This window comes from Eubalaena glacialis, chromosome 11 (genome assembly GCF_028564815.1).
Source record: "Eubalaena glacialis isolate mEubGla1 chromosome 11, mEubGla1.1.hap2.+ XY, whole genome shotgun sequence".
Taxonomy (NCBI): Eukaryota; Metazoa; Chordata; class Mammalia; order Artiodactyla; family Balaenidae; genus Eubalaena; species Eubalaena glacialis.
The window spans coordinates 16573976-16718154 of NC_083726.1; the positions used below are offsets into that span (position 1 = coordinate 16573976).

General features: G+C 46.0%; 1 protein-coding gene across 1 annotated transcript; it reads left to right on the forward strand.

The window, feature by feature from the left end:
* Positions 1–48278: 48278 nt before the first annotated feature.
* On the forward strand, positions 48279–112991 carry NUAK1 (NUAK family kinase 1). Its single transcript, XM_061204955.1, has 7 exons — positions 48279–49023; positions 78232–78352; positions 93903–94054; positions 96650–96715; positions 106976–107095; positions 108886–109018; positions 111831–112991. Exons 1-7 carry the CDS (start codon positions 48769–48771, stop codon positions 112982–112984), a joined length of 2001 nt encoding a protein of 666 aa, XP_061060938.1. The 5' UTR covers positions 48279–48768; the 3' UTR covers positions 112985–112991.
* The last annotated feature ends 31188 nt before the right edge of the window (positions 112992–144179 follow it).

Below are 144179 nucleotides of genomic sequence, written 5' to 3' on the forward strand. Positions count from 1 at the left end.
AAAACTTAGTGGCTTAAAGCAATACTGTTTTATTCTGCTGCTGCACATGGTATGAACTAGAATCACTTTGTGGTGACATTTGTCTTATGACTAGTCTGATCTGGAGGCTCTGAGAGCTTAAGAAGAAGTTATGAGTCCTCTTCAAAGGCTAGACCAAGAATTGGCATGGCACCACTTTCACTGTACTCTACTGTCAAATAGCCACAGGCCTTCCCAGAGTCAGGGGAGGTGAAATAGATCCCACCTCTCAATGGGTGAAGTGTCAAAGGATTTATGGTTACCTTTCATCTGTCATACCAGGTGACAGTAAAATCTTTGCTTTTTAAAAATCTTTGCTTCTAAAGCGGTCTATTTCCTAGGGGGCTCCCCAGTCCCTCATGCAAATCAACTTCTGCCAGGCTAGCCCCATAGATCTGCTGAACAAGCCATACATGTCAACATATTAGATTGAACAAGACTTAAATGTCTTTGTTGCAACTCCCTTACATTCCTAGGACTATGCAAAGATCAAATGTGATAATACATGTCAAGTCCCCAGTATAGTAAGTAACTCATGGTCAGATAATGTCAATTCCATTCCCATTCCCTTTCTGTCTTGACAAAACAATAGCAAACACTCTCAGAATTCAGAGAAGGAAGGGTTCATTTCATGTGTGATATCAGGAAAGCTGCTGCAGGGCTTAACAATAATAACTAATATTTATTTGGTGCCTTCTTTATGCTACATCCTGTGCTAAGTGCCTTACTGGCTCATCTCATTTAATTGAATCTTCTCCGAGTCGATGAAGCAAGTATTCTTGTTTCCTCATTTTTCAGATGAGGAAACTTTGATTCAGAGACATTAAATAATTTGTCCAAATCACACAGTAATCAGTGATAGAGATGAAATTTGAATCCAGGCACTGTAATTACAGAGCCATGCTTTTAACCATCGTAATATATTAGTTTTCTATTGCTGTGTCACAAATTATCCCAAAAGTTATCAGCTTAAAACAACAATGAATATTTATTATCTCACACATTTTCTGTAAGTAATGAACTCAGGAGCTGTTTACCTTGGGTGCTAAAGTTCTCTCATGAGGTTAAAATCAAAGTGTCAGCTGGGGCTGCGGTTGGCTGAAGGCTCACTTGAAGCTGGAGGACCATGTTCTCAGATGGCTTGTGCGCACGGCTGACAGGTCCGAGCTGGCTGTTGGCAGGAGACCTCGGTTCCTCACCATGTGGACCTCTCCAGAAGGTTGCTTGTGTCCTCTCAACATGGTAGCTGACTTTCTACTGAGTGAATGTTCAAAGAGAGATCAAGGTAGATATTGCAGTTTAAAAAAAATAGCCTAGACTCAAAAGTCATAACACCATTTCCAAAAAAATTCTTTTGGTAACATAGGTCAGCCCTATTCAGTGTGGACGGGAACTGCACAAAGGTGTGAATACCAGAATATGAAGGTCATTGGGGACCATCTTGGAGGCTGGCTACTACAATGTGCTCTTCAACACAGAGAAGGTATTCAATAAGATATTTCACATCTTTGGAATGGTATTGATGGAAGTGTTAGATTTTTGAGTTGGATCTAGAAGGCTGGACAATATGTTAATAGAACTGATAGGAAGTATGAGTCAATCATTTCTCTTTGCTTCTTCACCCCTAATCATTACATCATTGTTAACTGATATCGTCAATATTGTTGTCATCATTATCATCATCATCAGCATCATCATCATCATTCTAGAGAGGTCCTTGACTACCTTCACAGGTATTTACAATCTATGATTTTAAAGATAGGGACAGATGTATAGAGGCCACACGTGTATAAAGTTAAATCTATACTGTATAATGCAAAGCAGCGGTTATTTTGGTGGAGGGGGATGGGTGAATTGTGCGCTATAGCAAAGACCTACTCATTTGCCTTCTGGAAAGCCAGTCTCTATTGAGGTCTAGAAAAGGAGGGACTTGGTACCTTAGCTGAGGGCTCTGAGGGAAATATCTTAGCAAACCAAAGTGGGCTGGTCCCAAATGCCCTTGCTGTATGTTCCCTTGGCACTCTGAATCTGTAATTTCTCGTGTAACAGGATGTTACATTTGACTTTTGGTGTTTTGGCAAAGTACCCAAGGTTGAGACCATCTGTGTAGTACATACTAAGAGATTGTGAAATCAGTTTTTGTTTAAAAAAATTCTTAGCTCATCACCCACATGAGCTAAGACACATGGAAGACAAACAATGGGGTGGGAGTGGGGATCAAGGAAGAGAGACTGGAGAGTGAGTAGTCAGAGTGGGGAGAGGAAGGGGCATGCTTCTCTCTCCTTCCTTGGAACCAGATGCGGAGGACTTCTGAGAATCACTTGGAAAAGTCCCTGGCATTGAAGGGACTTAGTGACTGGTGCACAACTACGCCTGGAGGGTCTAGAGAGAGAGTCAGAATTGACTTGATGAGAAAGAGAAAGAAAGGGACTTCCCTGGTGGCGCAGTGGTTAGGAATCTGCCTGCCAATGCAGGGAACACGGCTTCAAGCCCAGGTCCGGGAAGATCCCACGTGCCGCGGAGCAGCTAAGCCTGTGCGCTACAACTACTGAGCCTACGCTCTAGAGCCCGTGAGCCACAACTACTGAGCCCGCATGCCACAACTACTGAAGCCCACGTGCCTAGAGCCCATGCTCTGCAACAAGAGAAGCCACTGCAATGAGAAGCCCATGCACCGCAACGAAGAGTAGCCCCCGCTCGCCGCAACTAGAGAAAGCCTGCACGCAGCAACGAAGACCCAATGCAGCCAAAAACAAACAAACAAACAAACAAATAAATAAAAAAGAAAGAGGAAGAAGGGCCACGCTGGTATGAACAGTCCTCCCAATGGCAATGGGAGCCTGAGTATTGTCCCGAGAAGGAGGAGCCAGACTTGAGTTATCTTGAGAGGGGTCTCCATCCAAGAGATCCCTCGTGAGGCACAAGGTGACTCCAATAGAGTGTCTGAATAGGACAGATGGCTGGAAGTGAGGGGTTGAGAGGTCAGCTGGGGAAGGCATGGCCCATATCAGGGAATTACAGGAGGTCAATTCCATCAATGGCAGAAGGGAGTGGAGAGGAAGTCCTTGTGGGAGAAAGAACCAGTGTTTGCACATCTGCATTAATAAGGACATTCGACCAGTACAGATGACCCTGGCTCCATACGACCGTCTCACCTTCTTTACGTCTCTCACCTCTCCTTCCTGCCAGTGAAACAGTGGGTGGGAAGAAGGGCAAGGATCAGCAAAGGAGCCCATACAATCCCTTTCCCTATTGCAGCTTCCCAGCCTGAGCCAGTACCAAGATGAGGCTGGGGGAGGACTTTTTAACTGGATGAAAGATTGGAACTTTGCCATTAGACTAAGTGGGACTTTATAAATTACCCAGAACGTGAGATTATTCTTTAATATCTGAGAGTGGCCAGAATAAATATAGGATCCATTGAAGATACCTAAGATTTCCAAGGAATAGGAAGATAGAGCAGGTTTGAAGAGGCAGCGATGAGAAAGTGAAGTTGCTTTCGACTGATTTCAGTTCATTTAGGAATCTGGTTACTTTTTAAAAGATGGTTCTTTTCTGCTGCTGTTTAAGCTCTATGAGGGCAAGAGTGCATGTTAGTCTCCTTCACTGTGGGATTCCTAGAACCAAGGACAGTGTGTAGCTCATAGCAGGTGTTCAGCAAAATTTTGTTTAATTGCACTGAATTGAGTTGAACTCAGGGTGTGGGCAAGAGTTGGGTGAATGTGATGCCAAATCTAGTGATTCAGTGGGAGAGAAAGAAACCACCTTTCCCCCATTTAGGATCCAGTGAGGAATGTATGATACGATGGCAAGAGTGCCATATTGCAAGCCCTGGGTTCTAGGCCTGATTCTGCTGCCAGCAGGCTGATTACCTTGGGCATGTCACTAGAACTCTCTGGGCTTCAGTTTTCTGATCTGGAAAATGAAGAGGTCAGTTGGATTGGCAAGTATATTCCAAACAAGGCTGTACATGAGAATCATTTGGGGTGCTCTGTAAACACAGTTTCCTGGACCCTCTCCTATCCTTGTTCCAATTGAGGGTGGTGGTATCTAGAATAGGGTTCCAGATTCTGAAGGGTTTCCTAGATAATTCTGATATACCAGTCAGCTTTGGAACCACTAGCTAAGATGATTGCTAAGGTCTGTTCAAGCTATAAGGGGTCCAAATTGCTTACCTTATCTGAAAAATGGGAAGATTCTTAGTATCTGCCCCAAGGTTGGTATGAGGTTTAGATGAAATAATACATGGAAAGAGTTGAGAGCAGCTTCTGGCACATGCTACCTACTTAGTAAATGATATCTCATGAACTATAAAACTAGAGGTTTGCCAGTAGAGTAGAACTGTCAACTTTAAAATGGGTTTTAAGCCCACAAATATAATGCCAAATCTTTTCCTGTTTTCCTTTTATTTTCTTACACATTTCTAGCCTGTGCCATACCCTTTCTCCCTCTCATGTGTTTGTAATTATTTTCTCTTTAAAATGTTTTCTCATCCCATCCAGCCACATCCCACGCTTGTAGTGTGTTTCGCCTTACACTGAAATTATGGACATTGCTCACTAATTTTCCCGTTCTCAGGGCAAACTCCCACCGGTACCTCCACCCCAGTGTCCCTGAAATGCAATGTCTTAGAAAGTCCCTGGCATGCGAGGCAAGTTTTCTGTAAGTTGAACAAGAACCGAGGGCAGTGGGTAACTTTGCTTTCACGGTCAAGTCCTGATGGACGGAGGGGTGGCTGTTGTCCTGCTGAATGTTGATCTTGGTCGTGCTCAGCTTCCCGGCTGGTTTTCATTGCATCCTGACTTGGCCCAAGCCAAACATTTTGTGCTGGGCCAGCAGTTGTGAAATCCACAGCAGATCCAGTGGTATTGTGTGTCTATTTTTAGACGCCGTGTCCTCAGGGCCACAGAGAATGGGGGTTCTGTGGTATTTTGCTGCTTCTCTTGGGCCTTGCTGTCAGGGACCTGACCTCATTTTTCTCTCACCATCAGTAATTGACTGCAGAACCACCTCTGGATTTCTCCAGAACCATCTCAGACTTTCTCCCTACACCCTCCCACGACTGAGTTGCAAGTACACTGTCCGACTTCTTGGACGGAAATTAATTCTGGCCTAAGGCACTGCTCCAATACGGTTTTCTATAGCTGAAGAGGATAGGCCAAAGGCCAGCATATCCTAAATCCCTGCAGGTCCCTTGCTTTTGATGAGCCGTTAAGGATAGGGACGATTGGAATTGGAGAGAGTGGGGTTGGGTAGGCTTATTCCAAGGTTTGTCAAACCCAGTACAATGCAGGTGGTGGAGAAGGTGGCTCTCACTCACTCCCTCTGTTATCACCCCTTGACTTACCATCACTGTAGCACTTAGCCAATCGCACTGTTAGTTGCTTGGGAATTTGTCTGGATTTGCTAGTAGCTTATAAACCACTATGGTCCAGGCACTTGGTGGGAACTCAGGCAATATCTGTTGAGTGAATTTGGAATAAATTACATGAGGAGTGGGTCTCATCGACCATTTATTTCCCATTTCACACAGGATTTGGAGATGGTAGGGACTCTATGCTATCTGTGAACGAATGAATTTCAGCATCTATGGCTTTGGAGTCTGCCAGGTGTGGTTTCAAATGCTGGTTCCACAGCTGTGTGGCCAAAATCGATCAGTTTCCTTTCTGAGCCTCACTTCCTTATCTGCATAATGGAGCTAACAGTATCCATCACACAGAGCTTATCTTGAGGGTTGGATGAGCTAATGTACCAGTTGATGAAAAAATTCAGTAGAGAGAGACCCTTAGAACTGATCGTGACTCTGGGAGAAATTAAAATAGAGACAGCAGAGCTGGAGGGGAGACAGTAGGAAGAGAGGCAAAGATACAGTGAGGGCCAGTGAAGGGTATAGAATGTATCCATTTCCCTCAGCTGGTAACCATTACTGGTTGCATGGTCCACCCTCTCTTTCTGGATCAGAGACTTAGAGGTCCAGCTAGGGAGACTGGAGAAGGCTCCTGCCTCACTCCACTGAGGGAGTCCCTGCTGGAAGTGATTCTGGGACAGGATGCAGGTCACTGGGTCCAGTGGAATCCCAGGACATTGGGAAGCTGAGCACAAACCCAAATGCCCTGCCCAGATCTGGAAGATCAGTCCTGGTGGCACCAACGTAAATGAGTTTTTCAGACTGTGACTTCTTCAAAATTCTTAATGTCTATGGTTAGTGTTTGAAATATGTTATATGGAATATTTGGCTGTTCAGAAGTCTAAGATAGTAGTACCATGCGATGATAGGGCTTCTCTTATATTTTGTGTAACCTCAGAGGTTCTACAAAAAGGAATTAGGGAGGGGAGAGAAGCATGTCACTTCAGAAATATTTTTAAAAATTCCTAATTACCCAGGAAAGCTAATACAATAAAGTTAACACATATATCAAATCGATCAGTGTCTAACACCTTCTAGATATTCAAGAACTATTACTTTTTCTTCTCCTCTGTGGCATTAAAAGGTGGTAAAAAAAAATCAAGTCACCATAAAAGGAAGGAGCCCTAAACCCCCAATTCCAAATCTAAATCCATTTTTTTAAATGTTGCAGAATTATAACTGAGGAACAGCTCCTATTAGTCTCACGGCAGAAAGCAACAGAGCGGTAACTGAACCACACGATGGCTCTAAAAGCTTCTGCTCAGTGGTGGCTCTGTCACATCTGCCCACATTTCATTTGCCAAAGCAAGTTTATGGCCAAGCCCAACATCAATGGAAGCACCAGAAGCTGTGTGACAATGGGCAGGGATGTTTAATCCGCTTACGAGAAAGGCAGTGACTGATTGGAACAGTAACAGGATCCACTGTCAAGACTTTGGAGGTGGGACTTCCCTGGCGGTCTAGTGGTTAAGACTTCGCCTTCCAATGCAGGGGGTGAGGGTTTGATCCCTGGTCGGGGAGCAAAGATCCCACATGCCTTGCAGCCAAAAAACCAAAACATAAAACAGAAGCAATATTGCAACAAATTCAGTAAAGACTTTAAAACTGGTCCACATTAAAAAACAAAACAAAACAAAACTTAGCACTTCTCTGGTGGTGCAGTGGTTAAGAATCCGCCTGCCAATGCAGGGGACACAGGTTTGATCCCTGGCCCGGGAAGATCCCACATGCTGTGGGGCAACTAAGCCCATGGCCACAACTACTGAGCCTGTGCTCTAGAGCCCGTGAGCCACAACTACTGAAGCCCGAGCGCCTAGTTCCCGTGCTCCGTAACAAGAGAAGCCACCACAATGAGAAGCCTGCGCACCGCAACGAAGACCCAAAGCAGCCAAAAAATAAATAAATTAATAAATTAAAAAAAAAAACTTGAAGAAAAAAAGACTTTGGAGGTGATTTGATTCAAGCACTTCACTTGACAGATGGAGAAACTGAGTCCCGGATTAAAGTAACTTGCTCGCAGTCACGTGGGTCACCAGTGGCAGAGTGAGGGCGAGGACCCAGGTCTCTTGTGTCCCAGTCTAGAGCTCGTCCCTGCGCCCCAGCTGCTGCCTTGAAGTTCCACTCTGGAGAGTGAGGTGAGACGTTCACAGTCCTCTGTTCCCTTCCGCTCACTCGCACGGTATGTTTCTCTGCACTGATTGCTGGATGGTGGTCAGGGCAAAAGAGAAAACTCTCCAGCATCATTATCTGAGCTGGTTTCTCCCAGGCATTTAGTGAGAACAGAGAGCAGGTTAGGGGTGATCAAACAAAGTCTAAGAAATTATAATTCTGGGGATCGTGGAATGGGGAAGACATCTGGAGTGGAGCCACGGGGCCACAGTTCACCCACAGCCAACAAGCAACATGAATGAGAAATGAATTTTGGTTGCTGTAGACCACTGGAAGCTTGCGGCTGTCTGTTATGGAAGCCTGTCTTAGAGAAAGTGGATTAGTACAGTCTCTAGCTTTGAAGTTCTGGGTCTTCCTGTCTCCAGTGCAGGAGCCTCTTGGTCATTCCCCTCCGAACAGATGGCATGCCTGTTCTAAAACCAGATCTGATTGTATCCATTAGGGCTCTTTTGGCTGCAAGTTCAAGAAAACACAGCTCAAAAGGCAAAAGACCAAAAAAAAAAAAAACAGAAAAAGGAGTTTAAAGTTTATTTAACTAAGAAGTCCAGGATAAATTTGGCCCAGCTTTACCCAGAGGTGCAATATTATCATGGGGACTCCATGTCTCTCCATCTCTTGACTCTGCTTTCCTGCTTTCTCATTTTTTGCATTAGTTTCAGGCTTTCTATGGTAGAAAGATAGCTATTTTAACCACCTTCTCTAGGTTTAAACTCTTCTAGGTCCAATCTAGCCTAAAAAAGGCACTCTTTTACCAATAGTGCTTGCACGAATCCCAAGAGTCACTTTGAGTGGAACAACTTGGGTGAATGTTCCTGAAACAATCCCTATGAAGTCAGGAGGATAGAATTATTCTGATAAGCTTACCTCTAATCAATCACTGTGGCTTGGGGAATTCTGTGCTCTGACTGGCTGGGTTTGGGTCACATGCCCTCCCTCTACCTCTAAGAGTTGTAGAGAGGTGGTTCTCCTAAAGAAATCTGAGCTACTGTTGCCGGGAGAAAGGGGATGTCTGTTGGGAGGGAAATCAGCAGGTGAGTATTATACTCACTATGTCACTTGTACGACAGTGAAAAAAAAATTACCACCCCTCTCCTATAATTTTCAGGACCAAATCCCAGCTTTTTGATCTGGTCCTCATTCACTTTGCTGACCTCATCTTCCTCCCCATCTTCAGTAAATCCTTCCCTCTTGGCCAGGTTCACTTCCTCAGAAGTCAAGAGAGGTGCCTTGAAGCCAGATGAAGACATGTCAAAGTAAGGTTAGGAACATTGGGTTTTTAAAAAAAAAAAAAAAAAAAAACGTTTTGGTTAATTAACACTTTCAACACATGCATGAGAAGTTCAATGGGGATATAATCTCATTAGAGGATTTAGGATCAGAGGCCTGAATCTGGGGCCCTGTGATGGTGACGCCAAAGTGAATAGGCTTCCAACTACACTCTCAACCTCTGAATCGCCTCCCTCAGCTCTCCACAGCTTAAGAGATCCTCAGCAGCCTCGCCAAACAGCTACTGTACCTGAAAAGCATGTGATTTTCCAAATGCTGTTTCCTAGGCTGAAATGCCTTTCCCCTGCCCCTTTCTTTTGCCTGCTTTAATTCATGCCCTTTAAATTTCAGCAACTGATCCTTTAAAAGACCACACTTGCATCCCATAGTCCAAGGGCCCTTAATCTTTTAATGCCTTGGACCCCATTGAAAAAAAAGAGTTAGTGATATAGTGATCTATATGCTTCTTATTAATGTATTAGATAACAAGATCCAGCAGCGAGTCTAATAACTACCATTGTTTTGATGTCGTGATGCATATAAGTGTTATTTCAAGGTTTCTGCCACAAATGAAATGTGATATGAGAATATTTGGGATTATAATTCATGGTAAAGTCACAGGTACCACTCATGCCACTGTGGTTTGTTGCCTACACTCCTAATAGAAGGGCCTTCTTCATTTCAGTTAGAGGTTGGTGAAAATTAAGATAAAATTTTTTTCTTGTCCAAGTTCAGGGAGCCCCTAAATTCAATCTACAGACTGCAAGTTAATAACTCTGCCCTAGTCTGATTTAGATGGCCCTGACCTAAGATCTGGAAGCATTTTGTCTAAGTCTCTGTATCATGTATCTTGTCTCTATATCTTCTGCTCTCAAAGCTGGACCAAGACATATGGGCATCCTCAAGCAGCCCATAACCTGCCCTCCCAACATCTACTTATAGGAGTGGTGGGGGTGATGGGGGAAGATGGAAAGGAGGTTGGACCTCTGCTGGCAGCCCTCAGCCTCAGCTCCTGGTGCCAGCCCAAACTGGCATACTTCACCCAATAAAATCCCTTCCCTTCTTAGAGAGCAAATCTAGTGCTTCTAAATTGCTGTTTGCTGAGCTTGACCCTTGGAGGTCCAGTACTGGAAGAAGTGCTAGAAGCCTCTTTCTAAAGAGACAGTTTCTACACTTTCCTGGTATTCATAAAATCTTCCCTAAGGAGCCCAATGCCCACTTTTCCTCCCTGATTAGGGGAGTGGATGGGGAAGGGGGGCAGTTAATAAGATGCTCAAGCCAGTCAGATTTTTCTTTATTTTCTTTGTTACAAATGTTTTACCACCTAGAGCAAGTGTTTAGCTGGGTCTCTCTCTTTTTTTTTTTAACTTTTGGGTTTATTTATTTATTTATTTATTTATTTATTTATTTATGGCTGTGTTGGGTCTTCGTTTTCTGTGCGAGGGCTTTCTCCAGTTGTGGCAAGCGGGGGCCACTCTTCATCGCGGTGCACGGGCCTCTCATTATCGCGGCCTCTCTTGCTGTGGAGCACAGGCTCAGTAATTGTGGCTCACGGGCCCAGTTGCTCCGCGGCATGTGGGATCTTCCCAGACCAGGGCTCGAACCCGTGTCCCCTGCATTGGCAGGCAGACTCTCAACCACTGCGCCACCAGCGAAGCCCTGGGTCTCTCTCTTAATGTGGAGGAATGGTAATCACCGACTAGTTGACTGTAAGTTACCTGAGGACGGGACCCAGGGCTCTGTGTCCCAGTTTCTAGTATACATTTGACATTCAACATTTTGGGAAGAAACACTTCTATAAAAAAAGCAATGGTTAATAAAGTTTAAGATGTCAAGAATGAGAACCTAAAATACCTGATCCTTGCTCAGTCCTCAGGCTTTCATTCAAACATTTTTATTCACGAAACCAGTCTTTCTCCTTTATTGGACTTTCTTGCTCTCCCACCCTGTACCATGTCCTAATTAAGCGGTTTTGCTTTATAACCTGGCACCAGGAAATGACATGAACCACAGACCTCCCAAATGAACGCCTGCTCCCTCTATTTTTTGGGTGAAAGGACTGACAGACTCTATGGAGAGGCCGAGAATACATTCATTTAACAATTGAAGAGAGAAGAGAATACAGGTTTTCATATATTTTCTTTCTTACCACCAAAAGGTGAAAAAATAAAAATAAAAGGGCTGTGAATCTTGTGCACGTTCTTATGACTGGGCCATTTTGCTCAGGCCCTGAGGACCTCCAGCCCAGTTGTATAGCCATTTGGATCAGATTTAATTTGGTGACTCTTTTGATGTGCCACTTGTGTTCTAGGCAATCTATTGGTTTCTTCCTAGAGCCACCTGGCTCACCAGGTGACGTGGCTTTAATTATAGACTTTGGTTTATGGAGGTTTTAGGAGTCACAGATAGACCAGACTAGCAGGTAGACCAGAAGTCCTGGCAGGTGGTTAAGCTATTAAAGATATTAAAAAATTTGGGAATAAGAGGCCTATTTTTAAAAGATAGGATATTTTACATTAAAAAGTCTGAATTTCCTGCCTCTTTTGGAAAATTGGAAGGTCTGGCAGTACTGGGTTCACTGTCTCATGTTCCAATACCTGGCTGGTGTTGAGTAGTAGCTGCTGCCACCACTGCCCACAGTAACCCTCTGCCTTCTATGTTTAAACCCCTTTAAAACCCTTCAGGCTTCCCAGTGCTTTCAGGTTACAGAGCAACAGTCTTTCCAGGGCCCACAAGGCCTGAATAGCCTGACTCCTGCCTACCTCCCTGTCCTCATCTTGTGCCAGGAATAATAACAGGAAACATACATATAGGGCTAAACGTATGCCAGGCTCTGACTATACTCAAGACAGCCCTGGGAAGGAGGTACTTTTACTGTCCTCACGTTACAGGTGAGGAAAGTGAGGCACAGAGAAGTCAAGTAACTTGTTAATAACACACAGCTAAGAAGAATCAGAGCTGGGATTCAAGCCAGGCAGCCAGCCCCTTGGAGTCTCCACTCCTAACCACTGCAGTCCCTCTCTTTGCATTCCAGTCACATAGTTCCCTCCATCACAGGCTTGTTCCATGGGTGTTGTTACCCTGCCTACCATGCTTTCCTGCCCTTCCCCAGCTGTCTGGATTTTTCCTCATCCTTCAGTTTCAACTCAATCGCCACTTCCTAAGGGAAGCCTCTAGGTGTCTGAATCCTCAGAACTCATAGTTTTGGTTCCTTTCCTCTTGAGCAGTGCTCTCTGATAGAAGTTTCTATGATGATGGAAATACTCTCTATTTGTGATGAGCAGTAAAGTAGCCACTAGCCCCATGGGCTGGTGTGACTGAAGAACTGAATTATTCATGTTGTTTACTTTTAATTAATTCAAAGTTGAATCAAAATAGCCACTTGTGGCAAGTGGCTACCATCTTGGTTGGCACAGCTTTGGATTGGTCACCTCATGTAGGAATTACACTCTCTCACCCCTGCTGGTTTGATTTGCGTGTCTCAGTCCCAGACCATAAGCTCCATGAGGGTAGACATGACTTCCTTTGCTTCCCACTGTATCCCTGACCCTATAGTCAGTGCCTGGCACATCCCAGGTAATGCCTGAATGGACAAACTTTATAGTTCTCTTCTCTCCACCAGAGAAGAATGTGCTAAAGAAGGGCAGTCTGAAACCCCCAGGCAGAGGGTGACTTTGCAACAGTGTGGACGCTGGGGGCAAAGCTGCATTTGAACCCAGGCTCCAAATATGAGCTCTGTGAAAATGGGAATTTTCCATTAGGAGAATGGAGATGGTAATAATTGCTATCTCAGAGGATTGTGAGGCATGCTTGAATAACTGCTGATAATAATAGTTAAGATTTCTTGGGAGTTTATTGCCATGTCTTCTAAGAGTTTTCTACGTATCATTTCACTTGGTCCTTTCAGTGAGCTGAGGCACGGAGGGGCCGGGTGACATGGGGACGGGGGGGGGGGCCATGGCACGGTGGTGCAGCCTTGTTTGAGCTCACCTGTTCCCCTCCCCAGCACTCCCTCTTAATCATCAGGTAAAAAGCCCCAGCTCTTGGTGAAAATCCTAGTGTTTACCTGTTGTCCACCTCCCCGCCCCCATCCTTGTGCCCTCCTCCCCCTCCCTCACCCCTCACCAGCTTCTCCCTGGTCCAGCTGCAGCAGTGAAGCCCCCCTGGTGGTGTGAGCCCCTTCTGGGGGCAGCTCTGGGGTCCAGGTGGCTGAGCCCAGCAGAGCAGGAGGGCTCCTCCCTCACAATGGCCCCAGAGGCCCTGGGGCTGGGGACAGGCAGGGTGCCAGCTGTTAGTGAATGGGCTGGCGCCCCGGCCAAGCTCTCTGCTGCCTCTGCTGCTGCCCCCGACCTTGAGTGGCTCTACTGGCCGCTGTGAGCCTGGTCCAGCTGTGAGAGGTCAGCCCCTCTATCCTCGGGCAGGGTGGTTTCCATTTAGGCTTGTTGGAGACTCCTTTCTGAGGGATTCAGACTGGGAGGCTGAGAAGGGGGTGGGAGGTGGAGTTGGAGGGAGTGGGGAGGAGGCAGGAGAGAAGGGGAGGAGAGAATGAGCTTTGTGGGTGAGAGGTCAGCTCTGTCCAGAAACCAGGGCATTTTGGGATTTGTAACCTCTTGGGCAGCACTTTGCAACAAGGCTAATGGTAATAATAATGAAACTATCACTTCTCAAGCACTTGAAACCCTTCAAAGCAATTGTTCTCTGATTTAATCTCATTTGACAGATGAGAGAACTGAGGAATGGAGAGGTTAAGTAACTTGCTCAAGGTCACACAGTAGGTGATAGACCCAGGATTCCAACCCAAGTAATTGGACTTCAGAACCTAAGTCTTTATGAAATAATAAACCCAGATTACCTCATGTGCATGTTGGGAGACCCAAAGATTAGCTATCACGTATACCCTGTTCATTGCATAGCTGGAACCTCAGAAATCTAGAGAGGTGGAGTCTTGAGGATTGCCTCAAGGTCATACATGTGACCGGAGATGGAGCTGTGTAAGAACGTAGTCCTTAACTTCTACTTCAGTCATACGTTAAAAAAAGATCAGGACTCAACTATGCTAAAACAACCAGAATTCCACCTCCCCGGTGACTTCAAATAGAGACTCCAATGAAATATTTCCAGAAAATGTACCACGAGATGCTCTGTGAAAGAAGAGTCCAGAGGTAGATGAAGTCTGGGCAGTGTCTTGCAGAGATTCACAGTGCATATTTGTTTACCAAAGGCAAACTCTCTCCATCACTTGATCATGGAGTTTTGGTAAAATGTTTGATTCAGTGGGACTTAGAGAGAAGGACTAGCCACAGCTCAGGTTGGGAAGAAGCGGATAGAATTCAGATAGAATTGGGAGGGCATATGGTATGGGGGAAAGGCCGTGGACTTCAGAGTTGGGCAGTGGAACTTAGAGAGAAGGACTAGCCACAGCTCAGGTTGGGAAGAAGGGGGTAGAATTCAGATAGAATTGGGAGGGCATATGGTATGGGGGAAAGGCCATGGACTTCAGAGTTGGGCAGACTTGGGTACAGACGTTTCCTGTACCACCTGTGTAATGTCAGGCAACTCCCTGGAGACTGTTGCCTCCGTTGGATGAAAATGGCTCTCAGGTCTGTGTGACCAGTGATAGCTATTAATACTCTTAAAATAGTTTAACAGCAGTTCCAAAAGTGTGTTAAGAGAATGCAGATTTTTTTTTTTGGAATTAAGAGGCATTACTTGACAAAAGTTTCTGTGGCCAGTTAAGTTAGAAAATGCAAGGGATGCAGATTTCTTTCTGCAGAACTTCTCAATGCCTTTAGTTGAGTTCTTCTTCAACTCCATCTCTAGTCCTATTTCTTAGGATTTCCAATTCTGATTTTTTAAAAAGGAACATGACTTTCCTATTTATTTTTTGATAACTACTTACCCTTTGGGTCCTCTAAGTCTTAAAGTACCTGGAATCTTTCGTGGTACTCTGAACTTTAACTAGTAAGGTATCCTGAGCTAAAGGGATGATTATATGTGTGTCACGCCAGGTGTCATGGGGGACAAAACCAGCATTTACTGAGTGAGGGCTTACTATGTGCTGGTTAATTTACACACATAACCTTATTTATTTCTCACAAAAGTCATATGCCATTTTATTAACCCCATTTTATAGACTGGGAAACTGAGGCTCAGAAAGCTCAAATATTCAAGGCAACCTGTATAGTTTATGGCTCTGCTGGGGTTAAAATCTAACTTCAGGCTGACTCCAGAGTCCGCATGCTTGGAGAGGTGGTATGAGCGCGGACTTTAGGGACGTCAGAAAATAAAAAGTAACGAAATAGAGAAATGAGAAGCTTCTTGGGCAATGAAGTGTAAATAGAGGAGCCCTAGGGGGAAAAGTGAGTTAGCTGGGCCACATGCTTTTCTCTGGCTAAGTGCTGGGGCTGGGGAGATAATTGAATAAATAAAGAGCTGGGTCAAGTTTCCTAAAGGTTGACAAGCCAATAAAATGACAGTCTTCATCCAGTTTAAGGGATGGAAAATGGGGCGTAATTGAAAGAAATTGGCTATTTCTTCCTCCTTTGGCTAAGCCCTGGACCTTACGTGTGTTCAATTTGGATCGATTGTGATTTTCCTGCCCTGTTCTAGTCTTTTTTTTTTTTTTCTTTAATTTCTGAAAAATGATCTTGGAGCCAGTTTCTGAGAGATGACGTTTTCATTCTACATGGGGTTGCTTTAATAACTTAATATTACTTACTGTCATTTGCAATAATCCCTTGAATATTGGAAATAAAATCTTTAGGGGACAAAAAAGCTTGCCTTCTTTCTCTTTTGGGACTAATAATTGTTCTTCTTAGAAGAATGAAACGGAACTCGGGAGAACGAAGCCTAGAGAGGAAAAATGGAAAGTGATCTAGAAGCCAAAGCATTTGGGGTCCACTTCTGGCAGAGCTAAGTCAGAGTCAGGACTAGAGGCACCACTTAGCTGTGTGACCCTAAGAAAGTCCTTTTACTTATCTGGGTGTCAATTTCCTCATTTATCAAAGAGAGGGTTGAACCAGGTCATTTCTCGGATGCCTTCCAACTCTAATATTCCATAACTACGAACTTCTTGTATATGCACGGGATAAATAAATACATGGTACAAACTCAGGACTGCTGGTGAGATCAGTCTTGGGGTGCTGGGTCTGGGGGGCATATTGGGAGTGGCGGTCTGTGGGAAGACAAGGTCTCCTTCATGATATCAACCTCAGAGCATTAGAGGTGCTCCCCTAACTCTGGATGCTATGCCATACCTTGCAAAGACCAGGTGGCATAGTGGTTACAAGGTGTGAATCTCAGCTTGGCCATTTTGCTAGCTGGGTGACTTGGCCCAATGACGTCACCATACTTTGAAAGAGTATCCCAGCATTTGTGATATACAGATCAGCCTGGAAATCACTGGTGCCACTCAACTCTTTAGTGTCTTCCACCTCTAAAATGGTTTCCAGTCAGTTATTTTCTGAACCTGTGAAACTGAAATAATAAAACTTATAGACCATAGACTCGTAGTGAGGGTTAAGTGAGATCATGTGACTAGTGCCCTGCACACAGTAAATGCTTAATAAGAAAGCAGTAGCACAAGGTAGGTGCCCAATTAATGCCTGTCTACTTAATGTGTGTGTATTAGTGCAGCTGCCTGCTCCTGTTTAACCCCAGGCCCTTTCTGTACCACACCCTCCCCCCCAAATACCCTTCTTCCTCGATGCTGTCCCTGTTGTCCACTCTGCTTTCTCCTTTGAGCCTTTATTCCAGAGCAGCTGCCTCTTCCTGGGCACCTGCCTGTTGGCCTGGTCGTTTGGCAGGGCCAGGGTCGTTTGGCAGAACCCCGCATGCTCCGGTTCTAGGTCCTCATTGTCTGAGACTGGAATTCTGAAAGTCAGGTTTTCTTTTAAATAAAACAAAGAGTTTCCTCTTTATTATGAGAGCAATTAAGCTTTTAACTGATCATCTGGAAAATGGGAGAAGAAGAAAAACTTAAATCTTCATCAGTCTAAAACTGACAGCCAAATGTAGTGACTGTAATATCATATTTTCTCACACTCTTTTTGTCTACATGAAATGTGTTTGAACATAATTGGGACCATATAGTATACATAATTGTGTGCCCTTATTTTTCCTATAACATTATAATAAGCATTTAAGCTATTATCACAAACTCTTCTTAAGTGCACTTAGTAAAGGGCATCTAATACTCCATCAAGAGTGATGGCCCATCATTTCTTTAACTATTTCCTTTTTGTTCATTTAGGAGATGTCTGTTCAGGGCTTCCTCTGGGTCAGGCACTTTGTGAACCATTAGACATTTAGGTTGTGTTCATTTTTCTAATAGTGTACATAGTCCTGGGATGAACAATGTTCTACATAATAAATTCTTTTTCAAGTTTGAGATGATCTTCTTAGGCTAGGTTTCTAGAAGTTGGGGGCAGTTGGCTGTAGTTAGTGGAAAAAATCATAGGTCTCTGAGTCAGACAACTGGGGCAGTATCCCAGCTCCATCCTTCAGTAGCTGGATGACTCTGGACAAGTACATTCCCTCTCAGAGCTTTGGTTTCTCATCTCTACAATACGGGTTACAGCGCATAACCTATCCTTATTGTAAGGATTCAGAGGTAGGTGCTGTAATAACGCCTGGTATGTAGTTAGTATTGAACAACAATCACCACAACAAAATATATCGTGTTATTGAGTTTGAGGGTACGAACATTTGGGACATTCTATAGGCTTTATAGGTCAAGGCATCTCTTATTTACTCTTCCCAGCTGTCATCTCATTTCAGCTAACTCTGGGCCTGGGAAGATCTTAACTAGGCTCCTCTCTCTCTTCGTGTACCTAGGAACACCTCTCTGGGAGCCCATAGGGAAGGAAGTGGGCTTTGAGGTCTAATCTACAGAGAACCAAATTCTCTGCCCCCCAAACTGTCTCCCCAACTGGCCTCCCTTGGTGCCAATATCTTCACCGTGACGGGGACTTCTCTGGCCCAGAGGCAAGAGCTCTGGCTTTACTACAAGAAGCTGCAGTCTGCAATCTGTCTCTGCCCTGGAAGGTCCCAGGAAGGGGCCTCTCTGAATCCAGCCTCCTCTAGCCTGCAGGAGCCAATGCTCCCTTCCTTCCCCACAAAGTTGAGAGAAACCAAAGGGGTGCGCGTAGGCCCCGCCGGCCCGTATCCTGTCAGTTGAGTCTGACGAGGTTTGGCTGCAGAATCCCTTCACCTGCTCAGGCACCCAGCCTTCCACTCAGGTCCAGCTGACTTTCACCCTGTAGAACTCTTCCCCAGCATTGCCAGATCTTCTGATTTTTAAAAGATAAGCTCAAACATCTGGATTTAAAAACACAAAATAATCTCCCAAGTTTGAAATGTTAGCAAACCCTTATTTTTCCTTCAAGACCCTTTCCAGCTTTCACCTCTTCTGGGGGGTCGTCCCTTGTCCTCCAGTCTCCTCTGTGCCACCCACGCCCTCTGCTTCTCTCCACCATCCTCATATCTCATCACCTTGTGTAACCTCTCGTGGGATGCTTCCCCGTCCATCTCTCACATTTGACCCTGAGTTATTGAGGGTGACCACCTGGTCTGACTCATTCACTTTCCCTGGGCCCAGCACAGGGCCACGTACAGAGAGATACTCAATAGACTTCTAGAATGAATCGATGAGTCGGCGACTGATGAAGACCTGAAGTAAGCAGATGTTATCTTATGATGCAGAACTTGCAAACCCAAGGACCAGGTTGGTAGAAACAACAACAAAAAACCTTGAAGCTGGCTGCATTTAAGACAACAGGCACCTGGCTGTTTGTAACGCGAACCATCTACCTTCTGCCGTGTTACGTGGCTTAAGCACACTGCCCCACGAAACACACCGGGGGCCACTATTCTGCCATCCTGGCACATCCCTATGTGGCGATGGATTATACATTATGCTCTGTAAACCAGCTATGCTCAAGTGCAAAGCTGAGAAAAAGAAACAGGATACAAATGACATAGGTTGCTAGAGTAGCCAGGATACTGGTGAAGTTCTTGCCATTAAAAATGTATCATGGGGACTTCCCTGGTGGTGCAGTGGTTAAGAATCCGCCTGCCAATGCAGGGGACATGGGGTCGATCCCTGGTCTGAGAAGATCCCACATGCCGCGGAACAACTAAGCCCGTGCACCACAACTACTGAGCCTGCGCTCTACAACCCGTGAGCCACAACTACTGAGCCCACGCGCTACAACTACTGAAGCCCGCGCGCCTAGAGCCCGTGCTCCACAACAAGAGAAGCCACTGCAATGAGAAGCCCGCACACTGCAACAAAGAGTAGGCCCTGCTCGCTGCAACTAGAGAAAGGCTGTGCGCAGCAACGAAGACACAACACAGCCAAAAAGAAATAAATAAATAAATTTTAAAAATGAATTATGGTTATAATGAAAAGTTTGTTTAGTTGGAAAGAATTTTGATAGTGAAACATGTAGAAAGGTACAAAGAATATTACAACAAACATTCATGTAGCTGCCACTTTGAACTGCTGTTGACATTTTATCTTTTTTCCCTCAAATCTTTTTATATGAATGAAATTTTAAAATTACAGATACAGTGAAAATTCTCTTCTGCGTTCTTTCTCGGTCTACCTCCTCTACCTCCTTCTTCTCCCCACCTTACCCTCCTCACACACCATAGGCACCGATATCCCTTGTTTGGTGAGTCTCCTTCCCACCTTTTTTACAGTTGGCAATGTCGTTTAGAATAATAAATAAAAATGAGAGAACAAAATCATTTTGCCTTTCTCTGTCCAATCCCTATTCTTTTAGATACCAGGATGAGAGGCTTAAAAATCTCAGTTTTGGGGACTAGAATATTCTAGTAGACATCACTAGGAAGAGCATGGTTCTTAGACCTAAGAGATGCTGTATAGGCAGTGTGGTATGTTCAATGGGATTAAATGTGTCCAGTGCAACCAGAGAAATGACGATATATTCAAAGTTTACAACATGGTGGGTACTTTATTATTTTTTATTTTTTTGTCTGCACCATGCAGCATGCGGGATCTTAGTTCCCCGACCAGGGATCAAACCCGTGCCCCTGCAGTGGAAGTGCAGAGTCCTAACCACAAAACCCCAGGTAAATCCCTGGTGGGTACTTTAAATATGTAATCTCATTCAATCTTTCCAGAAGCCTGTGAGGAAAGTATTTCATCCCCATTTTACAGAGAAAGCCGAGGCTTAAGGATGTGATGAGATAGCCCATGCAACTCCACTAACAATCATAGCTGGATTTGAAACCAGGTCTGTCTGACTTTAATGCTCCTGTAGATGACAGCTGAGTGACACAGGCTGTGAACGGATTCAGGCCTACTGGCCGAGGTTCTTGTTCTCATTAAATAGAACTTCCACTTGGTTCTCTGTTTTCTTTCACTCACTCAGAATTTTTCTGAAAATTTCTCTCCTTAGGGCAACATTTTCCATCACAGAAGGTGATTTGTTTTGGAAATATTTGAGTAAAAACAGCTCTGTATTTCTTGCTTTCCAGAGAATGGAAAAACACATGCTATTCAGTTGTTTTTAATAGCTACTTTGAGAAACAACACGCAGACATTCACATAAATTATTTCTTCTTTGTTAATCACCCCAAATGCCATCCACAATGTTTCCAATGAACAGCTGGGAATGTGAGTTAAGAAACTGAGTGATTTCTTAACATATTTACTTTCCTTATGAAATCTGTATCCTTTGCTTTAGAAAGATAAATGTGTTTGTGATTTCTCAACTTGGAGTTATTTAACATTTTCCAAGGACCAGCGGACTTCCAGGTGATTTTGAGGGGCATTCAAGTAGACATGGGATCTTCAACTTAAAAATCTCATTAAGACAGGCAGAGATATAGAAAAATATATGAACGAATAAATGGCTAGTATTTTGCAGTTAAAAAAGTGTTCACATACGGTATTTCGTCCATCATCCTGGAGGGTAGGGGAGCAGACTCTTATTCCCATTTTACAGAAGAGGCAGGTGGGATGCTCAGAGGTTGAGTAGCTGGATTAGGTAACGTGACTGGTGAGGGGCAGAATTACCCCTTCACCCAAGGTCTCCTGAGTCGCGGAGCCATGCTCATTCCCCAGGGAGACAGAGTGATGCGGTTTGAGTCTTGACTCTGATGCTTACCAGACAATGTGCTCTAAACTTCACGTCTTCAACTGTAGAAGGAAGAACTAGGATGCCTATAACCAGAGGGATGGGAGAAGAGTCAGTGAGCTAAGGAGAGACTTGAAAGAAGATGTCTTAGATCAGGCTCACCAAGTAGTCTAAGCAAAAGGGGGGTCAATAGGAGCATCCTGGGGTGTCTCATGAAAACCAAGTATGAGCTCTCTTTCTTTTTCTCTCCTCCTTCGTTGCTTTTCTTCAATCCCCAACCCCTCCCACCCCAATGGCTTCTCGTCTCTGCTTTTCACTCTGCCAGTCTCTTTTCTTCTTCCTTTCCTCCCTTAGGCTTTCTTGGTTTCTCTGGACACGGGACATGCAGTAGCTACCTCAGCTCTTACCTGTCCTCTTGGTTCAAACACCAACAGAGAAGAACCAGAATTTCTGAGTACCACTTACAAATTTTAAAAAGACAAAATCTAATTGGCTTAGCTGGGGTCAGGGTTCCTGGAGAGGAGCCATGGGGCCATGGGTCAAGTGGTCAACAAGCATTTAATAATCCCTTAAGTCCAGGCAGTGTGCTTACTGCCATGACCTGATCAGATTTTTAAAACCACTGTTAATCGAGTGTTTCTGTAAGTCAGGGATTGTGCCTTGCACCAATTTCATTTCATCGTCACAGCAACCCTTTGAGGGAGACATTATTACCCCCATTTTTTTTAACATATGAGGAAATTGAGGCTCAGAGAGATGGAACCATTTTCCTAAGACACATAGGTAATAAGAGCCAGAGGTAAGATTTGAACTCAGGTCTATCTGACTCCAGAGTAGGCAAGTGTAACCACCAAGAAGTATTGCATGTAAGATATTTATTGCTTCTCTGAATGTAAGGAATGACTGAAGGAATGAGTGACTCAATCACCATTATTTGAAAGATGTACTAGAACAGGGGAAGGTCATGTTTCCTTCCCAAGCTTTTGTGGAGGCTCGTATGCTCTGATTCACATAAGGGTCATTCTTGGGTCCCAGTTTAAAGTATTTTTTGAGCCTGTCATGGTACTTCATCTGTTGGCTCTCCAACCTTCTCCTCCTTCAATCCCATCCCCAACTCAAATAACAACCAGACCCCCAAAGGCACCCTGCCCTCCATCCTGCACTAAAGTTCCAACTTGCATCTTTTGCTCCTCAATATAAAATAATTGACAATATAGGACTTACTAAACAGAACTAAGCCTTTCTCAGACCCTTGTATGATGGGAAGTCTTGGAGGTTTAGGTGAGACATTTGTTTCGTGACCACAGGGCAATCTAAATAGGCCTGGATGTTCATGGTTTCAGCTACTGAACCATCCCCAGACCCCTTTATGGAGCTTTGCTTGGGGCAGTAGAGGCAACCTGGTTCAAGCGGTAATAAAACCCTGGAGAAAACTCTTGTCTTAGTAGCTGATCAGAGAAGAATTCCTTTTGAGGAAAGGACCTATATATTTGTGAAAACTGATGAAACTACTTGGTGTGAGATCCCTTGAAGCTCATACCAAGATTATTAGGAACGCACCAAATTCAAGGGTGGCTCTCTTTTCCAGGCTGGGCCCAACATTTTGATCTTTTAAAATAAGTAACAAAGAAGAAGCTTCTGGACCCTGGAAGATGTGACAACCACTCAAAGATTGTTCTCCTGCCTGTCAGTATCAACTTGACCAACATTTGGCTATTACCATGTCACTTCAGTCCTCAGCTTGGGACGCGTGTTCCTTTGTGACTTGTCTGAAGAGATGTCCCAGTCTGGGTAGGGGCATATCCAGAGTTTTTTCCACAAATGCATAGATATCTGCTTCAAAGGGGGAGATGATATTTTTATAAAGTCTCTTGGGGAAAATACTATTGGAGGGATGATATCAGATAATAACTCCCAAACCTCAATTGAGGTAGCATTAATGGTTCCCTCTTAGCCTTTTAAAATGAACATTAAACAAAAAGAATGGCCCAATGATTGAATGACTATTACTTGTAGGCGTGTTCCAAGTACTATATGTACCATTTCATTTGATAATGCAAAATATATTTTTCTGAGAAACATGCACACAGATCTTAGTGTGACTCACTGGAGGCAAAGGGAACTAGTTAAATAAATTTTCATTCCCCCCCCCCCCAAAAAAAATAGAAGGGAAAAAAATCTTAAAATGTATGTTGAGTTTGAAGAGGTTTGGTCAGGAAATAAAAAAAACATGCTGGGTATTTCTAATACAGGGAATTTAATACAGGGTATTGTTATAAAGATCTTGAAAGGGCTAGAAAAACAGAAATGAGAAGGAGATGGGAGGGAGAAAAAAGGGAAGACACCTGGGCACCCAGAGTTGCTGGTGTCTTTGGCAGGAACCACTGCCTCCCTGGGGAGGTTGTTGCAGTGAGATCTAAGTCAGTTAAAGTGGTGCCTCCTTGGCCCGGGCTGGGACTGCTGAAATAGAGGTGCTTCTGCCAGAGTGGTTGGAGTCAGGACTCACCTAACTACTGCAGCAATTCTACCTGTCAGGGTGCCAGAGCAGGAAGCTTCTCACCAGTGCAATACCTCTCTCTTGACAAGGTGTTCTAAGTGAAGTGTTGGTTTTTATGTCTGGCTCCCCTAAGCTCACTTGAGCTCCTTGAAGGGATTGCCTTCACTTTATTTGTGGTCTCATTCTTTTTAGTAATTGAGTTTTTCCTGGGCACATGGCTGCCCAGAATAAAGACTTCATTTCCCAGCATTCCTTGCAGCAAATATGGCCATGTGATCAAGTTATGACCAGTGGGATATGACTGGAAGTGAGGGAGGAGGTCTGCCTGCCTTCCCCTCCCTCTTTCTCCTTTCCACTGGCCAGAATGCGGACATGGTGGTAAACCATTTTGGACTATGTAAATGAAGGCAACATCTCTGTATTAGTTTTCTGGAGCTGCTGTAACAAAGTACCCCAAACTTAGGGGCTTAAGAAACAGAAATTTATTGTCTTGCCTTTCTGGAGGCTAGAAATCCAAAATCAAAGTGTCAGCAGAGTTAGTTTCTCCTGAGGGGTGTGAGAGAGGATCTACTTCATGTCACTAGACTGGCTTCTGATGGTTTGTTGGCAATCTTTGGCATTCCTTGTCTTGGAGAAGCATCACCCCAATCTTTGCCTTTGTGGCTTTCTCCCTGTGTGCATTTCTGTGTCCAAATTTCCCCTTTTTATAAGAACACCAGTCATATTGGATTAGGGGCCCACCCTACTCTGGGATAAGCTCATCTAAACTTAACAAATTACATCTGCGATGACCCTATTTTTCCAAATAAAGTCACATTCTGAGGCACTGGGGGTGAGGACTTCCATGTATAAATTTTGGACGGAACACAATTCAGCCCATAACCACCTCACAGTGGATGCTGTGCTGTGATTACCTTTTAGGACCGAAGGATTTATACCCACAGCTGCCAGCCCCTGGCTTTCAGCCCTTGCTGAGACGTGCCCTCAGCTGAAGAGAGTCTTCTGCTCCAAGGTCACACACCTTCCCTGGGGGCAGACAGTAACCAATGACCAGTCTCTGTATGTGTGTGTATAAAGGCCCAGCACCGTTACCTCAACTTGGACAACCCTGAAAAGCCATTGCAGCTACAGGGCACCCCAAAGGGTTGGCTGAGGCCTTGGTCGTGACTGTTTCACAGCCCCACTCCTCCCTCTGTCAATCCAGCCTGTACCCTTTTCCACAGGTGTTCATCCTGCATGTTAACCTCCATTTCTGAGTCTGTTTCCTGAGGAGTTCAAACGGCAACACACCCTAAAGAACCCAAAACAGAGAAGAATCCTGTGTCCCTGGCCCCAGGGAGCAGCCCTATCAACCTCTACTGTTTACTGTGATATGAGAAAGAAAGAGACTGCTCCTTCATTTAATCCTGAGCTATTTGCAGCCTCTCTCACTGCAGCAGAACCTGTGTCCCAAGAACTTGTTGAGGTGCAGGGGGTGGTATGCTCTGAGCAGGTGACTGTGCTTAGTGAGCTCTGATGATCTCTCCAGCCTGGAATTTCCAGGATCCCCAAATTCTGTGAACTCTGCGGAGTGGGCAGTAGTCCACAAATCTGTGCATCGCACGGCAAATTAAAAAATGCTTGTTTTGGAGGTTGCATCCAAGACCTCTAGCGTCTTTGCGGTGGGGCTCAGATGGTTGTGATGTTGCCAGCTGGGCAGCCATCTGCAGATGACATTTGGGGTGCACTGGTGTGGGGAAACTCATTGAGTTTTGCTTAGGGGACTTCTTCCAGCTCTGAGTGTCTCTCTTCCCAGCTCTGTTATTTTGCCGGGCTTCAATTTCTCCGTCTCTAGCACAGGACTGAGTTATTTGCAAGTCCCTTGCTCTGCCTACTTCAGAAAGTTGCACGAGGCCAAATTGAGCCCAGATGAAGGGCTTTGAAAGGTCAGTAGTGCTGTCCAAATACACAAGGTGAGATGATCATGATTGGTATTGACATTAAAAGGCTGTTTTTGGTCACAGGTTGTGCAAACCAATGCTTGACAGATGGTGTTCTGCTAATGCTCCCAGGAGTCTTGTTACTGGGGGATTTTCCACTGAATGCAGTTTTCTTTCAAAAGTTTTGTTTTGAAACCAGAGAGCCAGTGAGGAGCGTTGGTTAATCCTGGATGTGGGCTGAGCATCTCATGCTGAGCATGGGGCAGGCCCTTTAGCTAGGCCTGGGCCTTTGCGTGACCTGGGAAGAGAAGCTCTTTCAGTTCCTAGGACAGCTGGCTGTGGTTGATCCAATGTGAGCTGCAGGCTTATTGCAGTTTCCAGAAGTCTCTGGGCTGAGTTGAGCCAAACTCTCTGCCTTTGTCTTTTTTTTTTTTTTTTAATTGAAGTCTATTTGATTTACAATATCGTGTTAGTTTCAGGTGTACAGTGCAGTGATTCAGTTATATATATATTCTTTGTTTTCAGATTCTTTTCCCTTATAGGTTATTACAAAATATTGAGTATAGTTCCCTGTGCTATACAGTAGGTCCTTGTTGGTTATCTATTTTATATATAGTAGTGTGTATATGTTAATCCCAATCTCCTGTTTTATCCCTCCCCCCAACCGCCTCTCTGCCTTCGTCTTTTTTTTTTTTTAATTATTTTTATTTATTTGTTTTTGGCTGCATTGGGAAGCTGTGCGGGGGCTTTCTCTAGTTGCGGCGAAGGGGGCTACTCTTCATTGCGGTGCGTGGGCTTCTCATTGTGGTGGCTTCTCTTGTTGTGGAGCGCGGGCTCTAGGTGCACAGGCTTCAGTAGTTGCAGCCCGTGGGCTCAGTAGTTGCGGCTCGTGGGCCCTAGAGCGCAGGCTCAGTCGTCGTGGTGCACGTGGGATCTTCCCGGACCAGGGCTTGAACCCATGTCCCCTGCATTGGCAGGCAGATTCTTAACCACTGCGCCACCAGGGAAGTCCCTCTGCTTTCGTTTTGATAGGCATTCTTTGGGGCAAGGGTACGTGAGGGACAGGGGGACTGGGAGGGGGAGGGAGGGAAAGGAGAGGGAGATCACAGCACACTGGAGCTGGAGGGGACCTTAGAGCCATCTAATCCACTCTCTTCCTATTGCCCGTCATGACACAAGGCTCAGAGAGGTTTATCTTGCCTAATAACGTCACACAGCAAATTAGGAGACAGCTGGGTGCAGAACACAGGATTTTAAACTTCTAGGCCTGGGGCTGTTCCCCACCCACAGAGACTGTTGACTGCAGCTTCCTGGAAGGTTCCGCAGAGCTGGGGAGTGGGGTGGAGTGCGGACTCATTTGCTTGGACCCAATTTCCCATCTCAGTAGCTGGTTCCTACCTCTGATGTTGCTAGATCCGTGTTAGATTAGCTTCGCAGAAGCAGCCGTGGGCAGTGACCTGGCTGGCCCTGTTGACCCTACTTTGAAATGCAGTAGAGAGTCGATTACGGTCTGGTGCAAGGGCAGTGTCACACCTTCTGCTTCTCAGCAGACTGCCCCAACTGCTGCCTGAAGGTGCTCCGTTGAAAGGCCCTCTTTGGAGCGGCCTTTATAAGATTCCTCTATTTAAAATGCAAATACCCCTGGGAGGCAACACTTCTCCATCTGACCTGCTATTGTTGTCAGGGAGTCTCAGAGCTGGTCCCGAGAAAGAATTGAACTGGGTGCAGTGAGGGGGGTGGTAGGGTGACGGGAGAATATGGAAGTGAGGACGGGGGCGTGGGAAACTCCTTTTTCTCACTGCACAGCTCTGGTGAGGGCTGGTGGGCTTTTGGGCCCAGCCCCTGCCTGGGTGAGGGACATTTGCCCTTCTTGCCCAGTGATGTTGACCTGACTCCCCAATTCTGAGGACTGCCTGGGAAGCCCGGGCTATCCTCAGAATTTGGCCCACCTTTGACTCCTCTCACAGGTGGGGAGCAGGGGATTTCAGGGTGGGCTCCACAGCTGAGCGCAGGGGCTACAGGGGTACAAGGGCCCAGGCAGAGGGCTAGCGGACACTTCTGGCCACTTTGGGGGGCAAGGGAGGGCTCGTAATGGCCTTTCCTCTGCTCAAGGCCTCAAGGTACCCTTGGTGGGGAAGCAGGGGTGGGCTCAGAGCTCCATGATGGCCATGGGAAGTCTTGAGGAGGGGTCTTTGCAAAGGCAGGGGAGGTCCCTCTCTTCCTAGTGTTATTTCAGGGGAAACCAGAAGAAGCCCTGACCCCTAAATATATCCACACCCCGCTCCCCCCTACCATTGGCTCTGCCTTCTCACCAATGGAGCAGCATTTCTTTGAAAAAAGAAAGAACATTAAAAAAAAATTTGTCATGAATATCATAGAAAATCTAGAAATGCATAAAGAAAAAACAAAAACAATCATCTATAATCCTATTGCCCATAGACAAGCACCGTGAACATTTTGGCTTGTGTCCTCCCAGTATTTGGGCTGTGAGTGTGTGTGTGTGTGTGCATCTGTAAATATATGTGTATGCATGGGTGTATATGTATACATGCATGTGCGTGTATTCAAACGTGTGTGTAAATATGTATCTATGTGTGTATGTGTATACATGTGGTTGTGTGCATGTGTATATATGTGTATGTGTGCGCGTGTGTGTAGGGTCCAACAGAAATAGCCCTCTTCCCCATCTGACGTCTGAACTTCTTGGGAGAGTCTGAAGAGCTGGGACGGAAAGTCTATGAAGGGAAGAGAAGGGAGAATTACAGAGGTGCGGGCAGAGTTAAGGAACAGACACGCAGTGGTGTGGCACTCTAAGGCTAGCAATAGCTGGAAGGACTTACCTCCCCTGCGGATGCCAGGAAGGCAGAGGGATTCCATTTAGAGAAGCTGTAGCCATGGAGGGGGTTATAGGGCAGGATTCCTGGCCACAGAAGGATGCAGAAGTTGCTAGCAGTAGGGCACTTGTCATCCTCCGACTCTTGCTGGTGCCTCGCAATGGCTGTGCCCAACTGAAAGCCAGAGGTCAAGAGGAGTCAGCCTCCCTGGGTGAGAGAAAGAACAGAATGGATAGGTGTTGAGTGGGAGGTGCAAACAATAGGCAACAGAAACTTCCTCCCCTGGGGAGGAGTGAGTGAGGAGTGGCCAGAGGCTGACTTTGATGGTGGAGCTACTTCACAAGCAAGTAAAAGTCAGGAATGGGGGAAAAAGTCCTTCTTCCTCCCCTTCCCCTCCCCCAACTGTCTGTCTGTCTGTCTCTCTCTATCTGTTTACCTATCTATCATGTCTATCTGTCTCTAAATTCTTCTAGGAGAAAACTGTAGGTGGTATGAAGTAGCAGCTAAGTTCAGGCTTTGAAACCAGACCACTTGGGTTGGCATGCTGGCTGGACCACTTAAGAGCAGTGGGGGAAAAAAAAGCAGTGAGAGTTTGAGCTGGTTATCTCACCGCTCTGAGGCTCACTTTCTGCATCTCTCAATGGGACCAGTGGGAGGATGAGATGAGTGAATACATGTAAAATGTTTAGAACAGTGCCTGGAATACAGTAGGTGTCAGTTAGTTTGTAGCTATGCCAACAGCCCATTGTGTTAAGACCTAGTGAATAGTTGGGTAACGCTTCCTCATGCAAAGAAAAAAAAAGAGCCAGTCACCAGGTCATGGGAATGGGGGCGGGGCTGGGGTCAGCTTGCCCTGTCTCCAGTGTCTCACCCCACGTTAGATTCAGATTTCCCAGTCAGGGCCTCTAGAGGGTCTTTCTGGGCACTTCTATTCTAGTTCAAGCCTTTGAAAATGAAAATCCTCTGGGGGTAGGAGCTATTCTCACCGAGATGCTAAGAGTTTCTCAGATCTTGGCAGGTAAGGAGGAGACATTAGTGGCTCAGACTGGAAAGGAGGGAAAGGGGAAGGGAAGGAGGAAAAGGACGAGGAAAGTGCTGCAAAAGGCAGGAAGGAGCACCAGCTCTTCTGGACCAGGGTGCACTGGGTCCCTGTCCCCTGACCCCACCTGGCTGCCTTCCCACGGGTCTCCCCTGCCTGTCATGCAGTGGGGCTCAGTGGTCTCAGCCAGGCCTGCCTCAAGGCCCTCTCTGCCCTTCTTAGGTAGCAAGTCATGAAAGGAGCCTCAGTTTCCTCACCTGTAAAATGGGTGCTTCATTTGCTTGTAGTGAGGTTAAATGCAATACAATAATGCATCTGTGGAGCTTGCTTGAGTGCCTGGCACAAAACACGAAGGCAGCATACAGTCATGTAAAAGAAAACCAAAGGACCTGAATAGACATCTCTCCAAAGAAGGCATACAGATGAGCAATCAGCACATGAGAAGATGCTCAACATGATTATCATTAGGAAAATGTAAATTAAAACCACAATGAGATATCATCTCACACCCATTAGGATGGCTATTATTATTATTACTATTTTTTTGTGTGTGTGTGGCCGTACTGCGTTTCTTGCGGGATCCTAGTTCCCCGACCAGGGGTGGAACCCGTGCCCCCTGGAGTGGAAGTGCAGAGTCCTAACCACTGGACTGCCAGGGAATTCCCTAGGATGGCTATTATTTAAAAAATGGAAAATGATAACTGTTGATGAGGATGTGGAGAAAATAGAACTTGTGCCCTGACAGTAGGAATGTGAAATGGTGCAGCCACTGTGGAAAACAATATGGCGGTCCCTCAAAAATTTAAATGTAGAAATACCGTTTGATCCAGCAATTCCATTTGTTTTTGTTTTTGTTTTTAATTTATTTTTGGCTGCGTTGGGTCTTTGTTGCTGTGTGCGGGCTTTCTCTAGTTGCGGTGAGCAGGGGCTACTCTTCGTTGCGCTGCACGGGCTTCTCATTGTGGTGGCTTCTCTTGTTGCGGAGCATGGGCTTAGGTGCACAGGCTTCAGTTGTTGTGGCTCGCGGGCTCAGTAGTTGTGGCACATGGGCTCAGTAGTTGTGGCTCGTGGGCTCTAGAGCGCAGGCTCAGTAGTTGTGGCGCACGGGCTTAGTTGCTCTGCGGCATGTGGGATCTTCCTGGACCAGGGCTCGAACCCGTGTCCCTTGCATTGGCAGGTGGATTCTTAACCACTGCACCACACAGGGAAGTCCAGCAATTCCATTTCTGGGTACACACCCAAAAGAAATGAAAGCAGGATCACGAAGAGATATTCGTACACTCATGCTCATAGTAACATTATTCAAAGTAGCCAAAACATGGAAGCAACAAAGTGTCCATTGATGGATGAAGGGATAAACAAAATGTGGTACAGACATAAGATGGAACGTTATTCAGCTTCAAAAAAAGAATGAAATTCTGACAAAAGCTATAATACAGGTGAACCTTGAAGACATTATGCTAAGTGAAATGAGCCAGCCACAAAAGGAAAAATATTGTTTGATTCCACTTTTACCAGGAGCCTAGAGTAGTCAAAATCACAGACAAAACGTCGAATGGTGGTGGCTGGGGGGGAGGGTGGAAGGGGAGTTAGTGTTTCATGGGTACAGAGTTTCAGTTTGGGAAGATGAAAAAATTCTGGAGACGGATGGTGGAATGATGGTTGTACAACAGTGTGAATGTACTTAATGCCACTGAACTGTACACTTAGAAATGATTAAGATGGTAAATGTCATGCTATGCATATTTTGCCACAAAGAAGTAACCAAACCAAACCAAACCAAGGAAGTTACAATAACAATGTTATTGTTAACAACAATTACTGTTATCTTTCTGAAAGTAGATCTTGTTTCTTAACACTCTTGTCTTTCCCAGCCCAGCACAGTTCCAGGCTCTAATGAACAAAACTATTGGTAGTTATAAGATCATCTCCTCCTCTTGGTCTTCCTTCTCCATTTCCTTCTTCTGGAGGGCAGGTCCTGGGTCTTTTCCCCATTTATTTCCAGAGCTTAGCACAGTGCCTGCTTACTAGAATTTTTTTTTTTTCAATGAAAAAATGACAAAGGCTATTCCTAGGAAAAGACTTGTCTCTGTTCTCTCACTTATACACCTAGAAATGCATCTTGAGGCTATTGATGTGGGTTATATAAAGGCAGCAGAGCCATTAAGAAGCTAATAAAATAGACAGTTCCTCTCTTCCAGAGGGATCAGAGCTATCTCAGTTTATTGAGATAGAACCTGATAGGTTAAAATCGAAAGTTTTGAGGCAGAGGAGCCAAGACTTGGTGAGAGAACAGCAAGGTTTCATCCCTTTATAGAAATGCTGAGTCCTTAATCACTAACCAGAAAAACAGACAAGTGTCCTTTCCAAGATTCAAGTCACTTCCAAAGAGACTGGCTTCATTCCCTCAGGAATAAGAGGCTTTCCTGGCACTTTGTTTTATTCATTGAACATTCCTTTGAAATGTTCTAATTTTGGGATACACAATAGTCATTTCTTGGTAGAGCAAGATTTATCTCAGGGTTTGAGAGCTAGTAGGTTAAAACCCTTGGAGACTGGAATAAAAGGCCTGTTTGCCTGTCTGGCTTATTTTCACAGAGTATTTGGAACCACTGTGGTCCTTTCTCATCTTGTAGACCATGTGACTCATCTTTGGAGTGAGAGGAAAAAAGGAAGAGGCAGAACTGGGGGTCTTTGACCTAATTGACAAGGGCAGCAGATGGGCTGCTTATTGCCTCACTTTGTCCTTAAGAGGGTCTGTGTGTGGCTACTGCAAATTTCACTACTCTTCTGTGCACACCAGGGTTGCCAACTGTGTTAGTTAGCTTTTGCTGTGTGACAAATGACTCTAAAACTTAGTGGTTTAAAACAATAGCCATTTATTCAGCTCCTGAGACTGGCTGTGACTGGCTGTTTCTCTTATCTGGGCCAGGTATGACTTACAGCTGTTGGGTTCACGCATCTGTGGTCAGCTGTGAGATGGCTTGGGGGCTGGCTGGTCTAGGGTGGCCACAGCTGGGCTGGCTCACCTCTGCTCCATGTGGCCTCCCATCCTCCAACAGGCTGGCCCCGTCCAGGCTTGTTCCTGTGGCAATTGTCCAAGGCCGAGAGAGAGATAGTAGAAATGGACAAGGTCCCTTGAGGTCCAGGCTTGGAACTGGCTGGACGTCACTTCCACTGCATTTGATTGGTCAGAGTGAATAATAAAGCCAGCCCAGATCCAAGGAGTGGGGAAATTGATTCAAGGAAGGGAATGATGGCAGGCCATTTTTTGTAAACAATCTATCATTCTAACTTTACAAGTTTGCTATCATCTGGGACATCAGGTGAATGGGAGAAATAATGCAATAGCACTTAGCACAGTGCCTGCCATTAGTCATGCTCCGGAAATGCTGAATAAATAAATAAAAACATCTTATTAGGCAGAGAAGATAAAAGTAAGAATAAGATGCAGTCCTTGCCCTCAAGAATCTTAGAGCCAAGAGGGAAGACAGATGCATAAACAGATCATTCTGATACAGCATGGTCAATGTGGCCTTAGCAGTTTGGATGGAGTATTGCAGACACCAATAAGACACAGGTCCCCCTCATCCAGCCTGGGAGTGGGGTATGGGGAAGCCAGAGGCAGTGAAGTAGAGTGGTTAAGAGTATAGTTTCCAGCCGTCTTGCCCAAGTTGAAATCCAGTTCTGATGCTGGATGTGACCTTGGGCAAGTCACTTGACTTCCCTATACCTCAGTTTCCTCATCTTTAACATGCAGATGTTAAAAGCAGTGCTTTTCATGGTGTTTGCATGAGTTTTAAATGAACGAATATTTGAAAAGCATTTATAACAGTGACTAGCATATAATAAGCATTGTGTGTTAGCTATTATTATTATCAATTATTTTTAATAATTAGTAGGTGTTAGCCAGATGGGGGCTTGCCAGAGGTCAGAGCATTCTAGATGTTGGGGATTTGGTGAGACCCTACTGCATTCTCCTCCCTTTTAGCTGTGAACCAACTGAGAAATGAACACAGGAATCAGGTAGAGGTGAGAGGGTCAGTTTTATCCTGCTAAAGGTGGACGAGAGATCTCATCTTGGCTTTGAGGTTGGTGTGGTCTTCCTGCTCCTTACTACAAAGCTGGCATATATTTCGTGTCCAACAGGTTATTATTTATGATTCCACCTTGATGTTAACTACTGGATTTCCTGGGCTATAACTGAATTTTGAATCTACTGGGAATAAAAATTCTGAGAACCTTTCTTGCTTGCCTCCCCCACCCCCCTTTTCTCTTTTTTTGTGCCTCCCTCCACAGAACCTGAATATGCCTGGCATTTGCTTTCCCAGCCTGCTTTGCAGCTAAATGTAACTATATGACAAAGTTCTGGTGGAGGGGGTGGGCTGGGAAGTATTTTCATCTCTCATAAAAGGAGAGACAGACATAGGAAGGGGCTTACACCACCCCAACGCTTCTTACTTTGAAAGCAATAGTATGAGAATGTGATGTCTGGAACTATGGCAGCCATCTGTGACCATGAGGTAATAACCCAAGGAAATTAAAAACAAAAAACCAATAAACTAAGAATGGAAGAGAAGAAGAATTGAAAGAGCCTGTGCCGTTGATGTCTTTGTTGAACTGCTGAGCCAACTCTGGAACAATGTACCTCCAGTCTTCTTGTCATGCAAGGTAATAACATGTCTTCATTGTTTGTCACTCTTACTTTGTTGTTTTGTTCCTTGTTGTTAAAAGCATTCTTATATAAATCCTCTCATTACAGGAGGAAGGTGCATTTTCACTAAGGCTGTTCAAAAGAATGTGCCACATACGAAAAGGTTCTTCCCAAAAAAGGTCCAGCAAGTGTACTCCCCCTTTATGGTGACTACTCTGAAATGGACACCATTCATTTTGGATTTATGTGTTTTAATGAATTAAAAAAAAAAATCAGTCTCATTTCTTTATAGTTACACACTTGGGTTTTAGCTCAGCTTATTTCAATATTTACTTAGCACCAATTGTATCAAGCATAGTAATAGCACTAGTGACACACAATGAAAAAGAGACCCAGACCCTGCTCAGTCCGGGGTTGGGGGGAGGATAAACAGATAAACAGATAGTTTCAAAAAATGGAAATTTCAATGATGATATGGAAGTACAAAGGAGGGGAAGCAGCCACATGGTTGGGGGAGATGATGGGGGTAGCAAATCAAACCAGGAAAGAGAATATTTATTGAACACCTACTATGGGGTGTACAGAGTATATGAATGCGTGGCTTTTATCTTGAAGTCCCAGTTCTGGAATCCAGATAAGCTCATGAGAACTGCCTTCCTCCCTCATCTTTTCAACATCAGCAGATTAAGGTAGATTAATTTATACCTCCATAAATGACAGAGAGATGGGTGGGGGAAGCACAGCCAGCATGGACGCTAATCAACATACCTAGGCTCAACATATTAGGGTTTGCTTACCTGCATATAGCCGATCAGAGCAAAAGTGTGAACAGCAGCACTCCAGTGAAACCAATCACAGAAAAGGAGCCCGGGAACCATGAGCTTTCAAAGCTGGACGGCATTTGTTGACACGATGGGGGCTGTGTGGTGCCCCTCTGCATGCCCCTTCCCCACTGCCCTAAGGAACCCTTGGGAGACTTTCGTCAGAGGCTCTGAATCATGCTTTCATGAGAACTCTTGTACTGGATCCAACCCACACTGATGGCTGAGACAATTGCTGAGGTGAGAGGGAGAACGTCCATTCTTACAGGTGAGTGATTCCTACAGGTACCTTCCTGGACATTAAGGCACCGATAAGGCCTTTTATCCCAAAGGAATATATGTGTTTGCATTAAGGTGAAGGTTTAGTCTAGACAGTTTAGATAATTTTATATTGGAAGATCTTTTAATGTTAAGTAATCTTGTGTGTGTGTGTGTGTGTGTGTGTGTGTGTGTCTGTGTGTGTGTGTAATCTGAAAGGCATCCTCTGATGGGTTTCTACTTATGACAGAGCCAGTGCAATGAACAAAGCCCAGCTCGCTGTAGCCTTAAACCCCTGTAGCTCTGACAGGGTGCTTGTAAACGGGGACTATGCCAGATACTTCTAAAGTAATGAGGATGGAGTTTGTGGGGTCCACTGTCTCTGCAACTCTGTTGTTTATAGGTTTCACTCAAGAGGCCAGAGCCATAATCAAGGTTGGACTTTACAAATCCAGGAAAACATCCTTAGAGGACAAGATCACCCCTGGCCAACATTGCCACATGGGACTTATTTGCAAAAGGGAAGTTCTCCTTCACCTGCACTGACACTTCTTAAGCTCATCTGGCTATGCTTGGAATTCTGTAACATGAGTTTCATCCTTTTGGCTAAAGTCAACCAGGCAATCTGTGCCTTGTTAAGTACATTGCTTGGAGAGTGAACCATTACATTTACTAGTCACAAAAGTGATGTTCTCATATTCCTTCCTCTCATTGGATGCCCTGAGCAACCCAGTAAGATAAGTTTGATGATTATACCTGTTTAATTGATGAGGAAACAGAAGCCCAAAGAGAAGCCAAAATCTAAACCCTTGGCTTGAATTCCAAATTTCTATAAGTGATGTCGGCTCTTGGGTCTCACATTGCTCATGTAAAACTTGGACACAATAATGCAATAACACAACTCTCCTGGACGTCATCAGGAAGACCAAATGAAGCATGCTACTCTTTCGCTTGTTAGTTCCTTCATTCACATTTAGCAGGTGGGCCTTCGTAGTTCTGATCTGAGGGGCAGAGGGCTACCAAGATGCATGAGGAGAAATTGCTGTCCTGTCCCAACAGTAAAAAATAACAATATCTCCCTTTCATTGAGCCCTTATTATGTGCCAGATGCAAGGCACACTTCAATATAATCCTCCCCAAATTATTTGTTAGGTATTGTTCCCATTTTGTAGATGCAGAAACTGAGGCCCAGAGAAACTAAGCAATTTGCCCAAGGTCACACAGCTAGCAATGGAGGGAGCTGGGATTTGACTCAGATCCAGAACTTTCATTCTCCATGTACATGGCCTCTCCTACGTTGGACTTCCTCTGCTCTGTATTCCCTTCGACATTGGCTGGGCTTGTTTCAGGTAGATATGCAGCTGGCTGCTATGGAGCCACACAGTCAAATGGAGCTCTGACCAGCAGGTAGACTCAGGACCCAAGTAATTTGGTGAGAGCTGCTGGGACATTTTAGGTACTGGGGGCTGAGACTCTCTGGATAATCACTGTATGTTTCTGTGGGTGGGTGTGATGAAGCCGGCTGCTCCCCAGCTCCTGCCTCACAGGAGACCCTTTCCTCTCTTCATGAACTTCCTGGGGGGCTACCCATGGTCTACTCTTTGTCAGTGTGGGGATCTAGTCCCTTGGGCCAGAGGCCACTCATCACCCGCCACTTCTGATAGGAGTGGCTGGTCCTGCCGCTGAAGAGAGAGCCGCTGGTAACGGGAGAAGGCCTGGGTGAGAAGCAGAGTGTGAGTCTGGAAGGGGACTCACTGCTGGGTGAAAATACCCCAGGGACGCATTGACTTCCCTAAATGCCCTTCCAGCAAAGTGAAGGTGTGGAGAATCCCGTCAGCTGCTCTTTTCAGAGAACGTCAAGGTGGCTGTTCTTTTTTAATAAATTTATTTATTTTATTTATTTATTTTTGGCTGCGTTGGGTCTTTGTTGCTGTGCGTGGGCTTCCTCTAGTCGCGGCAAGCAGGCGCTACTCTTCGTCACGGTGCGCGGGCTTCTCATTGCAGTGGCTTCTCTTGTTGCGGAGCATGGGCTCTAGGCGCATGGACTTCAGTAGTTGTGGCACGCAGGCTCAGTAGTTGTGGCACACGGGCTTAGTTGCTCCGTGGTGTGTGGGATCTTCCCGGACCAGGGATCGAACCCGTGTCCCCTGCATTGGCAGGGGGATTCTTAACCACTGTGCTACCAGGGAAGTCTGGAGGTGGCTGTTCGTTTTGAAAGAGCAGGAGGCCAAGCTGAAGCCAGGGAGGGGTTCTTTTTTTCTGGCTCACTGTACTCTAGTCTGGAGGCTGAAAGCTCCGTGCATTTCATTTCCTTATAAAAAGGACATCGAGACCCTGCAACGAACCATGTAGAAAGTATTTCACAAGTGACTTTCACAAACATGCCCCCCACGTTTATTTTTCATTTTGACAACGTCCCTACGATGGAGTATTGTTATCTCCCATTTTACAGGTCACACGGCTAGTGGCAGACCTGGTCCTTTAACTCCATCTTCTATTCTCTTTCCATCACATCACTTCTCCCTGGGTTCTTCAAGTTCTTCGAGTCTGTCCTAGGAGCTGCTCAATTTTTCTGCCTGGTAGTATATATTTTAGGCTTTGATGATCATATGGCCTCTGTTGAAACTACTCAATTCCGCTCTTATAGCTCAAAAGCAGCCATAGACATACATAAATAAATGGGCATGGCTGTGTTCCAAGAAATCTTTATTTATGGCATTGAAATCTGAATTTCATATAATTTGCAGATATCATAAAGCACTGTTCTTATTTTATTTTTCCAACCACTTAATAATGTGAAAATCAGCCTTAGGTTGTGTAAGACACAAAAACAGGTGGTGCAGGTCCCTGCTCTATCTTTATTCGTAAAACTGGGGAGCACGCATGCCTCTCTCTTAGGCTTGTATGGATTAAATGAGATCATACAGGGGATGCGCTTTGCACAGAGGACATCATCGCTCTTGTAACCCACCTGTAAGAGCATGAACTTCCCTGGACTTCCGTTTCCCCATCTATAAAGAGGGAAGTGTTGGACACTTGCAGCCCTAGTAGTCTGTGAATTTCTGCCAAATTGCTTCTTAATTTAAAAAAAAATTTTGGCCGCACTGCACATCATACGGGATCTTAGTTCCCCCACTGGGGATCGAACCTGCACCCTCTCAGTGGAAGCACGGAGTCCTAACCATTGGACCACCAGGGAGGTTCCCTAAATTGCTTCTTGATAAAGAGCTTTGACTGCCTGCCTTCTCCTGTTCCTGAGGACATCCATGCCTCCCGAATCGCCCCTGAATTTCTCCACTCCACTTCCATTTTGGCCAAGTTTTTTTTTTTTTTTTCCTTAGTCCTGGTCATTAGGTATTTTGTGTCTTGGCTTGCCCTGAAGTGAATTAGATTTCTTCTGCCTGTTTCATGGAGATTTTCGTGGGCAGAGACTCAGCCACTTGGTGGTGCTGTGGGAAAATGTTTCTTCTCATAAAGCCACCTGGAAGTTTCTCCCAGAGAACTTCAGGTTTCAAGGGAGGAACACCAGAAATGGCACTTCTGGGGAAAAAGAGGTGTGGTTCATACCTGGGCATGAGTTTTCTGCCTTGGTCCACATCCTGTTAATTTGGGCAGTCAGGGCTCTGAGTTCTGAGGTTTCAGGAATCCCGAGTGCGGTGCTTGCATTGGAGGGGCTATGGGAAGACAGATCTGGGGAGACTCCCAATTCATCCAAATTCCTGGCTGTTTCCCAGATGTCCCCTCTTCTGTCTTGTTAGGGGAGGGAGTCAGTCTCTCTCCTCTCCAAACAAAACATGCAATTCTCTTTGGAGCCATTCAAATGGCCTTTATCTTTCAGTGAGCTGACTTTTTGTGATTTTTATAGAACTGCTGTTTGCGAGATGTGATGTTGCTTGGATACTAGCTGTGGTGGAGCCAAAATACCTGAGTTTGAGTCCTGGCTCCCCATTTGTGAGCTGCCAGAACTTAGATAAGGCACTCAATCTCTTAGCACATCAAGTGTACGTGGGGAAAGTAAAAATCTCTAATCCCAAGTAAAATATCATTATGAGAATGAAAAGAAACCAGTCGTGTGAAGGCATTTTGTAAACTGTCAAGCAAGATACTGATGGGAGGTATTAGAAACTTCCCGAGGGCAGAGGATTCCATTGATTACTCTTGATCCCCAGTCCTGGCACACGGAGTGCATCTTACAGATGCTCAAAGAACATTTGTTGCATGAATAAATGAAACCAGTGGATGCAGAGATCATGAAGGGAAGGGGAGACTGGAAATGTGCCTGTTAAATTAAGGGTTTCAAAGGATGAGGCTGCAGAGGGAGCTGGAACAGCAGACCCTTGAGAGGAATTTGGGGCACCTGCCTCATCTGCTGGGAAGGCAGCTAACGCATCCCTCACCAGCTGGCTGCCTGGGCAGCCTGGCTCCGGTTGGGCCCAGCTGTCAGGCCCCGGGCTGTCTAAGGCCTGGGGAACTGCTCTAGAGCAGGTGGACCAAAGAACTTCTGCCATCACAGGCAGGCTGGTGACATGCCTGGAATGCCCTCCCTCTCGAGCCTGCTTTTAGAGCTTAAGTCCCTGGTGACAGTAAACATAATGGACGTAGGGCCTGACACTGAGCTGCCCTGGGTCTTGGGTCTAACCCATATCCCAGGGTTAGAAATACAAACAAAAACAGGACAGGTAAATATAGGCAATTATGTAGGATATCTAGAGCCCAGGACAATTTTTCCCTGACCTAACTTTTTTTGTTTGTTTGTTTGGGACAGAATTACTTGGGAAACTGTAATTGCTTTACATGGTTGTTATAGCTGATAGAATAAATTTAATAATATTATTAAACAGTAAGATAGCATCTCCCAGTTTGTCAGTGCTTACCACATGCCTATGTAGGTATTATGCTTAAACACTTCATAGACATCATCTTATTTAGTCATATAAGGTAAACATTAACCCTGCAGGATCACATCGCACAACTCTAAAAGGTAAGTATTACTATGATACCCATTTTACAGACGAGGAAACTGAGGTTTAATCTTTAATTACTTACCGGGGTCATGGAGCTAGCAGATGAAAGAGCTGGAACTCAAATTATTCATCCATCCATTCATTCATTCCACAAATAATTATTGAGCACCTATTATATACCAGGTACTGGGGATTCATGAGCAAGTAGTATAGATAAAAATCTCTGCTTTGTCCAGACAGACACAACAAATAAGTAGATTGTATAATATTATACACTGGTCAATGCAATGGTGAAGAATAATGGGGGTAAGGAGCACCAGTGGTGGGGTGAGGGAGAAGAGGGTGGGCTGCGATTTTAAACAGGATGATCAGGAAAGACCCCACTGGCAACGTTACATCTGAGCAACAGTAGAAGGTGCTGCTGGGTTGCTGAGTTGTGTGGAAGTGAGTCAGAGAGTATAACTTTAATGCCTTTGAACTTTGCCCAATGGGGCAAATTGAAAAATTGGAGTCCAAGGAAGACTTCTACGGATTTACCTTTCTCTTAAGTTCATTCTTTCTTTCTGGGGGTATGCATTTCCAGAGGAAGAAATAAGAAGGTAAACTAGGGAGGAAGTAAAGGTAGTCAAATTAATCCATCCATCCATCCATCCGATGTTTATATGGCACACATTATCAGCCAGATCTATACTTCTATTAGAACGAAGAATAAGATCGAGCTCTGTACTGCTGGATACAATGGCCATTAGCCACATGTGGCTATTGAGTGCTTGAAATACGGCTGTGTGACTGGGGAACTAAAATTTTAATTTCATGCAATTAACTAAAATTCAAATTATAAAACCTTGGAGCAGTGGAAAATATTTTTCTGTTAAATACAACTTTATTTTTTTGCTAGGGTTACCTTTCAGTTTAACCATTGCAAACTTAGCTCTGAATTAAGATTTACTGTAAGTGTAAATTATGCAAAAGAAGAATGTAAAATATCTCATCAGTAAGTTTTTATATTGAATACATCTTGATTGCATATTGAAATAATATTTGAACATACTAGGTTAAATAAAATATATGATTAAAATTAATTTCTCTTGTTTTTCTTTTTAACTCGTTTTTAATGTGGCTGCTAGAAAAGTTTAAATGTTATACATGGCTCACATTATATTTCTATTGGACGGTGCTGTTCTAGACCTAACTACCCTGGAGCTCTCAGGCAACTGGGCAGAGCTGGGCACATAATCGATAACTGTACTACCATGAGATAAGCGCTGTAATAGACTCAGGAACTGAGTGTTCTGGGGCGAGAGCCTTCAGTTCTGATAAGCACAGGATCAGAGGCAGAGTGATATCTTAAGCTAGGTGTCCGAGGTGAGTAGGAGTTTGTCATCTGGAGGACAGGAAAGGGGGTGTCCCAGGCATTGGGTGCAGCACATATAAAGGTGGAGAGAAATGAAACAGTGAGAAGTACCCCAGAAACGATGGGCGCTTGGTAGAAGGAGGTGGTGTGGATATGAATCAGGAGAGGGCCGTTAGGGTCAGACCTTGCAGGGACAGAGAAGCCAGCATTACTCAGGAAGAGAAAGACACATGGCTGGGCCCCCGCGTGCCAGCCACTTTGCCAGATGCTTTCTCCTATATTAGCCTATATCAGCTCATTCGTTGACTCCACACAAACTTGTTGAGTACCTACTATGTGCTAGTCATTGTTCTGGATGCTGAATATACAGAGGGATCAAGACAAAGTCCCTGCTTTCAGAGACATGAAGGTCATAATATACAGAACAAGGAGGAAAGAGAAGAAACCAAGGTCAGAGAGGTCTAGTGACTTGGGCAAAGTCACACAGCTGGTGATAGGTAGGACCAGGATTCTGATCTGGGTCTTTCTGATGCTAATGCTGATGCTCTTATTACCCTGTCAAGCTGCCCTGTATGTTAGGTCAAGGAATTTGGACTTTGTCCTGAAGGCCATAGGAGATCAGTAGAGGAGGTAGATACACGGTCAGATAGACGTTTGTTTTAGGAACAACATATGGTGACCACGTGGGGGAAGGATGGCAGAAAGGAGACTGACTAAAGAGCTATAGTCCTTGCTTTGTAGCTCTTGTAGGTGCCTCTCCTTAGCCTTTGTCAGAGTCCCTCTCTAAATCACTTCCCTCCCTCCTCAAGCCTATTTTCAGTACAGTGGTTGCAGGGAGACTTTTCAAACCCAAATCTGATTATGTCACTGCTCTCATCAGATTGGTCAATGGCTTCCTACCTGACTCAGAATAAAACCTAAAGTCCTCCCACCACTTCACAAAGCCCTAGAGGATTGGGTCCTCTGTTAACTCTCCGGCCTCAACTCCTACTCCTCTCCTCCTGTACCACTCTACTCGCAGTGACCTCCTCACTGTTCCATCAACATGCCAAGGATATTCCTGCCTCAGGGCCTTTGCACTTACTAGACCCTATGGCCGGGAGGGTGTTCCCCGATATCCATATCGTTCCCCAGAGACCCAGATGGTATATTCTCTCTCTTCCTTGGAGCCTCTGCTCAAATGTCACCTTATCAGAAAGTCTTTTCCTTACTGCCCTCATCATTCTCTACCTCCTTACCTTGCTTTATTCTTCTTGCTAGCCCTTACCGTTACCGGACACGTAATACATTTATTTGTCTATCTATAAACCGAACGAAGGCAGGGGCTTCGTTTTTGTTCACTTCTGTATCCCGAGTACCTAGAATCATGGTGAGCCCATGGTAAGCACTTAGCTCACGTGACTGAGTGCATTCGCCCATGTAGGGAGCGAAACGTAGAAAATTCTTTGTATCTCCCCAACCTGCCCAGAATGCCCCATGTAACCTCAAGGAAACCCAAAGTCTCTTCCACTGTAGCCAGTTCTTCCCACATGACCCCAGTGCATCCCTGCATGTGACACGTGTACTCTCTTGACTTTCTGGCAGCCACTCTTTCCAGGGTGGTATGGTATTGTTTGCTCCCGCTGGAGTCCTGCCAGTGTTTTCCCTGTTGATGGGGAATTTATCACATTTCAGTTTCTTTTCTGAATCCCCGCTGTTGTATTCCCACAGGAAGCTGGTATCTTATTTTTCAGTATAAAGTTTAGGACAGAGAAAACAAAGCAAATGGAGCTGCTGCCAATCGTCCACTTGCCCCATTCTCTTCACACGTGCATGAAGAAGGGAGGAAAAGAAAGAATGTGCCAGGAATGTAAAACTGAAATCTCCAAAAGGGATCGCAAATTGTCAGCCCTGAGGGGCATCTCGCCTGATGACAGGATTCCACAGAGGGGCGAAGGTACCTGCCCACAGTACCACCTCTGAGTACAGCAGGGGCCAGGAGCCCTGTCTCTTGTCCCGTTGGTTGTCCCCATACTCCGGTGGATACCCAAAGTGATGCTTTTCCCAACAGGACCCTTTTGTCCCCTCAGTCACCAAAGAGATGAGAAGAATGGAAAGTAGGATCTCAGTCTGGGTTATTTCAGTTGAATCCTTGTAATATCAGTGGATTTTATTGAAAATTCTGTTTCCTGGTGTCATCTGTCAGCCCCCCTGAAAAGGTCTTCCCTTGTATCCTTTTATACACATAATGTAATACCAGTGGGAAGATGGCAAAAAATAATAACAGCCAACATTTATTGGATGCTATCTTGTGTCATCTTGTGTTGTTCTTAGTGCCTTTTTTTTTTTTTTTTGCATTAATTCAATCAATCCTCAACAGAAACCCTTTGAGCTAGGTATTATTAGTGTCCCATTTTAAAGATGGGGAAACTGAGAAACAAAGAAGTTGCCCAAGATCACACAGTTTGAAAGTGAAGTGGTAGAGCCAGGATTTGAACTCAGCTGGTTCTGATTCTGGAGCCTACGCTCTTAACCACCATTTTTACTGTTTCTCTAGCCACTTAGCAGGGAGAGAAACACAGCTTCGTTTTGATTTACGAGGAAATTTTAGTTTTTATTTTAAGTATATATTCCACTTTCAAATAGCCTGGGCTCTCCCAAGAAGTTTGGTGGCTGGAGGTCAGTTGAATGCTGTAAATTGTGTTTATTACCCACAGACTAGAAACTTCAGGAAGATGAGACTAGGCCTGTCTCGTTACAGTGCGTTCTCAGCCCCAGATGCCCCAGATGTGAGAAAAAAAGAAATATTGTTGAATGACTAAATTTGTTTCTTACTAGTTTTATGACTATTGAATACTACTCTTGTTTGATCGCAGATACTTGTAACCTGGGAAAAATTAAAGGAAAAACTCCTGCTCCAAATAATAAGCTTTCTCCTTAAATAAGCAAGTGGACAGAGAACATAAAAGTGGCATTTTGGGTTCCAACTATTCAGATGGTTGTTATAATCTTCCATTTTGCTTTTTATATGTAAATACAGACAGTATAAGCTCTATGTATTAGTTAGGTTATTAGCTGCTGTAACAAAGAAACCCTCTAATTTCAGGGGCTTATTAGCTTTGTTACTAGCTGCTGTAACAAAGAAACCCTCTAATTTCAGGGGCTTAACACAATAGAAGTTTACTTCTCACTCATGCACCAGTCTAATATCCTGGTCAGAGGGTGACTTTATTCTTCAAGGTGATGCAGGGACACAGGCTTCTTTTATTTGCTGAATCCACCATCTTCTGGGGCCTTGGAGTCCTCTGCTTCCAGCTAGGCAAAGTGGGGAAGGTATACCCATTTTTCAACACCCTGGTCTAGAAGTAATGCACATCACTTTTGCTTATATCTCACTAGAGATAACCAGTCATATGGCCACACTGGGATGCAAAGGAGGCTGGGAAATATATCCCCAGCGGAGCAGCTGTGGAAGAAGAAGCATGAATATTTGGCGGGCATCTAGAAATCTGCCACTGTGAAGAATAAGCACCTGCCTGGGTTGCTTTTTATTGTAGGACGTCTACCAGACAACATAAGTTAGAAATGTCACAACCTTAGGTAACGTTCCAAAACCTCATCTAGAAAAATGGAAGACTCGTGTCAACCAAGGCATATGCATTCATTGACATGAGCTGGGATGTCAGGCAGCTTGGAACGGGGGTCAGAGCAAAGGCTGATCACAGGTAACTTAACCTCTTTGAGACTCAGCGTTAACAGCCAAGTGGGGGGATCGTAACAGCCAACTGGGGATCATAACACCCATCTTGCGGTTTTATGATGATCAGAGGTAATACATATAAAGGTCGTGGCAGACAGTAGATAAACCGTAACTGGTATTACTATGTTTTCTGAACAAAGATTTCTCAAGAGAGCAAACACTCTTTCTTTTACATTGCTTTGAAAAGAGAAAGTGTAGTAAAGAACAAGTAGGGAGCCTTATGTAAATATAAGTTGTAGGACAGTGTGGATGTCATGCTTCCAACTGCTGATGTGACAACATTGGTCCCATATCCAGAATGAAGCCAGAAATCAGAGTCTAATCAGGCAGTATGATTAACCTGCTTGTCACTGCCTGAATTCTAGTAGGAGCCCTAAGAAGATGAAAAATAAGTATAATATTAATAGCCATGACTTATTGAGTGTATACATTATGTCTCTTAATCCTCACACCAACCCCCTGGGACATACTGTTACCCCTGCCAATACCTCCTGTGTTATTACCATTGCCATTTTGCAGATGAGAGAACCGAGGGGCAGAGGAGGAAAAGAATTGTCCAAGATGCTCAGTTACGCGTGGTGGAACAGGGATTTGAACCCAGGCAGTCCGACTCCAGAACTCAAGTTCTTAACCAAGGAGCCTGGGATCTTGTTGGAGGAAATGCTTTATCTATGTGAAAACACTTGAGCACAATGCATGAGAACATTGTGCTGAGTGTGGTTCAAATTATAAATGCTATAGGAATTCAGTCTGGAGAGGAACTCCCTGTGCTTGCGCATGACTGTGTGCCAAGCATTGTACTGTTTCCATCCTTCCCATTTAAGGAGAGGTAGCACAGCATATGTGGAAGAAGAACATACACTTTGGAACTGAACAGGTAGTGTTTAAATCCCGGCACTGCTATTTACAGCCTGTGTAATCCCAGGCAAATTACTTAACCTTTCTGATATGGTTTCCTCAACCGAAAACAGGGTTTCCTGTCATAAAATAGGTTCGGCACATGGTAGGTGTTATTCATGCAACAAATACTGATTAAGTCCCAGGCACTCGGGAGCATTTCTATCAGCCAGAATAAGCAACGTTACGCTGCTATAATAAATAACCCCTATATCTCCCTGGTTTAGCATGTGTTTAATATTTGCTCACACTACTTTTCCAAGGCAGGTTAACTGGGACAGCTCTGCCATCTTTACAGAGGCCCAGGCTGGATGACAGAGGCTCTATCTCTGTACTTCATGGTTGTCACGATAAGATTGCCAAGACTGAACTTGCAGGATTGTCAAGACATGGTTATTTGCCCATTGGTCCTTAAAAGTTTCTACCTAAAAGCAATGCACATCACTGCTCTCATTCCATTGGCCGATGCAAGTCATAAGGCCAAATCTAATTTCAAGAGGATGGGGTAGTAGATTCTTACCATGTCCCTGGGAAGGGAAAGAAAGACCCAGAAAATATTTGGTTAACAGTTTTAATTACCGCTACAGACACGATCTGTTTATGTGTAAAACTGATCCACTAATCTATACTTTAAGAAGAAGAAACTGAAGCTCTGAGAGGTTGAGTCATTTGACCAAGGTCACACAGCCTATCCACTGGGAAGCCAGGCTCAACCTACATGTTACTCACTCTGACTTTTTAATCTACATACACAATGTCTACAGACTTTGTATAAAAGCAGAATAGTTGCAGGATGGGGCCAGGGAGGCCCTGCAAGGGTGGAGGACAGAATAGGAATTGAATAAACATGGCCTTTGTGTTTGTATTAAGCGATAACCAGTGTGCTCCTGAGGAAGGCAAGAAGGGACAGCGGGGTTTATGTCAAGCATCAGTAGAAGAGAAGTCTGGACAGAGAAGAATACCAAGCACGGGAGTGTGGCACAGAGAGGATATGATGACTGCAGTGTTTATAGGCCATGACTCTGGCAGCAGGGAGGGGGTTTGCGGGGAGGACATGCTGTTGCTGGAGTCCATGGTAAGGTGATAAGGGACAGACAGGCGCAAAGACAGCAGGAATGCAGAAGGGATGAACCTGAGAGCTGCAGAGTAAGGGCGAGCCCAGCTCACTGGTGAAAAAGTAAGAACCACCAAGCCATCTGCAGAACGCACCAGACATTCTTCATACCTCACCCTTCCCATCCTAGTGTGGTATACTGCACCATTTATAAAAAAAATTCCCTAAGGCTTCTTTTCCTCTTGCCTTCTTCTTTATTTTTCCTTGCTGCTTCTTAGAAGAACGGGGCAGCCTGGCTGCAGACGTAGGCCCTTCCTGCCTGACCCTCGCTTGTGGGGGGTAGAGTGCCTGGTACCATGTCCAGGATCTGGCCATTTCAGTTAAAGGAAAACTCTATAAAGGCCCAAGGGGCCGAGAGGCCTGCAAGTCGCCTCTGGCTTCAGCGGGCCCCAGGCCCTGCTCCATTCGAGGCCCCTGGTTTGCCCACCTCCAAAAGCAGCCTTGGCCGGCAGGGTGGGCACCCAGCTCTCCTCCTCTGTCAGCCGTCGCCCTCCTCTCTCTGGATGGTGTCGGAGGGCTGCAGTGCGGCGTCGGGCCCCAGATTCAGCCTCCTAGCCTCTCCCTCCCCGACTCCGCCTTTCTTCGGGGAGGGCGCGGCGCCGGGCTCAGCGCGCCCCTCTAGGGGTTTTCGGGGGCGCGCAGCTGCCCCGGGCGAGCAGCCCTTCCGCTGCCACGGCGGGGGTCTGCGAGGCGGGGGTGCCAGCCCCGGCGGGGCGGAGGGGGTGCGCACCGCGGCTGGGCAGGGGTGGCCGTGACTCACCGCCTGTAACCCAACACCCGCGCTGCTCCCCTCCCCCAGCCTCTCCCCCGTCTCCGGCCTGGCGGCCGCGGCGGCACCCAAAAGAAAATGAAGGGGCGCCCGAGCCCGCGGCGCCCCCGGCCGGATCGCGAGAGGGCCCCGGCGGCCCTCGGCTCCGAGCGCTCTCGCCTGCCCGACCCCGGGGCTCGGCGAGCCGCCGCCGCCGCCGCCGCCAGGGCGCGAGCAGGAAGGGAGGCCGAGCGGCCGGAGCAAGAGCAGGAGTCGGAGGAGGCGGAGGCGGCGGCGGCGGCGGAGGGCCCGCGGTAGTTGCGGCGGGCGAGCCCGGGGAGGGGGCGCCCGGGCTGGGAATCCCCCGTCTCCGTCCCGGCCGAGCGAGGACAAAGCCCGCCGGCCGCCGCCGCCGCCGCCGCGGCCTAGGCGGCGCGGCACAAAGGGCGAGTCGCGACACGCACCCATCCCCCTCCCAGCTCGGGGTGGCCCCGGGTCCCGGGAGGTGGGGGAAGCCCCGGCCGCCCCGCCCCTCGCCCCCCTCCCCCGGGGCCGGCCCGCGCTCGCCGCCTCCGCCCCCGCCCCGTCTGCGCGTCCTCCCGGGGAGGGGTCCGGGGGCGCGGCGCCCCACATAACACTCCCCCTCCTGCGCTCGGAGCCACCCCTCTCCCCTCCCTCCTGCGAACACCACCGCCTCCCCCGCCACCGCCGCCACCTCGCCCGACGCGCCGCAGCTCGCCGCGGCTGGTGGGCGGTGCGCGGATCGTGCGCGCCGGGGGCGCCAGATGTGCGGTCCCCGCCGCCGCCAGTGACCCAGCCGCAGCCCGGGCGGGAGCCGGCCGCTTACCCAATGCTGCGGGGGCGACCTTGAGCGCGCCCAGGTTTCCCTCGGCGGGGACCCAGACACCGCGAGCGCCGTGCCCTGTCCTGCCCTCTCCGGCCCGGCTCGCCCCGCGTTCGGACATGGAGGGGGCCGCTGCGCCCGCGGCCGGGGACGGCCCGGACTTGGGGTCGGGGGCTCCGGGCTCTCCCCCGGAGGCGGGGGCGGGGGCGACAGCAGCCCCCGCGGCGGCGGCCCCGGAGCCCAGGAAGCCGCACGGGGTGAAGCGGCATCACCACAAGCACAACTTGAAACACCGCTACGAGCTGCAGGAGACCCTGGGCAAAGGCACCTACGGCAAAGTCAAGAGGGCCACCGAGAGGTTTTCGGGCCGAGTGGTGAGTTGGGGGGAAACCCGGGGGGCTCGGGCTAGACGCGGCTGGGGACCCAGCGCGCGCGCGGCGGGGTCTGGGGCGCAGAGGAGGGTCTCTTGTCCGAGAGGGGGCTTCCCGGGAACCCCCAGACAGATTCCTCACTCTCCCCCCAGCTCCCCGTGGCTCAGGCGTGTCTTTCTCCCGAAACACTTGTTACATCCTGTCTGCGCATATTTTGGGGGTTTTGATCCCAGCAGCAAAGTAGTGTTGTTTATGATTTGCAAACACTTTGCAACGTCGGGACCGTTGGGGTCTCCCTCGCGGGCACGCATTCATTCCCTGGAATGCCTTATTGCTTTAACTCCAGACGGAACCACAAACTCAGCTCGGAGCTGGTCCCCCAAGCCCCATGTCCTGTAGATGAATGAGACCCCCCTCCCCTGCATCCTCCCACTCCCCGTTACCGCGATGCTGCTGTCACTGCAAGGGAGGACGGACTCCTGCCTGTTTTTAAGAGAGAAGGTTAGGGGACAAAAGTAAAGGCTGCTGCATGCCTGAGGGTTGTGACAGTTTGTTGCTGGCTTCTGGGAGGACTGAAATGCCTAGGGCATGGACAGCCATACGGACGTTCAGTTGCCGACTCAATTGCATTTCAGGCCCTGGCTGCAGGGCTACTACATTGCTTAAGGGGTCTGCCCCAGCCTCCCCACTCTTTGTGACAGCTGAAACCCTGCCAGGGTCCCAAGACCATTTACACAGCCCCAAGTAGCGCCTTGAGTGCCTTGGGGTCTCTGCATTGTCCCAACCTCGGTGTGTTGTCATTTTCCTTTCTGCAGAACTGGCCCTTGAAATCCACACTGCTTGTGGCTGGAGGTTTGGGTTCAAAGTGACTGACTGTTGCAGAAAGATTTTGTGTGGTGTGTGGCAGAAAATTAACATGGTTCTTTGATTTGCAGCATATCAGATGGATTTTAATCAATTTGGGGCCAAAGTCAGGAACTAATTATGGGACTCCTTGTGTACACTTTTGGGGGCTGTTTCAGGGCCCAGGTTGCTTATAAACTTAACAAATGACCACAGGGAAAAAGCAAAATGGACTGTTGAATGAAGTGGTAGGTTAATGTTAGGATTTTTCTTTTGCATCTTTGCAGGGACAGTTCTGTGGACAAAACGGGGCATCAGTCAGAAAGTTCAGCCCCCAAATTCTCAAATATTTGGTTACCTGGATAACTCCCTCATTCTAGGCTTCACTCTTTGGGTTGATACGGCTTTATCCTATAGCCTAAAAAAAGTGTTATAGGTTAATTGGAAATTTGAGAGATTGTACCTTGTATTTTTAAGCTGTCGCCTATCAACAAATTCTATAGCAAGCAAGTCGTTGAGAGGGCAGGTGCCATTTTTGTAGGTTGAAAAATTTCAAGAGGAGATGGTTGTAAAGATGACCTTTGAGGAGCACACTTGCAGGTCTGTGGAAGAGGAGGCTGAGAAACGTGCACTTCATTCATGCTTTTCGTCTGAGGTGATATTCCCCAGGCTGGATGTTGAATAAGCAAAAACTAAGCCTAGCTCCTTGCTCATGTTGTCTTAATAGCTGTTGAAGAATCGCGCTGGGAAGTTGGAAAGCGGAGTAATGAAAACCAGACGCAGTTGGAGCTGCAGGTTGAGGATGTGAGCTTGTGAGGGGTTGAGTGGTAAGGGTGTGTCTGGGATTTGTGAGGGGACACAGATACCAGAAGCCTGGGGAGCTGCCACTAACTGCAAGAGTGAAAGCTTGTCTTATGGCAGACATCTTTCTGAGCTTCACTAGGGCCTCAGGTATTTGTCTTGCTGTCTGATCCACGGACTAGGGTAGAGTGAAAGGGATTGCATCAGTAGACGGGAGCCTGCCTTTCTCTTTTGGTGGGTGTCTTTTTCTTTATTTGCAGAAACTCTGAGCATTCCGTCGGGATTTAGTCGAGTGGCCACTAGGGGGCGCCCTGAGAACGGAAGAGGCTCATTTCACAGCCGCAAGATTTGAGTCCTGCTCTGGTATTGTCCAGCCCTAGTTCAGTTTCCCATTGTGCTATTCATTTCAGCTCCATCTCATGTTTTACTCAAAAATTATGCAAAGATTTTGAGTCTGGTAGCATATCCACATCCAAAAATTGGCAATCCCCAGACTGCTTTCTACTTGATAGATAAACTTAGGATGTTAGCAAAATCATCTGGTGAAAACCCTGCATTAAGCAGATGGGAAAACCGAGGTTGGGTGAAGGGAAGCCTTCCTTGGCCTCAAGTCCTTCCCCTGCTGAGCACACTGCTCACAGATGGTGTCAGAACTTAAGTGAGAAACAGGACTTGTCAGGTGGAAAATTCCCTGTGCCTGACTGGACAGAAAATAAAACAAACATCAAAAAAATTGGTCAGCAAGTTGTTCTTGCCTGTACAGTGCTTGGTGACTCAGAATCTGTCAAGAGCCGCAAGGAATTTTCATCTGAAGTGTGAACTTGGAGTTTTCTTCTGGTTCCAAGGATGCACTAAACATCCACAATTTGCTTTCGGGGTGCAGTTTAGGAGAATTCAGAGCACGCTGTCTCAATTCTACCTTTTAGGTCTTTGGGTAGAATTGTGAAGTGATATTTTATTTTTGTTTGTACCCACGCCCTTCAGAGCACTTCCCAAGCGGAGCTGTGACTTTCAGCTCCTTTGCCAATGCGAGTGGCAGAAATCAGGTGCTGGGTGTCAGGCTCCATGAGATGCTGTGAAATCAGCCCCCGCTGAGACAGAGAAGTGTTTAAGAATAAGAATGTTGTGGCTTTTAATTGCACGTCTGCAAGGGCCTTCTGAATCAAACAAAATACCATGGAGCATCAGCGCTCAGTGAAAGGCAGTTCCGTAGAGAGTTGCAGAATCTGGAACTTGGAGTCGGCTGGTCCAGCCCTCTGCGTGGTCCAGGCATCTTCCCCTCTTCATCCCAAATGTAGTCTTGCTGCAGCTGCCTGAGCATGTCCACGAGAAAGGACTCAAAGTGGCTTCTTCCAGAGATTAACAAGCCCCACAACGGAGGCACTCTTGCAGAAGGGCTAAGAGTCCTGGCTTACATTCAAGTCCTGACTGATCCCTGACTAGCCTTGTGACTTTGGGCAAGCTATGTAACTTTCAGAAACCTCCACTTCCTCATCTGTAAAATGGGCTAATATAGTACCAACTTCATGGACTAGTTGTGAGAATTGAATAAAATAACCTATAGAAAACCTCAAAAAGGGAAATTAGCAAATTTACTTTCCTCTTTTAGCAGATGTTTTTTCTCATATCATTTGGACTTTCATTTAGATTTTAAGACCATCAGAGAGGCATGATGCATTGGACAATTAACTCACTTAGAGAGCGGAAGGAGAAATCATCAACTTTTCAGGTTAATTAGGAAAGTGCACCCATAGGAAGGCATGACAGTCAGCCAGATTCTGATAGGATCTGAACACATTTCTAAGGCCTTGAATTTGGTCTTTGTTTATTGCACAACTTTTGTTTTGATACAGTTTCAGGCAGGGCTGTGTAGTGAGCCCCAATGTTATAACATGGCATTTTCTTTGAGCCAAACTCCCTGGACCCTCAGGCTGCACAGAGCATTGCCAAAAAATTCAAGGACAAAAACACCTTGGGGAGAGGTGTTACGCGATCACCTCCCCGTCAAGGGCTAAGTTCAACTCTCCCTCTGCACCAGGTTAGCTTCTGTGAGCAGTACGTGACGTGGTGTGAACAGGAAGCAGGTCTCCGGGAGGGGTCTGGCATGGGAGTGGCAGGGCTGGCGGGCAAATCGTGCCCCCAGTTTGCCATGGTGCGTGGGTGATGGGGCATCCTTGCCCAGCAAAGGAACTGATTTGACTAAAAATGGGTGTTTTAAGCACTGGCCCAAAGTTATTGAATCAGGGGTGCCAATTAGTAAGCTGGCCTGCTGAGCCAGGGGTGCATTGCTGTCATACGCATGGTGGCTGAGGTGCCATGTTGCAGCTAAGGCCCAAACCCAGTTTCAGGGAGTAAGGGACTTTGGCAGACACGTGGTCCAAACTTCTCATCCTTGAGGTGGGAAAAATAAGGTACAGAATTGTTAAGTGACTTTTCTGAGGTTGCACAGCTGGTGAGTGACTGGGCTGGGTCTAAGAAACCTGATTCTTGGTTTGGTATTTTTCCATCACTCATTTAATAAATCTTTACTGGAGCAAGACATGAGCCTCACTCTTAAAGAGCTTATAATCTAGTAGCAAAGAGGAAATGTACTTACAACTATTGAACTAATTCTGCTCAGTTTAACAAAGATTTATTACCATCTGCCATATGCTTCTCACCATGTTAAATTCTGGGACATACACATGGATAAGACCCGAGGAACTTACAGTCTGGTGGAAGAGACAGAGTGCGCAGTTGCTAGGCCATGGGTACCTCTTCTATACAGGAATTGATTACTTCTGGAGATTTTCAAGTTGGAGTGTAGCTCATTGAAGATCAGTTCGTTAAATTGAGTTCCATGCTAGACAGGAGCACCCCCTCCTGTACTGCTGCTGCTGCCGCTGTTATCACTACCAGCGGATATTTTTGAGAGTTTGTGGTGTGTCACGCTGTGCTAAGTGCTTTACAGACATCTTCTATTGTTTGATCGTCACCACGATCCTAAGAGGTGCGCACTCTTGTTAGACCCATTTAACCAGTGGGGAAAACAATGCTTGGGGATGTTAACTTGCCCAGGATCAAACAGCTAGGCAGTGTCAGACAAGTTCATCTATTTTGAGACCCATTGCTGCTGGTGAAATGGAAAACCTTCTTTTTGATGCACAGCAGGTGACCTCTGGATTTGGGTGCGGTGTTTCACTCATGTGCCAGAAGATTAGCCATGGGGAGATTCTTCTCCTGGGGGGGTTTCTTGTTGTTCAGGAAGGGTATAGAGAGAGGGCATACTGTAGGATTAGGGAGGGTAGGGGCTGTTGAAGATGACCCTTGATTTGGGTTTCCGAAGACTGAAATATGGAAGCTTTCGGGCAGAGGGCAGATTCCAGGGTGAGCAGGCCAGATCTCTTGGAATGCAGGGTGTATGCTGGGACATAGTGGGAGGCAAGGTTGGTGATATGGGATGGGGGGAATAATAATAACATTTAATAATAATAATGATAATAATAGCGACTAATTCTTCTTGAGTGCTTATAACGTGCCAGGTCCATTTAACTAATTTAATTCTCGTGACAATCCTGCAATCGTCTCATTTCCCAGATGAAGAGATGGAGTCACAGAGAGGTTTGCTAATTGCCAAGGTCACCTGCAGCAGCAGAGCCAGGGTCTGGACCCAGGCAGCGTGAATGCAGAGACCTTGGCCAGCTCCCTTCCTCTAGGTGGGCTGAGCTGGGCTCTGATCGCAGCGGGGCTCCGAGCCCATGGGTCTGGTGTGCCGGCTTGGAGCAGGGAGCCAGCCTGGAGGTTTTCGCAGGAGTTGAGCTATGAGAAGATAAGGATCAGCCCGGTGCTGGGGGAGAGAGACCTCTGCTTGTTGGGCCACGGGTCTGTTTTAATGAAGCAGGTCAGGGAGCTCTCCTCCTGGGCACACACTTTGTTCTTTGTGCCTTCAGCAGCCTCAGGTTCTGGAATCCCTAGGGGGCCTCGGGAGGTCAGCTGGTTCACTTCCCGGCCCGCAGACAGAAATGCACCCACCCCACTCCAGGACGTCTGATCTCACTTCCTCCTGGGAAGCCGCAGGAGATAAGAATTGAGTTGAGATGTCTTGTCTGCTGGGAAGCGCCGTCTAACCGTCTTGGACCTACTGTCTGTGCCTAGCAGTGTGCCGGGCACATAGTAGGTCCTGCGCAAAGGCTTGTAGGATGGCGCAGAAGGGAATACATTGAGCGAGGGACTGTTTTAGGAGGTGTGGAGGCTGGAGGTCACCACCCCTGACCTCAAGGAGCTTTCCGATTTGTGGGCAAGGAAAGACAATGGCTGGAAATGAATGGCGGGTTACGTAGCAGAGTCTGCAAAGCCAGGCAGACCCTTCCCTGCACGAATTCTCTTTCTGTTACATTTGCTCATGCGCTTGTTAGCGGGAGAGAGGCTTCCTGGCTGTGGCTTCCTGTCCTCAGTGGCTCCGGAGTCAGACAGCCTAAGTCTCATTTGTCTTTCCCACATGAAAGTCCTGGAGCATCTGTAAGTTATGATTTGTGAAGTATCTGCTTTAAAGCAGAATGCATTTATCATTCCGCTGGCCCAGACGCCACTGTACAGCGCAGGAATGAGAAGATCCCAGGCCCCGGCACAGGAGGGGCTGGGCCAGATGACCCACCGTGAGTGGAGTCTGGCTGTATTGATAAAATTCTCTGGAAGTGGTCCAGAAGCAGCCAGATGTTGACTTCACGGCGAGGCTCTCCGGTAAGCTGTTAACTGCATGTTAAACCGGGGCCGGGCTGAAGATTCCTCGTAATGAAGATACATCCTCCGCTGGGGTTGGTACCCCTTTTCCTTTCAATCTGGCAGTAAACCGGGTGTATTTCATGAGGGCTTCCTAAAGTGCCCAGGATAGTGGGAAGTTTCAGAGCAGAATATGACCTGCCATCGAGGTCCCGAGAACTTAGTTGGGGCGTGTCATGAATGCATCTGGAATAGTCTGAGAATGATGCAAGGGAGTATATAAATGAGGCGAAAGAAATCAAGGCTGTACAATCAGGCAGGCTTGGGTTCCTATGCCCCCCTGCGGCTCGGCAGCTGGAGGATCCTGGGCAAGCCGCACGTTTCCTCTGAGCTTTTGTTTTCTCATCTTGAAAATGCGGCGACCAATATCCGACCAAGTGGGATTGCCATGAGAAGTAGGATTTGGAAGCTTCCAACGCAGATCCTGTGCATAGTATCTTGAAAACCAGAGCTAGTATTACTACCTTGTTGAGAAGTACTAGCATCGAGCACCTGGTGGTCTTCTTATACCAGGTCGTGGCTGTCCCTGCTTTAAACCCTCCCATGGCTTGCTGAGGACTTAAACTCTGAATCTGCCACATCCTTCAGGTCCTGACTGGCTGTCCAAACTCCCACTCCCTTGTCCTCCTGTCTTGGCCCTGTGTCGGTTTCCTTAAGAGCTTGTGGGTTTGATGCTTTGTCTGTATACAGCCTCCCCTTCCTCCCCCGTTAGAAGGGAGGCAGGGTCACTGTCTGACCACGGCATCCTGGCGTGTAGCCGGGTGCCAGGCATACAGTAGGTGTTCAGTAAGAATGAATGAATGGATGAATGAATGCACGAACGAACAGCTGCATCGAGAGTGCACCAGCAGTCCTGAGAAGGGGGGGAAGGCCCCTTGGGCCCCCATCCTCCTGCTCTGGGTCACCCCTCTCCTTACCACCAAGTGGACCACGGTGGAGGGCCCAGCGCGGCCAGGTGCGTCTCCATTGAGGCTCTGAACGGCTGGAGGGAGGAGGAGGGAAGCGGGTTCCCACCCCTGGCGGCTGCTCCCCGCGGTTCTTTGGAGCTCTGTGGCCTCCTTGGGTCACTCCCACACTTCCGGGAGTCACCCGCCCCCCATCTGAGAATCCCCGGTGATCAGCTCTGCAGAGTAGGCAAGCTGGAGACACAAAATGCATTTGCAAGATTTTCAAAACATTTTCTCCCTGGGCTGTAAATCAAGTACTTAAGGAATTGTAAACCGGCTGGAGTGCGGAGTTTAATGTATGTCTGGAAAAAACACCATCGTGATTTGCCTTTTAAACTCGAGAAAAGAATGCCACTTCGCTTACTTTCATTAGAGGTATTGAGAGGCAGCTGGAGATTTCCAGTGGGAGGGTGCTAAGAGGCTGCTGTGGTAGGTTCCCTCCTTCCCTGGAAGGGGAGGGGAAGGGCGGTGTCCAGATGGCTCAGGGCGCAACTTGCAACTCTGTGGCCAAAGGGAGTTTAAAAAAAGGGAGCTGCTTCTTTGTCAGTGTTTCCTTAAGTCCGCAATTCCCTCTCGCTGGTGTCATGCTCCTTGTAGTTCACGTGGCTCGAAAGCCACGAAAGCAGCTGATGGGTGCAGGTTGGAAGGAATCCTTGCTGGCTGTTGTCATTTCATTGTGAGTTGGGCTCAGTTCATGTATGATTCACCCCAGCTGCCAGTGACACTCACAGGAAGGTGGAAGGGAAGTGGACGATCCAATCCAGGAATCCAAAAGGGAGTGTGGGGTGGTTCTGAGCCTGCCTCTGGAGCCAGGCGCCTGGGTTTGAGACCCTGCTCCAACCTCCTGTGTAAGTTTGAGATGGTCAGCTTGACTCAGTTTCTCCATCTGTGAAACAGGAGTGGTTGTGAGGATGAATGAGTTGTACGTCAAGTTCTTAGAAAAGTGTGTGGCCCACAGAGAGTGTTATCCTTGGAAGGAGCCCTTTTGGGAAAGGCAGGATGGGGTCTCAGCTGTCTTTGTACCTTGGGCAGCCTGGGCACAGGGCATCACAGAGTAGGTGCCCAGGTGTTGAAGCCCCTTTCTTCACCTGTAAATCGAGGGGCCAAGACAAAATGCTCTCCAAGGTCCCTGCCAGCGCATAGGAAGAGAATCCTGGGATTCGCTGAATGCAGCTGGTGAAATGTAGACTTCATTTCCTACTGCCTGGTTTTTGGCAGGAGGTCTTGTTGCGGGAAGGGGAAGTATCTTCAGCTCCCAAAACCTTTTTCAGATTGTTAGGTGCAGGCTTTGTCAAACGTAGGGAGAGTCTGCATTTCCATTCAGCTCAAGGCAGACATTGCTTTTTAAGCATGTCTATGAAGTGAGTTCTGGCCTAGGCTCTATGTGAGTTAGACCATTCTCATTTTCAAAGAACCTAATCAGTTTTCTCACCTATAAAGTGGGATGATAATAGAACCTGCCTCCTGGGTTGTCAGAGACAGTGCCGAGAACTGTGCCTGACATGCAGCCAGTTCTCAATAAAAATTAGCTGTTATTATTTGGGATTCAGAGGAAGGCAAACTCAGATTCTGCTGGGTTGCTTGGAGGGATCTTCACTCATTCCTTAGCTACTTCAAGTTTAGGGGACTTTGCTTTTGGTCCCAGTGAGGCTGGAGGCCTGTGGCTGCCTCCGCTGTCCATTGTGCATTTGGGTCTCCCAGTGCTTTTAGCAGCGGCGGGGGGCATTCAGCATCCAGGGAGCTCCTTCAGCCTGGGGACAGGTGGGTGGAGGCAAGACTCCGGGGAGGAGGAGAAGACTAAGGAGGGGGCCCTCTCCCCAGTGGAAGGCATGTTTTTGGCATCCTCACTTAAAAGGAAGAATTGAGCAGTATGTTTACTAGTCTTTCATCCTTAAACACGAAATCGCTCTATCAGGCTCACCTCTGTGGAGCACTTTATATTCACCAGGCCTTGGGGTGGGTGTGTTGCCTGCATCATCTCACTGAATTCCGGGTTGTTCTTAGACGCCCCCCCATCCCAATGAGAGAGATGCTCTCACAACCCCCATTTTCCTGCAGAGGGAACTGAGGCGCAGGGACACACTATTTGTGACCTGGGGATGATGGCAGGAATGAAACTCACGTCCGTCTGAGCTCTTGGCTACGACCCTAGACGGCTTCCAAGGAGGAGTAGAAATAGCTGTCATTTTTCCTTCTGCCTCTCCCAGGTTGCACGTTTAAACACATTTATTCAAATATTTGCTGAGCTCCACTGCTGTGCCAGGCCCTGTGTGGGCACCAGGGAGGTGGCGGGGTGGGGCTGGGCAACAGCAACAGGGAACAGCCTCTGCCCCAAAGGAGCTCAGCCACCTCTTGGTTCGAGAACGAGCAGCTACCCCTTGTCATTTCTGGATCCCCAGCCTCTGTGGTCCACGCTTACCCCTCCTTGCTGGTCCATTTAAGGACACTGATTCCCTATCGTATTTTTTTTCTTGGTGTGCTTTAGTCTCTTAGAATTTCATCCCTTTACATCAAGTACATTCATTATGCAGCCATGACTTTCTCAGTATCAATTAGAAGAGAAGACAGCAAACTTTGAGAAGCTCTCAGTGGTCCCTGATGTAACGCTACTACCTTGTCTAGCTCTTGGTAGATTAGAAAGTGAATTATTTCTCCAACTAGCAGAAGCCGTGGGAGGGAAGAGGCTGATATTCGGGTTGATCTGGTGAGCTCAGAGCCCAGCACGTGAATGTATTTGGGTGGAAAGGCAGGGCGGTGATGCACCTGCTCCAGGGCGAACCCCGCTTTGCATCTTCCTTGTGGTTGATACCTGTTTCCCAGGCAGAATCAAATGGAATGCTCGGAGAAGGAACCAGTGTGTGAGTGGGTGTGCAGGCAGCTCGTGGCAGAAATCCTGGAGAGGGGAGGAATGAAGTGGAAATCTCCACTGAGTCGTATCCACCTTCTTGAATGTGTAGGAAGGTCCAGAGCGGAAGGAGGATCCTTTCCCTAACGGTGGTAATAGCAGGAGACATTTATTGAGTGGCGCGTGTGAGCCAGGCACTATTCTAACTACTTTACGTGCTGTCTCTCCTTTGAGCCTGTATTATTAGTGCATTCATTTTGCAGACCAGGAAGGAGAGGCTTAGAGAGGTCACAAGACTTGCCCAAAGTCACAGAGCTGGGATCTAGGGCTGGGCTGTCTGACTTCAGGGTCAAGGTTGTAATCATTGGGCTCCATGGCCTCTCATGGGCGCGGATCCTTGGAGGCTTCTGCAGCTTCCTGCTTGGGTCCTTCACCCACACGCTGTGGGGTGGACTCCCACTGAACCCAGACTTACCGCTCAGAGAAGTTGTGTCCGGGCTTGTGAAAATAGCAATTGGAGGAACTTGGTTCCATGAAGCCAATTATTCCGTGTCTTACTCATTTATGTCCTCCCTGTGCCTGGTTCTGTGCCTGGTGCACAAGAAGAAGGCACTTCGTGTTTGTGGAATGGCTGTGGAGTGTTAGGAGTCTGGAGATGTTGTCAGGAGGCTTGGGGGCCAGTCCCACCATCGCCACAACTTGAGCTGTGTGACCTTGGGCGAATTACGCCCCTTCTGTGGCTTCAGCTAATTTCTCTGTGAGATGAGAGTTCTGGGACTGATTTGGAGCTTACTTTCCAGCCCCATCTAGTTTCTGCATTTGGTGAATCTTCAGGTCTTGTCCCCAGATTGCTTCAAAGTGGCAGTCTCCAACTCCTCCCTTGTTTGTCCTCCTTCACTGGAAGGCAGGCTCTTCCAGGGCATGGATTTTCACCAGTTTTGTTTACTGGTGTTATCTCAAGTGCCTAGCATGGTGCCTGGCAAATCAGTATTGGTGACCTGCCTGCATGCATGCCTGAATGAATGATTGCAGTCTCTCTCTTGCTGATGAAATCTCAGCATAGAAAAAATTCTGGGGCTAAAGCCTAAGAAGAAAATTAAGGAGCAAAAGTACCATTTTCCAAGAAAAACACCATCTTTATAAAGGCAAGATGCAGCCGAGACGGGGAAAGTTTATTATCTCTGCTAGCCGAGGGATTAGGGAGTCAGGCAGGATTCCTCGATTTTTCATCATCTGGTGATGCTTTTTGCAAACCACAGAGAAAACAAAACAAAAACAAAAACTCTCCCATTCCTTCCCCCCACCGCCCCAGCACCTCCTTTAACATCAAGCTGAAAAAGCACTTGCTGCTTGAAACAGCTCATGAAGGAAAAAATTATAACAAATATTTTGCATTTCTCTGGTGGCGGCACAGTCTGAATTCCTTTCAGCCCCACAATGAGTTCTAATTTTATGAAATGTTTGGATTAGCCACCAATTTTCCGGTGGAATTTGGGAGGCTTGTATCCGTACTTATGCTTGAAGCGAAGAAATCTCATAAAATCCATGCAGGGCCCAGTGGGACGTTGTAGCCAAGGACAAAATGACCATCAGCGGAACGGCGGGGAAGAGAGAGATCTCTCTGGCAGCTGTGGGCAGGCTTTGTGGATGGTGGTGTGTTCTTGAACCACAGTCTCTGGGGCTTGGCCGGGCTGCATACCACTTCCAACTGATCATGGCCTATAAAAATTCCAGCCCAAGTACAATGCCTTGTACCTGACCTTGTTCTTTCAATTCCCAGAGCCAGAGAACGTTAGGGCATCTGGTAATTGGGTGAGAAGCATTTGATAACACATGGTGCTCTACCCGCCTTCCTCACCCTCATAACACTGAGTGCCTTGTGTTATAATTTCCAGTCTACTAATCTCTTTCCGCCCCTAGACTTGTGCTGTCTCATGTGGACACACGTGCCTATTAAAGTTAACATTAATTACAGTGAAATAAAATTAAAAACTTAAGTTCCTTGGGCATACTAGCCACATGTTAAGTGCTGGATAACCCTATGGGGCTAGTGGCAGCCATCGGACAATGCAGGAAAGATCATTTCCATCATCATAGAAAGTTCTAAAAGGTGGCGCTGCTCTAGAGGCCGAGTTTAATGACAGCAGGGACATGCGCCACCCGTTTCCTTGCTTTATTAGCTCCGTTCACAGCACTTGTCACCATCTTTAATTATCTCTAAGCAACCTCATTCATCATCTTCTCTGCATCTCCGCTGTCTAGAACAGTGCCTGGTATATAGTAAGCACGGTGAAGATTTTTAGAATAAATGAATGAAGTTGTCTGTCTGATTTAGCATTGCTTTGCATGTGCCTGCCACCTTCAAAACAAGTGACTGACTACTTATTGAGTTGTAACTCTTGAATGGATTCATCTGATATTCGTTGAGCACGTACTATGTGCAAGCCTCTCAGGCTATGATGGTGGGCAAATGGACATGACCCTCTAGTTAAGGAGCTTAGCCAGTCTAAGGGCTCTTAGATTTGTGGGGACATGGGAGTCTCCTGGGTGTGCCAGTTAAAATGCACCATCTTTGGCACCCACCCCAGAGAGCCTGGTCCAGCAGGGCTGGGGTGGGACTTAGGGAGACCTGGGAATCTTCAACATTTTAACCAGATAACACAAGGGAAGGTGATGGGGTTGGTCCATGGTCTGTCCTTGGGAAACACAGTAGTGGAAAGCTCGTTGTATTCATCTGAGGATATACCACCCCACTTTCTTCAGTCCGCACCTTTTATGATAACTGGAGGGCCCTAAGACCCCACGCCTCTATATTGGAGCCATAGTTTGAGGTCTCTTTGCCTGTTATTTTCCCATGGAGTAATAATAATAGCAAACAATTACATAGCAGGAATCGTGCCAGGCGGTAGTCTAAGCACGTCGAATCACTGACCTAATTCATCCTCATGGTAACCCTAAGAGATGCGCAACATTATCATCCCCATTTTACAGTGGATAAACTGAGGCACAGAAAATTAAGTCGCTGGCCCACGTTTGCACTACTTGAAGGGGAATGCCAACGTGGAAGTGCTGCAGGGCTGCTGCTGTCAGTCACTGGACCTTGAGCTGCTGCCCCCCAAATGCCGAATGTGCCTTTATATCCTTTTCTGCCAGGTGCTCAGAATCAGAGTCAGGTATATTTATGAAATGCCTGTTTAGAGGATTAACACGTGTGGGCCTTAGGAGCTCTGTTGATCTACAAATGCCCATCCCTGGCCTCAAAGAGCATAATTCATTCAGACATTCCCTTGGGCCTACTATACCTCAGCCCTGTGCTGCCAGGTGTAAGAGGCTTGCAGCTAACAGGAGAGACAGAGGCAGAGGCAGGGACTTCCCGAGAAAGTGCCACACCCAGGTTAGGTCTTCCTCTCGACAGGAAAAGCAAAGCAAATCTGACAAGCTAGGTGTTCCCTCGTTTTGCTGCTTGTGACTCTCCATTCTTTGCATAGTTTTGCTGTAGAATAATATGCCTACTTCACCAGTAGGGGTTCTGAGTGTGTGTATTTTGTATGTGTGATGGGGGGGATCCAACATAAGGAAAGATGTGCCTCCCTCCCATCCTTTTTTTCCCCACCTAGCAAGGCAGGAAGCCCCTTAGAGTTGGGAGATGCCCAGAACTCCTGACCCACTTGGGAGAACCTTGAAAGAAGGGGAGCGAAGGGAGAGGAGAGAACATTTGTAGAATAATCACCCTCCATGAGGCCGTTTACATGCGTCATCTTATGTCACAGCAGCTGTGACAGATTCCCACTTTGCAGTTAAAAAAGTTGATGCTCAGAAAGGGTAACTGATTTGCTGAAGTAAGCAAGGTAGCGCCAGAGTTAAAAACTCAGGTCTGTCTGACCCCCCTGTGGGCTCTTCTGGCTACACCACTTGTTCCCAGTCCCGGCGGAGCATTAGGATCACCTAGGGACCTTTTAGCAGCAATCTGCGGATGGGGCCCAGGCAGCACCATCTTGAAACAGACGCCTAGGTGCACGGCTGGAGCTGAGACCATGATGGAGCTTGCTGATGACAGAGGCCCAAGGGTCTGCACTCCTGAAGGTGTCCCATCCATGCCTGGTCCACCTGGGACCTTGCCCACAGCAAGGTGAGGCCCCTCCCCTATGTGACTCCCAGTGTGCTTCCTCCAGGGAGGGCTGGTGTGTCCAGAGCCATCCCACTGGACCTTAGCCGGGGACCTTTTGCTCTGTTGCATCAGAGGCTGCCTATAAATCAGCAGCTGGCTTGTTTTCTTGTTAGGCTCCAGTTGTAGTGACTTTTGTGTGTCTGTTTATTTCAGGGAAATAATTCCATCCTGCAAAATCGATTCCCTGGGGGCTACAGAAGTACATTTGGAGGGACTTCTTTTACTGGGGTGACCCGAAATGTCCTCTTTCAAAAGAGGCTACAGCTGTTCCTTTTCTCCCAAGCCCTGTCTCACTTTGCCCTCTGACACCATCCTCTCAACCTCGTATTTTGAAGGTCTCCCTGCAGGGTTCTTACTTACACACATTTCTGCATGTGGCCTATTTGTTAATAATAATAATTTTAAAAGGGGCTTTGCAGTATGTACTGTATGTTGGACAGTATTGGGCATTTTTTGTATGTTGTCTCATTGCATTTTGCCTTTTCTTGGCAGTGATGAGAATAAACACGTCTGAAATCTGGGGATCTTTATCCTCAAATGGAGGAAGTTACAATTATACCATGATTTGCTGGCGTTTTGGGAGGATGAGATGCTCCATGGACTATAGAGGCTGCCATATTGGGGCAGTTGGCTTGGCTGGGATGGAGGTGGGGAGTTGACTAGTAAAACAGAGGAGGGTGGGAGAAGCAGAGAGCAGCCCAGCGGCCCCTAGGGTTCAACCTGACATGAGCCCAGTCAAGAAAGTGGAGAATTCTTGTTAGTCTGATGCATTGGGTAAGTGGAAATACTAAAGGGTTATAATAGAGAGCTCTAAATATAGTTTTCCAGGTAATTGAAGCTTGCTTATTTACAAGCCAATCTTTTAAAAAATTGTAGCCATTTCTTATGGAAATCTTTCTCAGTTGGATGCACACTTTCTTGCTTTCTTAAAACAAAGTACCTTGAAGGTAGTTAAACCTTTTCTCAAAGTCTTTTTGGGAACTTCTAAATGGTTCTCAGTACTGTATTTTGGAGTTCTCATGTCTGCTATTTATAGCTTGTCTATCTGCTCCTTCATCAGCTACCATGCCTTTTTGTGACCCTTTTAAATGATAACATTTTTCTTTTCCCTCTAGCAAAAATAATGCATGCTCAATACTGAAAACTCACAAGACACAGAAAAGTTAAAGATGAAAGGTAAAAGCCAGTCGTCCTGTCTTGATTCCACCAGGGAGGCTGTCTCTAGTGGCTTTCTAGTTCCGTATTTCCACTTCCCGACAGCTTTGCCATGACAAGCTTGTTAGAATTGTGTTAGCAGGAAAACATTGGGTGACCATCTTCAGGGGCTCAGTGGATGGATTCTATGCTATTTCTTGGGGTGGCTTTTCTAAGAGTTCGTTTCCTTTCTCATACAGTCTTCAGAGCTGAATGGGCCCTGACAATGAATCTAATGAGATTCCGTTTTTCTCTTGTAAAAGAATGAGCCATTTTGGGGAGAGTTGGCCTGGCCAGGCTCACTCAGTTAGTATGTGGCTGAGCTGAGTCTCTTGATTCAAGGTCCCATTGGGTGGGTGCATTTCCCATTTCGCCACATCTTCCCTGTGTTCCGGAGGGACCAGTGACTTTGGAATAAAGGAGCTATTGCTATATTTGGAAAACTAAAACCAAGAGAAAACCTACCTTCACCTCAATCATCTAGGTTGCTCAAGTGACAGATTTTTTAACTTCTTTTCTGAGGGAGTAAGAAACAGAATGTGGCCTCCTCTTTAGCATGCCAGCCAGACCCACTGTCCTTTTGAACATCAGTCTTAGATTAATACCGAGATGGACTCAGAAACACACTTGAAAGCAACTTGCATTATTATCCGTACATAGCTTACATTTTATGACCTGCTTAAAGATGCAGGGAGCATAAGTCTTATTTACTTGTTCTTCTTTTCTGCAGATGGGATGCTTGCATCAGAGCCTGGCTGGCTTCAGATGTCTGCTCCAGGATATTTTAGCTGAACTGTATGAGTCCATTAAACAAATGTAAGAGTTTTTGGGAAAGGAGGGCTGTGTCTCAAACCAAATGTTTTACATGGAGAACATCTGGGGAATATTGGTATTTGTGTGTACAGTACATCAGAAAGCAGCTTGGCGGGGTTCAGCTGGGATGTTTCTGGCCTGCGGTTGCTGGATTTGACAGTTGTGTTGTAAGGGAATGGTTCTTATGAAGTGTTGCCATAAAGGCAAGGCTTGGTCCAGGAAGGGGTGTCCTCGTTTAGCCGTGTACTCAAATTGCTCTGATTAGCTCCCCAGCCAGGTCGCCCACGACATTTGAATAGTCTGATATCTGAGCTAGTTTTCCCCAGGGTTTAAACAATGGAGAAAAGAAGCATCACGGTGCCAGGACTTGGGGTGTTTCTCCTTTACCCTGTGGTTGCATGGATTTCACGACACTTGGAAACAGGTGTGGCCCATTGGAAGTAGTATTGGCCACAGAATCCAAGTACCTGGGTTGGAACTTGGGGTGTTGCCGTTATGACCTGTGGGGACTCGGAGAGTTCCTTTCTGCAGGATCAGTTTCTTTCTCCTGCAAAATAAGTAGCTTGTCTCATGGGTGGTAGGGAGAGTAAAATAAAGTGAGATGGCACTGTATACATGGTGGGGGGGGGTCATTTACACACCTTGGTATTGCATACACGGGTTTGCGGTCTCACCCGCAAGTATAGAATCAACGTGGACCAGAGTGGAATTGGGAATCTGACATCAGCAACTTGTAGATTTTGGCCCAGGTTGGTGGTAGTGGGTGGATGGGTGAGCATTCTTATAAAAATTATGACTGATGAGATTCAGCATGTTTGATTCAGTTCAACTCAACACGTGTTTATTGAATGTCTGTTTTGGGACCAGACTCTTCCCTAGTTGTTGGGGACGCAGGGGTGAATGAGGGTTCCTGTCCTGCCGTCTCTGCTTCCTATTCCTGGTATTGACCGTGAATGACTCTCCCTCTTGTTAGATTATGTGTTGACTGTGATTTAGGTAGTACAGACAACGACTGGCATATTAGTCTGCTTGGGCTGCTGTAACAATACCATGGCCTACGTGGCTTAAATGACAGAAGTTAGTTTTCTCACAGTTCTGGAGGCTGGAAGTCTAAGATCAAGGTGCTGGCAGGGTCGGTTTCTGGTGAGACCTCTCTTCCTGGCTTGCAAATGGCTGCCTTCTCCCTGTGGCCTCACGTGGCTTTTCCTCAGTGAGCACGTGCTCCTGGGGTCTCTTCCTCTCCCTCCAAGGACTTTAGTCCTGTTGGATCAGGACCCCACCCTTATGACCTCATTTAACCTTAGTCACCTCCTTAAAGGCCCTGCCTCCAAATAGTCACATTGGGGGTTAGGGCTTCAACATTTGAATTTGCTGGGGGGAGGGGAAGACAATTCAGTTTATAACAACTGGTAATATTTTATAGGGTAGACCATTATTTGGCAGGGAATATCGTTGGACTTCCTGTACCTTTCTTGCAAGATTGGTTAAAACAACCTGACTGAACCCCCAATCAGCCAGAAAAAAAGGCCAAATTCCACAATAATTTACTATGTCTTTATTGGGGCGAGAGAGGAAATTATTGTAAGAATTAATCTGGATGGGTCCTGAAGATGGTATTTCAACTAGTACCAGTCAAGTGAAGTAGTCAGAGGCCCATCTTATGGAGGGGATGTTGGAGTGTAAGGCACATGACATGAGTGAGCAAAGAGGACAGGGGAGATTCTCTCCTGGCTCTTGTCAGGGATGGGAAAATTCATACTCTGGGCAAAGTGAGACTCAATTCTGCTCTTAGGAGCATGAGGGAGACTTGGGGGTGGAAATGGGGGAATGAGGCACGGAAGGACTTCTACATCAGTTTCTGCCTGTGATCTCACAAGAGAACACTTTGCTGGGAAGGGTCTCAGAGTCCTAGGAAGAACATCTCCTTGACCAAACTGTAGGTCATGTGTCTACCCATTGGCATGGGGAGGGTGAAGTATCTTGACTGGCAGTCTCTTTAACAGTGGGGTAGGGGTGGTCCCCAGTGCAATGTCAGGGCGCTCCTACTAGTAGAAGGATGAATGGGTGCAGGGCAGGGAGAACCTGTCCATTGCCCTCTCCATGGGATTGTAAGCAACTTGAAGGGTAGGTCCATGGTCTGCAGGACCTTGATCAGTACCTTATCTAGAGCAGATTTCCCAGGATTGCTTGCTGGAGATTTGGCTTACTGTTGCATCATTTTAGGGATGCGCTTCCCAGACCCTCTGGTCTGACTCTGCCTTTTGTTCAGCTGTGTTGCCTGGCCCCGCAGAGAGCAGCAAGGAACACCAGTGGATGTGCTTTTGAGGATGGGAGTGATTTGAATAAGAAAAGACTTAGGGTGGGGACAAGGCTGTGCAGTGTGGCTTCGGTGGCGCCTGCATCTCCAGAGACTCCGATTCAGCTTTTTTTATAGACACCCACTAAATGCCAGGCACTGTGCTACTTGCTTTGTCAGTGTTGGTACCGAGCTTCAGAGTGTGGTCTTTGGGTTTAGTGAGACCCAGCTCTCCTGTTCATTAGTTGTGTGCCCTAGGGCAAGTTACTTCACCTTCCTCAGACTCAGTTTAAATTCACTGAGAAAGCAGAAATAATGTTTTAGTAAGAATTTCATGAATGAGCTGTTGAGAGGTTTAACAGGATGGTGCCCAGTGCCTGGCACACAGTAAGGGCTTGATAACTGGTAATTATCATGATTACCACTAGCTATTGTCGTGAATTCTCTCCCAGCCCTTCTGGAGTGGGCACTATTATTGCTCCATTTTAAAGATGAGCAAGTTCAGGCTCAATGATTTTGGGACAAGCAGGGATTCAACACTTGAGAGTTTAGCAAGGTCAAAGAAGACTCAGTGGCAGGGGGCTGGGGGCTAGGCTGGGTGGAATCAGATGCCCTATTATTGTTGTATGGTTTTATAAAGGTCCTTCTTAATACTTGGGGGCCATCTCAGCAACAGCTCTTTGGCATATACAGAACACCAGTTACCTGCTAGGCACTGGAGATGTTGCAGTGAATAAAACAGAAATGGTCTCTGTGTGAATGAAGCCTATAAGTAATGGTGAGCAAGGTTATGAAAGGGGACCTATATGTGCGTTTCGGGGGCTCATTGCAGGGGGTGGGTGCGGAGGAGGGGGTCAGCTGGAGAAGTTAGTTGCAGACAGTAGGGTGTGTGGGGATCCGGGCAGAGGAAATGACAAGCACAAATGTCCAGGGGCATGGACACACCCAGGCTGCTCCTTAAGTCCCTGTAATGACCACAGACCCCTGCCCCAATCTCCCTGAGGGTAGGCATTGAGTGATGGGTGTGGGTGAGGCCCATGGAGGCAACCGGCCTGATGGGGTGGCAGGAAATGCCCACCTGGGACTGAGCATGCGCCTTGGGGGTTGGGCTGGCAGAGCTGGGTGGGGGCTGTGCCTTTGTAGCCGGAGGCGCTTCTGTGACAACATCCCTGGCAGCAGGTTGGTGGGGCGGTAATTAACGGGCTGCCAAGCCTCCAAATGGATTGTGCCGGGGGACGGGGGAGGGGCTGTGGAGCAGGGATAATGGACACTGAGAGCTGAGAGCTTCCCCTGGAAGGAAAAGAAGCTGCTGCTTGTGAGGAGATGATGAATGAGGCCTCTGGGGGGGGGTGGGGCGGGGACAGACTGTATCCCGGGCTCTTATTCCTTCCCTGTCTGATCTTTTTTTTTTTTTTTAACATCTTTATTAGAGTATAATTGCTTTACAATGGTGTGTCAGTTTCTGCTTTATAACAAAGTGAATCAGTTATACATATACGTACGTATGTCTCCATATCTCTTCCCTCTCTGATCCGTCTTTGCGCTTTAATTGCTATACGCCCGTTTTCCGCCTAAGAGGGATTCTGTCAGGATAAAAATAACCTCTGAGGACTCTTCTCTTTCACTTATCTTTAAAATCACCCATGGTTAAAATTTAAAATTTAAAGACATGCCCTTTAATTTGTGTGTGTGTGTTATATGTATCCTACCATCTTAAGAAATTAAAAACTTTTTTTTTTTCTTTGTTCTGCTCACCTGGATCAGCTAAACTCAGTTGGCTAATTTCCTTTCCCTTTGGAAACCTAATGTTTCTTTGGTCTTTTGTGTCCCTTTTTCAATGGTTCCCAAGGTCAGTGATTCAGTGGCCGCCTGAAGTTAATATTTAAAAGCAATGTTTTCAGTGAATTAAGAAATAATGGGATAAGAACCACCCAGGTATGCCTACTCATGCGTGATATCAAATCAGACTTTAGATATTGGAACAAGGTTCGGACTGAATTGGACTGAAAAGTGTCCCCAGCAGGTCTGTGTGAGGACAGCCCCCTGGCGTCAGATGGAAATGAAATCACGCATCGTGCTGTGAAACGGGTCCTATATTGCCAGCACGCTTAGGAGTGGCTGTCACCTCCGCCCCACGCCCCCATCTTAGTTTATTAATAATGCAACAGTTCTGGGGACTTTGCTGTGCTGGGCCCTGCCTCACATGTAAATGTGAATTTAAACCCTTTTTTTTTTGGTGGCAGTTTCAGTCCTGCTGCTAGCTGTGGTTTGGAATTTGGTTAGGAATCCCCACCCAGGGTATGATATATCCAGGAGTGGAGTGGGAATCAGGACCCTTGTTGCCGTTCCTGTGCTGCTGTTAGCTTCGTGAACTTGGGCCTGTACTTTAATCTCCCTGGGACTCGGTTTCCTCATCTGTAAAACGAGGGGGCTGGCATAGAACATTCTGGGGCCCTTGTAGCTCTAACATCTGCCGGTGATAATGTTGCTGGTTATGCCTTCTCGCCCTTCATCATATACACAATCTGAAACGATCCCCACAGCAACCTCGCGGGGTCGGTGCTCTTGTCACCTTATTTGCAGATGAGGAAACTGAGGCTGTGACATGTTTGTCCGAGTACCTCCCTGTGCAGGGGGCACCTGGGCCAAGTTCCTGTGACTGATGACAGGGCCAAGGGGCTGAGGCTGGCTTTCTTAGCAGTTCTGGCTGGGGCTCTGCTGGGCTTGGAGCTTGATAAATCAAAGTTGCACAATCCTAAGCTTATTCAAGCTGTGGTGTAAACAGTGTCAGGGTGATCAGATGCTACTACTTGAGGCTGTCCAACTTAGAAGTAACCTCAGCCCTCTGGTCTGGTCTGCCCTCTCCCCAGAACTATTGAAACCTGGAAGAAGAGCCGTTGAACTTTAGATTTCTGAGTTGGTGTTGCATTTGGCTTTCAGGAATGCGAGAGTCCAAAAATAAACCCCTGCTTGGCCACTCGAGTCCCAGCTGAACAAGCCTTGCGTTTTCAGTATTTTTGTGACGCTGGTGTTGCCTGTGTAGCATCTCTTGTGCTACTGGAGACCATTTCCTGCAGGGGGCCTTGGGATCGTTTCTTAGAGATTTCCAGCGGATTCCCGTAAGAGGGGGCTCCTCACAGCCCCGGCTAGACCCTCTCTCACAGAGCAGGCAGGATGGGGGGCTCCAGAGCTCACTTCCTCTCTCCTTCTCTGGACACATTCACTTTGACCAGGCGTGGGAGCTCCAGGTGGCCTGCAGAGCATGAAGTAACCCCTGAGCAGCCAGCTTCCGTGGCCTCCGGGCTTCCACAGGCCTGCCTCGGGCTAGGATGAGCCAGATGTCCTCTGGGAACAAACCTTCCCTTTCCCAGGGGCAAATTAATGCAGGTCACTGAGTCCCTTCAAGGAAGTAGCTTGTTTTAAATTCCCCTCTTTATAGATGGGCAGTTCATGAATTTTCCTTTATCATCTAGCATTTAATATGACTGCATAGTATTTAAGTTACGGAAGGAGTGCCATCCCGGCCACATGGACTGTTGTTTAAGGTCAAACTTCAGGGTGCAGCAGAATCACCGGGGAAGCTTGTAAAAAGTGCCCATCCCAGCTTGTCCTCATCCTCGAATTCAATAGGTCTGGGGTGGGCCCTGGAATCTGCATTATGGCAGTCAGCATCCCCCTTTCCTCCCCAGACGGAGGATCTGATGCAGGTGGTACGCCAACCAGCCTTTGGCAAAGTGCTGTCTCCTGGAATCTAACTGCGTGCTCGGGGTGGGCTTGTCGCTTGCTCTATCATTGCTGCTGGCGCTAACTTTCCATCGGTTCCTGCCCGGTCAGCCCTGGCCACTGTCTCCTGTTTACCAACCTCAGCGCCATACAGGGAGTGTAGATCTGCCTGCAGTTTCTTAGTCATTAATTCCACTTCCCTTGTGGCATCGACACATGCAATAATGACATTCTTCGCTCAGCCCTTGAAGGGGGCAGGTCCAGAACAAGGGATGACTGTATCTGTAGATAGAAACATCCCAGGCCCTTCTGAGGACCTCTTAAGTGGGCCCTGGCCCCGTCAAATAAAAATCTGCTTTGCTGTTTCAATTCTGGAGATAGAACACATTTTTCACGGCAGGAGAAAAAAAAAAATCAGGGTCATCTGAGGAAACACCATCTCTTATGGGGAGTTTTGGGAAATCGAGGATTGAGAGCTGATTTACACAGGATTATATGTTCAGAACCTCTTACAAGGTTAAAAGGCTGGTGGTGGCGAATGGTAGGATGCTGTTCTTTGAAGAAAAAGGTCTTTCTTCTATATTCTGTGCTCCCTGGCATCAGGATGCCTCTCCTCAGAGCCTGCTGATACAACTCTTGGCTTCCAACCTGCTGCTGTCTGAAGAAACATTCACACATCGACATGAATCAACAGGCCGGAGAGGAAGAGGCCCACGGGCCCCGCGGTGGAGCTGCCTTGGATTCCCATGGGGCTGGTGCATCATGGCAACTTGCTAGAGTGTTGTCCTGAGTTGGCCAGACTCCTCACAAAGAGCTGGGGGCCACTTAATTAATTAGGGGCTTTGGCTGCAAGGTGGCCTCCTGGCTGGTGTCACCGTGGTGATGGCCAGGCACAGCCTTTCTAAGTGAAAGCCGTTTGGTGATCCTGGGGAGCTTTGGACCCATGGGGCCCATGTGGAGCTGTGCCTTGCCTTGAACTCTGACCATCAACCAGGCCAGAGCAGGAACGCCCTACGCTGGCTTCCAACTTGACTTGGCTAACCATTCATTCCCACTGCAAGTGGCCTCTGGGCCCCTTGGTAAGAAAAGGTCCCCTGAGCTGCCTCTGACTCAGTGCCTTGCAGCTCCCGTGGAGCGGTGGAACGTGGCCGGGTGTGAGATCACACCTGTGAATGGCAGGGAAGCTGCCAGCTCCTGTTGCCGGGATTAGAACTCAAACTTGTTCTCACTAAGTGATGCTAATGCCGTGTTTATGACCCTGTTTCTTCCCTGCTGCTCAGTCCCCAGCTCCTGACCTCCCAGGACCTCACATGGGACCCTGTAAAAAACTTCATCTGCTTGGAGGGGGCCCATCACAGTGGGCTTTGGAGACTGTTTGGGATCCTTTGAGAGATTCTGTCACCTGCCATGTTTGCTGTCCGTCCAAACTTTATCCACAGCCTCAAGAATCAGCAGCCTCTGGGCTCAGCCTGCCTGGGTTCAAGTCCTCGCTCCATCTCTTACAGGCAACGTGACTTTGGGCAATGTTTATCTCCTCGGTGCCTTGGTGCCCCTGTACAATGGGGTTGTAGTTAGGACTAAATGAGATAAAGTCCACTGGCACCTGGTTAACACATAATAAATATTAGTTACTGTTATTATTAAGAATATCGCCGCTGCTTTTAAAATGTTGATATGTTAGGCCAAAGACAAAGCACTAAGATCTTGCTACTCAAAGTGTGATCCCTGGGCTGACATCACTGGTGCATCACCTGGGAGTTTGCTAGAAATCCAGAATCCCAGGCCCCACCTTAGACCTTTGGATTCAGAATCTTCATTTTGACCAGATACCCAGGACCCCTTTGAGAGGCACTGTTCTGGAACCCTCTCTTTAGGCTGACAGATGTCAGTCAATGAGCATCATGGGAGGTGGCTGTGGAGGGAAGAGGGTAGTGATTCTTTTGATTGGAGCCTCAAATACACACAGTCTGCCCGGAATTTTCTCCACTCCCCAAAGCAGCCCAGGAAGATGGCTGGCTGCCCTGCTCTGTGTAGGCATGCAGGCTGGATATTAATTTTAACCTGTTCTTGCCTCAGTACAAATGTGGGGAAGGGGAGGATGTGTGTGGGAGGAATGGGGAGGGGAGAGGCCCGTGTGATGATGTGCTGTGGGCTTGTCACCCCTTTAAATGTGGCCCAAGACCCTGTATCACTGTGTCGTTCTGACAGGCCTCGTTATAGTCACTGCCATTCAGTGAACACCTGAGGGCCAGGCACTGTACTTACTTCTCCTCCTTACAACAGCCCCAAGAGTTAGGACTTGCTGACCCCATTTTACAGATGAGGAAACTGAGACCTGTGAGGTTCAGGTTTGCCTGAGGTCATCCAGCCAGCAAAAGCCTGAGCTTTCATCATACTGCTCTGCTCCCCATAGCCCTGCCTAGATCCCCGAGCTCTTAACATTCACAACGGCCACTGTGGAAAAGGAAGCCCAGCAGGCTGCACAGCAGGTAGTTTTGGGTGATTATTCAAAAAAGGAAAAACGACCACTGCAGAAGAGAAGGCTATTATATTTAACAAGGGATCAGCATTGGCTGGGCTGTTTGCCTCTTAAACAGTCAGGCACCGCAGGGCAGAATTTGCAGGTCCACAGCCATAAGGTTTAATCATTAAACGATAGGGTGGCCTCATTTATAAGGCACACGGTGATGTCTAGACTTGGGAACACTTAGGAAAGGGGCTGGGCTGTGCGTCGGGCTTAAACACCTGAGTTCCCAGCTTCAGTCATTTTGAAGGCAGAGTGAAATCTCTCCAACTCCTGCAGGAACAAACGACTCTTTTTTTGGAGGGTGTATGATTTCAGACATTTGGTAATCTCTTCCTGCTGGGCCCTTTCCTTACCTCTGTCTTTCTTTGTAGATATGGGTGAGGATTGAGGAAAACTGGGGGGGAGGTTTGCTCCATAATATCGGGCATCTCTGTGTATCTCTTTGGTAGCCTTTGGCCACGAGGGTAATTACGTAATTATTGTGTGATTTTTGCTTATTGCCCTTGTCCCCTTGTTCCCCAACCCCCCCCTTGAGGGCTGGGGCAGAATCATGTTGCATCCTGGTATCTCAGCACTGTGCTTGGTACCAGGTGGGCGCTCAAAAGGATTAAGTCAGTGAACAGTCAAAATCCAGAAAGGCTGAACTGGATACCGTGAGTCAGACTTTTGTCTCTAAGTGGGAACATTTGATTCCCCTGTTCACCTCGCAACTATTGGAAGGAGAAAGGGGAAATGGTCCTGAGGTTGCTTTTCGGGTTCCAGTTGTTCGTCCTCCTGTCTGGTCTCAGACTCAGGAGCCGCGGATGCTCATGTGGGCTCAGCCGCTCTGAGCTTCCAGACATTTCTGATGAGGGTACAATTTAAAGACCCAGGAGAGAGATTCTCTTGCCCTTTTTGCACTTTGGGAACAAATGTGGTCTCCATTCCCTAGACCTTCACTTGCTGCCCCACGAGGAAGCAGGAGGAATTCAAGTTTGTTCTCGGGTTGGAGAAAAGGAAGGAAGGCCCTATTTTTGGGGTATTCTCTCTGGGTTAAATATGGCTGCCATTTATTAAGCCCTTATCCTGGGCCAGGCATGTTCTAAGCCATTTAATCCTCATAGGGACCTGTGAGGCAGGTCCTATATTTTCCTGCTTGACAGATGAGGAAACTGGAGCACAGAGAGGTTTTGCAACCTGCTCAAGGTCACACAGCTGGTGAGTGGTTTTAGCCTGGACTCAAGGCCATGTCCTTAACCATCATGCCATGCTGCCTCACCGTGTGCTGGCTCAGTTTATCCTTCAACTTCACAAAGGAGGCACTGCATTACATTACAGGAGCTGCATTTATAGATCTCGTTCTCCTTTTTAAACAACTCTTCAAAAATGTGACAACCATTTTTAGCTATCTGGGTCCTATGGAAACATCCTGGGAACTGGATTTGGCCTCAGGCTGAATACGCAGCAAACGAAGAAGCAGGATAATTTCAGATGGTGTGGGAAAGGTATAGGGAGAGTATAAGGCCAGGAGTGTCCTTATCAGGTAGAGGGGTCAGGGAAGGCCTCCCTAAGAGACCGTGGAGCTGAAGCTTGAATGATAAGGATGTAAAGATCCGCGGTGTGTAAAGCACTTATCACAGTGCCTGTACCATATATTAAGTGTGTCGTGAATGCCGCTATTATTTCTATCCTTATTGCTTTCGTGGTTAGCCATTCATTGGATCTATGACCTTGGGTGAGTCATCTCCCGCTCTTGGGAGTTGAACTGAATGTCTTCCCTCTGGCCTTGACAGTTGCACAGTTCTAAGTGATTTCTAGCATTTGTCTCCCACCAGGCCTTTGAAATAGGGGGCAGAATGAGCCCTCTTTTACACTTTCAATAGAAGATTCATTGTCGGAAGAGGGAAGCTTTTGTGGAGGGACAACCACCATGGCTATTAACATTTATGGAGCCCTTTTAGTTTCCTCAGTGCCGAGTGGGGTGTGATTAGAATGTGGGCACTTTCCTTTTCACACTGGGCTGGAAACATCCCTCTGGCAAATACACCGTGGGACCGTTGGCCTCTCGCTCCATGGTTGGGGGGATTGACAAGTCCACTTATTTTCTCACCCCCCAGAATGTCACTACCCTCCCCTGACATTGGATGGTGAAAGAATTTATTTCTATTGTCATTTGACAATAGGGCCTCCCCAAGGCCAAGTTCAGCCTGCTGTATAATCAAAGGGGTAGTTTCACCACTCGGCCCATCTTTAGTTCCTGGAGGAATGTAGGAGTTGGTCCAAGAGCCACCCACATCCTCCACGGTCCTCCAGAGCAAGCGCCCAGGATCGCAGGCCCTGCTCAGATAAAATAAAGCCTTCAAGTCATGTCTTTACATTTGACGTAAGCAAAGGCAGGCATTTCTTGCTGCATCCTGAATGGGGCTGTCGTGAGGGCCTGGGGGAGCTGGGGGGCCTGGCACCCTGGTGAAAGGGGGCCTTGAAGCTGGAAGCTCATTCATCTCTGTGTAGCCTCCTTGTCTCCAGCCACGTGGTCCACCCACACTCTAGGGAGGGTGCTACCTGCCCCTGGGTTTACAGCAGGGCGTCCTGTGTTTCCTGTTTGCTTTCCCCATTCCTCGATTGCCCACGTTAAGTAGGATGCCAAAGAAATCCTAAGTCATCTTCTTGACGTGCCTGTCTTGGTGGTGCTGTTTGACTGGAGTGGTCCCTCCGTTTTTGCTCCAATTCTACCATCACTTCCCTGGTCTGGCCTCTCATCCACCTAATAACATCAACCCCTGCCCCCCTGCCCTTCTTCCCTCCTTCCCCCTTCCCTCTCTATGTACCTGCCTCCCTGCCCACACTCAGTGTTTTCTCAGGCCTGCCACGCACCAGGCATGGTTTTAAGCGCTGTAGAGAAAGCAGTGAACAGGATCCCCACTAGTGTAGGGTCAGGTAATGACACCAATACTGATTTAATGACAGCTGGGGAAAGGTCTGCAAAGGAGAAATCCGGGGACCTGCTAGTTGATTTAACCAGCAAAGAGCAAAATCAAGAATAATAAGAGCTTCCTAAGTCTTGTGGCGTCACAGACGGACTGGTTGTATTTTAGAAACATTTCCATGTATAGCGCTGCACGGGGATCTGGTGCCCAGTCGGAAACTGCAGATGCTCACAGGTGTGAGTGCATTCCTGCTGCAGCCGCCCATGCTTGACCCTGCGATAGGCAAGGTGTGGCCCTGGGCTGCTGCTAACAAGGACTTCTTCCTCCAGAGCGCTTCGTGCCTTTGCAATCCGAGGGGTGGTTTTACTTCCTTCATCCTTTCCTTCAGGAAAGGTTGCTAAGGTGAGGGTTGAGGTCACAAGAGGACCAGTTTGGAGGGAACTAAGCAGGCTTTCAGAGCTGGCAGCAAATCGATTGGCAGGTTTCCTTGTTACCCATGGATAACCCCCTCCGCCATCGTAGTTTTTGCCCCCCTTAGAGCCAAGGCGGATTAAATTACCAACCAACTTGTTTATGAGCAGAGATGAATTCATTGGCAAACATATTTCTTCCTTATTAGATTCCCATTGTCCTTTAATGTCTTTTTATTTATGTGTTTCTTTTGAGTAATTGCTCTGCGCCTTGGCCCTGGCAACTCTCTGCAGTTTGGATTTGCAGACAACATTGGCACGGAGCTTTTGGAATCAACTGGGGCTGGGCAGGGAGTCTAGCTTAACTTCCTTGGTTTTACTCTGATTTTTCTCAAGCAGGGCCTTTTGGTCGTATCACTTGCTATCAAAGGTGCCTTAGTGAGAGGAAGGATGTAGGAAGGATTTGGCTTCTGAGCAATTGCATCAGCATAGCATAAGCTGGAGTCTTAAAACCCAAGGTTTGAGCAGAACTGGCCTTGAGACAGGCCACGCAATAAAGCCTTTTCTATCCATCACTGCGGCAGCTGCATGGTGGGGCTGAGTGATGCTAATTTCACCTCTCCATGTTTAGTCATCGACACCCTGTAAACCAAGCTCTCCTTTTTTCTTTTTTCAAAGGATCAGGATTCCTAGAGTAAATGAATCTGGCCGCGTGAAGCAGCCCTCTGCTTTGTGGGAAAAAAAAAGAAAAAAAAGCCACCATCCCAAACCCAGGCTGTTAAAACCTGATGTTTTCTGTTGTCTGGAGAAGGGTGTTTTTGCTATAACTGAAAGATGTGACGGGGGTATTTCGAAGCTTTGTTTTGGTTATTGTCGGTTCTGCCAACAAGTAACATCTGTATTTATTTTCCAAACTCTCCCAATGGCTGATTTGCATCTGTTTAGTTCTCTGAGTAACATTTCATTTCCTGACTTTATAGGTTGCTATAAAATCCATTCGTAAGGACAAAATTAAGGATGAACAAGACATGGTTCACATCAGACGAGAGATTGAGATCATGTCATCCCTCAACCATCCTCATATCATCAGTATTTATGAAGGTCAGTGATTTTTTTTTCACCCCCGTATCAGTTACCATTTCTCATACCATGGGGCCTGCCAAGATTTTTAGGTAATTGCCCTTCTGGGCAGGAGCCAAGTATTTTTGCTCATGATGCAAAAATAGCCGGGTGTTATCTCTTATTTGGTTACCTTGAGTGCAACCAGACACATGTAGCACAGCGCACTTTGGTCATAAAATAGCTCTGGCTGGTGCCTTCTTCTGTCTTCCCAGTTTCTTGGTGGTTGCTAAGCAACCCACCTTATTGAAAACCAGTATGTGAGGCAGCCATGGTTTCTGGAAAATGGCAGTTTTCTGGGTGGCCAAGTAACGGTGGATCTATTGTAAATGTCATTCCCCAAAGCTGATGCTTCAGGGGTGGTGTCATGAGTTATTCAAAGTTAGCCTTTCTGAGTTAGGAATTAACTTCCAGCAGGTCCAAGAAATGCCAAGAAAGAAGAGGGATCTGTTGGTGTGACAGATTCTTTGCAAATGCAGTTCAAGTTGTTGGTGTTTGTAGAAGGACAGGGAGGGGAAAAGCTTATAAAGGTGCTCATGCTTCAACTCTTTAGTTCCTCGTGGGAAGAAATGGAGAGTATAAACTTCCCAGTCTATCATTTAAAAAAATAGCCTTTAAAAAATTACACAAGCAACATGTATTTATTGCAGAAATGATTGAAATACAACTGTTAAAATTTTAAAAATAATTTCTGTTCTCTCAGTTTGATAAATGGCTCTTTATACATATTTATATTTCTAATCTACTTTTCTATATCTGTATGTGGTTTTTATCCAGAGTTAGATCATACTGTTTATACTGGGTTTTAGCTTGATTTTTTTTCATTTTTTATACCATGCATCTCTTCCTATATCAATAAATATTCCACTATAAGGACATTTTAAAAGGCTTTATAGTGTTCCATTTATGGACATACCATAATTTATTGGATCTATTTTCTTTTGTCAAATATATAAATTGTTTTAAATTTCTGGTTATTATAAACAGGGCTTTAAAGACTCTCCTTGTACATCATGTTTACATTCATTTCTGATTATTTTCGTATGAAAAATTCCTAGTCTTGGATTTACTGAGTCAAAACATTTCTGTAGAATATTTTTTAATAGATGGTTGAGTCAGAAAAATAAACCTATTTTTAATTTCTGGTCTGTTCATCATAACTTATACAGTGAGGGCTAAGAGGAAACCAGATGGTGACCCTAAAGTTTTTCTGATATTTCAGTTTTCCTTCTTCTGGTTCCCTGCTGGTTTTTGGTATGCTTTTTTCCCCCTGCTATTTCTATTTTTGCTCCTCATGTAGAAGTAAATGCTGGTAATATCTTTTATCTTGATTTTTCTAAAGCTCATTTTTGGGACCCTTGGAGATAGGATTTTTAAGGGAAATTTGCATTTATTCAGTCACTTATTCATTCCACAAACATCTCTTGCAGTGAGTCTCAAACTGCAGTCCCTGGACCAGCAGCATCACCATAAATTGGGATTGTTAGAAATGCAGAGTCCCAGGCCCTGCCCAGGACCTGCCGTAGATATGTAAACAATATATTCTGGGACCAAGGAGGCCCAAGCTTAGAAGTTTTCATGGAAATATATGGCATCCAAGCTGGGCCTTGAAGGAGATTTTTGGAGGAAGAATTGACAAAAGTAGAATTCCAGGCTGATAAAACAAATCTGAATATGCCTGGTAATTGAGGGGAATTTCCAGAAGTGAGAAGTGAGTTGAGATACAAAATGCAGGATGAGAGTGAATTTTGTTAAATGTGGAGTGTTTTTGCTCTGTGTGGCCCGGTTGCCATGGAAACCTGAAGACCATCATGCATGGTGTGGACCAGTGTGGGTCACGTGCTCTGTGTGCAGTTCTGTGAGATTTCTTAGCCTAGAGCTGGAGGCTTCTTTACCAGGAAGCAGAGTTTTAATCCAGCATGAAGTTTCCAGTTCTTTATTTGGGAGATGGTCTGTGGTCACAGAAGTCTGGCATCAAGAAGCCTACTTCTTTACTAGCATCATGCCCTCCTTGACCTTGGGAATCCTTCAGGCTGAATGGGGAACAGGAGTCTGTCCCCCTTCCAAGGGAAGGCCAGAGATGAACCTCAATGGAAGAACATCTTATTATCAAGGTCAAGGCCTTAGTCCAGCCCCTGCTGGAGGCTTCAAGAAGAGAAGCCCTTGCCTGTAACTTTAAAGATGGGTATCAGCATGAATTAAAGTTCTTTGGGTGACTAGAAATAACTTTCACCAAGGCCTCAGGTGAGAGCTTGGGCTTCAATTCATAGAACCCTTAGAACTGGTTTTAGGGAGTCAGGGAAGAGCTTGAGTTCTCACACCAGACATGAGACTTTGAGCAGGATGGTGGGCCTTTCAGTGCCTCAATGACTGCACCTATAAAATGGGGATTACAATTCTACCCCCTCCTAGGGTTTGTCAGTAGGATTAAATGAGATGGTACATATACTGGTAAGCTCAAAAAGGTCATTGTTATGAAGACCCCATAATCATCCTAAGTAGTTCTTAACCTGGGGTCCATTGACAGGGTATTTCATGAATGAGCTACAGGGGGTCTGTAAATCCTCTGAAATTAAGTATGTAACTATGTTGTCTAAGCCACTAGCTACAGATGGATATTAAAATTAATTGAAATAAAAATTCAGCTCCTCAGACACTTTAGCCACATTTCAAGTGGCTCAATGGCCACATTCGGCTAGTGGCTGCCATATTGGACAGCATCGTAGTTGTGGAAACTGAGGCTTTGGAAGGTTCATGACTCCCTGGGTGTGTTTGTTTGCTAGGGCTGCTACCACAGACTGGGTGGCTTAAACAATAGAAATTTATTTTTTCTTGGATTTGGAGGCTTGAAAGTCCAAGACTAAGGTGTCAGTAGAGTTGGTTTCTTCTAAGGCCTCTCTCCTTGGCTTGTAGATTGCCATCTTCTCCCTGTGTCTTCACATCTGTATGTGTCTGTGTCTGAATTTTTCCTTCTTAGAAGGACACTAATCATTTTGGCTTAGGGCCCACCCTAATGACCTCATTTTAACTTGATTACGTCTTTAAAAACTATCTCCAAATAGGATTGCATTCTGAGGAACTAGGTGTTAGGACTTCAGCATAGGGTTTTTTGTTTGTTTTTTGTTTTTTTTTTTGCAGTGGGACCAGGAATATTCAGCTTATAATACTGGGTATGCTGGCTAGTTGGTGGCCCTGGCACACAGGTCTTCTTACCCCACTTGTTTTTTCCCTCTGCCAGGCCTCAGCCCTGTATTTCTGACCTTGTGTCTTGTTTTGCTGGCTCTGCAGCCCACCACTGTGCCCCAGGCATCCCCCTCAGCCTGGCCTTTTCCCTCCTTTTCAACCCTGGGGTGTGGCAGGGGCAGTGCAGAGGTAGCAATGGTGGTGAGAACTGAGTCTGTGAGTTAATACCCTGGTCCCTCTGTAGCTCACAAAGTGAAAGGCGAACCTTCTCCCTGGAAGCTGATTGGTCGTTTGATGGGCCAATCAGGAGCCTTAGCTGAGTGCAGAGATGTGTTAATTTTCTGAGTGAAAAATCAGTGCCCAGGCATCTAATTGGCTGTTTGGACATTAGCTAAGTGAACTTTACAATTTCTTCTTCAACAAGGACCTTTGTGATTTAAAACACACACACACACACACACACACACACACACACACACACACATCCTAGCAAAAGCAGCAGTAGCAGTAACAATAATAGCAGCAACATGACAAAGCAATGATGCACCTAACCCTGTATGTTTAGGACCTTTGGGGTTTCATGTGGGGAATGCACCATTTTGGACTGTACAATCAGGTGATATTGAAATAACTAGTTCCAGAGGAATAATTCATTCATTAAAAAAACTAAGTGCCTACTATGTGCCAGGCCCTGTTCTAGGTACTAGGAATGCAAAGGTGAACAAGACAGGCTCTGGGCTATGGAGCTGAAATTTAGTGAATAGACAAGCGAACAGATAAGTGACTTTTGAGCTGAGACCTGAATAGAATGAGAAGTGAGCCCTTCGAAGACCTGGGCATTCCAGGCAGAGGGAACAGTATGTGCAGATGCTCAGAGGAGGGAAGCAGCTTGTGTTGTGAGAAGTGACAGAAGGCCTCTGAGACTGAGGGACTGAATAGGGTGGCAGGAGAGAGGAAATTGGAGAGGGCCAGATTTTGACCACATTGGCTAAAGGAAAGAGTATGGATTTTTTACACCAGGAGTAGGGGGATGCCACTGGTTTTGAGGAGGGAAGTAACATTTTAAAATTAACACTTGAAAATAATACTAATAATAGCTTGGAGTTATTGAGTGTTTACCCTGTGCTAGGATAGGATATGTGTGTGTATGATCTCATTTAATCCTTATATCCATGAAAGATGAATTGTTAAGATCCCTATTTTATGGTAAGGAAAATTCAGCTTGGTGGCTAAGTGCATTTTCCAAGGTTATACCAACTACTAGTAACTGGTAAATCTGAGAGTTGAACTTAGCGACACTCTGAAGCTTGTGCTGCTGATACCAACCAGGTATTTGGTGGTCTGCAGCGACCCCTAATTGGGGGCAAGCCTTGTCCTAAACCCTGTGATACAGATAATTCCTGGCCTTCATAGAGGTTACTGTCTTAAATATGTGAGAGTATTAAATCCCAGCTTGGTGGGTATTTTAGAGAATATTTCTGCATACATCTCAGGAAGAAGCTTGGGTCCCCAGTCCAGTAAATTCATAGGTCAAGTGTTTTCTAAGCTGCAGTTCATGGACATACGAGTTATTTGTATATTATTCACAGTACCTGCAGGCTCATAAAATCTGCAGCTTCACTGAATCAGTGCTGCTGTTCACCAAATCTCAAAAATAATTCCTTATAAATGTTTCTTTCTCAAACCAGATCCTGGGGTTACTCTCCTATTGACACGTAGGTGAAGGTGATTGGCCCTCAAATTTGTCAACTCTGTGTAAACACACAAACCATAACTGGCTTCTAATGCTAAGTAAATAAAAGAGGATAGACATACACCTTCTAGCCATGTGATGCTAAGGGTAACCTAATTGAGAGAGAAAAGGAAGAAAGAAATCTCTGGCACCATCTTGGGATGGACCCCTGTTTTCAGTCAAAGGAATTCCATTCTCTCAGCAGGGAGGTAATTGACAATAAGGAAAGAACAGCTGAAAAGGAAGTGCCCCGGAGCTTTCAACTTGGTTGCCTAGGATGGAAGAGATAAAAACGGTTTTTGCCTGGGGTTCTGATTTCAGGACCCAAGTTCAAACATCAAAGGCACATTGTCTCACCCCCATTTCCCCTTTGGAAGCCCAGGAGACTCAATCTGCAAAACCACGAACCAGCATCTTGCTGCACAACACTTCAGGGAAACAGCACTGTCCAGCATGTAAAAGCAAAAAGGTGGGGAGTGGGGGAGACTGGGCCGGTGCCTTCACTTTTATGCTCTTGGTTTTTTTGTTCCTGGAAATCTCTATTCTTGGCCCTGCAAGATTACATCTCTCTCTCGGTCCTTTTTTGCATTGTGATATGCCGGACTGGCCAGCCCTTTCATCACATCCCCTGTCTTAGGTAAGGGTGAGCCTGGCTTTCTGGGGCAAAGTAGGATGGCTGTTTGGCATTTGTCAGCTGTGATCTCTTGCCTTTGCGAGAGTCTCTCAAACTTCAAAAACACAGTAACAAGCAAATGTGTTTCTTTTAATAATCATGTGAGTTTCATGCCCTGGCTCCATGAGCCTTAAACCTGCTGCCCATGAGAAGACGTAAAAGAGTCTACATTCTACTAAATTCTCCGAACTCCTACTGTGGAGACATTTTGGATGAGTTTACTATCAGTTAAAAGCTCCTCCCAGCTTCTTAGAAGTATACACTACAATATGCTTTTTTAAGCTACCTGTGCCTTAATGAGATTCCGATAGATCTTTCTGGAAGGGGATCTAGTTCTTGCCTCTTGGTGAAAATCACTGCTTTAAAAATCCAGGCTCTGATGACGGGTATTCCTGCCTTCTCCTCCCTTGCAACTTGTGGCCAGAGGCAATGGGGCCAGTGCAAGATGTTTCCACAGAACCCAGCAGAGGTCCTGGAGTGAGAAACTTTTGCTGCCCCTGGAAGAGAACCCCTTGAGGATGGCAGGATCCCGATAAACTGCCGAGTAATACACTTGAGCGCGATTCTCAGAGGGTGACCCAGGACCAGCAGCGTCAGCATCTCCTGGGCCCCATCCCAGACCCACTGAATCAGAAACCCTGCAAGTGGACCTGATGTTCTGTGTAATAACCAGCCCTCCAGGTGACTCTGATGCACTCAAGTTTGAGAAGCACCATATTAGAAAAACCCCTGCTCAGTAGGTTAGAAACTAAAGCAGGGCTTCATTGTGAGCATCAGTGATTTGGAAATACCTACAATGGAAGTGGTTAACATTTTTCTTCTCTGGCTCAAGTGACTTAATCCAGGGTTTTCAGGCAGCAGGCAAATCCTGATTTAGGCTCTTTCGAAGCCAAGGGACAGCTGATTTGATCTAACAAGGTCTGTGGGTCACTAATACTACCCCGTGTTCTTATTCATTTGCTTACTTAATCATTCATTCATTCAGTCATTCATTTTACAAAGATGTATTGAGCACCTATATTCCAGGTACTGGTCTAGCAGGGTGAATATGTATGCATTGTCCAAATGGGCTTAGATTTGAATGAATCAGTTGCTTTGCCAATTGCTACTATGTGACCTTGGGGTAGTGACTTAACCTCTCTGAGGCTTGGTTCCCTTAGCTATAAAATGGAGTCAATAGCTAGCTACTTTATAGATAAGATTGTGAGGATTAATTAAGATAATGAATAAAATGGCTAAGCATGGTCCCAGGTACATGCTCAATAAACCATACTGATCATTCTTGATGTGATGTTAGTTAGAGATCTGAGAGGTCCTTTCTGGCTGGAATAGAAACTTCTATTGGGAGGTGGTAGCAGAGAAGGTTGAGGCCAGATTGTCCATTTCAGTGATTCTGAACTCTGGATGCACATTAGAATCTCACGGGGCGTTTGCAAGAAGAAATGCTGATGCCTGGGCCTCACCCCTAGGGATTTCAATTTAATTGGCCAGTCTGAGAAAGATGGGCTTGATCCTCCAACCAGGAGGAAGTGAGCCCTGCTCTAGAAACTTGTCTTGGTCCGATCATTTGTCATCAGTGGATTCCAGAGCAGAACACGTGTCTGGCAGCTGTCACCAGTGAGCCGTGGGCGATACCTTTGGGCTTGGGTTTCCTTCCTCAGCCATTTGGTTGCTGCCCTCATCAGGGACTCAGAGCCCCATGAAACAGTTTGTTGAACTTGGCAAAGTGGTGTATTATGCTTGTGTTTACTCTTCTGAACCCATGGCGAATTGCTGAGCATTTTAACACACTCCCTCTGCTGTCAGATTCACAAGTTCCACATGAAGTCTCTTCAGACTGCATCCAAATGAAGGACCCACCGCCTGTTAATCACACAGCTCCAGAGAGTTTTCTTCACTTATAATCAGACAAACAAGCTCTTGGGCTGTGAATCTGTCCAGTCACGTTTCTAATGAGTTTCCTATGAAGTTAGCTATTTGACCTTCAAGTGTATTATTTTCATTGTTTTCATTTGATTACACCCAAGTCATTTTTCTAGAGGCTGGAGATTAGAAATAAAACAACCCAACACGAATGCTACTCCCTGGCTGTCCTGCCTCACCCTCTTGGGTTTCCTGGAATTCAATATTTTCTAGTGCCTCAAATAACACCACTTGTACTTGAAGCTAATTTTTAAAGAAAAAAAAAAAAAAAAAGGAACTGTATTGCCATGTAACTTAGGATCTTTTGAAATGAACTGGGATGGCTCTGTTAATTTGCCGAGGCTGCAAATTAGGAAGGCTCATGGAGTGTAGAAGGGGGGGTCTCTAGAATGACCATACCCTACAGAGGAGATTTGGATATTGAAAGGGGGATTGGAGTAGATGATCTATAACTTCTAGCTTGCAGAGTTTGAGGTTTTTTTGATTTGGGAATTTGTGCTCCGCCCCCTCTAGTGACTTCTGACAGTGGGTTCATCTGGTAGGTACGGCTCCAAGATTGACATCTGTGCTTTGGAACACCACTGGGGACTGAAGAATGGACCGCAGTTAAGAGAACCAGGCTTGCGGAGTCCTTTGATGTCTTTGAGTGTTAGTTCACTCTTTCCTCTGTTCTCCTACCCCTCTCCCATCCCTCAAGGGCACAAATGCAATCTCAAGTGTGGATTCTGCCAATGCAGATCCATAATAATCCTGGATTTGATCCAGGCATGTCTTCGTTTGTTCTTCTTTCTTAAACTAAGATTTGCTGCCTAATAATAACAGCTGACACTTACATGTCTGCTTACTGCTGCGTGCTGGGGTAATCCTCACAATGAGGGTAGAAGCTTCATTTTAACAGATGAAGAAACTGAGGCAACAGAAAGGTTAAGTAACTTGCCAAGGTCACTCAGATGGGTAAATGGCAGGACCTGGATTTGCACCCAGGTAGCCTGGCTTCGGGAGTCAAGCTCTTAAGCTCTGCACTCTGTTGCCCAACGAAGCAGACTAGAATTTAGGGTTGACAAGATAGTCCTGAGCCATATCTCATATGGTCAAGCAGTGGCTAGAACCAGAGGTGTGATGACCACAAGTTTGTCTTTTCCACCCTAAGTGATAAGGATGGGATGAAACCATATAACAAAGCCACCTGTGGGGATTTTCAGGAGAGGGAGACTAAGGCTGTTTTCACAGAGGGTGGGATTTCTATCCCTTCACTTTGCAAATTGGGGGAGCATGTTTTTTTCCAGAAGTTCACTGTGGAGGAGGGTGGAGTCCAATGGTTGGTCCTACATGGTGCCCTGATTCCTTCTCCCACACAGCCCCTCTATCCTGGTCATGTCCCCTGCCCTCCTAGTATTTGCTATTGGTCTCCCCAAATAGCACTAATAAATGGTACTTGGCCAGCCTTTTACATCTGCTCTTCCTGGGGTAGCTTATACACTTTCTTTCATTTTGTCTGCCTTCTGTGGAGTCCACTGCTGGCGGTGGGTGGCCTGCTTGACTCTGGTTCTCCTTGGGCATGCCAACCGACATCCAGAAAGAGTTTTGGTTTAAGAAAAGACAATGAGTGAACTAAAGAGCCTTTCATTGTCCAAACCAGGAAACACATTGAGTCAACTCTGACCAACTCACTGATGATGGGAGAGCTGCCAGTCTAGGTTAATTTTCTCACTCTCACTGCCCTGGGCGTTCAGACTTAAGGGGTTAGAGGACCATTTTATGAAGCTCTGAGCCCATGAGGTGTCTGAAATTTAGTTCTGGGGAGGGAACTCTTAAAGTATGAATCTTGTATTGACTAAGTGACCCAATTAGGCTGCAGACAATTCTTGCCAAGGAAAGATCACTCCATTTATGAAATGAAAAAGAAAATGACTTTCTGGGAGGATCCTCCTGAACTTTAATAAAAGAGCACCCTGAGGAGTGGAATGGTACTTCTATCTGAGGGTTTAGGAAAGTAATAAAAATGCTGCTAATGTGAGGAGGCCCTGCCATGGAGCGAATGGCAGCATCCTGGACCTGATTTAGGAGATGGGGTCGATGGAAGGCAAAGGCATGAAGAGAATTCTGACTGGTCCATTCTAGGCTCTTGGCCTTTCACTTAAAACCAACAGACGAGTCTTCCTCTCTTGAGGTTACATGTTAAGCAGAAAGAGAGCCTCCATTTTTTATAACCTGCTTCTCATGGAACGTCCTGTTAATTGATTCTCACCCTCTCCCTCCCCAAGCCCATTTTCTTCCTAAATGGCCTCGTATTTGGCTCTCAATGACCAGTGGATGGTTGAAATCCCAAGATCTCCTCACTCATCGGCGTCTCTCCCAGGCCAGGCCACTGTTTTTATCGTATGCATTTTCTCAAGTTATACAAGTTGTGTTATTAACCCCAAGGGAGGGAATGGTTAGGAGTTGGGTAATTAGCGTGGTTGTGAAAGCCAGACAATCAGAAGGCAGAACTGGACTGTCAAACTGAACATCTGATGAAATTCAGAATTAATTGGGAGAAGTAGCTGTTACTATAGCAGCCAATTCCCACTCTCCCTTGAAATGGAAAATAAACGGAAAACAAGAAGAATAATTCAAGTTGGTATCCGGGAAGAAGGCCCTTCTGCGGAACAGTAGAAGAAAAAGGAGAGAGTCTGGATAGTTTAGGATATGCCGAGACAATGGTAAAACCAGCTTGTGCAAACAGAACCCAAGGTGTTTTTGATGGTTCAGTTCCACGCCTGTTTTCTCCAGGAATCTCCTCAGGCCCACTCAGGCTGCCTCACCCATCGTTCTCGCTGCTCATCTGGGGACTTAAAGTCTGTATCCCACAGGTTAGCATTTGATTTATTTTATAAGTACTAGTTTTATACAACTAGAGAGCAACTCCTTGAGAACAAAAACCGTCCTATGCTACATTTGTATCTCCTTTAACACATAGCAAAATGTTCAGATAAATGCTTCAGATAGGCTGATAAACAAGCATTGTCAGAAAAGGGAGTGAAGTTGGTTCTCTTTAATGAAGGAGAATCTTTACTGAGTATTAGGCAAGGAGAGTAAACCTGTGATGGAGGAAAGTGGTGGGGAGTCATGGCAAGAACGTAAGCTTTCAAATCACCCACATTTGGGATCAGATCCTTACTGGTTATCTGCCCAACAGACATGCATACAGAGGAGCATCAAAAGACACACACAAGAATGTTCATAGCAGCACGATTCGTCATGACCCTCACCTGGAAACAACCCAAATGTCTCTCACCAATAGAATGGATAAGTAAGCATGCCACACTCACAAATGGGACTACTCTACAGAAACGAGGATGGACGATCTTTGACTACATGGAACGGCATGGATTATTCTTACAAATATAATGTTGAACGAATGAAGCCAGACGCAAAAGAATATACTGTATGCTGCATGATTCCATTTTTAGAAAACTCAAAATCCAAAACTAATCTATGATATTGGCTTATATACGTATCCTTGGGGAGATGGTTAGTGACCGAAGAGGACGTGCGGGGCGCTGGCCACATTGTTTCTAGATCTGAGCGCTGGTCCTCTATTTATGAAGTAGGGATGATGTTAATGTCTCATAGGATTGTTAGTATTGGATGTGACAATCCATGGCATGCAATAATTGCTCAGTAAGTGTTAACGACGGTGATTATGAATCAGCCTTCTAGGAGAGGAGAGATCACTGTCTGGGGAGGCTCTTGGGGTGATGCGAGCCCTGCACTCTTTCATGGGTCCAGGATCCTGGATGCTACCCTGTCCCTCGTTCCATCTGTTTATTGTTCTTGGCGACGTTTGGTCGCGTGTCTGTCAAGCTCCTCGTGGGCATTCAAGGCCTCTGTGGTTCGTTCACAGTCTGTTGCTTCCTTCTCTTGTCTTAGTCCCTGGCACCTGCCCGCTCTGGTGGTCCTGCTTACGGCGCTCCTGTCCCCCGCTTCACTCATGTTGTTCCTTCTGCTGGGCTGACCTTTCCTCCCCTTCTCATCCTGGTAAAGATTTCTTCCAGTATCCCCAGTGCCATGCACGTCATGGGTGCTTTGTAAAGTTTTTGTGGCTCTACTAAAAACCTGGGTCTGCACCACATGGACCTGGCCCCTGCGCTGTGGGCTGACTCAAGTTGAGCTCAGTTTCTATTCAGGGGTTTAATTTTCCTGGTAGGCTTGGCATGTCAAGGGCCATAGTTTTCCCTACCATTCTGGAGCCACCCGGCTTCTGGGTAGAACTGTCTGGCCAAGAGACACAGGCTTTCATTTTTCAGAAAGGAAACCCTTCCCAACTGGTGGAAAATAAGCTTTTGCTTAGTGACTAATAACAAAAACACAGACAAGATTTCTGGGCTTATAAATAACCAGTTGTAAAAGTGCCCAAGGGAAGCAGCCCTTTTTGCCAGAAGAATGGCTGAGTGTTCCTGTCACCTGGCGGATAGGGACCTCACCGCGGGCAAGGAGTTGTGGGCCGGGGGTGCGGAAGCCGGTCATTCTTCAGGACGAATTCCCAAGGCCTTGCTGTTATACCTTATAAATCCTGGGCTATTCTGGAAAAATAATAGTTGATCTCTAAGGTTCTTCCTGCTCGAAAATCCTGTGATTCTGCGGAGCCACAGCATGCTTTAAAGAGTGATGCCGGCCGGGAGAGGAAAGTCTTAGGGTTTTGTTTGCCAGAGCTGCCTAAGAGGCGGATGAAGTAATTATGAGAATAACTCCCATTGATTGAGCAGTGGCCAGGGCACCGTGCTTAGGGTGCTAGGCCCATGAGCTCACTGAATCCCCCCATTACCATGTGAGGAAGTTGTTAGCCTCATTTGACTGATGAAGAGACTGAGCTTCAGAGGGGTTGATGTATATGGATAGCAGTATAGGGGCTAAGAGGGTGGAGGGTGCCATCAGACCGTGGGCCCAGGCCTCGAGCTTGCTTTGTGGCCATGGCAGTTATTAACCTTGCTGTACCCGGGCTTTCTCATCTGTAGAACAGAGATACTCATAGGACCAAAGCCATATGAAATAATTCATGCAGAATGCCATGGGTACAGTGCCTGCACATAGTAGGCCTTCAGTAAATGCTGCTGTTATTAGGAAGGGCTCAGGAAGCTTCATGTATTATACCACATGGCCTCCTGGATGAATCACTGATGCCCCAAGTCTAGAAATGTTGTTTGCATTTAGCTAATTTAGGGTTGCAATCAGGGCCTTGACCCTGACTCCAGCTGCTTCCTGCTGGAGGACTGGGGGTGGGATCTCAGAGCCAGGCCTGGCCCCGTGGACAGTTCTCTTGCCCGGCTGCCCACCAGTCCTACCAGCAACAGTGAGGCTATCGCCTCGTTCATCCATTGTTTCCCAAACTGGCTCCCAGTTAGTTCAGTAGGAGTACTGCAGTGGCCAAATCGCCCTGCGAAACTCAGAGTTAAAGAAACTAGGTTCTCCAAGGGGTGATCAAGTATTAGCATTTTCCAAATATTTTACCTATGTTTTACCATGGAACCCTTCTTTTCCTCCAGAATGTCTTGTGGGACTGGTGTTCCATGAAACATGCATTGGGAACTGTTCCCCAGCCCCCTCTCCAAATGCGGTCAGCAAAGAGGCAAGAGTGAACAGAGGGGAGATCATTCAGAAGGGGGTGGCCGGGGACGTGAGACAGGTGGACAGGGTCAGGCTCTGTTTTAGAGGTAGGACCAGCAGGACTTACTGATGGAGGCTGTTTAGTAAAATATTTGACATATTGAACTGTGTCGAACTGAATTGTGTTTACATCTCCTTGATACCAAGTTAGCCGGTTGGAAAGGGATACATCTGGTCACTGAAACAGTCCTTTTGTCTGCGTGCAGCCAGTGACCCACACCTTCTGATGGTCACTGAAGGGGCCAGTGGCTTTGACCTCCTTCAAGGATGCATCAGACTCTTTGGGGGTGTGAGGCTCCTTGTTTATTTCCCCGTCAAAGTACTTTCCCTCTTCCTCCTCCTCCCTGCCCCCACTGGTTTTTAAAATTAGAAAACCCGCTGCCCTCTCCAGGGCCTATCACTCTATCATTTTTAGAGGCTGAGCCGTGCATCTTGAGGCAGCTTTTCCAGTTTCCAAAGTTTATTGTTAATGAAAAGCGCACAACAGGCTGAAATCCCTGGCAAGAGCCAAAGCTGCAGGGTACACCGAGGCCAGCAGATGCAGGAGCTGCCAATTTTTATCTGGCTGTTCCCTCTCCTCCTCCTCCCTGCCCTCCTCCTTCTCCCTTCGTTTTATCAGAGAGGTTTGGCGGGACTTGAAGGAGCCAAAAAGGAACTGGAGGAGCCTGAGCTTCTAGCAGCCAGTGACAAGGTATGGGAGGACAGGGGACCCAGGCTGGGAGCACGTTCCAGTTCATCGAGTGTGTCTGGCTCAGTGCTAGGCCCTGGGGTCCCATAGTAGTGATGCCAACAATAAGAACTAACATTATTGAGTGTATGCCCTAAGTACAAGCCTTGTTGTAAGCATTTAACATACCTGATATCAATAAATCCTCCCAACAATTCTAGGAAGTACTTACTGATATTATTCACATTTTACCATTGACGAAAGTGTGAGGCACAGAGAGGGTAAGCAACTCCCCCGGAGTCACACAGCAAGTAAGAGGGAGGTCTAGGAATCTACTTAGGAGTGTCTGATTCCAAAACTACAGTTTTTACCTCTCCAAGTCCAGGCTCACAGTCCCGGCAGAGGAAATAAATATGTAAATCAGCAAATATATCCACACAGTTCGAAAGTGCTGTGTTGCAAGTATCCATTATGAGAGGTAGAAGGGAGGCAACATGGGCATCAGATTTGAGTTCATCCTTGACTGATGAATTGGAGTGTCCCTGGCAGGTAAGACAGGTGGGAGTAAAGGCAGAGGGCAGAGCATGGAGGTGGGAAACAGCAGTGTGTTTGTGTGTGATTGGGAGAAACAGTGAACAGTCTGGCATCGGTGGACATAGGGGGCCTGACAGGCAGTGGTAGAAGCCGACGAGATGGAGGGAGGTAGGCAGGGGTCCTTCAGGGAAGGAGGGTCTTGGGTACCCTACCAATGTTTTTATACCACATCCCTTGGAAGGATGGATTTCAACACAATTATTATTTTGTCTTTGCTCAAAGGACGTGTTATGTGACAGCCCCAACTATAAAGCAGATAGCAGTGGAGTGGCTTTGGCTGAGGTGGAGCTGAGGACCTAGAGCCTGTCCTTCATGATCTCCCCTGACCTACCCCCATGGGCATCTGCCTGGAGCACCTAGGACTCAGTCGAGCAGACTTTGAGCATTACTGCTAGAGAATATCAGGTCTGGGGAGACAGAAACATTTAGTGCCGTGTAGTTATTTAGTATAATGATCCAGAATGCATTTATGAAGTCTTGAATTTCCTCATTTAATAAATATTAATTGAGCCCCTTTGCCAAAAGGCATTGAGTGCTGGGGATACATCAGTGAATGAAATAAACCAACCCTCATTTAGATTCTAGTGAGGTAGACAGAATAAATGCACAGACTAGATATGTAATAGGGCTAAAAGGGGTCCATAGGACCTGTAGGACCTGGTGGCCACATGTGGGACTTTGGGTTTTATTTTGAGTGAGATGGAAAGTCTGGAAGGTTTTGAGCAAAGAGACGACAAGTTTCGCCACCCGTTTTGGGGTCTGGGTAGCTGGTCCATATCAAATGGTTAATAAATGGTAGTCGTGTTTGTTGTTCCCCATCTACAGGGAGGCAGTTCTGGTGGGAGGGTCTTGCGAGAAATGAACCTGGTTAAGGGAGTAGTGGGGTCCTCAGAAGAGAGAGGCACATTCCCCGTAATATAACAGACGCAAGTCCAGTAACAGCAGCGATGATGTCATTGCCCACCTGGCTGGGAAACTTGCCCATCTCCTCGTGACGCTGTGGACTGATTTGTTTGTCCAGCGACATCTCTGTTGTCCCCTCTCGCACGGTCTGTAGTCATTAGTGAGCTTGTCAGTTGAACAGGGTGTTTGTGTATCGCCGTTCCCCCCGCAGTGTTCGAGAACAAAGATAAGATTGTGATCATCATGGAGTACGCCAGCAAAGGGGAGCTGTACGACTACATCAGCGAGCGGCGGCGCCTTAGCGAGAGGGAGACCAGACACTTCTTCCGGCAGATCGTCTCCGCCGTGCACTATTGTCACAAGGTACGGCCGGCCCCACCACAGCTTTGGTCACAGACGGTTTTCATGGCACCACGTGATTCTGTTCATATTATGAAGGTGACATCTGTTCATAGTAGTATGTATGGAGAATTCATAAACTAGAAAGAAGAAAATCACCATCACCCAGAATCCCAGAATCCAGGGATAACCCGCTATTGACATTTTTGTTTGTTGTTTTCCAATCTTCTTCCCCCTACTCCTCACATTTATTTTTCATTTAAATTTTTAATTTTGAATCGTTTTAGATTTACAGCAGAGTTTCCGAGATAGTACAGAGAGTTCCCATGTACCTCTCACTCAGTTTACCCTAATGCTAACATCTTACAGGACTGTAGTACACTTGCTAAAATGGAGACACCCACATTCGTTTATTGCTATTAACAAAACTCCAGATTTTACTCGGATTTCGCCAGTTTTACACCAGTGACCTTTCTCCCTTCCAGGATGCAATCCACATGCAATCAATGTGGTACACATTGCATTTATTTTTACATTTCTGTCTTGCTTTTTCACTTAGGATTTTAATCTAAACATTTTCCTATGTTACTAAAAAGTCTCTGGAATTATTGTGATTGTTGGACACTTAGGCTGGTTCTAATTTCTGGTTATTAGAAATAGCGATTGACATCTTTATACATTAACCTTTTCTCTCTCATTTGAATAATTTACTAAAGAGAAATTCCAGAAGTGCAATTAGCGGGCCATAGGTTCTGAACCTTTCTATGCCCTGGTTTCTTTTCCTTGCATGGGTTATATCCACAGAGGTTACATACACACATGTACAATTTTATTGCAACACAACTAATGGGATGTGCTCTTAATCCAGCCAGTTTAGCTACCCTTGGTCTCTGGAGAAGGGAATGAAGTACACAGATAGTTCCAAGCCATACTTCAACCAATTATTATTTATCATTTTAGTCCTGATTTCCATCCCATTCATACTTACCCCCAGAACTGTCACACCTGGAACAGTCCTTCACTTTGAGGACAGTAGTGACTTGAATCCAACATGCCATCCGCAACAGAGTCAGCTTCTTCATTTGAATGATTGCAACACGGGGCCTTCTGGTTTGTTAAATATTCTGGTTAATTGAGAACGACTCTGGAATGATTATCTTCTAATTACTTACAATCTAAAACCCTTAACCCATGTGGACATTATTTGACTTCTCTCTGCTGACTCGAAAGGCACTGATGATTCAGGTCGTATAGTGTTTTGTATTTTATCATCAGACATCATCATAAAGCACCACAGATCCTGTTTTCATTATTTGAAGTGTGTGAAACTTGGATTTTGTATGAATGGGGCTTTAGTAGGCTCATTCCATCTTATGAAAACTGGGAATGCAACAGTGTAAACCAAACTACTCCCAATATTTAAAATTAAACAAAATCAGCTACCTTGCATTCCGTATCTTTCCTCCAGGAGCCCTGGTTTGTGCATTTCTGAATCCCTGAAGGTTTGGGTTAGAAACAGTGGTAGAAATACATGTTTTCACCTCTCCAGTCAGTGTTTTTAGAGATACTAGGAACTGTCAAATAGAAAGGAAAATAAGCAATAAAGTACCAGCTGTGAACATGCAGATTCTGAACTAAAGAAATCCTGAATGAAAGACAAAGAATTCCTAGCCAGCTGGTTTTCCTGAAAGGGTAGCTTCAATTGCCAAGGTCCTTTATGCTGAATGATGTTAAAAATGTCCTCCCAGCTCTAATAGCTGGTTCTTTCAGTTCCTCTTCCCCTGCTCACCCATCCCCTTAAAAGATCATTGGGTTTTAAAAAGAATTGAGCAGGACAGTTGTTACTGCTGTATAGACCAACAGCCTATTGGTTAAGGACTTCTTTTCACCATTCAGCTGGCTGGCTGCTTGTCACTGGGCTCATCTGCCAGCTCTGCCAGCATTTGCTTGAATGGAAAGGTCCCGCAGTATGGCGGCGGCTTGCTTTGGTCTCAGTGGCCTCTCCCACCTTCACCCTTCACTCCACACTGAGTCCTGCCCAGCAGAGAGGAACCTTCCCTCCCAGCTGCTTAGGAAATAACCCTTGGGAATGCTTCTGTTATCCTCAGGACAGATCTGCATGGTTTCCTGGGTCAGAACAGACTGAGCCAGGCACTGGGGAGACAGGTAGACAGACAGACAAGCAAGGTCTGTGAGCCCCACATTCCGAGTCCCCAGGAGAGAAATCTGCTGCTTCCCTGGGAATCGCATCACAGACAGACAATGTTTGCCACTGCCTGGGACTATATGGCTTTCACACAGTGGAATTACATTCCGACAAAGAATCCCCCCGCTGTTTTACAGGCTCTGGGGGAGAATGGATTCCTGTCATTTTTCCCTTAACCACACAGCAAGTGACTAATGCTCTCCTGTCGCTGGTGCTGTGCTGGTCGCTGGCGGGGAGCTTCATGACAGTGAGAGAGGCCCTGAAGGATGGGGGCGAAGACCACCGGCGCTGGCGCATTTCTTTAATCTGTCAAAGATTTCCCTTTGCTCACTCTCCTCCTTCCTCCCCCTCTCCCACTTTCTCTCTCATCCCAACTGCTCCCATTCAATTCCCTGCCTGTCTTCTCATTTCAGAATGGTGTGGTCCACCGGGACTTGAAGCTGGAAAATATACTGCTCGATGACAACTGTAATATTAAGGTAAAGCTCTTGCCTCATTGATTGATACGCCAGACCTGGGGATTACAGCTGGCTGAAGGCTTAAACTCTGCTCCAAGCTGCAGCCTACGAATAAGGCGGCCCCTTCCTCCCCGGCAGGCGGGTGGGGAGAATCAGTGGGTTTGAGCCCTCAGTTCAGTTCCAACGGTTGAATTCATTCAACAAGCATTTATCGATCTCCAACTACATGCCAGACATTGTCCTAAAAGTTGACTAGAATACAGTCCTTGTCCTCGGGAAGCTCATAGTCTGTAATTAGCACCATCAAAATACTTACAACAATAACCTAGTGCATTTGTATTTCATAGCATCCTTGCCTGGTATCACTTAAATTCAATCTTCACAGCAATCATGAGATAGATACTGTTATTTACATCATTTCACAGATAGGGAAACTGAGGCACAGAGACATTAAGTAACTTTCCTGAGATAACACAGTGGTAGGTAGTGGAGCTGGGGTTTGAACCCATGTCTCTCTGACCCACTGAGCCCAAGTTTGAACCATTCTGCTGGAATTTGCCCACAGGCCCGCAATTTATTATCTGTCCCTGCCACTTCTCTGTCACTTCCACCCCCTGTCTCCTACTTCTCCCTTCCAACTCCTCCCCACCCCCGCCTCACCCCCCCAGCTGTGGAACTGGGAAGCCGACTGAAATGGTGGCGGTGGTGGCTTTTGGGAAAGAACATGCCAGCAAGTGATGGGGCTGACTCTCACGGGGAGTATTATTGCGGGCTGCTGACGGAGCTAGAGAAAGCTCTCCTGGCCGACAGGGTTCAAGTGCCTCCTGCAGAGCACTCCGAATGGCCTTTTGATCATGGCTGCAAAGTAAGCAAATACGGTTTCAAAATAAACTGGAGCTTGTCGCATGGGTTTCATTATGAAATGGCCTTAGTACTCCCAGCACCAGGGGTCCCTCTCATTGGCCGCTGGTGACGTTAGTGCCTCATCCCTGGCCCCTGGACCAAGCATGGGAGTGACCTTGCATCATCCCCTTTTTTTGTTGTTGTTGTTCTCAGTTGAGGGAGTGCATCACAGGGAGACTGTTTCCTTGCTGGGACGGATGGAGTTGCTTTGGTATTTGGATACTGGTTGCAGATCATGGTGGCAACCATTAGTCACCATTGTCCTTTGAGAGGCCCCTGGAAGCCACATCCGGGTGACCTCTTGTTTTTTGTGAGTGGTTGACCGTGATCACATATTTCTCTGTAGCCCACAGAGTAAGGAGGAAACAGTTGGTCAAATTAGTCTTTCTAGGAACAGGAAGTGAAATCTCAGGGTGTCTCCGTTTCTGGCAAAGTGGTTGGATTATTCCAGAAGGAGCAGTGGCTGCAGAGTTAGAAAATTCCATCCTGTGTGGTTTACTAGCTGGTTTGACATTGGGAGAGCCACTTAACCCTGTTTCCTCAGCCATAAAATGGGGAGAGGGTAATGCCCATGGGCTTGTTTTGTGGACTGAACAAGATGCTCTGCCTTTAGCTTTATCTGAGCACTGTGCAGTGAGTCAAGGTTAGGAGCAGTGGCTTTGGAGTTGCATGGCCTGGGTTTGAAGTGCAACCCTGCCCCTTACTAATGGCAGTGTTTCAGATTAATTATTCACATATCTAAGCCTCAGTTTCCTCATCTGTCTAGTAAGGATGCCAGCCCCTTTCTTTGGGGATTGTTGTTTATCTGTTCATTTTAAAATGAGTATTTGCTGAGTCGTTACTATGTGTCAGGCCCTGTGCCCAGTCCTGGACAGTCAGTGACAAACGTAAGGATTTTAGACAATATGTGGTCAAAGCACTTAGCACTTACCTATTAATATCCAAGGCCCCAGCTGACAAGGCTGGCCGTTGGGGAGGGAATTGAACAGTAAGTGAGCTCTCTGAAGGTGCCGGGGCGCGGTGGTCAGGCCACGGCTAGAGAATTGGGTTCTGGTCTGAGGGACACATTCTGAGGGTTTGTATCATCCACCCTGGTAACTTTCTCTGCAGATTCTTCCTGCCACCTGCCCCCGAACTCTCAAAACGAAATGTGGTCTTTACAAGGCCTGGAATGTGAGCCTCTCGCTTGGGGATCGGGTTCTGTGGTACAGCTTGACCTCATGGTCCCATGATGTAGTCCCAGAAGTGATAAGGCACATAGCTTCCTACAGAGTCATAGAATTCCCCAATGGAGGAGAAGAATGGTCACCATTCTGAAAGCAATTGTGCCGGGAACAATGGGCAGGAGCCTGGGAGAATGGCTCATTTGCATAAAGCAAAAGGGCAGTGATGTGGGGCCTCCCAGCTCCCAGGACCAAGTCCTTCATCCCAGGGTCCCTAACCATTAGGTAGGGAAATAACAGGTACATAGAACATTATAAAAAGTAAGGTTTTGGTCCTTTTTCCTTAGGATTCTTAATCCTTAAGAATGTCTACTCCTGGCGTTTACCAAGGTAAAACACACACACACACACCCATCCACCCAAACCTTCCCTTTCTCTGACGCTGTTCCTTCCTTCTGCTTGTTCAAGGAATCCTACGAGGATCTGAGAATCCTAGAGCTTGAAAGAACCTTGAGGGTCATTTTCCAACCCCTTGTTTTAATGATTATGGCCCAGAAAGTCTAAGTGATGTGCCTGCCCAAGGTCGTACACAATGAATCAGTACCTCATTGTGTCTTTGTTTCCTTGGAATGCGGCACAATGCTTGTCACACGCGGTAAGTCGGTACTCTAAGCTGTTCGATTTTGGAGTGAAGGGATGACAGCCAGGATTAGAACTCACATGTTTGACTTCCAGGCAGATTCTCTTTATATCATCTCACACCCACTTCCAGGGTTTTTGAAAATGTGTTTCAGCTGCTGTTGGTCTGTCTTCCGGCTGCATATGCTCGGCTCTTCCTGACTCAGCATTTTGCTGGAAACATATTTAGAAAGGGCACTCGTAGCAAAGGCAGGCAGACACATGGCCACAAGCCGGCCTCCATGTCCAAGAGAGTCCATGTCATCAGTGTCTGCACCGGGGGACCACTGACCCTGAAGGTCTGTTACCAACCAGCAGAGCATGAGCAGTGAGGTGCTTCTCAGAATGTGGGTCCATGTTACGTATTTCGAGGGTGGAGGGCTTTTGCCCAGAAAGCCTATAAAAATGCTCCTGGTTGAAACTTGTCGCTGCAGTTTTGGTGTGAGCCATGACTCTTGTTCCTCTCCCCTGCCCTGCCTGATGTTGATTTGCAAAGAGCACATCTGGCGCTGGGAATTATTTTTCTGGCCACTGCGCGAGGGTGTGGCTTCTAAAAATATTCACACAGTCGGTCGGCAGAAAGAATGAGAGCAATGTGCTTCTTTGGGTTGCATTCCGTACTTTGCGGAGAAACATGTCTACCAAAATAGACACCCAGCACAGCATTAATTTGCAATTAATAAAAAACGGGCCAGATTCACATCCCACTCTCTGGGAGAATGGAATGCTGACAATTCCCATAGACAGCTCCTGTAAAAGTGCCTGACAATGAGAAGAGGGCCAGGCACCAGGGTCAGCAGACCTCCACAAAGAGGGCTGGGAATTTGGTGAGCTCCCAGGGCTCAGAGTGGAGGGACATAGGGGAAATGGCGCGTTGCCCCTAATGACAATGGAAATGCCTGCTGCTGTGGATAAGAAGAGCAGCTTTGAATGGCCAGGGCTAAGTCAAGATGGAAACCCCGAGGCTTAACAAGACCAAGAAGGGCAGCTCAGGGTACGGGCCTCTGGGCTTTGATTATATGAATGTGAGGCTGCTGCATTCATGCATTAATGAATCCATTCATTTGTTTGTTCATTTGTCCACTTATGTGTATGTGTGTGTATACATACATATCCATGAATGCCTGCATTCACTCTTCCATTCCTGCGCTTATCCGTTCAGCAAATTGAATACCTCCCATGAGCACTATTTATTTGACCACAAATATTTACTAAGTTCCTACGGTATACCTGGCATGGTGCTGGATGCTGGGAATTTAATAGTGAACCAGATGGCCAAGTCCTTGTCTTCTTGGAGCTCAGAATCCAGCTGTTGTTAAGCCAGCAGTAATAATGAGCCATGAGAAGGATACAGAGGTGAATGAGGAAGGTAAGGTACCTGTCCTAATGGACTTAGAATTCCAGTTGGGGACACAAGCAATAAACAAATACGTAGTGTAATTCTCTGGTGGTGATGAAAATCCATGCAGGATGAGGATGGGGAATGACAGGTGTTATTTTAGCTAGGGGGCGGGGGGGTGGGGGGCAGTCAGAGAAGGTCCCTTGCCTAGTACACAACTCCTCAAATCCACCAGACTTTTTGGCCTTTGCACACACAGTTGCCTCTGCCTGGAATGCTCTTCCTACTGCTCTTTGCCTACCCCTCCTTAGAGTCTCAGCTTGAAGGCCTCTTCTTCCAGGAAGCCTTCCCTGATCCTCATCTCTTAGGCCCAGGTGGCTCTGCTGTGTGCCTCATAGTCCCTTTGTAATCTGTCGTGGAAGTGCTGAGGAGGAAGTGGTGGGTCTGAACTATGGGCAGATCAGAAAGCCTTTGCCGAGGCAGTGGCAATTGAACTGGGTTTTGAAGGATGGCTAGGAGTTTGATAGAAAGGAATGTGATGATGGCCTTCCAAGGGGAAGGAGCAGCAAGCACAGGAGCAGGGCAGGGCATGGAGGCTAGACAAGGAAAGTAACCTTTTTGGAGCCCCTGCTAGAAGCCAGAACCCTATGGCAGACCTTCCACATGCCTTATTTCATTTGGTTCTCAGAATGTCTCCACTGGGGTGGGTCTGATTACCCCCATTTTACAGATGAGGACGCTCCTGCAGTTAATAAGCAATGGGGTTGGCTACAAACCTAAGGTTATTTGACTCCAAAGACCAGGCACCTGATAAATTCTCTACTGCACCCACCCAAATTTGCCCTAAATCCAACAGGGCATCCTCACACTCACAAGGGGAGGCCACTTTTTTCATCCTTGCTTCAGCTGGCCTTACCTTGTATATATAGGCAGCCTGCAGACAGCTGTCCCTGGGGGAGACTCTCCAAGTGCTGATGGTGGCCACGGCCAGGTTGCCTGAGTCACCGTGGCCAGAGTAGCCATGCGGGGCTGCCAGGGTTGAATGGGCTGGGTGGTTGCATGTTCACATCCCCTGAGAGGCTGCTTCTTGGAGGTACCTTAGTGAAGAGCTTCCCCAGATGGCTTGGGGTCCGTTATTTCTCATCTCTCTCCAGGGGAGGTGTGACCTTAGATCTGACGATGCAAGCTGACCCCACTCACTTTTGCTCACCATTTCACTCCGTACCGTCACTTCCTGACAACCCGAGCGAGGCTGTCACGGGAAAGCCACAGCAATGAACTCCAGGGCCCAACAGAGCTATGGAGTGTGTCTTTCTGGAGAGTGACACAGAAAGCCCGTTTCGTCCTCAGCCACCCGAGAGCAATAACTCCCCTTTATGTGGAGCTTTACAGCCAGTGCATCTCTTCACCCACATCTCAGGCCAGCCGCTTTCCTGCCCTGGGCCTCAGCTTCTTCATCTGCAAAATGGAGATAACAGTGGAACCCTGCTCATTGGGTTGGTGTGAGGATTTAATATACGTAGCGCTCACAGAACAGCGACTGGCATGTAGCAATGCTGCTGTTATTATTATTATCTCATTTAATCTGATTTTGCTTTTCACAACACCGTGTGGTCGAGGCTATTGCAATTCCCTTTTCCAACAAAGGAAACTGAGACTCAGGTGAAAGCAGTGATCGCTAACATTGACCGAAGGGCTACTACGTGTAAGGCGTGGTTTAAGGCACTTTCCATCTATCAATTCATTTGATTTCGTATCCGCCCTGTGAGGTAGGTTACATTATAATCATCACCACCACCCCCCCCCCCGCCATTTTACAGTTGAAGGAACACAGGTTCAGAGTGACTGACGTGCAGCGAATCCCCTGGGGACCGTGTGACAATGCAGATGCTGACTCAGTAGGTCTGGGGTGGGGCTCCCAGCTGGTGCCGATGCTGCTGGCCCAGCTGGTAGAAGGCGAGGCCCGGATTTGAACTCAAACCCAGCATCCCTTACTTCTCCTGTCGTACAGTGCAGCCTCTCATGCTGGACATGCTTGTTTCGGAAATGAATGATAGTCATGTCTCTTGGCTCCTTGGTGGGCACTGGCTCTGAGCAAACAATTGTTAAGTAGACAAAACCACCAGCATTCTCCTAACAGCTATAGTTTATAGAGTCAGCCAGTACCAGGACTCTTCCAGGGGCTTTACGTGCATGTCTTCAATCCTCAGAACAGCGTTAGAGGTGGGTTCTATTATTATTCCCATTTTGCCGATGAGGAAATTGCTGGCAGTTCCCACCCATGATGTAGCAGTGCCAAGTCCAAGGTTAGCCCCAGGTGCTTCTGGCTCCACAACCTCTGATCTGTCCAGTGCACTTCCTCTCAGACATTGCAAATGACTGTCAGACCGTTGCTTTTATTATCATCAACGTCAGCATCCTTTCCCAGTGGTTAATCATCAGCAAGCTGATCCTTCCTTTCTCACTGGGTGAGCTCGCAGGGATTATTCACAGTGATCCGAGGTTAATCCCCTTTTAAAAAAATGGTGGTAAAATATATGTAACGTAAAGCTTACCATTTTTAGGTTTTCGGTCCAGTGGCATTAAGTACATTCACATTGTTGTGCAACCATCACCACCATCCATCTCCAGAACTTTTGCATCTTCCCAACCAGAAACTCTGTGCCCATTCACCACTAACTCCCCGTTCCCCCCTCCCCCAGCCCCTGGCAACCGCCCTTCTACCTTCTTCTGTCTTGATGAACTTGACTCCACTAAGTACCTCACATAAGTGGAATTATATAATATTTATCTGTTTGTGTCTGGTTTGTTTCACTTAGCGTAATGTCTTCAAAGTTCATCCATGTTGTAGTGAGGTTAATTCTTTTGAAATGTGAATAATCACTTCCCACTTTGTATAACTCTGATTTTCATCCAGCAGGGCACACCTCTAGAAAGGCTTGAAAACAACAGAAACTCCAGAAATTAAGGACATGAGTGCTGATATCCTTTTCAGAGTCCAGGCTGAACTGAATAGCCCAGTGTGAGGACAGAGGGTGGCTCTGAACAAGGCAGGGCAACAGTCCATCACCAGCAAAGTGGTTACCTTTCTCCAGAGGTTACCAGTGTGTCGGCAACATACAACTTTGAAAGCAAAGCTGGATGCCTCCTTGGTGGAGTCACCCTCGATACACAACTGATATTCTGTTACAGAGAATCGTACAGAACCCAATGTTCACGTAGCTGTTCTGTCTGTGACCTTCAGCGGAGCTTCTTAAGTCCTCTAACCTTCAGTTGCTTCACTTACAGAGCGAGGGGCAGGATTAGTTCACCGCTTACGACTCTTCCAGGTTGGAACCATTTCTGGGATTCCTTTTTGTTTTATTATGTTTAAAATCATTATTTCCCAAATTTCCCAAATGTCTTTTCTTTTGTTCTCTTCATGGATTTTGCCTTTTCCTAGTATCTTCTGTGCTATTTCACTTTAATACTTTTATTTAGTGCAATTCACTTAAGAAATCATGTGTATTTGAAAAAGAAACCTTACATAATTACCTCCAATGGAAAACCAGTATTGTTTTGAGTATCATGAAGCTAATAAAGCTACCCAGGTGGATTTAAAGGTGGGACACGTATTTGAGCTCCAACCGTGTAAAATGCTTAAAATAGTAATTGGCACATACTTTATGTCATTTAATTTTCACTATGACACCGTGGGGGTGGATACTATTCCTACCTCCATTTTACAGATGGGAAATTGAGGCTTTGAGAAGTTTTATAACCAGTGGCCATTTCCCGTCTTATAGTTGATATAAGCTCCATACGGCGTGGAATCTTAGCACTGCAGCCCAAGTTTAAGTGGCTCAAGGATGGAGAACTGTGTGTGTGTGTGTGTGTGTTGATTAATATTTCTTTTCCACTGAAGTGCCAAGAACATGGACTAATCTAGATTTCTATTAATTTTATGTCAGCAACAATGACAGTTTAACTGGGAGAGGCTGATAAACATCAGTCTGTGAGGATAGGAGTGGGCCGTAACATAAACATACTTCTCAGAAGGGCTACAAAGAAAGCAAGGATGCCCAGACTCGGAGCACTCCTGGTGTGTGTGTGGGGATTTGCACGTGGTGGTGGCGGGTGCCTCTCACGTGTGTGTGTGTGTGTGTGTGTGTGTGTGCGCCTGTGTTTGGAAGCTCACGCAGTGTCCCGGATGCCGCCGACGTTCACAGTGCTGTGTCGGTTCCTGCCTTAGCCCACTTCCCGGGATGTTCCAGGGCTGCAGCTGGTCCCTTCCTGTCCTGATTGACAGGGCACACTTCATAAAGCTTCCAACCAACTTCCTGCAAGCTAGTCAGGGGCCTTGAAAAGAAAGTGGAATTCAGGGCAATTAAGTGCAAGCTGAGCTCCGAGAATGCGTTTTCTGAGGGGCGGTTGTGCGCCAGCTGCTTTCGGTGCCATTCCGTTCATTCAGGGGTGACTTTTACAAAGTAGCCTTCTTCTGGGCGCTGCATTCAAAACAGAGCCTCAGCTAGGCTGTGTGTGAATCACTCATCCTATTTATAAGCTTCAAGTGGAAATCAGTTTGGGGCAGGGCAGAAGTCTGCAGAGGCTCAGCGTGGAAGGCTGGCTTAGACTGGGTGAGATTTGCAGATTACCCAGGGGCAGCGCTGGGCAGTGGTTTGAACCTTTAGAGACACTCGGTTTACATTGTTGCTTGCTAGGTAGCTCTCCTGAGACGAATAACGTAATTTCCCTAAACCTCAGTTTTCTCATCTGTTAAGTGGGTTTTAAAAAAATTATGATAGAATATCCATACCATAAAATTTACCATTTTAACACTTTTAAACGTACCATGTCAGTGGCATGAAATACATTCACATGGTTGTGTAAATGGGATTTTAGATAGGATTAGATTAGAGGGTGTAAGGTGCTTAGAACCATGCCTGATAATTGGAGGTTGTTCTGTAAGTGGTAACTAAGTTTACTATTATTATTTTGTATTATCTACTAATTGTCTTGTGCTTTTCAAAATATAATGCCTATTCTGGTGACAGGTGTTTCTTGGGTGAGGGCAGGTGCTAAGCAGTGGATGTTACAGAGATGAGGGGCAGATGTGGAACCTGCCACCTGCCTCGGGGGACTCAGCCTAGTAGGCAAGGTGAATTTATATACATATAATATATATATTTGTATATACATATGTACATACATATGTAAGTACATATGTAATATATATTATATGAATGTATGTGATATATGTGATGATATGTACATGTATAATATATACATCATACATATATATGTGATAAAACGTATATACGTGTAACATATATACATTATATGTACATATGAATAGGTGCACACAGACACACAGAAGAGCGCTGCCATAAAGGATAGTAAAACACTTCAAGAAACCAAAGGAGAAGAGAGTGATTCCAAGGGGTGTGCGATACAAGAGAAGCAAGGTTAGGGAAAACATTTGCCTGGAGCTTGCAGACAAAGTTTCAAGGCACTTTTTCGTTCACCTTGATTAATTCTTTTTTTAAAAATCATTCTCACAATAATGCTGTGATCCAGAAGAGGATAGGGATCATGGGTTTCCATTTTCTGGTGGTAAACTGAGGCTCAGAGTAGCTAAGGGACCTGCTCCATGTCACACAGATGGCTAGTGGCAGAGTTTGGGCTGCAATGTGATGACTCAGAACCCAGTGCTGTGGGTCCATTTCATCGAGGGTCCCAAGGTGGGCAAAATACAGCTCTGATCGGGGCGTAGGTCTGTAAAAGGTGGTGATGTCCAGTGAACAGGTAGGTACGTACACCACTGTGGATGAAGGCAGTGAGATTTTAGGTAGGCCACAGACGGACGGGTCTCAGGTTAATAGTTACACACTTCAGTGTTCATCAGAAACATCGAGCATGTGATTCTGTGGGTATTTCTCAGGACAAGTCTACACTGACATGAAAATAGAGTCCTTGCAAGGAGTGATTTTCAGTAACAGAGCATGCAGTGGGTGCCAGGGACTGCAGTCGGGGATCACTGGCCCAGTTGTGCCAACTGGTCCTTTCATGAAGGCTCAGGGCTGCAGAGAAAAGGGTGACCCAGCTGGCAGAGCCACGCAGGGGCGCCTCAGCTGCTTTGGTCCATGTGGTGTGAGCTGAGCCAATGCAGACGCTGACTGTAATGCTAACAGGCTCCCTGGGTCTTGCTCCTCTTTGTAGATTGCCGACTTTGGGCTTTCCAACCTGTACCAGAAGGACAAGTTCTTGCAAACGTTCTGTGGGAGCCCGCTCTATGCCTCTCCCGAAATTGTCAACGGGAGGCCTTACCGAGGGCCAGAGGTGAGCAGCTTGCCTGGCGTGTATGGTGGGGGGCTGGAGGGGAGAAAAGAACTGAACCTAGGAATACTTAAAACAAACAAACAAACATAAAAGCAAGCAAACAAGAAACCGTTTCCTTATATGATTATAAAAGCCATAATATACACACCTGGGAGAAAAATCCAGAACAGCCTAAAAGAGAAAATAAAGTTGCCTGCAATCTCCCCACAAGAGATAACCACTTAATATATTTATGTGACTTCTTCTTAGGCTTTTTTTTCCAGTGTAGATCTCGTATTTCAAATAATTGAGGTCACTGTATATGTGTATATCTCGCCTTTTATTACTAACTTAAAATTGTGACTTTTCTGAATTTGTTATTACTAAAAACATGGTTTTTAACGATGACATAATGTTTTATTGTATGAATATACTGTAATTTATTTAATCACTTCCCTAGCGTTAGACAGATTGTTTTCAGTTTTTCCCTATTATAATAAAACAAGCAAAACAGAACGCAAACAGCCTCACTCTGCAGTGGATCTTTTTGCGTGTATTTTTGACAGCATGTATTTCTGATCAAGGAAATACATTTTAATTGCATCTTCTGATTCATGAGAAATACATTTCTCTGTGTGCCTAAAGCTTTCAGGGCCACTGTAAGACACAGGTATGTGAAAATATCATTTTGAAAATGGGAGAATTGTGACTGATTATTCATTTTTAAAGAGATAGTTCTATTTATAGAGAGATTCATCCACTCAGGATCCTTTAAGTAGCAGCCATTCAGTGGGTTGAAATGTTTCCTTCCAAATATTTATCTGTTTGAGAGTGTTTGGGGCAGGGCTAGAGGGTAAAGAGATGGATGCCAAGAGCCTCCATCACTTGCAGTGAGGAGAAAGTCTTTCCAAAACAAGAATGTAAGGGAGGAGCCTAAGATCCAATTTACAACATTGCAGAAACTTGACACTGTAAATTTATCACAGATAATGAATGCTGCTTTGATCCTCGATGATCTGTTTCCGAGCTTACAAGCTGGCAGCCTGTGATCTGGCCAGCAAGAGTGCTTTATTTGGCCATCTTTCTAAAAAAAATTGAACAAACATTTAATAAATGGGAGATTTCACATAAAAGTCTGTTTTCTGACTTCTCTTGAAAAACCAAAGGATCTAGCAGTGCTGGGCCTATATTACTATGTGACAGCAACTAGCCAGAGGAGGCTGCCTGTGTAAGATGGGTGAATGCCCTCTACAGTTTGTCTTCAAACCAACACTCCACGTGGTACCCCACCGTCTCTCTTTCTTTGTTCATGTTTGTTGTCTGCCTGGCTCTTGTAAGCATTTGAGTTTGCAACCCCTGAGCCATTTGAAGAAGGTGCAGGATTCCTGCATTAGGAGTCAAGAACCCCATGTTCCAGTCTTACCTCCATCACTGGGATGGGGAGGGGCCTCTGGAGAAACCATTTAACTTCCTTGGGCCTCAGTATTCTCATCTGCCAAATAGGGCTGAAAATAATCCGGGGCCCTACCTGTTTCACAAAATTATAGTGAGGATCAAAGAATATCATCTATTCAAGAAAGTTCTTCTATGGGTTGGGACCATTGGTCTCAGTTTGCAACGAAAAGGTCAGGCTCTGAAACAGGCCCCAGGTGCACTGCATATCAGGTGTCAGGCTGTGGTGGGAACCTGTCTGCCAGGTGCTAAATTCCATTCCTGGGGTCGTTGAGGGTGGCTGCTCATGGTCTGTGATGCTAATGGTTTGGAAGGGAATCCGCTTCCCAGCTCCTATATGTCCTGTCTCTCTGCTCCAGGTGGACAGCTGGGCCCTGGGTGTGCTGCTTTACACTCTCGTTTATGGAACGATGCCCTTCGATGGTTTCGATCACAAAAACCTCATTCGACAGATCAGCAGCGGAGAGTACCGGGAGCCCACGCAGCCCTCAGGTGTGTGCCCACGGAGGGTCAGCAGTTAAGCCGGGCGAGGCCAGCTCACACATTCTGCTTTTGTGTCAGTGTCTGTAAGGAGACTCCTGCTTTTCCTCTTTCTTCTCCCCAGTTCTTTGCCTTCTGGCAGAGCTGGCTTATTAGGCCACTTTCCCCAAACCTTCCCACTGTGATATTTCCAGAACAGTTGTTCTACTCTGCAGGCTAGGCGTCCTGTTTGCTTGCTGTGTGAACTTGGGCAAGGCCCTTACCCTGTTTAGATTCGGTTTCTCCACTGTAAATTCACATTTTGGAAAAGGTATTACGTGAAATCCCTTCCAGTTCACGTAGACATAAAACCCCCTCAGTAGACTCTAAGGGTGGCAGCTGCTCTTTTGCACACCTTGCCCTGGCCAGGGGGTATGGCCCGTGGGTGCTGTTTCATGACCTGTTGCCACAGAACAAGTCTATCCCATCCCGCTCCCACACCCAAACAAACTCAGCAGTGTAAACAACAGCTATTAGCCGTTATCTCTTGCTTCCCTGGATTGGTTAGAGCTTTTCTGGCCTGCCTTGGGGTTTCTCCTACAGTTGCAATCAGACGGTAGCTGGAGTTGGGGCCGATTGTGGGGACACCTCGGGGCCCCTCCGTGTGGGCTCTCTCCCCATGAGCTGCCTCCCCAGGCCTCTCTCTCTAGGAAGGAGCGTGGACTTCTTACATAGCAGCTCAGGGCTCGAAGATGGAGGAAGAAGCAGCTGCCAGGCCTTCTTAACGTCTGCTTGGAAGCCAGATGATGTCACTTCTGCCACGTTCTATTGGTCAAAGCGACCAAGGCCATAAGCTCCATCTCTTGATGAGAGAGCATAGTGTGGGTACAGAAGGGGTGTGTACAGGTGGCCGTATTTGGAATGTGGTTAACAGACACTTCGTATATTGCAATACGCGCATCCTACGTGTGTATATACACACACACAGTTGATTCTCATTATTTGCCGCAGTTGTGTCCTATAACATTGCTATGAACACTGAGTTTGTGAATAATGAAGCACTACTCATAGGGAAATACAGGGCTTGACTCCTGGGAGCCTCTGTTCACAACGTTTTTGTCAACTGATCAATCCATATCCTTGTTTTATGTATATTTCTGTTTAAAGACGCCTCATTTAAAATATACTGTTGATTCATGAACATCGAACTTACGGCCAACAGCACTTTAACTCATGCCTGAATGAGGCTTATCTGACTCATATGTTTTCTCCGTAAGGTACATCACTGCCTTCTTGCCCTTAGAATCCCCAGATAGCACTTCAGCACCACGCTTGGGGGCCATTTTAAACAGTGAAATCACCAATAAAAAGTGCAAATATGTGAAAAGCATGAACTAAACGGACTGTGAAAAGGACACTTGCTTACAACATGAGAGCAGAAACAAGAAGGCAGTGCCTTGTCACCTGGTTCTGCTTCAGCTGGGAACACACATGTGCATTGGGGGGGGGCAATTCACATTTTTTGCCACTTTGTGGAAAGCACCTTGAGTATTGATTTGGGGGTTACAAATAAATTTTAATGAGTAGGCGAATTTAGAAATACAAAATCTGTGAATAATGAGCACTGACTATTTTATATGTATAAATAGGTATAGATATGCAGATATCTATATCTATACATTTTTTCAATAAGCTAACCCGTGTTTTCTTTTTGTTTGTTTGTTTGTTTGTTTTTAGAAAATTCAGGGTGAACTCTATGGCAGCCTCTTTGCCTGACCAGCTAACTTGTGTCAGCACAGTTTCTGGTACACTACAGGGGTTCAGAAAATATTTATTGACCGAATGAATGAACATCCTGTTACTTTTCAGGGGTGCGGCTCACCCTTGGCTCCATTGCCAGGTCCCGGCCAGCTACTCATTAGCTACATAAGTAGCTGAGGGGAGGTGGTGCCTTCCCAGGATATAATTCAGCCCCCATTTGGGGAGCACAGTTTGATCTTAAAAGGCGATTTATAAGCTGTGAGAGTCTGTTGGTTCCTGTGGCCTCCTCAACATCCCTTTGGGGCTTTCCCCTAATTCTTTGGCAGCAGAAATTGACAAATGGAGTTTTTCAGACAGGCCGTAAGCGGATAGCAGATAGAGATCAGCTCTCTGATCTGGCAGCTTGGTAGGCTATGGCTTATGTCAGAGAGGGAGCACTGAGTGTGGGATTCAGAGCCTGGCCAAGGCCCGGGTCAGGCCAGCCTTGGGGACGGCCCCCCTGTCAATGCCCAGGCGTGCCAAGTATGAACACCTCTCCATCCTTCTCTGTCTCTCCCTCTCTGATGAGAAGCCTTTTCCTTGCCATCTCAGCCCTAAATTTCCTTTTTGTGCTGACACATTTTCCTGGTGACCTGAGCGCTGTGTGTTTATATAAACCTAACTTTGGAGGACTAAAAGCCATGGTAATCTATACCTGTTTTCCCATTTAGTAAAACGATATCCACCAAAGGAATGGTGGGGCCCTGCTTGGGGTCGGATCTGGATTCTTTCCTGGTTACCTGGCCTTCCCCATTTTATAAAGATCTGAGTTGATGGAAAGTCAGCAGTTTGACATTCCGTCAGTAGCGTGGAGAAACATGCCAGGCTGTGATAGCCCACTGGCCTGTGGCTCTGAGTCTTGATGACGCTTTCTGATGTACAGTCTGGAAGACTACGGCTTCCTGCTCCATAGTGTGGCTGCACCAGGGCTCCGTTTGGATTTTTCCTCAAATGAGTGTGTCTCCTTTGCACCCCCGGAGCGTCAGCTTTGGAAAGCCCAAAACTCCCGTAAAATGTATTGTCCCTTCTGCTTCTTCTCCCATAGATGCCCGAGGCCTCATTCGGTGGATGTTGATGGTGAACCCCGACCGCCGGGCCACCATCGAGGACATTGCCAACCACTGGTGGGTGAACTGGGGCTACAAGAGCAGTGTCTGTGACTGCGATGCCCTTCACAGCGCCGAGTCCCCACTCTTGGCCCGCATTATCGACTGGCACCACCGTTCCACAGGGCTGCAGGCTGAGGCTGAAGCCAAAATTAAGGGCTTGGCCAAACCCGGGGCCCCCGAGGTCATGCTGGAGCGGCAGCGGTCGCTGAAGAAGTCCAAGAAAGAGAACGACTTTGCTCAGTCCGGCCAGGACTCGGTGCCTGAGAGCCCATCCAAGTTGAGCTCCAAGCGGCCCAAAGGGATCCTGAAGAAGCGGAGCAACAGCGAGCATCGCTCTCACAGCACCGGCTTCATCGAAGGCGTCGTCAGCCCTGCCTTACCCCCCGCGTTCAAGCTGGAGCAGGACTTGTGCCGGACTGCCGTGCCCCTGCCAAGCGCCCCCGAGGCGGAGGTGCCAGCTAAACTCAGCCCCAAACAGTCGGCCACGATGCCCAAGAAAGGCATCTTGAAAAAGACCCAGCAGAGAGAATCGGGTTACTACTCGTCCCCGGAACGCAGCGAGTCTTCGGAGCTGCTGGACGGTAACGATGGGCTGGGTGGCGGCATCCCTTCCCCGAGCCCCCCGGATCCGGCCAGGGTGACGTCCCACAGCCTCTCCTGCCACAGGAAGGGCATCTTGAAACACAGCAGCAAGTACTCAGAGGGCACCATGGACCCGGCCCTGGCCAGCCCCGAAATGCCCACACTGGAATCCTTGCTGGAGCCCGGCATCCCTGCCGAGGGCCTCTCCCGGAGCTACAGCCGGCCTTCCAGCGTCATCAGCGACGACAGCGTCCTGTCCAGCGACTCCTTCGACTTGCTCGACTTGCAGGAGAATCGCCCTGCCCGCCAGCGCATCCGCAGCTGCGTCTCTGCCGAAAACTTCCTCCAGATCCAGGACTTCGAGGGGCTCCAGAACCGGCCCCGGCCCCAGTACCTGAAGCGGTACCGGAACCGGCTGGGAGACAGCAGCTTCTCCCTCCTCACGGACATGGACGATGTGACTCAGGTCTACAAGAAAGCGCTGGAGATCTGTAACAAACTCAACTAGCTCCCCAGGGTGCGGGGTGGGTCGGGGTGGGTACGAGGGAGGAGTGGGAGCGGTGACTGGGCTACGGACAGAGCTGGTTACCTCTTTGCTGGCCATGACAACAGACTGAAAAAGGATTGGTGCTGTCTTGCTTTGGCCAAATTTGCAGCCTTGAGCCAGTGCCTACGAGGGAGAAGTGGGCTCTTGGCCAGTCCTGCCAACTGCCAGTCAGAAGTGGGATCCTCGTTGGCATTTGCTTTATGGCACCTCCTAGAGTCCAGGGGAGGTGGTGTTGGCCAGCACTTAGCGGGTGGGGAGGGAGCATATGGGAGAGGAAACGTTTCCCTAGAAGTCGTCCACGTGCTTCTGGAGGAGGGCAGGACAGACTGGGGCCATCTGCTCTGAGTGAACTCAGAGCTCGCTCCTCCTCTCCTCACATTAGCAGGCTTGGTCTGACTGCAGGGGGTGGGCACGTAGATTTCAACTGAGCTTGAATCGGTAATCGATGGATAGGGGCTGCTGGGTGTGCTGGTTTGAGTAGCCCAGACAGTGGGAAGGAGTGCTGTGATTGAATAGTAATGGCTGCCATGGGGATGGGAAGGGGTGCAGTAGCACTCATGCTGTGTGGTTGCCATCCTTGACCTGGCTAAGCCCTGGGAGTGCTAGTGTAGATCCCGTGGGACCTATGTTATCTCTTTCATGCCACTGGTGTGGCATTTGTTAATTTGCTACTCTACCTTGAATGGAAGACAGGGCCTTGGTCAGAGAGAGAGTGCTCTGAACACTGCTAAGGACTTAGAGTCAGCCCATGGTGATTTTTTGGCTTTTTGTTGTCTGCCTCTTCTTTCCTGGTGTCTGCCTGGCTCTTTAGCACAACCTCCAAGGGTAGACAGGGAAAAAGAGGTGGTGTCAGAGGTCAAAACTATGGTGTATAACAGAGCTCGGAACCCTCTGTGATCTTTTGCAGATGAGTGGAAATTGATCCACACCAGCGAGGGGACAACTTGTCAATTTCTTTAACGTCTCAATATTAACTGGAATGCTGTCTTGTGGGTTCTGACCTGCGTGAATGTTTTGAATCGGATGTGATACCGTCCATAGTCCCCAAAGGAGTAACTCGCTCAACCATTTACCTTGTTTACTCATAGCAAATGGTTTCCCCATCCACTAAGTGTAGAATCCTCAGAGGTAGGCGAGTTTGCTTCTAGGGAGTTAGTGTGTAGGTGGGATATTTGGATGAGGAAAGGTAAGTCAGGCAGAAGGTGTTTCCCCCTACGAATCTAGGTATTCTGTGTCCTACCTGCCTAGAACTCCTAGGCTTTAGGGGGAACGTTCCAGCCACTCAGATGAATAAGGTGCTTAAAGAGCAGAGGGGGTTGGGAGGAAGCAGACAGGAGAGGGAACACTTCCCTGGAAGTCCTCCAGATGGTTCTGGAGGAGGCAGAAAAGAGGTGTGACAGGACTCTTAGCTTGAAAAGTAACATAGCTAACATAGTGTAACTTCTAGACACCCGGATTACAGGTGATCAGATGTCACGCCCACAGTGGGGCATCTTCAGATACCGAGTTTGGAATTAATGGTCTTATTTGGAAGTTTGGGACAACTTCAGATTCTGCTGGCCCCGGCTAATTGAAACTCTTGTTTCAGGATGGCTGACTTCTGAAAGCCACCTAGACATTTAAGGAGAACTAGTCTTGGGGGTATTTTGGGGAAAACCAACAGATAATAGTTCATGGGGAGATGAGAAGGAATTCACCTTCAGGTACTAAGAACATTGATTAGAACGAAACTGCCCTTTTCCCTAAGGAGATGGCTCCATTTTTCCCCTTGTCACCAGCTCTGGGGTTTTGGCTTGTGCATCCCTTCGGGTTGAGCTGAGTAGTGTAATATGAGAAGCTTTTCGGGTCTCCTTTCATTCAATTCCACCTCCTTCCTGAACTCCAAGATAGGTTCAAAGGGAAAAAAATTCTGTAGCTAGCAAACTGTGTATGGGGCGTGTGGGTGCGCGGAGGGCATTCTGCGATCTCTAAAGCTCCCTCCTTGTCTCAGTTTACGCAACCTTTTCTGGACAGCCTGCACTGCCACGCTGCTGGTCCCTCATGCATGGCAACCAGCCTGGTTGGTAGCTGTCGGTATGACTTACATGTAACACCTACCTACTGGTTGGTGTATTTCCCTTTTGCCCGAGTGATTGTGTCTGTTTGGTATTTTCCATCCTTACAATCTTCAAGTAAAAATGACACTATGAAGGAAAGTCATTCTACCCGCACCCCCAAAAAACATGTATGTTCTCTTTTGTCAATAGAACCAGACAGTGGATTGTGGTAGGGACAGTCCTCCACTCAGAGGAAGAGACCCTGAGTTGAATCCTGGTGTGCTGGTGGCCTCAGGCACCTGCAGCATTTCCGGGGCTGAGTTTTCCCTTCAGTGAGGGCTGGAGGGGTAGATTAGCTGGTCTCTCAGGCCTTGCCTAGTTCTGACATTCTGCTAACATCCTCTGATTCTAGACGTGATGTTGACTCTGTCCTTTTAAGGAAAAACTTGGAATAGAGGGACAAGCCCTCAAAGCAGCTCCCTTGCTTCCTGATTAAGTCCTATCATCCCTTCCAGCCAATCCCAGCCAAGGAAATTATGCTTGATTCATTTCCATGGAATTACAAGTGAGAGACACTTTGATGACCTGGTGGACCAAGCAGGAGATTCAAGGTCAGCTCTCCTGGTCCTTTCCTTGCCTCTGTGGGCCTTTCAGTGTCTTAGTTTACACATCTGCCAAAGGAGTAGAATTATACTTCTTTTTACAGGTAAATTTCAAGGCATGATCAGTTTTCAGGAAGTGCTTCAAGACCCCAGGCAAAATGAAAATGCCGAGTACTCTCTGAATTTCCATCCCTGTTATAAGGTGCTGCCTCTGAAGATGACAAGGAGCATCTTTCAGGGTGGGACTCTGGTGAGTGTTGGCCACGCCTGCTGTCTTGAGTACAAATGTGAATGACTGACTGACTGCTTATTGCCAAACTGGAAATGTTCTGTAGGGATTTACTGGCATGGTATCATTCCTAGAAGAAAAAAAAAAAAGAGAGAGAGAAACTTGACTGCACATTTTTTTTAATCCGTGTTGTGACTTTTATTTAATTTCTATTTTTTTTTTGGTAATAAAAAGTTGACTTTTTTATTTGAATTTGTCTTTTTTTATTTATTGGTCTGAAAGGCATTTCAAAGGTATTATAATAATATATTGGTGTAATTTAATCGGTGCAACATGCTTTATGGCTCCAGTCAAAATTGGTTTTCATTCATTTGATTGGTTTGAGCCCAGGACAGCCTACAGGGGGAAAAAAAAAAGCTGGATAACCACCCAAAGTGTTTGGATTTTCATTGGAAACTGATTTGTTTTTTGTTTTTGTTTTTGTTTCTGTTTTTATTTTTAAATTAAATAAATTGCCATGAACTGAACTGAACTGGGACCTTGCTTCTTTATTTGGTTGTTTTTCTCTTAGTTAAGAGAATGACAGAATGGGTATAAGTAACAGAAACCCACCTGTTAGCTTAAGCACAAAAGGGGAATTTCTTCGAAGTTCTCAGAAGAGGAAATGTAGCTGGCCGTGCGGTTGCAACCAGAAACTGGAAAAGTAGGACCCAGGCCCTCTTTTCTGCTCCTCCTTGCATGCCAGTTTCATTCTTCTCCTTCTGTAGCCTCACTTTCCCCTCCCTGGTTTTATGACCCACCTTGGCTTACCCCATAGCTTCCAAATTTACATGTTCTCAGTTCTGGTTTCCAGACCCTTTTCCCGCAATCTGGACTAGAGATGGCATCAAAGGTTAACCCTCAGCCACACTCGCTCCCCACATGTCAGTTTCCTCTGCCTGCCCCCTGCCTCGGCCTCCCTCTATCCCAAGGGCAGACAAAGCGATCATGTGGTTGCTCTGAGTCCAAATCATTGGGCCATATTTCCTAATGGGGAAGGCCACTGCTCTGCCTATAATAAAATGCCATCCTTAGTCCCATTTGCCATTGTTTTTTGTGCGAACAGACCCTCAGGAAGCTCTTGGAAAGAGGGATGAATAATAGGGTAAGATTGAGGAGTTCCTGGATCCCAGTCACGATATCAACTGACATCCAATCCTACCCCTAGTCTCTAATATTAGAGAGTCATGCTGTGCACTGAATATCAGTGTTAGGGATCCACGCAAGAGAAGTCTGACTTTCCAACGAAAGTGCAACTTTCCAGTTTGGAGGTGATGATTGCTACTGAGTCAAATTTCTTCACCTCTTTGGGCCTCAGTTTTCTCATCTGACTCATGGGTATATTAATTGCTACCTTTGCCAAACTCTAACAGGGCTTTGAAGAAGGAAGGAGAGAATTTCTGTGAAGTTAGCCTGAGAGTAAAACTCATTATGAATGGGAAACTATAGTCCTTTCTTTACAGGGCAGTATTCACTGACTTTTAAAATAGGACGTTTGAGACAATCTGCCTGGTCTGGAGACTCTTAATTCTTGCTTTGGTCTCTACTGCTATTAGCAAATGGGCCTGTCAGTCATGCAGGATAAGAGACTAAGGGGAAGTTCACCTATAAGTGAACCCCTTTGGTTAAATGCTGGAGAGGGTGTGGAGAAAAGGGAACCCTAGTACACCGTTGGTGGGAATGTGAATTGGTACAGCCACTATGGAGAACAGTACGGAGGTTCCTTAAAGAATTAAAAATAGAGATACGATATGATCTAGCAATCTCACTTCTGGGCATATATCTGGAAAAGGTGAAAACTCTAATTTGAAAAGATATATGCACCCCAATGTTCATAGCAGCACTATTTACAATAGCCAAGACATGGAAGCAACCTAAGTGTCCATCAACAGATGAATGGATAAAGAAGATGTGACATGTGTATATATATATATATATATATATATATATATATATATATATATACACACACACACACACACAATGGAATACTACTCAGCCATAAAAAGAATGAAATATTGCCATTTACAGCAACATGGATGGACCTAGAGATGATCATATTGAGTGAAGTAACTCAGAGAAATATTACATGATATCACTTTATGTGGAATCTAAAAAATAATACAAACAGAAACAGACTCACAGACATAGGAAACAGACTTATGGCTCCCAAAGGGGAAAAGAGAGGGAGGGAGGGATAAATTAGGAGTATGGGATTAATAGTACAAACTACTATATATAAAGTACATAAAGGATTTACTGTATAGCACAGGGAACTGTGTTCAATATCTTATAATAACCTAGAATGGAAAAGAATCTGGAAAAAAAAAACTGAATCACTTTGCTGTATATCTGACACACAATACTGTAAATCAACTATATGTCAATAAAAAAGTAAATAAATAAAAAAATAAAAGCAAACCCCTTTAGAAAGACATAATTTGGCAGTCAGATAGGAGGAATAGCATATGCCTGTTCTAGAGGCTGGACCAAATGTGACATGTAAGGGGTAGAGAGGAAATAGGGGTGGCTGGATTGGCACAGCTGACATGTTGTCAACTGATAGGTCAGTGAGGTTAATGGGAAGTGGTCACTTTGAGGAAAATCAAGAGAATTAATATTTATTGAGTTTCTACATGGTGCTCACTTCATCCTGTCCAGTGGCAAGTGGTATAAACCCAACTCAGACCATGTTAAGTAATAAGACGAATTTACTGCTGCTTGCAATTGAGAAGTCCAAGACGTATGTCTCAGGCACAGCTGGATCCAGGAGTTCAAGTGATGCCCTTGGCCTCTTTTTCACTCACTCTCGCTGGATGTGGGCTTTATTCTTAGGCAGGCTCTCTCTGCATGGCAGCAAGAGAGCTCCCGGTAGTAACAGGGTTATGAGGTCTTCTTACTGTGTGATCCTAGCGTCAGAGAGAGATTCTTACTATCCTAGCATTTATGTGCCAAGAAAAGACTGTGATTGGCTTTTTAGGGTCATTTGTCTCCCTCTGGCCCAGTCACAGAGTCCAGGTGGAGAGACGCTCCAATTGGCTAACCTCGATCCTGTGCCTACCCTTGTGGCATACTTGAATGACAGCTCCCTCAGAATCACAGAGTTGGGGAGGGCAGCTGTCCCAAAAGAAGGGACGCAAGCCTGACAAAAAGTAACCCATGTTAGTTACAACTTTTGGACATTAATTTCCTCATCTATAAAGTAGCATTAAATGATTCCTAACTTTCAGAGTTATTGTGAAGATTAAATAAATCACTTAATACAGGACTTGACACACACAAGATTTTTAATTTATATACAAAAGATCAGGAAAGACAATAATATACTATAGAAAGGAGATATATTTGTTAGGAAGATTTTTAGCTGTAAAAATCAGGTATAACATCAGCAAATTCAGCTGAAACTGGTTTAAACACTACAGGGGCTTTATTAGCTCATATATTTGGAATTTTAGAGATATGGTGGATTTCATGGTTACTTAGGTCTAGGGGGAGAAATGGATAATAAACAAGTAAACAAAATCCCTCAAAATTACAGATTGTGTAAGTGCTATAAAGGAAATGGAGAGGGTGCAGAGTCAAGAATTAAGGGAGGGGATACCTCTTGTATAAAGGGTAGTCAGGGAAGGCAAACCTGAAGAGGTGACCCTTGGGGAGCGGTCTGAAGATGAAGAATTAGCTCTGTGAAGAGTGAGCATTCCAGGCAGAGGGAACAGTACATGCAAAGGCCTTGATGTCTTCAAAACAGAGCTTTACAGGGTTAATATCTGGTCCATTTGTATATGACAACCATGGTCCAGGAAGTCTGGCGTTTTGCTATACGTATGTGGCCACATTCTAGCGTGAACTGGCTGTGATCATTTATGATTTTGTGTATCCTTAATTACAAGTGGCTGCTTCCTTTGACAGGTGGTCCCCAGATGAGACACATGCAATTTTAAAAGGAGAATATGTTTTCACTGCAGAAATTCACTGCTAATTTACTGAAATTTGTGGAGAGGATGTTTTTAATCCACAGAATCATGTGAAGTTTGGGGTATGGAAGTGAGAGCAGCAATGATGCCCTATAAAGACCAGAACGTGTGGTCTAAGGTTTTCATGTCCTAAAACCTGCCCCAGGCTATTGCAATTTTCTGGTTCCAGTAGGGAATTGTGTAGAAAATTAGCAATCAATTTTGTCTGAAAATGATGACAATTATTTCCCTATTGATGAAAATTTACACTGCCCATCTCTACCTGCCTGGGAATATCCACTGTATCTTCACCAGTAGTTTCCTCCATCCACTCCCTGAGCTAGTTTTCATTTCTGAATTAGTCTGGATGGGCTATGTTATGTTAAAGTAACAAACCCTGAAATGTCAGGGACACAATATAGTAAACGACTATTTCCTACTCTCACCAAGTGCAATACAGTTTGGGCAGCTCTTCCCGTCATGCTGTCTCCATGCAGGCACTTTCATCCCGCGGTTCTTTCATCCTGTGGTCCTGCCTTCTTGGGGTCCTTCATTTCCAGCTGTGCCAATGAGGGTGAGAGAGAGCACAAGTCAAAGCCTTTTAAGGAGCAGGCCAGCACGTGGCGTCCGTCATTTATGCTCAAATCCCGCTGGTCAGAACTCAGTCACCTGACCCCAACCTAACTTCCTGCATAGTCTTCAAGTCTATAGTACTTAACAAGTGAAAAGTAAAATGGAATCAGATGGACACATAACAATGCCTGTCACAGCTTCTGTCAGTTTACCGTGGGTTGGTGGGTGGTGGTCCCAGCATAAACAGAAATCATTATTGTTAATATTTACCAAGTGCTGACTGAGCTGCAGGCAGTGTGCCTACCCTTTAATACATCGCCTCTTTTAATGTTCCTTGTGTTCCCTTATCTCCAAGATGGGGAAACAGTGTTGGAAACATGCAGTAACTTGCCCAGGTCATCCAATGGTTAAATGTGGAGCTGGATTCAAATACAGGGTGGGCTGACCGGCTTCTGAGCCTAAGATTTTAATTGCTCTGTTGTGCGCCTGGGATGATCCTTCTTCAAGTCAGTCTCCTTGATCATATGCCCCATCCTGTCACCATCCCTGTTCACGGAAGCGGCATTTTCCTGCAGGAGCTAAGCAGATAACATCAGCAATGAAGACACTGGCCCAAGTCTGTGCATTCTCCGAACAAACATGGACAGGAGAGCAACTGTCCCCCAGCACCATCGGTATCAGGTTCTAGGAGACCCAATCTCAGCAGATGGAGTTAACAGAGTTGATTCAGATTTCCTAATTACTCTAGAGTGAAATGGGTTGCAAGAGTCAGTCTTTCCCCATCCTGAGAACCTGCTGTGTCTTAGAACTCAGTAGATGGCACAGTAGGTCTTCAGTGGCTGGGTCCCTTCTGTCCAAAGCTGTGTATTCACATATACCCCCCCAAGAGAGCTCTACAATTCTTTCCTGTGCTGGTGTGCCTCAGGGGACCCTGCTTCTAGAGAGCTGAGAGCACAAAGCAACTTCTTGGAGCTATATGAAAACACAGGATGTCAGGCTTGGCTGCATGGACCTGCCTGGGGTCAGGCACTGCAACAGCAACTTCTATCACACAAAACACAGAGCATCGCCATGTCTTCAAGGCCTACAGCAGGGCCATTATACAGGCATGGCCCCAGATTGGGCTTCCAGAGGAACACCTTGCTGTTAGGTGAAACTGAGGGTGGGGAACAGTTCATTTCAGAGGTAGCCGGAGAAAAAGAGCTCCCCAAAATAGCTATCCTGAGAAAGTTCTGCAAATTGGAACTTGTGAATCACTGAAGCTGAAAAACATCTGATTCAGCAGTGCCTATGGTATTGCAGAAGCTTCAGCCATCAGACTTCGGAGTCTAGACAAAAGGATGTGTGCAAAGCAGAAAGCCAGATGCAGACCTCTAAACCAGGCCTGCTGGTTAGCTCCAAAGAGGCCATGGTTGTGGGTTTAACCCCTATGAAGTACAGATGGTCCGTGGTAGTGGGTGCTGCTTAGGCTGACTTCTCATAAACACCATTTTGGGCATAATGATGATGAACTAAGAGGCATGGAAAAATGCCTCCCCTTTGAGAGAAACAACTCATAATCACATGGTAAGGTCTTTTTTGGGATCCAGAATAGTGGTGGGTGGGAAGAGACAGGCAATTAACATACAAATAAATAATATGGCAGATGATGATAAGTCAATGGAAGAAATAAACCAGGACAAGGAAATGGGGATGGGATGAGGAGCAGTATTTTTGGTAGAGTGGTCAGGGAAAAGTTTATTGATTAGGTGACACTTACGCAGTAAGCCCTACAGCTCTGTATTGAAAAAGTCTTCAGCCAGAGGAAAGCAGCAAGTGCAAAGGTCTTGAGTAAGGAGTACACTTGAGGGGCTCAAGAAACAACAAAGACCCGGGTGTCTGGAGCAGAGGAAGCAGTAAGAAGAATGGCTAGAGATGATGTCAAAGAGGTAGGTGGGGCATCTTAAGCCACAGAACCCCACTGTGGAACATATGGAGAGATTTTTTTTCTTGCAGTTTGCAAGGTATGGTCTGAGGACTGCTAGAAATCCCCCAGACCTTCTGCAACTACATAGCTGCGTGAAGACAGATTTTCTTCTTATTTTTGTAAATTGATGGCTCTAGGGTTTACTGCATCCATCTTTAATCACAGTCTACCTTCCAATATTATGCCACTTGATATGTAGTATTAAAACTTTCATTTCCCCCATTGTTCTTTATGCTACTGTTTTCACATGTTTTACTTTTACATGTTTTAAACCCCACAATACATTATTACTGTTTTTGTTTTAAATTATCTTAGTTATCTTAAAAACTAAAAATCAGACCATATCTTTTATGTTTACCATAATTTCATGTTTGCTGTGTTTTCACTCCTCTGTGTTCCAAGTTTCTCTCTGGTATCATTTTCCTTCTTTATGAAAAACTTCATTAACATTTCTTCTAGTGATGATTAGCTGGGTGACAACTTCTCTCAGCTTTTGTTTGTCTGAAAAAAAATCTTTATTTCAACTTTAGTTTGGAAAGATATTCTCTGGTTATAACATTTTAGGTGACAGTTTTTATCTTTTGTTCTTTAATCATTCCACTGTCTTCTGGTTTTCATAGTTTCTGATGAGAATTCTGTGAAAATTTTCCTCTTTGTTCTCTATGTATGGTATGTCTTTTTTTCTGTGCAACATTTCATATTTTCTAGTTATCACTTTTTGTTTAGCAATTTGATTGTGATTTCTCTTGGTATGGTTTTCTTTGTGTTTATCCTTCTTTGGGTTCATTGACCTACTTACGTCTATACATTCATTGTGTTTGTCAAATTTTGGATTTTAAAATTGCCATTATGTATTCAAATACTCTTTATATTAATTCTTCTCTTTCTGGAACTCTAGTTACATAGGTTATACTGCTTGATATTGTTCACATTTTTTTTTTGACAATGAGGCTCTGTTGGCATTTTTTCTAGTCTTTTTTTCTTTCTCTGCTTCGTTTTGGATTTTTTTGGAGGGGGGTATGTCTTCAGGTTCACTGATTTTTTCTTTGGTAGCATTTAATCTGCTCTTAATTCCATCCAGTGAAATTTTCATATATTGTGATTTTCATCTCTAAAAGTTCTCTTGGGTACATATATGAATTCAGCAATATCTCTGTATTCTGGCTGGTGGGAGTTTGAATATTTCCAGCCCTGGGTGAGCTCAGAAGTTCTTTGGCCTGCTGCTCCCTGGCAAGTTCTTTATTATGTTATTTTTCTTCGCTCAGCCTCATAGACTTTCTCCCTACACATTAGCAGATTAGTATTTAAAGACTCAAGGTATCCCTCTGCAGATTTCTGGAGCTCTTTCTTTGCATAGTGCCCTCCTCTCCAGTACTCTGTGCCCCAAATCTAGCTGACTTGCCTTCTTGGTCTCCCTGATAGCTGTCACTTTCTCTGTTTGGGTTCCCTCTCCTTGTGATTCTCACCAGAAACTGTCCCCAGGTTAAATTGTTACCTCATTTTTTCCTTTCTTTTGGAGATGATAGTCCTATGTTGCTTGTTGTCTAATGTCTGAAAACAACTGTTTAATATTTTTGTTCTGTCTTGCAGTTTTGTTTTGTTTTTTTTAAACAGTGGGGCAAGGAGTATCCCACAGGAGTTTCTCCTTCATGGATAGAAGTAAAAGTTGAAGTTTAGTCATTTGCCCAATCACAGAAATAATTCATGGCTGAACTGGGTCTTAGCTTCAGATATGACAGACTTCAAAGCCTGTGCCATTCACTGTTATCAAAATCGTGTTCTTCTTCACCACCCCCACCTTCTTTTTAAAAACACATTCCAGAAAGAAGGCAGGTAAAAATCCAATCAGTGAAAGGCAAGTCAGTTATTCTGCTTACTGGTAATTCCAGTAAAAAGGATTAGTCAGGGAGTTTGCCATTGTAGTTGGCTACTTCTCAGAGGTGCCCTGCCAAAGTGAGCTTTCACTTATTTCTTCCTTGTGAGTGAAGAATCTATTGGGACAGCTCTTCACTTATTTGTTCATTCATTCTATCATTTATTCATCCATTCAAGATTATGGAACAGCTATCACGTTCCAGGCACTAGGCTTTTCTTCACGTTGGGGAGCAAGAAGTAACTCCCAACAGGTTCTCTTTTGCTTTCTTCTTCCTCTCCTTGTTCACTCTCCCAAACCTTTAACATGATCATGTGGGAAAGGCCCAGATGGTGACATTTTCAGGATGTCTCCCAGGACTCTGGTGAAGCTTCTAGTGGTTAGGAGAGAAGTTAGGGTCTCCTTCCCTATTAAACATCAATACCCCTGGGAGGAATCACACATCAAGCCACTAAACCCGAGCCAGCCATGAATGTTTTAGGAGAAATGTATTAAGTGCTGAGAATAAGAATGAAGAACAACATAGGCCTCTTGGGAAATGGGACAGGATGAGAAAGCAAAGGAATTCTCACAGGAAAAGTGGCAAGGACATACTCTGAAATTTTACCTCAAGCCGAGCCACTTAAGTACGTGTCTCTTGCCTTCTTTGGTCTGGGTGTCATAATAATAACAAAGTGAGTAAGGTTTTGTAGGTTATAGTTTCCCCCTATACACATTTTTTCCTTGAGGCTGCCTCTCAATAGTCGCTGGAGGTAAACATTAATACTGCTGAGGAAATGGAAGCTAGGGAAGGGCAGTCATGGGCTCAAGTTATCCAGCTGGTAAGTGCATGGCCTGAACCTGAACTCAGGCCATCTAACTCCAGGGCCTCTGATCCTAAAATCTCTCTGTCATCTAAGCACGCAAAGTTGCTTGCTATGACCGCATAATCTGTCTTCATTACCCGTGCAATCAGTTGAGCATTTTGTATGTGCAACCCCTCCACGGAGCACCAAGTTCTGTGCCAAAGGTCATCTGGGCTCTTGCATGCCATCCAGATGTTTGTTGCCAATCTTGGGGATAATTTCTTCCCCTTTGTGACTGGTTGATTGGAATGGAAGTGAGAAGCAAGTCTGGCCAATGACTGCCCAGGAGACCAAGAAATGACAAACAAAAACATACAAAGATGTTCTCATCTTAAAGCTCTGCACTCCATTTGGGCAACTAAATTGGAAAGAGAGGACTTTTGAGGAAAGGCAGCAATTAAAGGGTAGTCTATCACCAGGTTTGCTGCTGCTGGAAAACAAAATGCAATGTATTGGGTGGGCCAAAAAGTTCGTTTGGGTTTTTCTGTAACATCTTACAGAAAAACCCAAACGAACTTTTTGGCCAACCCAATATTTGCATGGTGAGGTCGCAGAGCTGTTTCTAAGAGAGGCTTAAGCAGGCCTTCAATGAAGGCTAGATGGGTTAATGAAATAAACGTATTTCCTGCTTCTCCATGATTTATATTTCTAAGGCTGCACCACACAGTAATTCAATGAGGCTGAAATGGCAAGAATGTCTGGCAGATATTTTGGGAATATGATACTTGGCTCATTGCGGTGGTTCAATTTCAGTATCTGGATATGAGTGAGATACAAAGGGACATCAGAAACAAGGTTTTTTTCTTTTCTCTTTCAGCCTCTACTGCCTCAAACATGGCCCACGCCTTCTCAACTTTATTCATGTCAATATAATAGGATATTTACTGAAGGCTTCCTGAAGCTTACGGTCTATTTGAGAGTGATGAGGTATTCACTGCCTGCCAGTCATGGCCCTCACGGTTAGGAAGTTTACGCTTCAGTTCGTGGTTTTTTCTTTCCCACCTGGTGTAACAGGAGACGTTAGCTTTGTCCCCTAAGTAATACTGGGATTGCTCCTCTGCCGTTTTCCAGGGCCCCCAGAACTGTTTGAATCCTCTTCCTTCTGTGTGTGGATGTGGGCCAGTGAGGCAGGAGAGATAGAGAACTGTATTAATCTTAGGAGAAGATGTTTCCTTTCCATTCTAGTAGCTTTTTTTGACTACAAACTCTGTGCCACTTATGGTTCCGAGGTGGAAAGCTGCCCTTTTTGTCACTTCTGCATCACTTTGGGGAATAGTCCCGCCCAAAGCAATGTGACTCCAGTGGGGCATCACCCAGCTGTCATTGCCTTCTACACTGCAGGGGTAAGCTCTTTACCCATTCTATCTAGTTGGAACTCCTGTTCTCCTGAACCCAGTGAGTGGTCCTGGATTTACTCCAAAACACAAACAAGGCCAATCAGTGCCATTTGGGTGATCAGGTGTGAATGTTGGGAGAGAAGGGTTTGTGTTCTTTTTCTTTTCTTTCTGGAATTATCATGAGAATGATGTAAACCTAGAGATACTAATGGTGGCAGTTTTATAACCAAGTGATAAGAAAGATGGCCTGAGAATGAAGCCAAGTGAGATAAAAAAAAAAAGAACTAAGAAAGTAAATGAAATGTGCGCTGTAGCATTGTTTGAGCTTCTGGGTTCAGCTGTTCCTAAAGCAAACACTAACCCAAGACTACAGTTATGAGAGTTAGTCCCTTTTTGGGGAGGTGCTTAATTAGTTTGATTTGGATTGCTGTCACTTGCAACCAAAGAATTCTTGACTGATAGAGTTTCTGAGCATAACCTGGGAGATAAAGCCAAAGGGAACTCTTTAGTGGTACAGTGGTGATCAAGACAGACTTGGCCTCTGCCCTCATGTTGTTCATGGTCCAACGGGCTGTCATTTCAATGGCTATATCAGTCAGAGTTCTTAGCTTCAAACATTAGAAACAAGTTCTGGTTCTTTTATGCAGAAATGGAAATTATTAAAGGCTATTTAGTAAACACAGAACCTTCAAGAGGGCCAGACGTTGAGACTGCAAGTGCAGAAAGAGTTCTGTTGTAGACTTCGTTAGGTGGAGACTCCCCGGCCAGCCCCAGTGGTCACAGACATTGTCCCTTGCCCTGCCAACATCTGACAGGGTGAAGCTGAGGACAGGCCATTAATGATACAATATTTGTCACAGATGCCACTGAAAATTGGAGGTACCTGCCACTGCCCTTCCTAGAATAGACTACACATGGGGTCTGCCTGTGGGTCAAAGCTGGGCATGGGTTTGTCTAATTGGTGGGGATTGGGTCACATGCCTGTACCCTAGGGGCAAGGGAAGTGACTATCTGGTTTCTACAGTAACCTCTACCTTGCACTAAGCTTCATAAGATGGGGACTTCTTTGCACAAAGGATGAGCGTTCAAAGATGTTAGGCAGCCAGGATAACAAATATCCACAGTGTTGACCATATTAAGGGAGGTTAAGTTTGAACATACAGCATCTTTAGCCCCAACTACAAGAACTGTGGTGTATGCTGCATGGGAAGACCCAGGTTGGACAGACTTTGCAAAACAGGCTCATATGGCATATTTCCTCAAAAAGCCAAGCAATGAATGCTGCTCCTCTTTGGTTTGCAAGTTATCTTTTGGTAGAATAATAATAATAATAATGGTGATGATGATGATGATACCAAATCAACTTCTAGTTTAGGATAGGATAACAATTTTCACTTTTTCTGCTCCAGGTTCTAACTCCATTGAGAAACTGACCCAGGTGTTAGCTTTATTGATGATCAGGCAAAATTAGAGACTACAGCTTGGCCCTTAGGCCATATGGGGCTTTTTTTGCTCCTTATCTTCAGGTGAACTTGTCTAGCTGTGAGAGGCAGAGAAGCCTCCTCCACATGGGGTACCTCACCTGGGACCAAGGGAAGAAGCTGGGACTCCTGTGGATGGGTGTTGAGCAAGAGAGTGACCCCAAAAGGCCTTGGGTGACCTTGCCCTGTGCCCCTTTTCTGGTCTCACCAGCTAGACAATCAATCACTCTGTGCCACAGGAGAGAGTGGTGAAGAGAAGGATGAGATGTGCCCCTCTTCCTAATATTCCCTCTGTTAAGTAGAAAAGGAGTTCCTCTCCCTTTGTCAAAACAAAAGGAATAAACACTCTCCTAGTACTGCCATTAATTGGGGTCTTCCTCTGTGTCAGACACGCTACCGAGCATTTTACAAAAATTATCTCATTAAATTTTCATGAAAACCCTATGAAATAACATAAGAGCTACCAGTTAGTGTTTATGCCAGAAATTTTTCTAAAAGCCCTTGGCATCTATTAATCAATTCATTCCTCATCAGCTTTAGGCAGGGTGCTGGTATGAAACAGGATAACTTGAGATTTTAATAAAAGGACAATTTCCGAAGTAGCGAGGGATAGTGAGGGTGATGTGAGGGAGGGGGCAGGTCCTCTTCTCTGGAAGGGTAGGAGCTGTCATCAGGGGAAGCAGCAGCCCGAGGGGACTGTTGGGAAAGGTAGTCTCCGGCCAGCAGTCTTTCAGCCTCCACTCAGCTGCCCAAGGACCGCTTCCTTACTGAGAGAGAAAGGGCTCACCCCACCTGCGCTGGGCCTACCACTTTGTGTGGGATTATCTTTCCCTGCTTCAGGCACGATGAGCTCTTTTGTCTAACAGCATGTGTGTCACATGGCACCCAGCCAGCCCCACTGTTGTAGCTGTCCTTCCTTCCATGGTGGCACAGAGGAGTGCACGTAGGCCAACTGCCCTGCATCAGCCACTGGGAGAGACCTGCCAGCCAGGAGGGACCCACACCCACTATTGGAAGCTGATCTTGTCCTGTCTCTTTTCTGTGTCAGTAAAGCTTTGCTCCAACCAGTACTTGACTGCGTTGTGTTCTTCTTGGCGACTCTGGCACCAAGATGCAGTGGGCAGAAGTGTTTAGGACCCTTCCCTGGGACTGGCAACCTGGGCACCATACTCTGCTCCACACTGACCCTGCAGGGAGGGAACTTGGAAATGGCCACGTCACTCTTCTCCCTTCCTCTCATCTGCCAGCTCGCCCCCTCAGCCGAGCTTCAACCGGAGCCAGCAGGCAGGGATATCTGTTGATGTGATTGTCACCTTCCAAGGGCTCAGAGCAGATGGCAAAAGGTGGAGAGTACGTCTGGAGGGGCACATGGCAGATCCTCAGCAGAGGCACATGCTATTACTGCCCCTATTTCCTAGACCAGGAAACCAAAGCTCAGAGAGGTTAGATAATGAGCCCAAGGTTATATCAGTAAGAAGTGGCAAAGACAGGCGGCAATTCAGTCCCTCTCACTGTAAAGCTTGCGCTCACCACTGTCATTCTGGCGCTGGGGCCTTTGGCTGTACCTTACTGCCTCTGAAAAGAGATGCACAGGCCTTGTGTGCTAGGCTGGAGGATGTGGATTGACATCGATTGGATTTCTACTTTGCACTGTATTAGGCAATTTACTTGCAACAGGCCTATTGAGACAGGTATTACTGATTTCATTCTATGTGTGAAGAATCTGAGCCTCAGAGAGGTTAAGTAACTTGCTTGAGCCCACACAGCTGGTTAAGGTACTAACCTAAGTCTGTTGGATTCCTGAGCCCATGATCTTTCCACTGTTTCATGGGGCAGGAGCCCCATGAAACCAGGAAGGAGAGGAAGCAGGGAAGGAGAGAGATAGGAAGGGGTTGTTGCATAGGATGTTTGGGAATGGTAGGTAGGAACAGAGGAGAATTCAGGTGGCAGCAACCCTCTTGGGCCTGGGAAGCATAAGGCATGTGGGCAGGCATCCCGGAGTGCCATCTGGAATTCCATAAAGTCCCCAAGCAGCCTTTATCTCTGCAAAATCAGGACAGCAGGCCTGTGCTGGGCTGTGGCTTTACAGGGAAGCCTAAGAGCCTCGTGCTTTGGAAGCAGAGGCCAACGTGTATGATTCCGCAGCAGATGGGGACTTAAAAATCACAGGTCGGACTGGGCACAGCCAGCAGGATCTGACTCCTTAGCGGTGTTGTCAGTATGTTTGAGACGCTTCTTTTCCTCCCTCCCGTGACTGCACTTTCCACTCCCTCTGAGTTCCTCCTCCCTCCCTTGTCTTTGCTTTCACTGTTTTTGGCTTTAACTTTCGTTTTCTCAAGGTCCCTCTGCTTCCTCCCGGGACTGGGGGATGCGTGTTCAGTGTGATATTCTTTAGGCCTTTCCAATGCAATGCATTCAAATTAAAACCATTTTTTCCCACCCATCAAACACGCTTTTCTTCCTCCCTGGTTTCCCATTTTGCTTAATGGCACCAGATAAGGAGGATGGAAACTGGGAAGAACCAGCCTTGCTTTCTGCCTGGCTTCTCCTCCCCACCTGCCTCCCGACCTCCGTCTACCAGTTGGTTTCTCCATCACTCTCCATGCCGTCTGCTTCCACTGCCAGGCCCCCGGTTTTCACCCTCATTCTCTCCCACACCAGTTGATTTCCCCGACTGCTTTCTTCCTTCCCCACTCCCTCGTGCACACTGCCACCGAGTCGTCTTTCTAAAATGCAGATCAGACCTCGCTTGAAAACATTTTCTAGGAGAGATCAACAGTCTTAGTGTTACTGATCAGGGGCTCGCTGCCTGATGTGCAAAGAAGCCAATATTATGGCGCCGGCTTTTGAGAAAAGAAAGAGCTGTATTGCGAGGTCGACTGGTAAGGAGACAGAAGGCAAAGCTCGCAAACCTATCTCCCCGATCCAGTGTCCAGGGCAAAATTTAAACGGTCAGGGGAATTTCAAACTTGGAGGCTGATTGGCTAGTCTCCAATCCGTCCGTATTAGCTATTCGGGCTGCTGGAGGCCAGAATTTCCTTATTGAAGCACTTCTCGCTTCGTGAAAGGCTCTGGTGGCAGCATTTTTATTCTTTGAGCTCTGTAGACTGAAGATTCCCAGGTCATCCTGGAGACCCGGCCTCCCGTCTTGCACATGTGCAGTGCTGTCTCTGTAAAATAACTCGAGGTTTCACTAATCAATCAACCCATTTAAGGATGCAAACTCCGTTTAAGCGGGTCAATGTTTTACTGCTGTTTCATTAGCAAGGGGAGAAATTTGAGGCATGGCAGAGTGGGTTGGGGGGCGAGGGGGTGATTGGCAGAATTACAGCCCTCGTAAGATTCCAGCCCTAATGGCAGAGGGACTTCATAGATGTGATTTCGGTTAGAATCGGTTGACATTAAGGTAGGAAGATGGGCCCAGGTGGGCCCATAATAGTCACACGAACCCTTCAAAGCAGGAGAAAGCAGAAGGGAAAGTCAAAGAGATTGGGAATACGAAAAGAATTCAATAGCCGTTGCTGGCTTGTAGATAGAGGAGACCACAGGTCAGGGAAACGGGTACCTCAGTCCTACAGAAGCAAGGAATCGAACTGTCAGCCTCTCAATGAGCTTGCAAGTGGGTTCTTCCCCAGAGCTTCCAGAAAGGAATGCAGCTCCGTCAACACCTTGATTGCAGTCCCCTGAGCCCCTGAGGGAACAACTGGGTGTTGCTTTAATCTCCTAAATTTGGTGTACTTTGTTCTGGCAGCCCTAGCAAACTAACACGACCAGAAGACTAATTCCGAGGGAGATGCGCATGTGCTGAACGCCTGCTGCTGACCAGGCACTGTGGCAAGTCCTTCCCACTGCTGTGCCAGAGACAGGGCTCTGAGTTGCAAGCAACGGAAAGAAATTTCAGCTGATCTGAGCAGAAAAGGAATTTATGAAATAATATGGGGCAGCTCCCAGAATCTCCAGGAAGTCTGGGAAACAAGTCTTGGAAAACGGAAAGCTTGGGGATATAAAGGAAGCAAGGTGGCCAGAATTCAGCCAAAATTGGGCCACAGAGCCTGTTTGCTGAGAAGACTGTAGCGGCCATGGCTGGACACTGCCCTCATACTGGCTTTGCCACCACAGCCAGGTCTGACATCCGGCCACCGGGCACTGCTGCCCTAGAAAATGCAATGGCCCTGGTCAGAGCTGCTAAAATGAATTCTCCCCCTTCCCTGCTTCCGAGGATCCTTATTTTGAGATTTGAGATCCTGGGCAGGTGTGTCTGATTGTTCTGGCCTGGGTCATAGGCCTAGAAGTTTCAGATGCTGGGAAGCCACAAAATGACTCACAATTAATGACAAATTATCCTACATCGACTCATTTCATCCACATAATAACGCAGCAGGGGGTTACTCTTATCCCTATTTAATAGGTGAGGGAACTGAGGCCCTGGGGAGGTGAAGCTGCTTTCTTGAGTACTGAGCTTGCACTGGGCAGAGCTGAAACTTGAAGCCAGGCCACCAAAGTCTTGAGCCCATCACTTGGGCTCTCCCCGCTGTGACTTCAGCTGGGTGAAAGTCAAGGTTCTGATCCCTTCCGAGGACAGAAGAGGCAGGTGCATACCATTTGGTCCTTGGTCCAGAGGACTCTGGGTAGATAGACTGAATGTGGGCAGAAATGTATGTGGCCAGATACAGTTCTGACCCATTGGCTTGTGAGGCCTGGGCATTGCAGAACTTTATTCTCCCTATTTGGTGAAATATGCCTTCTAACATCTGTTCTGAGTCAGTCCTCCTTGGTTGTTGTTGATTGTGTGACACGGCCTGCCCTCTCTCAACCTCAAATATAGACAAGGGATGTCTGAGGCCCTTCTGGTGAGAACCCCATGGGGAAGCCTCACCCTTCTGTCTGTCTTGCCCACCCACACCAGATGCCAGCTCACCTGTCCCCTTTGCTGTCTTTCTCCACCTGGCATTGCCAGGAAATGGGACGGAGCCCTGAGAATCCCACTCACCCAGGAATAGCCAGCAGTCACAGCATTCCACCTGGTGCGTTCAGCACCCCAGGCACCACCTAGCATCCTTATCTTATCTTTTCTTCTCCTGCCCCACATTCTCTTAGCTCTGAGCCAGGCCAACACCAGAAAGAACAACAACAAAAACCTCCTGTCATTTGGAGCCTATTTCCCAACTCGGGGTTTTGGGAGTAGGACCAGGCACAGGACAGTGATTAAAAAAAAGGTTTGAGGGGCTTCCCTGGTGGCGCAGTGGTTGAGAATCTGCCTGCTAATGCAGGGGACACGGGTTCGAGCCCTGGTCTGGGAAGATCCCACATGCCACGGAGCAACTAGGCCCGTGAGCCACAACTACTGAGCCTGCGCGTCTGGAGCCTGTGCTCCGCAACAAGAGAGGCCACGATAGTGAGAGGCCCGCGCACCTCGATGAAGAGTGGCCCCCGCTTGCCGCAACTAAAGAAAGCCCTCGCACAGAAACGAAGACCCAACATAGCAATCAATCAATCAATCAATCAATCAATCAATAAATCTAAAAAAAAAAAAGAAAGATGAGAATCCTTGGGCGGAGAAATAGATGCCATCTACTGCAAAAAAAAAAAAAAAAAAAAAAAAAAAGGTTTGAGTTACTATACTGGTGTGAGGGCCAGGCTAAATGGAAACAACTAAGCTCAGACACCCGAGAGAGGGAACCCCAATTCAAAAGTGCCTTGGATGATTCCCCCTATAAAAGTTATCTTTGAGGATGACTAGCGGCACTGACAAGGACTGGTTCATTTAGGCATTTATTTATGATAAATATTCAATATAAACCTATATATTCAATACAGATATTAATATACATTCAATATCCAAATGTATATGAAATAAAGATTCAATATATAAACACGATATTTGGTGCACACCTAGGGCTATGCAGTAGAACACAGGAATAAAGCACAAGGATTGTTGAATACCTACTGTGTGCCAAGCACTCAACACACGTGATCTCAGTCTCTAGTTACATCAGCTGCTATCTTACAGATGAGAAAACGGAGGCTGAGCGCATGAGCTAATATGAGGGAGATTGTTTTCATACCTTGTAAAACACAGTGGATGCATGATTAAAATTACTGCTATTATGATTAATCATTATAATTCGCAATAGTAATGACTGTGAAATATAGAGGGTCAATGGTAACGGATGCTCTCTGGACCATAGCCTGTTGGGGTGACAGCCAGGAGGGACAAGATAATGCACCGGGTTCTTTATCCAAAACCCACTTCCCGTATCTATTTAGACACACCCTGTCCTAGGTACTTTGTTCACATAGCTCATCCAATCCTAACAACTATACCCTAAGAGAGCCTATTATTATCCTCATTTTACAATCAAAGAACCTGAAGCATAGGAAGAGACTAGAAACACTAAGAAATTATTCAAGGTGCCATCACCCGTGGGGATTGAACCCTTGTACTCAGACTCTGGAGTCGGCTTGCTTTGCTGCTAAAGCATATAGTCTCCCAGCTAATTGTTAGCCTTTACCACCTGAGGGTGTAGGATTCCCAGATTTCACTAACAAAAATATAGCATGCACAATTAAATTTGAATTTCAGATACACCAGAAATAAATTTTTAGTATGAGCATATCTCATGCACTATGGCCATGTAATAGACATGCAAAGTCTGTTAAAATACCTAGCACGTAGTTTGTGCTCAAAAACCCTATTTTCCTTCTCCTAGGGCAGACACTGCTAGCTGCCTACCCAAACTCCTGTTAACTTTCTCTCCTCAGTAACAAACAGTAATTTCCAGCTGGGCACACCATCTAGAATAAGAGATGATGTTTCCTGGCTTCCCTTACTGAGCCCTTATATCTAGGTGTGACCAAGTGACTAAGTTATATCAAATGAAATGTAATCACAAGCATTGTTTGGTGCTTCTGGAAAGTTTCCTTAAAAGGGAGGGGACGAACTGTTTTTCCTTCCCTTTGATCTTTCACATTTCCCCCTTCATTTGGCCTGTAATGCAGATGAAATGACAGGCACTGTGGCATTCATATTGGACCATGATGTGACCTTGAGGCCTAAGCCATAGGGTGAGGTCAGTGGAGCAGAAAGACAGATGCCTGTGTTCCCAGTGACTATGCGTTCACCATATTTGCCCTCGACTGTTTACCTCGAGACATCTTTTATGTGTATATTTACTTCTTTCTTATGAAGGTCCATCTGTGTTAGTAACAGTCAAATGCAATTCATAACTGATATGCATCTATTCAGTAAACATTTAATGAGCATCTATAAGCTAGACATTGTTCTGGCTTCTGGAAATAAAAGGATGACAACATGTAGCTCATGGTCTTGTCAATTTCTCTTTGTTTGAAATTTAGATCAGAGCTAGGAGAAACCTCAGCAACTACTAAAGTCAACCCACTTGTTTTATTTAGGTAGTATCTGTGCTACATTTCCCCTCGTGGTCCGAGAATTTTGGAAGTCACACCTCTCAGCTCATAGCACATTGTCATAATTAGTCCCTGCAAAACCTCTCTCTTGTTCTATTTTTTCCTTCCTTTGTCCTAACACCCATGTCCATTCTCTCTCCCTTCAATAGGTACTCATTCTAATGTGATATATCCTTACATATGGGTGTGTCCTTGAGAGATACTGCTGATGTATGTGTTTTTAATTTTCACAAATAGTATTATGCTATAAATCTTATTCTTTCCTTATTTTCTCACACAATACATTTTTTTAAAAAAAACACACAAATATTGTTATTAATAATAAAGCTACTGAGTGAAGTTTAAGATTTCTCTGCAAAATATTTTTGTTGTGGTGGTTCTTAGAATAGATCTCACTAAGGATGAATAGTTAGAATATTGTGCTCAAAAGTTTGTTTTCAATTTTGGAGTATGTCTTTTTTCCCCCTCTTTTTGGTTCAATTTATTTTTTGAATATGTAAGACACATAGTTCAAAAGATAAAACCAAATTAAAAGTTGAACTCAGAGATGTCTCCTTTCCATCCGTACCCCTCCATCCTATTTCTGGGCCTCATACTCGTAAGAGTAACTATTATTACTGGTTTCTGGTTTGTGTTTCTGGCAAATTTTTTTTTTGGCAAATATATATACATGTACATGTATATATATTCTTATTTCGTGAAATATAGTACATGTATAAACAGTGTTCTATACCTTGTTTTCTTTCACTTAATAATATACCCTGGAGTTACTCCAAATCAGTATATAGAGCTCTTCGTTTTTTTTGGCTGCACCTCACGACCCGCCCCCCCGCCCCCCCCCCCTCCCCCGGCAGTGGAAGCACAGAGTCTTAACCGCTGGACAGCCAGGGAAGTCTCAATTCTTTCTTTTTTTTAGAGTTGCATAGAAATCCATTGTGACAATGTACAATAGTTCTTCAACCAGTTTTCTATTGTTGGAAATTTAGGTTGCTTCCATTTTTTATTGTTACAGACAATGCCATAATGAATAACCCTGGGTATATATTGTATTTATGGAGGTGCGTTTTCAGTGTAGATTCCTAGCAATGGACTTATTTGTCAAAGGACAAATGCTCTATCCCTTTATGAGATATTTTCAAATCCCCTCCATAGCGATTGCACGCTTTACGTGATGAAATGCATGGGATGCCAGTTAATCCACAGTACTGCCAATAGAGTGAAATCATACCCGTATATTTGTAGCAATCTAATAGGTGAGAAATGGTATCTTACTATAGATTTAATTGGCATTTTTTTTTCTTGTTATGAGTGAGGTTGTAGGTGTTTTCTGTGTTTCTGGCTGCTTGCTTATTTTGCATGTTAATACTGCCCCTTTGAAGTCTATCCACGCTGCTCTAGGGATGTATACTTTGTCGATTCTCTTTGTAGCATTGTGTTCCATAGACCACATTCATTATGTTTAACTTGTAATTTCCCCTGGCGCCAACCATTACCATAAAGCATTACTGTGAACCAGAATTTCTCTGGGATATACATACCCAGGAGGACTTAGACACATTTAATTTCACTCAGGGTTGACAGATTGCTTTTGGAAATGTCTGAAATGTTTACCTTTCCACCAACATGGCATAGAGTTTTTACTTTTTGAATTTACTTATTTTACAGATAAGGCAATGAGACCCAGATCAGGGATGGGAGGGTCACAAAGTTTGCCAGTAAGAGCCAGGATTTGAGACCTGGTATTTTAAGTCCATATTAATCATTGTTTGCTAATGCCTAGTCTATAAAAAAATGAATTAATTCAACAAACATTTTTGGAGTGCTTACTGCATGGCAAGAAAGATGCTGGGCACTAGAGATACAAAGAGGAGGTTATAGTCTTGGGAGGGGAGATCAGTAAATAAGCAAATGGCCACAGTCAGGATTTATGTTTCCATCTGCAAATGAGTACGTGTCACATGGATGATCTGTGTGAACTGGCCAAGCCAGCCTTCCTTCCTACTCTTGCCCAAGTCAGAGCAGGATGAAGGAGGCTGGTGGTTTTGTTCTTTTGTCTTCTCTAGATTCCCCTGCTGGTCACATGAACATTTTATGAGGTTCTCTGGGAATGTTTCCATATCTAGAAATGTTAGCCAACTCACCGGCCATAGTAAGAAGCTCTTTGGAAAGTTCAATCCACATATAGTTAGAAAAAAGAAATACATTTGTACCGGCACATCTTCCTCTGGCAATGTCCTTAGGACTGTGAATTTAGAAAAATTGAGTTTTTTCTTTTACAGTTTTGTCCAACTTGGCTCCCATAATTTCCCACCTTCATTAGAAGCAACAAGATGGGCTGGAGTAGGGTCTCACACTTTTCAATGCCTTGGGGCTTTTTTCCAATTCCTTTTCTCTCTGTGTTTTAAAAGATATTGTCTTCTGAACAGACTGTTTGTTAAATAATAACCAGTTTTCTTTTTTTGCTATTTATGATTCAGATGTATAAATATTTCTGATTATAATATAATAAAATCACGTTTTAGGAATTCTTATGATAGCCCTGATAGCCAATCAGGGCTTCTAATCAGTATCTAGTAAGTAGTGCTGGTATACTTGGTCTCCAGGACGGGACTGACAGACCTCAATAATATCTAAGAACTTTTCTGGTTCCATATTTCTGATTTTGTCTATCTGTCATCTATCTATCTATCTATCTATCTATCTATCTATCTATCTTTCTATCTTTCTATTTATCTATCTATCTAGGCTTACATCTCAGGAATTCCTTTGATGCACCTAGGATTATTATTAAATAAATTCAGCAGATTCAGTTGACGGGATCTCAGACAAAATCCAAGTATAGTATCTTGGTTAAAACTTTGGTCTGTGAAGTCAGACTATCTGTGTTTGAATCCCAGACCTGCCATTTGTTCCTTGATGGCTGTATGACCTTGAGCATACAAGGTCATATGTATCTCTAAACCTCTGTTTATTCGTCTGTGATTTACCTCTAATAGTCATTCCTCTTATGAATATTATGGGGCTATTATGTGGATTTAAAGAGATAAGAAGTGAAAAGTGCCTGGTAGTCCATAATACATGCCAACTTGTTATGATGGTGATGAAGAAGATGATGATGATGATGGCGATGATGGAGAAGACAATGCCTTTAGAAGTTTTGTTTTAATTTTTACCTATGTTGCTGCCCTCACCACTATCATGTAATTTGCATTTCCAAGCTGCCTATTAAATTCTCCAAACCTCACACTGCTTGTGCCCTTGAAAGTATTGGGGTCTTTGGCCTGCACATTTCACCACCAAGTTTACTTGATGGATTTAACATTCATGGCTTTGGTCTAGATCAGTGATTTTCAACTGGGATGACTTTTTTTCCCCTCCAGGGGATATTTGTCAATGTCTGGAGACATTTTTGGTTGTCACAAGGGAGGCCAGGGATGTTGTTACACATCTACAATGCGCAGGAATGCCTCTACAATAAAGAATCATCTGGTCCAAAATGTCACTTGTGCCAAGGTTAAGAAACCCCGGCTTAGATATAATGGGGGAGGCAGTCAATGCATCTGTTTTAGGGCAGGACAAGGGGTGAGACTTTTCCTTCAGTGCCCTGGGGATGATGTGAACTTTAGTGTGGCAGACAGTGTTCTGTTGGCAGCAAGAGGCTCCTATCAGAGATACTTCACAGGCTCCTGGAGGGAGGCGGGGAGCTGCCGAGGAGGCTCGAGTCTCCTTTGCTTCCCAAAACACAGGCCTCCCTCAGACCTTCAGTTCAGGCCTCATCACCAAGGTGGAGTCATGTGAGCTTGAGAATAACGGCCTTCAGATATTGAGTAGCTACTGTGTGCCAGGCATGGCTTTAAGCCCTTGGAATATATGTATTATTCAATTAAATGCTCTATTAGTTGGGACTTTTGGCAACAGGTGACATCTTAAACTGTTTTCATCAAAATAAAGATAATTGGGCTTCCCTGGTGGCGCAGTGGTTGAGAACCTGCCTGCCAATGCAGGGGACACGGGTTCGAGCCCTGGTCTGGGAAGATCCCACATGCCGCGGAGCAACTAGGCCCGTGAGCCACAATTACTGAGCCTGCGCGTCTGGAGCCTGTGCTCCTCAACAAGAGAGGCCACGATAGTGAGAGGCCCGCGCACCGCGATGAAGAGTGGCCCCCCACTTGCCGCAACTAGAGAAAGCCCTCGCACAGAAACGAAGACCCAACACAGCCATAAATAAATAAATAAATAATTAACTCAACTGTTACTGATGTGACAACCACAGCCCAGGGGACCTGAGCAGATAGGCCCATTGATGATGGTGGCGTGCAGTGAGTGCCTAATAATGGCATCACAACCTTGAACATTAATGGTCCCCCTACAAAGTGTTCCCCCCTATTTGTCCCTCAAAAAGCAGCAGGAGGTGAGTTAGCTCTGGATCAGATGGCAGACTCATGGGCGTCCTAATACTAACCCTGGAATAGACAGATTCCCACCAGATTACCCAGTGAGGTCAGAGCTTCCGGGACGTGGGAGAGCGGAATGAATGCTCCAAGTGGGCAACGTGGTCCTGAGAAGAAGGGAAGAGAAAGGAGAAGTGAGAGTGGAGGGGAGGGGAAAGGGCTTCCCTTCAACCTCACCTATCAGGTTAAGTGCCCCCTTCTTCCCTGGGGGGAGGTGGGAGAGGGGCCGGAGAAGCTGAGAGTGTTACTCCAGGGGAGGGAAAGGAAGTTTCCCCTTCAAGGGTCAGAATTGCTTGCTGATGCAGAGGCCTGGGCTCTGAGATTCATGGAAGGTTCTATGGAAGCTGTCTTGCCCTAGCCCTCAAATTGTTCACATACCACAGATGTTTGAGGGAAAGAGTTGGTGGGGGGATTGAGGAGGGAGGAGAGGGGAAAACAGAGTCACTGTAACCACTAAAATCCTATCCTTTTACCCAGCGTGGTGCAGTGGTTAGCTGCACGGGCTTTGCAGTCCGACAAATGTGGATTTAAATTCCAGCTCTGCCCTTTACTGTGGGATACAGAACACATCCTGTAACCTCTCTGCATTGTATCATCCTCATCTATAACATGGCGGTCATGACTTGGACCTTGTGTGGTTACCCTGAGATTTAAAGAGAGAGTGTCTGTGAAATGCCTGGAACATAATAGGTGCTCAGTAAAACTATGAACAAAATCCAATCTCCTCGACGTGGTCTGCAGGCCCCACGTGCTCTGGCCCCTCAGATCTCTCCCATCCCATCTCCTCTCCCCTCCCTGTGGTTTATTATGCAGTGTGCCAACACCAGTCTTTCTCTGGCTCCTCCAACATGCCAAGCAAGTTCCAAGCCTTTGCATGTGCTGTTCCCTCTGCATGGAGAATTGTCCGCACGAATTTTCAGCCTTATGGCTCCTTCTTATCTCTAGGCTCTCACCTCCAAGGATGCTTCCTCTCATCTCCTTATCTAAGCTTTCTCCCCTTTGAGGACCCGAGCTTCTCTCTACCACGTGACCCTGTCTTATCTCTTTCATAACATTTATCATTATCTGACATTTTCTGGAATTGTTTTATTGTCGTTCTTCCATGAGGATGGAAGCTCCATGAGGGCAGAAACCTCCTCTGTGTTGCTCATGCTGTAGCCCCAGTCGTGTTGGGCACGTAGTTGGTGCTCAATAAAATCTCCTGGAGACGAGAATGATGATGGTCATGCTGGCAGTGACATTGGAGGTGATGAGGACTTGTTCATCTCCTCCTTCCCAGGCTTCAGACATTTTTTTCTTTTCTGAACTTCCTCAGCTGCAGAGCTTCTCCCTGTGTCTTGCAGGCGTCTTGAGGATAACAGGCAGTGCAGGTCGAAAAGAAAGCAACCCACGGGAAGAGCTTTCAGAAGGAGGCAGCTCAGCTTTTGGGAAACAATGACGTGAAGCAGCGGGGTTTTCTTGGCTTGAGGCCTGAGATTCTAGAGAGAGTTTATAGAAAGCTATCCCATTATTACCGCTTGTTATTGATCATCTACGTACCTCTCCACATTGGCCAGGATCTTTTACAATGCCTTTTATCAAATTTGCAAAGAGCTTTATACATGTGTTTTATTAGCTATTATTAACCTGGCAGGGGTGTACCTGTGTCAAACGGAATGCTTGCATTTTGTGGGACTGGAATGTTTTTTGTTTTCAGATGTCTGATTTCGTCTCCTCAGCTGGTTGTGTAAATATCAAAGAACAAAATGTCAAGAGCAACATGAGCTTTTTGAAGGCAGGGACTACATCTGAATCATCTTTTTATCCTCAACACAAGACCTGGTGTGTAGTAGGTACTTAGTAAAGGTTTCTTGGATTCATAAATAGAATGAACATAAGTTAGTAAGCAATTGAGACATCCCTAGTGTAGACACACATCATATACGGAGGGAGCAATCATCAAAAGTCAGACCACCCATCTGCAAGGGTGAGCTTTCCCCTCTGTTCCTGGGCTGTGGTCTATGGACCCTTCTTTTTTCCCCACACCTCTCCTCCCCATGCTAACCAGTCCAGGAACAGGAAGAAGGGTTCAACCCTGCCAACAGCAAACTTGCAGGTCTCTCTCTCCCTGAAACCAACAATCCAAGCCCAGGTGGCAGAGATGAAAATGTTCTTTTGTTAACTGGCTGTTGATCAACTTGTATATATCACTGTGTTGCAATATAATTTTTGCAATCTCAAAAGACATTTCTAAAACAATAAAAAAATCCCTAAAAATATGTTATGTAAGCAACACATGCCTCGTGTAGAATAGTTAATAAATATAAAGAAAAAGAAGAAAACAGAAATCACCTGTAATCCTGCCATCCAGACCTAATCACTGTTATTTATCAAGGATTTAAAAATATTTATAGATAAATGAATAAATGAATAAATAAATACCTACACATATATATACACCTGTAAGTTTTACCTATATATATTACATATATGTATATGTAAGTGATTTTTACGAACATGAAATCAAATTGCACTACTAATTGTAATAGCTAATATTTATAGAGGACCTCCTATGGGCAGGTTTTATTTTAATGTCTTTGTATGTTCTAGCTTACTTAATCCTCATAATAACACCATGAGGTAGGCATTAATATGATCATCCTCGACTTAGAGATGAGGAAACTGAGTCATAGAGAGGTTAAATAAAGTGGCACAGCAGTAAGTGATGGAGCCAGTATTTAAACCTTGGCAATTTGACTCTAAACTTCATTTGGCAATAGATAGGAATATCTTGCCATATTAATCATTTTTCTATAGCTATGGCTGTGAAGTTTTTATTGTAGTACCCAAGATGGTAGACAGATTTCAAATCATGTGCCAAATTTAAAAAAATAAAGAAAAACTCATGATTAGTTTCAGTCCAAAATTTGAAAATGAGCTAAGATATTCCCATAATAGCTTGCTAGGCCTGCCATAACAAGATACTATGGAGGCCATAATTTCAAAATCAAGGTGTCAGCTGGGTTGTTTCCTTCTGACGGCTGGGAGGGAAGGCTCTGTCCCAGGCCTCTCTCCTTGGCTTCTAAATGGCCAACTTTTCCCTGTGTCTCTTCACGTCATCTTCCCTCTTATGGATCTGTCTTTGTGTCCAAATTTCCCCCTTCTTTAAGAATACCAGTCATATTGGATTAGGGTCCACCCTAATGGCCTCCTTTTAACTTGCTTACCTCTGTAAAGACTCTGTCTCCAAATAATATCACATTCTGAGGTCCTGGGAGTTAGGCTTTTGACATAATTTTTTTGGGAAGACACAATTCAATCCACACCATTTCCCAATCACCACCTTAAGGACATTTGTCCATATAATTTCTTTTTATTTGTCTTGCTGGAAGTACTGATGTTTTGCAATTGTAGCCTGCTGTGCAAAAAAATTACAAAATATGTTAAGGACTTAGGAAATTGGCTAATATATCAGAAAGTCATATGCCATGGAATTTCTAGGGCAAAAGTGTCCTTTAAATAAAGATGAAACTGATGAGAAGAATTCAGCCAATGAGAGATCAGGAGAAGATGAACAGCTTCTAGGCAGATGAACAGCTTGTACAAAGGTTCCACAGCAAGAAAAACTTGGGAGATTTGGGTGTTGGTATTCAAGAAACAGAAAGGAGGCTGAGGCGTATTGGGTGAGGGGAGAATCTTGGCAGATAAGGTTGGAAACGTAGAGAAGGGCCAGATTGTGAGGGACATTGTAAGCATGGAGAACAGGTCCATTAGATGTCCTCCTCACCCTCCTGGACACACAGCTAGACTACATTTCCCAGCTTTCCTTGCAGTTAGGTGTGGTCACGTGACTGAGTTCTAGCCAATGGCACCTCCATTTCCCCAGTACTTGATGCTCTTTCTTCAACCACAATGTGGTTTAGCAACCACATGTTTAAGATGGTGGAGCCCGAATCCTGAGTCATTACTTGGATGCCAGCTGCCCATTGACCAGGAACACCTGTTTGGACTTTAAACATTGTCTTAGCTTGGGCTGCCATAACAGAATGGCACACACTGGGTGGCTTTAACAACAGGCATTTATCTCTCACAGTTCTGCAGGCTGAGAAGTCCAAGATCAGGTGCCAGCTCTCTTGCAGATGGCTGCCTTCTTGCTGTATCCTCTAATGGCTGAGAAAGAGAGAGAGAGAGAGAAAGGTCTAGTCTCTTCCTCTTCTTAGCAGGACACTAATTCCATCATGGGGGCTGTACCCTCATTATCTCACCTAAGACTAATTACTCCCCAAAGGCCCCAGCTCCAAATACCATCACACTGATGATTAGGGCTTCAACATATGAATTTGGGTGGGTCGGGGGCAGGGCGA

What these genes read in the sequence shown, in the direction of transcription:
- NUAK1 (XM_061204955.1), top strand. Translation starts at nt 48,769, where the DNA reads ATGGAGGGGGCCGCTGCGCCCGCGGCCGGGGACGGCCCGGACTTGGGG. An exon ending in CCGTGCACTATTGTCACAAG is followed by an intron (nt 94,055 to 96,649) that starts GTACGGCCGGCC and finishes TTCTCATTTCAG; the next exon opens with AATGGTGTGGTCCACCGGGA. An exon ending in GGAGCCCACGCAGCCCTCAG is followed by an intron (nt 109,019 to 111,830) that starts GTGTGTGCCCAC and finishes CTTCTCCCATAG; the next exon opens with ATGCCCGAGGCCTCATTCGG.